The 144179-nt window shown below is 43.0% G+C and overlaps 1 long non-coding RNA gene and 1 pseudogene across 1 annotated transcript; one reads left to right on the top strand and one right to left on the bottom strand.

Annotated features, from left to right (window-relative positions):
- Positions 1-14575: 14575 nt before the first annotated feature.
- On the bottom strand, positions 14576-15008 carry LOC109568257 (cytochrome b-c1 complex subunit 7 pseudogene; annotated as a pseudogene).
- Positions 15009-23571: 8563 nt separating this feature from the next.
- On the top strand, positions 23572-88744 carry LOC139186823 (uncharacterized). Its single transcript, XR_011570427.1, has 5 exons — positions 23572-23600; positions 23843-24012; positions 67737-67855; positions 80446-80525; positions 88563-88744. It is a non-coding gene; the product is annotated as an uncharacterized lncRNA (long non-coding RNA).
- The last annotated feature ends 55435 nt before the right edge of the window (positions 88745-144179 follow it).

Here is a 144179-nt window from a genome sequence, read left to right on the forward strand (position 1 = left end):
TATGAGGAAAGGGTCTACAGTTTTCTTTAGATTCTCAGGGAGGCCCTTGACCCTCAAAGGTTAAGATTCTTGATCTCTTTCCACATCTCTGAGACTGGGCTTCCCAAGACAACCCCTGTAGGAGCCCTACAGCTGAAGGATGCCCTCCCATTGTGAGTTCAGATTTTAACATCCTCCCCCCTCCTCTACCCCAAATTGTGGCTGGAAGCAGGACACTACCTGGCTGGAAAGTGCCATAACTAACTGCTCCTTCAGTAGAAGTCTCTTTCCTCCTCACAAGGGAATATTTGAATGCAAGCGAGGGTGTACGAGGAGCAAAATGCCCTAATTTATTTCAAAGAGGAAATTAGCCCCGAAGAAATTATTTCCAACATTCCTCACACTCAGTTGAATCAATGCTCAGCTAAACAGTGAGATGTCCTTTGGAAGAACAATGAAAAATAAGAGTTTGAATTATGCAGTATTTGTGACCTGATGAGCCTGTGAGCCCCAGGGCAGACTTCCTGGGAGCCAGTCTTGGCTCTACTGCATCCCAGCAGTACAGTCTTGGAAGATTACTTTACTTCCCTGGGCCTCAGTTTCCTTATCTGTAAAATGGGGGTGATAATAATAGCTCTGATTTTGTAGGGTTGTTTGTGAAGGTTTAACGAGTTTGTAGTTTCTAAATCCTCAGAACAGTATTCAACATGCAATAGAGAGCCCATAGATGGCAATTGTTCTTATCTTCACCATCAGTTTGAGTACTGATGCCTCCCGATGCTCTCAATAGTCAAATTTATCAGCTAGAGTCAGTTGATTGCTTGTGTAGACCCAAATTTTGCATCTATTTTGCTTTCAGTTGCTGTGTTAGAGTTTCATTAAATGGTCCATAGGTTTGATGAATCATTTCAGGAAGCATTTATGGCAGGGAGTGGATGGGCTTGCTTCTTTGGGAAACCCAGCTTCAGTCCTGAAACTGTGGATATAACATTTCTGTGTGTGAGAGCTCAGTTATGTCAGATCTTTGTGATCCTATGAACTGTAGCCTGCCAGGCTCCTCTGTCCATGGAATTTTCCAGACAAGAAATACTGTAGTGGGTTGCCATTTCCTTCTCCAGGGAATCGTCCCAACCCAGGGATTGAACTTCTGTCTCTTGTGTCTCCTGCACTGGCAGAGGGATTCTTTACCACTTGCACCACCTGGGGAGCCCTACAGCATTTCTGCTTGCATGCAAAAATCCAGATCACATGATGGTGAAAAACAGTAATGATCCCAGTGACCACTTACTGAGGGCCTTCTATTTTGTAAGGACTCTACAGATATTAATATTTTTCATCATAATTCCATAAGATCAACCTGATATACCATTTCACAGATGACAAAATTGAGACTCAGAAAGGTTGAATGCTTTTCTCAAGGTCACACTGCTGATGGATACCCATGGACTGACTTCAGGGCCCAATTTCTCCCTTCTAGATTTGGCTTCCTCCTGTTTTCACAATTACCAATCAATGAGATGAGAATAATTTCATGATGCCTCCCAATGCTCTTTTATTAGCAATGCAGCTTGTTTCAAGCGGGTCTGTCTGGGAAAAGGTCCAGCAGATGTGACCCATTGATTTCTTCGTCCACACACCTCTCAAATTCAGTGTGTGTAAGGCTAGCCTTACTTCCCCACACTCCTTGTTCTATGCATGTCCTTCCCAATTCCTCCACCTTATTCTATGCATGTCCTTCCCAATTCCTCCACCTTCTGTAGCCTCAGTGCTACTGGCTAGCTCACTCTCTTCCTTATCCCACTGGGAGGAAAGCAAGGAACTTCTCAGCTCCTTTGCCCCCAGCCTCCACTTCTGATCAGTCACCAAAGCCTATTGCTTCAATCCTTAAAATGCTTCTCCAGTCTCATCACTTTTTCTTAATTTGGACCTTGTCATTTTGTGGCCTGATTATTTCAACACTTTCCCAAGCCCTGAGTTTCTCCCCCTTATGATCCATTTCCATGTAGTCTACAACATTGCTAAAGCCAAATGTGATCTTTTTCATTCCTCTCAGTCTCTCCAGTTGCCCACAGGATAAAGTCCAAACCCCTTATTATGGCTTCCAGGGCCACAGGTGAGAATTTCTGGGGTATCCACCCAGTCCATGAGTCACAGGTCCCCTTTCTCTGGGAATCGTTCCTTCTCCCATCCAGGGTTGGGCTACCAGGCACCATATTCACAAAAATGTGACCTTGGCCTTTAGCAATAGTTGACTGAACCAGGGGTGGTCCCATGATGGGAGCTGTACCAACCAGAAATGTCACATCAAGAACAGGCACTGGGACCACAGAGCTGTTTTCTCCGGGTGTCTGGGTCTGTTTCGTGCAAACTCTAGTGCTATGAACAGGACAGGTGTCACAGAGACTGGATTGACCAGAATTCCTGTCTGAAAAGAGAAAGAAGGAAACATTTCTGTCTGCAGAGAGAAGAGTTAAAAATTGAAGCGTGAACACTGCCTGGGCTCACCATGACCTACCTCCAAGTTTCAGTCTTCTTGACTCTGTGATGTGGTCTTGTCTTCGGGTTCTGAGAAATCTCCTATTTCTTAAGCAATTCCATCTTTTCAACCTTAGTCAGCTTTGGTGGGTTTTTACATAGCATCCATACATGCATGCTAAGTCACTTCAGTTGTGTCTGACTCTTTGTGACCCTATGGACTATAGCCTACCAGGTTCCTCATGGGGAATCTCCAGGCAAGAATACCGGAGTGGGGTTGCCATGCCCTTCTCCAGGGATTGTCCCAACCCAGGGATCAAACCCATGTCTCCTGTGGCTCTTACATTACAGGTGGATTCTTTACTGCTGAGCCACTGGGAAAGCCCACAAACCACCAAAGTCCAGGCTAATTTGACCCCTACTTCTCTTCCTTGGGCTTCCCTGGTGGCTCAGAGGTTAAAAGCGTCTGCCCGCAATGTGGGAGACCTGGGTTCAATCCCTGGGTCAGGAAGATCCCCTGGAGAAGGAAATGGCAACCCACTCCAGTAATCTTGCCTGGAGAATCCCATGGATGGAGGAGCCTGGTGGGTTACAGTCCATGAGGTTGCAAAGAGTTGGACACGACTGAGCGACTTCACTTTCACTTTTCTTCCTTACATTTCCTACTAACTCTTTCACCTTTCCTCTGTTCTTCCTGTGCGCTCATCTTTCACGTCAGCCATGAAACCATCCTTACCATCTTCCTTACCACCTCCTCCACTCTCATCACTCTAGGCCTTCAGTTCAGTTGCTCAGTCATGTCCGACTCTTTGCGACCCCATGAATTGCAGCACACCAGGCCTCCCTGTCCATCGCCAACTCCCGGAGTTCACTCAAACTCATGGCCATCGAGTCAGTGATGCCATCCAGCCATCTCATCCTCTGTCATCCCCTTCTCCTCCTGCCCGCAATCCCTCCCAGCATCAGGGTCTTTTCCAATGAGTCAACTCTTCGCATGAGGTGGCCAAACTACTGGAGTTTCAGCTTCAGCATCAGTCCTTCCAATGAACACACAGGACTGATCTCCTTTAGAATGGACTGGTTGGATCTCCTTGCAGTCCAAGGGACTCTCAAGAGTCTTCTCCAACACCACAGTTCAAAAATATCAATTCTTCGGCACTCAGCTTTCTTCACCATCCAACTCTCACATCCATACAGGACGACTGGAAAAACCATAGCCTTGACTAGACGGACCTTTGTGGACAAAGTAATGTCTCTGCTTTTGAATATGCTATCTAGGTTGGTCATAACTTTCCTTCCAAGGAGTGAGCATCTTTTAATTTCAGGGCTGCAATCACTATTTACAGTGATTTTGGAGCCCCCAAAAATAAAGTCTGACACTGTTTCCCCATCTATTTCCCATGAAGTGATGGGACCAGATGCCATGATCTTTGTTTTCTGAATGTTGAGCTTTAAGCCAACTTTTTCACTCTCCTCTTTCACTTTCATCAAGAGGCTCTAGTTCTTCTTCACTTTCTGCCATAAGGGTGGTGTCATCTGCATGTCTAAGGTTATTGATATTTATCCCAGCAATCTTGATTCCAGCTTCTGCTTCTTCCAGCCCGGTGTTTCTCATGATGTACTCTGCATATAAGTTAAATAAGCAGGGTGACAATATACAGCCTTTTCCTATTTGGAACTAGTCTGTTGTTCTGTGTCCAGTTCTAACTGTTGCTTCCTGACCTGCGTATAGGTTTCTCAAGAGGCAGGTCAGGTGGTCTGGTATTCCCATCTCTTTCAGAATTTCCCACAGTTTATTGTGATCCACACAGTCAAAGGCTTTGGCATAGTCAATAAAACAGAAATATATATTTTTCTGGAACTCTCTTGCTTTTTCCATGATCCAGCGGATGTTTTCAATTTGATCTCTGGTTCCTCTGCCTTATCTAAAACCAGCTTGAACATCTGGAAGTTCACAGTTCATGTATTGCTGAAGCCTGGATTGGGGAATTTTGAGCATTACTTTACTAGCGTGTGAGATGAGTGCAATTGTGTGGTAGTTTGAGCACTCTTTGGCATTGCCTTTCTTTGGGATTGGAATGAAAACTGACCTTTTCCAGTCCTGTGGCCACTGCTCAGTTTTCCAAATTTGCTGGCATACTGGGTCATTCTGTTCTTTCTGCCTGGAATCCTCTTCTCTCCCTCATGGTTCGGTGAGACTCTAACCCTTTAAGGCACTATTCATGTACCACTTCCTTTCTGAAGCTTTACATTAGTCCTTCCTTTGTAGCCTCAGAGCTTCCTTTCTGTACTGTTAAACTTACCTTCTTGACTCTGTGTTTGTTTCTGTGCCATCTCAATAGATACTGAAGAGGCATATGACAAAATTCAATAACCTTTCATGATAACTCTCAGCAAACTAGGACTATGAGGAAATTGCCTAAAAATAATAAAGAAGATATAGCATTGCCAAAGAATTGATGCTTTTTTTTTTTAATTTTATTTTATTTTTAAACTTGTGGTGTTGAAGAAGACTCTTGAGAGTCCCTTGGACTGCAAGGAGATCCAACCAGTCCATCCTAAAGGAGATCAGTCCTGGGTGTTCATTGGAAGGACTGATGTTGAAGCTGAAACTCCAATACTTTGGCCACCTGCTGCGAAGAGCTGACTCATTTGAAAAGACCCTGATGCTGGGAAAGATTGAAGATGAGAGGAGAAGGGGATGACAGAGGATGAGATGGTTGGATGGCATCACTGATTCAATGGACATGGGTTTGGGTGAACTCCAGGAGTTGGTGATGGACAGGGAGGCCTGGCATGCTGGGGTTCATGGGGTCGCGAAGAGTTGGACACGACTGAGCGACTGAACTGAACTGATAGAATTTGCATTTCTAACAAGTTACCAGGTGATGCTAACACTGTTGGTCCAGGGACTACACTTTGGGAACCACTGATTCAGAGCCATGGTTCTCAACCTAGGTTGTGCATTAGAACTTTTTAAACACCCAATTCCTGAGTTGCACCCTGTGGAAATAAATGGAAAAGACCCAAAGCAAATCAAAAGCTAATTATTCACCGTCTGTTCTAGCAAGAGAAACAGCCACCATCACCAGCATTTGGTAGACTCAGAGGCAGGCAGAAGAGTAGGACAGCTTTAGGGTGTAAAAAAAGGAAGGCTCCAGGGGTGCCCTGATTGTGGTTGCTGGCATGGGGAAACGAGAAGAAGGGTTTCCTATATAGTTGGGTAGGGGTGCATATTTGACTTTTCTTGGTTCTTCCTAAGTTGGAAGCAGGAGCCAAAATTAGGGAAGCTGGCAGATGTAGATTAAGAACTGTGTGTCTGGTGCCAGTGCTAAAGAGGTTGTAGTTTGGTTTCCTCAGCTGGTTGCTGCAGACGGTGGGTCAGAGTTCTGTTGTCATATGTGGTTTGGCTATTGTCAGTTTGTATATTCATGTCTCTCAATCCAGACCAAATTAAGTCAGAGTTGGTGGATCCAGAGGTTTGGGCTTAAATATTTTAAAAATAAACTCTCCAAATGATTCCCACAAGAGCCAAGGTTAAGAACCGCATTTTGAGACAGCCTGAGTTCTCTTCCGGGGGAGGTGGAGAACCAGGAGGTACAAGGGAAGCGTTCTTCCTCTGCTGTCTGCCCCCAGGAACAAATGGCCTGGGTGAGGTGTCCCGCTCCCCATCAAGCTGGTTAGCAATCAGCGATCAGCTTATACCTTGAGGCACCTTTAGAGGAGGGGTCCCTAACCCCAGTGCAGAAACTTAACAAAAATATGACAGTGGGCAGGATTTGTCCTTTGTTTTAGCATCTCTTATAGATCAGCTTTTATTGAAATTAGCATAAAAATCCAAATTCACCAGGAAACTACAAAGCGTTAGTCGCTCAGTCATGTCCAACTCTTTGTGATCCCACGGACTGTAGCCCACCAGGCTCCCCCGTCCATGGAATTCTCCAGGCAAGAATACTGGAGTGGGTAGCCGTTTCCTTCTCCAGTGGATCTTCTTGACCCAGGGATCAAACTGGGGTCTCCCACCATGCAGACAGATTCTTTACCATCTGAGCCACCAGGGAAGCTATAGGACCTACAAAGTCCCTGCCAATTCTCTGGTCCAGCTTCCGTCCCTGTCTCTCCCAGTCTCCACACTCCCCATTTACCATCCCCAGCTCAGCCTGGTCCTAAGGCAGGGCCTGTGGTCTTCTCCATCCACCGTGCTCTCCCCTCAGATCTTCCCTTGATTTGCACATTATCATTCAGGATTTAGAAGAAACTCACATCTCGGGGATGCCTTCCCAAGCCTCCTTGCTGGGGTACTTCTCTCCTCTTCCAGTCCCTTTTTTGTCCTAGTGGTCGATTTTATTTTCCTGATAGAATTTACCTATCTGAAATTAATCAGTTTATTTATTTATTGGCCCTCTCCCCCAGCAGCAGTATAAGCTTCCTGAAGGTAGAGATTTTTGTCTGTTAGTAAGATACAGCTATATTCTTAGTGCTTGAAATATAATGCTGCTGCTGCTGCTGCTAAGTTGCTTCAGTCGTGTCCAACTCTGTGGACCCTATAGACGGCAGCCCACCAGGCTTTCCCATCCCTGGGATTCTCCAGGCAAGAACACTGGAGTGGGTTGCCATTTCCTTCTCCAATTCATGAAAGTGAAAAGTGAAAGGGAAGTCACTCAGTCGTGTCTGACTCTTCGCGACCCCATGGACTGAAGGCTACCAGGCTCCTCCGTCCATGGGATTTTCTAGGCAAAAGTACTGGAGTGGGGTGCCACTGCCTTCTCCGTGAAATATAATAGATGCTAATAAATCTTTATTGAGTGAATGAAGGGGGTCAGGACTTTGCTCTCAATTTATCCCTCTGTCATTTACTAACTATGAGTTTGGGTCAGTCACTTCAGCCTCTCTGAACCTCAATTTTCTCATCTGTAAGTGGGAAAAAAATGATACTTTTCTAGACGATCTTCCAGTGCTGCTGACATGGTCTAGTCATATTTTGGTGGATTTAGGCTAAAAGTGCTCTTGTGATCATCACATCTGCATTTCAATAGGGCCTTCAACCAACATAAAGGCTTAAATGTCCAAGAGTAAGTCTAGTGAAAGTGGGGATATTTTGAGGAGATTGGGCACTTTCAGGGTCCTCAAATTCTGCCACCTAAGCAACTATCATCTCTGACTACACCCAGAGCCAGCCAATGGGCTACCTTCTAACACAGTCTGTATCACTCATGATGGCGGTGCTGCAATCCTTGGGGTCTTTGGGGAAAATCTACATCAGTTGGTTCAAGGGTGGAGATGGCAGTCAAGGAGGTGGCCCCTTCCCATCTCCTTTCAAGAGGACCTGCAGGAAGCAGAGGTAACTGACAACTTCTAGCTGTATGCCTTTGTCTTCACCATGGCATTCACACCAAGGCCGTGTTTCCTGGAGCTACTTCCAGCTAATGCATGAGCACTGCAGAGATTCTGGAGCTGGGCATTCCTGCCCAACATGGGAATCTTCCAATGGGCACCCTTTGCTTGGAGACTCTGCACTGTCCAGCTAAGATTTCTCAAGCTGCACCACAGTCAGAAGATATTCCTCTCTGGGGCTCCTCCTTCCCACTCTCCTTGCACAGGTGTCAGACCTGAATTGTGAACCAAAGCCTCCCCCTGCCTACTCCTGATTCCTCCACTTTATCCTTTGCAGTATTTACCTCAATCTCTCAATCTCTCTCTGGCACATCTAATCCCATTATGGTATCTGTGTCTCAGAAGACCTGAACTAACATGGAAGAGTTGAAGACAACTCTCTTCTTTCCCTGTAGCCATAACCTCCTCATTTTGATCTCAGCCCAGTAACAACTTGCTAGGTATAAAATTTTAATAAGCATCATCGATTAGGAAACACTCTGTCTCATCCTCCTTTAATGGAGTCTGGAGCAAGCCTATCTGATGAAGTAGACATCACTTTCCTAGCTCAGGGCTGAGTGAGACAGCCCAAGGGCTCTGGTAGAGAAGAGTTGTGGAAATCACAAAAATGCATACTTTGGGAAGTCCTCTCTTTTCTAGAATCCCCAGTGGCCATGTGCTTCATTGCCCTCAAGTCCAGCTCATCCTATAAGGAAAGAAGAGCTGGGAAAAGAGGTTTGGAAATTAGGACAAACTTGCCAAGTAGAACTAATCAATGATAAGATGCAAAGAAAGTCAGGGAGGAGGAAGTAGCAATGCACTTAGGGAGATGTGCCTGGTGGACAAGATCCAGGAACAATTCCCACTCATCATGTAAAAGCCTTCAGTAAGCCCCTAGTGCAGAAAGTACTGCTTGGAGAGCTTGTCTAGGATAAACGAGAGACAGGACCAGAGGACTTAGAGCAGGGGTACTGAGGGAACATCTTCCAGCCCAGTGCATTTCAAACAAGTCCCCAGGCATTACCTCTGACATTTTCTGGAAGGGGACATGGGGGTACCTAAGGATGAGTCTTGTCTTTTCACTGCAGTCAAAACACTTGAACCACGAGGGTTCTGCCTCTCAAAACCAGGCCTGGAAACCACTAAGGGCATCTCACTCTTTCCTGTTATGTACAGAATAATGGAAGCCCAGAGAGGCTGTGTGATTGCTCAAGGTCACACAGCAAATTAACAGCTAAGGTGATAGGATTAGAACTTGGGACCTTTGACCTTAGTCCTTCCTGCTCTCTTTCTGTTTCATAATGCCACTCCTCTGAAGAATTTATAATCTATATGTCAGCTTGGACGTAGTCCATCAAACTGAATTCACACATTAACCACATCGAGCAGATGTTCAGGCTGCATTGGGCAGATATGTCAATTTCTGTTCAGAGAAGATGAGTCCAAAAGGATTTCCCCGCTTGTCCCTTAAGGTGTCATTTATACATGTGTTACTTGGATTTACTCATGGATATTTAAATCCACCATTTGACCAACGTTCTACTACACAGACAATGTAGAGAGGTGGCAACAGACAGCCCTGAGAGCTGAGCAAGTCTAGGGTTGAACCCTGACTCCTACACCAGGACCTCAGAGAAGTTATGCCGCCTTTTGGAGCCTCAGTTCTTCATCTGAGTAAGAGCACTTACTCTCCAGGTTGCTCTGAAGATTAGAAATGATGTAAGTGAAGCACTTAGGGGATCCCTGGTCACTCAAACAGTAACAAATCTGCCTGCAATGCAGGAGACCTGGGTTTGATCCCTCGGTCGGGAGAAACCCCTGGAGAAGGGAATGGCAGCCCACTCCAGTATTCTTGCCTGGGAAAGTCCGTGGACAGAGGAGCCTGGTGGGCTACAGTTCATGGGGTCACAAAGAGTTGGACACGACTGAGCAACTAACAAGTGCAGCACCTAGCCATGCCTGGCACATGTAAGTGGTGGAGAGTGTAATAGAAAGATTAGACACATGCTCTGCAGACCCTTGCAGAGTCCCAATGTTGTGGGGAAAACAAGGCCGGGGGAATGAAGGAACAATGAAGTGCTCATTATCTCTGCTGATGGAAAGGGATTCAGAGATGGGAGAGTAGGAGAATTAATTCCCAGAGACGATTTAGAGGAGAAGGGATGTGCCTTGAAGCTTAAGGGTTGGGGAGGCGGAAGGTATATGAGAAGAGCCTAACAACATGATCAGAGCGCATAGGAAGGAATCAGAGTCAAGGCCATGGAGCTCCTTGGAGTGGACTCGGTGAGCAGCGGCAGAATCACTGGAGGGCCGGGAGAAGCTCTGGAAACCCATGTCACCTGGTAGATTCTTACTGCTCCAACAGGAAGGAGAATTCTGTGACGTTTCATTCAGTGAGTTCTGGAAAGGGTTAACAGTTCTTATTGTGAATTCTGCTTTGGTTTAGGAGCTGAAGAAAGCATTAACCCTTGGTTTTCTCCCTTTCAGGTCTTTGAGCCCTTATCCCAGTTTTCCAGAGGTGAGGAACCTGAGAACCAAATGACCAAGTGCCTTCCCCAAAGTCATCCAGCTGGGAAGTGGCAGAGTTGGAGCTGGAGCCCGTACCTTCTGCCGCCCCAGGTCCATGGCCCCCTCCAGTTTCACAATTCTTTGGTTTCTCTGTGGTGCCAAACACAGGACTGGGCAGCTAGATAAATACTTGGGGAGAAAGTGATAAACCTTGACTGCAAATTCAAATAAACTGCAAGCCTTACAGCAGTGCTCTTCAACTCTTAAATGTACATTGGAATCATCCAGGGAGCTTTAAAAAAGAGAAATGCTGACCTGCCCCCCAACCCCGGCTCTGAGGCACCACTCACACCCAAACCTCAAGGGCGGGGCCCGGGTATCAGCATTTTAAGACCCTCAGGTGCTTCTGGTGGGCAGCCAGGACCGTGAGTCATTGAGCTGCTCTGTTTAACACGCCTGGGCCAGCCTACGCTGGCGTTTCTCAGAAGAGCTCTTGAATGACACGCCATCTGTGTGCTTCTCGGGCCCTTCTGTGCTCGCCTCATCCTCAGGCAAGGATCTCCCTCCCTCTCTGGTTTTCTGCCACGTTGCCTCTGGATTGGGTCTTCATACTCGCGGTGGTGACTAATTAATCCTCCCAGAACAATCAAAGAGGACCTCGTCGTGGGTGAGCCATCTGGAAACGCCTTGGGTTGACTTGGACTTCGGGGAGGCTGAGGGGACGAAAGTGGGAGATGACTCATCCGTGAGATGAAACACAAAAATTGCACTTATTCAAGGAAGGTTGTGGTGCTTGGGGCGGCAACTTTTCCTCCTGCTTCTCAGTGGTTCCAGATGGTCCGTTTCCCCCTTCCACACCCCAGAGTCCACACTCATCACCACTGTATACAGGGACAGTGTGCAATCCCTGCTCACATCCCCTTGCCCAGGTCAGGGCACTCACCCCTCAGCTGCCACGCGCGGTGGCTGCAGACGGCTCCTAGCTGCCACCATCTCTGAAGTGGTCTTGGCCATTAGGTGCCCCCTACCCCCATCCAGGAAACCACGCCCATAGCCCATGACTGCCTGACAGGGAGTACAGGATGCAAACCCCTTGCCTCAAATCGGGTGTGGTTCACGGTCCTCAAAATCACGGCTTGCATAGACGTGAGCCACAGCCTCGAACAGCATTTTCCCTTCTCTACTCCCAGCTTCCCCTAATTGCTTACAAGACTCCCCTCAGGCCACTGCCTCCAAATGCCACAGACTTTAAGATCCATTCTCAGAATCCCTTCCAGGAAACTGTCCAGCGACAGGAAGTTCTCTAGGGGATGTGAAGAGCTGCAAAGATGTTTAAGTTGTAGTTGCTTAGTCACTAACTTGTGTCCTGTAGCCCATCAGGTTCCTGTGTCCATGGGATTTCCCAGGCAAGAATACTTGAGTGGGTTGCCATTCCTGTCTCCAGGGGATCTTCCTGACCCAGGGATTGAACCCAGATCTCCTGCACTGCAGGCAGATTCTTCACCACTGAGCCACCTGGGAAGCCCAAAAGATATTTAAAACCCAATTCTTATTTATAAAATGCTTTTTGGTCCCTTACAGAGGCAACACATTAACATGCAAAAAGTTAAAGAAGTTAACGACAATGAAGTTACTTTGGGACATGTCACAAGGAACTAGACCACATTCAAACAAATTTTAGAGGTGGAATGGCTCAGAGGAGGGTGGCAGAGACCCATGAGTAGCATGCAGGAGGAGGAAATAGGAGCAAAAATATGATAAAAAAACAAGGTCCAGGAGGCACCACTGCAGTGCAGGGCTCCTGAACCTTGGCATGCAGCAGAACCACCAGCAGGGGCTGGGAAAGCGTGGAGTACCTGCCCCACGCAGTTTCTGATTTCATAGATGTATATTAGGGTGCAAGAATTTGCCATTCTAACCATGCTGGTGCTGCTGGCCTGGGACCACACTTTGCAAACCACTGCTATCATGAGATGGGCTTCCCAGGTGGCGCTAGTGGGAAAGAATCCGCCTACTAGTGCAGGAGATGTAAGAGATGCTGGTTCAATCCCTGGGTCAGGAAGATCCTCATGGAGGAGGGCATGGAAACCCACTCCAGTGTTCTTGCCTGGAGAATCCCAGGGACAGAAGAGCCTAGCAGGCTACAGTCCATAGAGTTATAGAGTTGGACATGACTGAAGCGACTTAGCACAAACACGCATGCTATCATGAGATAAAGTTTGAGATAACAAGAATTTTCTTTCTCCTATGCATTATTCCAGGGTCCCCCCTGCTACCACTCAGGTAGCAGATTTCAGGGGAGAAAGGGTAGAACCTTAAAGAACAGATTGTCAAGTTCCTGGCTTCTGACCTTTCAGGAGACTTTCCTAAATAGCAGGCAGAGAAGTAATGACCTTAAAAGCTGTGACTTCCTAATGCAAGAACCAGGGCTCAGAGAGAAAAGGCTCTTGTGGGTTTTAAAAGCCTGGCTCTGAGTATCAAAAGCTAAAGTCGCCAAGACTGAGATCACAGAGTTTATACTATGAATCCAGGATCAGCAAACAGGGCCTGTCGCACGTTTTTGTGAATAAAGTTTTATTCATGCACAGCCACACCCTTTCCTCCACATATTGAACAGGTGTTTTCCTGCTGCAGTGGCAGAGTTGAGTTGTCACCACAGAGACAGAATGTTCCACAGAACCAACAACATTTAATAAATGAAAAAGTTTCCCAGCCTCTGCCATCAACCACAGAGTAAGGAAAATGGGGGAAGAGGAGTTTGATGATGGGAGAGCAGTTTTCCCATCTCTGAGAAAGAAGACAAATCTGTACCAGCTGAGGGAAAGCAAGAAATCATTCAGGTTATGAATTTCTCTCTGGGCCCCCAAATGAAGATACAAGCAAAGTTAAGTTCAGTTATAGGAAAAAAACTTCCATTTTTGCATTTCTGAATGATCTATAAAATTCCTAACTGCATAGGAGTAATTTAGCAGGATCAGAATAGGAAGAGAGGGAGAAAGTGAGACAAAGGTACACGTGGGTCAAACTATAGAGTGCCCCTATGCTTGGAGGATAAGGACTGGGTGTCCAGCCCTGGCACAGAGCAGGGTCGCTGGCTGAGAAGAGCTGTAGAACCACCATTGTTTCAAAGCTGTCCTCCCCCCACTCCCCTGAGGCCACACCTCATGCTTGGCAAGCTGCTTTCAGGCACTTCACCTCAACCCAGACTCATATCACCTCTGGGGGGGTGGGTAGGGGGGTACTTCCTGTCCCATCTTAGAGCAGAGGCACCGGAAGCTCTGAAAGTCTCTGGAACTTGTCCTGGGATCAGAACCCAGGTTTCCAACTCCCTCTTCAGGGCTCACCCAGTTCTGCCCAAGGAAGGGAGGGGCTGGCCCATACCTCAGGAAGGGGACTGCCAGAACTTCCTCCTGAGCTGCGTATCTGGGTGTGAGAGAGGACAGAGTATGCAAGGAGGCTGTGGAAGATGGTTCTATTTATAATAAAGGAAATACATTCACTCATTCAGCCACTCACTTACTCATTCACTCACTCATTCATTTTCTTGTATCAGAGGGCCTGTCCCTCTTGACTTCTGAAGAGAATGCATTTTGACTTTTGACTTTTTTTTTAATCCTGAAGAGCTGTTGATCATCTTTCACAGTTAGCCAATCACACTGGTTTTGTAAAGCAGCTCAGCAGGTGAAAAAAGGGGGATGGGGGAGGCATAAGGCTCCATAGTCAGGTAACTTTAGGTTTACATTCCAGCCTTATGCATATACCTGCCAAGTGACTAAGCATCTGTGCCTCAGCTACCCAGTCTGAAAGTCAGGTTAATAAGACCTGCCTTCAAGCCCACTGGGTAACAGCATTATGTGAAAAGAGACAGGGTTTTCTGCTGAGTGACCAGGTGCGAACTCCAGGTTGCTGGGTGCTGAGCTGGCTGAAACGGGGGCTCCCCCTCCTCTAGGAGTAGGGCTGTGCTCACCCCACTGAGGGGTTCCTGGCTGCTATCAGCATCAGTGTGCACTTCCAAGAAGCCTTTCTCTGTCGTCCAGACCATTCTCAGGATTGTAGAAGCCTGCATTGTCACATGCTCACTGGGTGCTATTCTGACCCCACTCAGAGTCTCTGAAAAAAAAAAAAAAAGGAAAGTGCAGGGGCTGCGGTCCCTGTCCTGGAGCACAACCTGTGTATTGTTCTGCCAAGCTCAGACAGTGCCAAACCAGGTGGGCCCCTTGGGCCCCACTTTTTTTCCAGCAATAATTAAAATATTTATTTAAAGTAATACATTTACAGCCCAAATAGTTCTACATTGTACATTTCAGGTTTAACCAACTTCATAAAAATACTTGAGAACAGCTGTATCCACAGATTTAGACTACTAAATTATTTCTTTGCCCATTCTTCTCTCTCTTTTCTTTCCTGAATAACCTCTTTCAGATATAGTTCAAGTAGAATTTATCCTCCTCATACTCTGTCCACCGCTCTTTAGGCAGGATCTGCTGCCTCATGCCCAGGTCCAGTGCTCTCTTAATGAGAAACACTCTGTAGTTACAAAGGTTCTCAGGAAGCCTTCTTATGGCTTCTTTTACATCGTCATCCTCATATATTGTATCATCTAGCGTTAAGCCCAGTTTATTGAATCTGTGCTGCACCAGGGGTTGGAATGAATTCCAACATCCACATGGCATGATTAAAGAACATGCTCTATAGGCGAAAGGGGAAATTTCCAGAGGCCAGTGCAGAACCAGAGAAGAGAAGGAATCTTCTCTGGTCCAGAGCAGAACCAGAGAAGAGGAATCTGTCTGCATTCTCCTTTCAGCCACAGAGAATTGTGCCTGGGGCTCAGACTCTGCTGACTGGCAATTTGGTCTCTGTTCCATGACCAGACCCTCCCCCATGGGCCTCCCTTTGTCTAGGGTAATTGTAGGACAGCCCGTTTGACATGGAGACTATCTAGGCAGCTTGGACCAGTGGTCTGGATCAGGGCAGTGGGAGAGGGCGGAGTAGGCAGGATGCAAAGAATGTTTCTGGGCCTGAGCAACCACAGCAGCTCCAGGCCAGCCCCTCCCCTTCCTCCAGGCCAGCCCCTCCCCTTCCTCCAGGCCAGCCCCTCCCCTTCCTCCAGACTTGGGGAGCCTAGGAAGAGGAGGGGGAGTCTGCATCTGGTGACACACAAAAACCACCCACAGGACGTCTTGAACACTTGGGCCTGGACCCCAGGCTGTCTTCCCAAGTCAGGCTGATAACAATGCTTACAACCAAGCTCAGGGCTTCTAGAAACATGATTCACAAAGCAGAGCTGGCTTTTAACAGAATCATGAGTTTTATTTGGGGATCAAATAGAATCTCCCTCCCTGGGAAGTGGATTGAATCAGAAATGCTCTATTTTGACTCAGTGACAGAGAGGCAAGTCTGGATGAGACCAGATGACTAAAGGATGGCTCACAGAAGGGTTCTTATTTAATCCTATTCTTCCTACAGAGCAGAGGGTCCGTGCAGTCACTGGGCATTGGTGCCACTGACAGTGTTCCAGAAGGAGGGATGAATAATGCCAGCTAATGAGTCGGGCTGGCTGCAGGCGCTGCGGTGAGCACCCACAAATCCTGGGCGAGTTGAGGTAAACTGTTGTATCCACCTTGGAATAAAATGACTAAACAGTAAGATCCAAGCCTTGTTCTGAAAGGAACAATTTGTTTAAAAATAAAGTTTCCCCAGGAAAGTAAAGAAAAGCAATCAGTTCACGTTTCCAGCAACACTGTCCACATAAAAACCTGTGTTCTCAGTGGAGGCTGGAGACACAGAATGGGCTAGTTGGGGAGGTGGTGGCGTCTCCTGCCTGGGAAGCCAGGAGTGTTAGGCTGAATTCTCACTGGCCTGAGATGATTTAAGTGTTATTCTGCCTAAAAGCAAGTAACGGAACCACCAAAGGGCAAGCCTGTGGGGCAAATGATGGTGTCTTTAGCTGAATATCTTGTTTGAGAAACCGTTTGTTAAGCACCAATATCCTCCTGTTTAATCCGAATAATAACTCCATGAGGTAGACATTAATATGATTGTCACCATTTTACAGGTTAAAAAAATTGTGGCAATGTCCTGCAAAAGGTGAATGGATCACCTATCACGTAGCCAGATGACTTAATAGTAAAAAGAAATGAGCTATCAAGCCACAAAAAGACATGGAACGTAAATGCGTTTTGCTAAGTGAAAGCCAATCTGAAAAGACTACATACGTGCTGCATGATTCCAACTATAGGACATTCTGGAAAAGGCAAAACTCTGGAGATGATAACAAGTCAGGGGTTATGGAGGAGTGAAGGATGAATGGATAGAGCTAATATACTCTGTCTGATGTTATACTGGTGAATATACATCATTATGCATTTGTCAAAACCCACAGAATGTACAACACAAAGAATAAATTCCAATGTGAACTATGGATTTTGGTTGATTGAAAAAACAAAACAAGCGAGGGGAGGGATAAATTGGAAATTTGGGGTTAACAGGTATGCACTACTGTACATAAACAATAAGGACCTACTTGTAGCACAGGGAACTATTCATATTTTGTAAGAACCTATAATGTGAAAGAATCTGAAAGAGAATAAATAAACATAACTGAGTCACTTCGCTGTATACCTGAAACATTGTAAATCAACTACAATAAAACACAAAACCATATTATACAATACCGGGAAATAGAAAATATTTTATAATAATTATAAATGGAATATAACCTTTAAAAGTTGGTTACAATCACTGTATTGTATGCCTGAAACTTATAAATATGATATGCCAGCTACCCTTTGATAAAGAATAAATTAAAAACAAAACAAAACTGTGGTAGGTACTTACCCACCATTCATGTTCCCTGTGCCACACCTCCACCATCCTTCATGCTGTGCCCAGCATGCAGGGCTCAGTAAGTGTTTGTCAGATGAACAACTGAATAAGTGCCTTCTAACAGACGCAACTGTACTCAGTTAGCAGGTGGACATTTCTCTTATCCCTGGGAATGAATCATGATTAGTTCAAATCAGGTGTGGTAGCTTGGTTCCTTGTGCAGTGATTGGCCTAGGAGTGGGTGTACAGCCCAGTCTGGTCAATAAGACACAGCAGAACAGATGTTTAATAGGATATGTCAGAATGGTGGTACTAGTTATTAAACTAGTGAAATACTTCTGTACCAGGTGGTAAATACTGTTCCCCTGGTCTTCTCTTCCCTTGCGTCTCTTCATAATCCAGCATCTACAAGGTTACTTCTGGCATTGAAGGGGCTTCCAAGACTTTGCTCCAGGGCTACATCCAGCATTTGATCTGTTCTGATTATCCTTGAATAAAATTTCTCCTTGAATAAAAAAGCAAAGGCTCATATCTTTTTGCTCATATCCTTTCTTCCTGCTGTTATCACTGTTGTTAGCACCATGGCAGCCATCTTGTAACCATGAGGCAACAAGATGATGATAAGACAAACAGAACCTGAGTCCTTAATGATGCTGGTAAGCCACACTGCATCAAACCTGGAGCTGTCCTCCCTCTAGATGTGATACTATGTGAAACAAAAATCTTTCATAGAAGGTTTAAGTTGTTCTGTTATTGTTCTAAACAATACAGACTCAGGCTCAATGGGTTAAGTAATAATCACTTGATACTGAGTGCTAACCATGTGTCAAGTGCTATGCTAAGCTACTTGTGCCCATCATCTCCTTTGCTCTTCTCAGTAACGTTTGATAGGTACTATTGTTATCCTCTTTTCAGAAAAGGAAACTAAGGCTTGGGAGATTTAAAAACTTCCTGAAGCTCGTGAAACCAACAATCTAGAACTTGCACCCAGCTCTGGGCTGTACTAGAATACAAATTGTCTTTGTATTCATTTTGACTGCACACAAAGAAGACCTTGTGGGCAGATTTTTTAGGGCAGAAAGGATTTACCTTGGGAGGGCCACTGGCCCTCAGATGGGTCCCTGGCATGTGGCAGCTCCATGGCCTGGTCCCATATCCCAAGTCTGGCCCCTGATGTGCAGGTTAAGAAATTCAATTGTCAGTTACCCCAGGCTGAGTGGATGCCAGGTATCTGCCACACAAAAAACACAAGTAAGTGGGTGAAAAGAAGAGCTATCAAGCAGATCAGGTGCAGGTGAGCACTCGCTGGCACCTTCTCTCCCTTGAGGCTTGAAGATGCAAGCACATGGAAAATTAGATTACAAACCAGGAAGCTGCCTGCTAGACATGGGCTCCGAGATGATAGAGAGCTAGTGATCCTCACTGCAGATGTTCCCAGGCTCTGCAGCCCCTGCAGACAGATGGGGAACTCGCTGTGTGGGCCAAGGCACCCACCTGCAGACACTTACATCACTGGGCTTGCTTGGATTTTGCACGTTTTTCACTTGGATGTGTGAATGCCTTCAGGCAGCTCGTTCCTAGCTTCCCAGCTGAAACCAAGTCATTCTCCTTCAGGGTGATTCTGTCTAGTTTGTAGGCAGCCATTACAATCTTGCTTCATCATTAAACTCCCTGGAGGCAATCTTGTTTCTGACTCCTTGTTAGTCCAATACTCCACCTGAGGTTTATGTTTTGGTCCTACATGGAGTTTCATTCAAAAGAGCATCCTCTGACTGTGACAGTAATTTAAAGAAATTCTGATCTTACTTGGGTGGCTCAGGAACACTCAGGGGAATAATCCATAGCAATCCTGGGTTGGGATGATCCCCTGGAGGAGGGCATGGCAACCCACTCTAGTAATCTTGCTTGGAAAATCCCCATGGACAGAGGAGCCTGGCAAGCTACAGTCCATGGGGTTGTAGAAGAGTCGGACATGATTTAGTGACTAAACAATAACAAATGTGTCTCTGAGCTCCTCTGTTCCCTGGCTCTCACGGTCCCACACTTCCTCCAGAATCTCCAGCATCTGAAACAAGACTCAAGCACAGGTGGCTTTTTTCTTCTTTTTCTGCTTCTTCCTTTGCATCTCTTTGTTCTATAAATTGACTCAGCCACTCTGCTAAGACCTGTGTCCTTTTCTTCCAGCTTGTCCTCTCTCTCTTGGTTCTGCATCACAAAAGCTACCCCGTTAGGGGATGGGCAGGAACAGGTGTTAAAGGTTTGCATCCATCGAAATCTCCCCCAGCAGACACCAACCTGGACCCTGATGACAAGATGGTGCCCATGGCAGGGTTCTGGCCTCCACGGAGCTTCCAAGTTCTTGAAAGATACAGGTTGAGGCAACCTAGCCCAACTTGAGGGAGCTCTGACGGACAGGTGGGTGTGTGGATACAGACATAGGTTGGGTGCATACTGAGGACCATGTGGACCTATTGCATGGATACTTACTGGCTGTATTGCTGCACCACCATTGGGAACCATGGCTGAGAATGTGGAGTCAGTGGAGAGAAAACCTCAAAGAGGAAAAGGGGCTACGTCTTGCCTTAAGAGAAGTTAAGTGCTTTAGTAGAAGGAAAGCGGCCTTGCCCTGGTCAGAGAGACATATGCAAGATTATGCATTCCTTCCTGTCACACCAACAAAGGAAAGGGATCAGGGCAGCAGCGAGGCCTCCACCTCTGGCCACGGGGACAAACTGGAGAAGTTAGTTACCTGTGCCTCTCTGTCCTGTGGGGGTGGAATAGAGGAATGGAGAGATGTGGGTGCAGCCTAGAGGAAGGGTAGGTGCAAGCTCCCAGGGGCTGACCTGTGAAGCAGTGATGTCCCAGGATTTGTTCTGCTTCATCCATTCTCACCTCCAAGCCTCCCAAGGTTTTTTCTATTACAAATAATGTGGCTATAAACATCCTTGGACATTAGCCTAGGGTGCTTTAGCTTCTATAGGGTAGATTCACAGGAATGAAATTGCTGGGTCAAAGCTTTGATTTTTTTTTTTTTTAAATTGTAATGGATGTTGTCAGGTTGCTTTCCAAAATGCCTATAACCATTCGCCATTCCACAAACAATGCAAGAGAGTTCCTTTTGCTCTGCATGGTTCAGTCACCCAGTCGTGTCTGACTCTTGTCACCCCATGAACTGTAGCCCACCAGCTTCCTCTGTCCATGGGATTCTCCAGGGAAGAATACTGGAGTAGGTTGTCATTTCCTTCTCCAGTGGATCTTCCTGACCCAGGAATTGAACCCGGGTCTCCTGCATTTCAGGGAGATTCTTTACTGACTGAGCTATGAGGGAAGCCCAATTTTTCTGCATCACTGTCATCAAAGGTGTTCCAGCTATTTTCATTTTTTCAAGTGTGGTGGATATAAAATTACTTTAATCTGCATATCCCTGGTGAGTTTTGGGCATCTTTTCAGATGTTTGTTGCTATTGAGATCTGCTTTCTCTGAGTTGTTATTTTTTTCCTTTCTTTTCTTTTCTTTATTTCTTTTCTCTTATTTTTTGGTACTTATATTACTTGTATATTATAAATATGCTTGTATATTATACATTAAATATTTCTTGTTACAAATGTAATATTTATTATACATTTGTATATGCTATATATGTATATTTGCATACATACAAATAAATATTAATATTATAAATATTTTACTCTGAACATCTATGCCCTTCAGCTTGAGAAAATTATTTTCTGCTATTTGATGACTTTCCACTCTTATTTTCCATGTTCACTGTTTCTGGAACTCATGAATCAGCTTGAAGTCCTGCGGGCAGGCAGTTGGGAAAGGAAGATGGGGGTGAAGCGGGAAGAGCAGGGACAAGGTGGAACCACAAGCACGAGTTAAGCCCCACAGGCAGGACAGAGTGACACCGGTGCCTGTTTTTGTCACCTTGACCCTTTGCTGTGATGTGGGTGTCTGCCAAACACACACCTGGCCCCCAGGAGCTAGAGAGGCTAAAAGTGGAGCAGGAGCTGCTGATTAGATGAAAGTGAAAGTTAAGCCGCTCAGTCATGTCTGATTCTTTGTGACCCCGTGGACTGTAGCCCACCAGGCTCCTTCATCCATGGGATTCTCCAGGCGAGAATACTGGAGTGGGTTGCCATTTCCTTCTCCAGGGGATCTTCCCGACCCACGGATTGAACTCAGGTCTCCCACATTGCAAACAGACGCTTTACCCTCTGAGCACCAGGGAATCCCACTCATCAGATGAGTGCACACATTGAGTTACAAATTGGTGGCCACTTCACTTCCACCCTTCAAATCACTCCTATCTCTCTTTTGGCCAACCCCAACCAAAATATACAGGGAAGGGAATTCTGGGAAATGTAGTTCAGCCAAGCCAAGCAGTTTAGTCACAAAGCCACCAGAGCTTTCTTTGAAATCTTACTTAACACTCATATAGCACACATATAACTATATGCCAACTACTGTGCTAAACATTGTGTGTATATTAACTCATTTAATTGTTATAATGCTCCTTACAAGTAGCTATTGTTATAAATATTCCCATTTTGCAGAGGGAGAAACTGAAAATAGAAAGGCTAAGTAAGCTGCTTAAGGCAGCCAGCAGGTAAGTGGGAGAGCTGGGCTATAAACCCAGGAAGTCTGACTCCAGGGTTTGCACACTATGCCACAGTGCAAAGGCAGCATTGTGCCCTGGCCAAGTAGATATTTAAAAGTGAAAATTGGTGAGCTGTAGAGCTTTATGTGGGGAGTTGTGTATTGATTGGTTGTGCTTTTATTTTGGACTCTCCCACAAATTTGTTGAATTCTGTACACTAAGGAATGTGTGTTCCAGTAATAGAGGGTCAAAATGAAATAGACTGCTCAAAGAATCTGCATTTTGTCCTCTCTTGATTCCTGTGCCCTCACTTCTCAAGTGCAGGCAATGCCAGCAGAAGGATGAGGTGGGCTCTCAGGAGGCCACTTCAAGGCCCCTCCTGTCTCTCTGCAGGCTCCAGGCTCCCAGGACTGAGATCCCTGGGCTGGGGTAGCCCCAGAGATGCCTCTGCATGCTGAGCCTCTCTCTGCAAGGTAGAAACGTGAGCTAACAGAGCCCGCTTTGCCACGGGTGCTATTCCCCTGGCACGGAGGAGAAAGCATGGGCTGCCTCTATGTTTAGGCACAGCCTGGTCTTCAACAAGGAACCTGAATCCCACACAAAATGGCAAGATACCTCCCCATGCCTTTTGCCTGGTGGCTCGGCTGTAAAAAGTCCTGAAATACAGGAGAGAAGGGTTTGGTCACTGGGTTGGAAGATCCCCTGGAGGAGGAAATGGCAACCCACTCCAGTATTCTTGCCTGGGAAATCTTAAGGACAGAAGAGCATGGCGGGCTACAGTCCATGGGGTTGCAGGAATCTAACACAACTTAGCGACTAAACCACCACCACCACCACCAAGTAGGTCATTAGAAGGGATGGGGGTGGCAACCTTGGTTTCCGACATTTTATAACCCTGGCCTCCTGCTCTGAAGCGCCTCACTCATGTGTACAGAACCCTGGTGCCCCCAAAGGTGAAGGCTGAGTGTGGGGTCACCTGGCCCCCTCAGCCCCGCTCAGGAGCCAGGGACCAGACCTCTCCCGGGGATCAAAACCTTCACTCCTGAGGCCTACCTGCGGCTGCTGTGGGCAGTGCAGGAGGTCACAGAGAAGCCTCCGGCCTGGCTTCCCCGTGCTGATACCCAAGCCTGAATGGTTGGCTGGACCCTTGTCTGCTCAGGAGCTGCACCCCCCCTCCCCCAAGCCCCCACAGTGGGTGTGAGAAGGCAGGTTAGCGCGTGACGCAGTGATCCTCAAACTTGAGTGCATAGCACAATCCCCTGGAGGGTTTAGGCCACCAGCCCCGCCCCCAAAGCGACCGAGGCCTGTGACTGTGCATTTCTTACAAGTTCCCAGTCGCTGCAGCTACCTCTGCCAGGAGGACCCCGCTTGGAGAACCACCTCTGCAGAACACCACATTGTCCTCTGAGGCATGATGCCCTTCCAGTACGCACTGCTAAACTGCTGCTGCCAACCCAGCCCGGGGTTAGCGGGGGTGGGACGGGGGAGCAGCCTGGAAGCCGGCCTTTCCTGCCCGCTGGCTCCCAGCACGGAGTTGCACAGCATCAGCAAAAGCCGCCAGAGAGGCCCCGGCCCTCAGTTGAGCCAGTCTCCTACACAAAGCGTCCTCTGTGGTGCAGACTTGCTGACAAGCACCACCCTGTGTTTTGGGGATGAACCAAATCTTCATGACATTAGACCCGTGGATTCCTGGCTCTGAAAACTAACGCGAAAAGTCCCCCTGCTCTGCCAGCTGGCCCACCCAGGGCCCGCCTCTGCAGGCCGGAAATGGAGTCTGGCCGGCCGGAAGTCTAAGAGTTACTTCCGGTGCCCCTGACACTGCCACCCCAATAGAGCTGAGGTGAGAATACTGTACTTCACAATCCCCTTGGCCTCTCCCACTTTGGCCTTAAAGGGCCTGTGACCGGACCCAGTACTCAGAACCAGAGTCAGGGGCCGGGCTGGCAGGTGGGAGCCACTCAGACCCGTCAAGGATGTCAGCTTTGCAGACAATCATGGAGGCACAGGGAACCTCACTTGACTTAAGTGTCCCTCTCAGAGCTTCCGTGGACGCCTAATTGTTTCTCGCTCTTTGGCTTTCAGAGTCTCAAGTCTCCTGACCTCTCTTCATTTTCCCATCACAATGAACTTCAGGTGATGGGCGAGGTATTCGTGCCTACAAAGATCTACTAACGACCTTCTTGGTGTTTAAACACAGGCTGTCTGGTCTACATGTCTTAACCTGGGCCCTGAACCCAAATACGGACAACGAGGTGAGTAGGTCAGCAGGTACTGAGGTGTTATTCATCTATCACGTGTTGTCAAGTGGAACTGGAGGGTTCGGAAAGATGCCTGACTGGAAAAACTTCAACTGCCCTTTGTCTCAGACTCCAGAGAAAAAAACAGAACATTCCTCACTGGGGTTCTTTCTGTTGAGTGTTTTTGCATGGTGACCAATCAGCAGACATTTGCAGTAGGTAGAATAAATCACAGAGTTGTGCTGGCCATCAGAAGTCATTTATTTCACTAACTTTCAAGGGAATTTAAGAAGTTCAGAAAACTGCATGTATACGAGTAAATTCTAAACTCAAGCACAAAGAGGAGCAGTAAGTTTATTAATATAAAATTTGTTTCTCTCTGCTACTGCTAATACATATTAAATAAATATTTGTTAAAAATGGATTTGAAGGGGATGCAAAATTATAACTTGTCACAGATCTCACTATGACTCTGTGTAGATGTTTCTGAATTAAATCCTGTGGCCCCGGCTCAGGCCCTAGGCTGACCAAGGCTCTCTGCCTCAGGTTTAAGTAGGCTAATAACCAAGATTGAGGCAGTACAAGCTTTATTCGGTGGCCAAAGAAAGGAGAAGCAGAAACTAAGTTTACAGCTCAACTTCTTGCCCATCTGGAAAAAGACAAAGGCAGGAGGAATGAGGCTAGTGATGGGGAGGCAGGTGCATTAGTCTACTGGGAAAGGGACCAGGCTTCTTTCCAGGCAGTGGATGCCATCCTCTTTTTATCCCTTTTGGTCTTTACTGTCAGTCCTGGTCACTAATAGGTGTGCCATTTATTTACTAATGAAGTAAAATGAATGAAGTGTATAATGAGACTCAGCATCTGTTGAAGGTCACATTCCTGCCATCTTGGTCCTGGCTAGTTCCATTTAGTTTCTTTTCTTTTTTTTTTTTTGCCACACCATGTAGCACTCAGGATCTTAGTTCAGCAACCAGGTATTGGGGAACCCTGTGCATCCCCTGTTTTGGAAGCACAGAGTCTTAACCACTGGACTGCTAAGAAAGTTTCCATCTCATTATTGTTTGTTTGTAGCTTCCTTTATAATATCTGGACCCTTTAACTTAAGATTTATGTTAATTCCTACTAAAGGTGGGGTCATAGGTTTTGAGCAAAGATCTAGAGCAGCTCTGGTAGCATAAAATCTATGAAATGTAAGCTTGTCCAATTTTCGGGGTGAGTATTCATAGCTTTTGTTGCGTCACTAAAAACACCATGTACAACATCACCAGCTGGAAAAGGACAGGAACCAATGGCTTAGATAAAGCTCACAAGCCACTCCGACTTCTCTCCCCTCCCCTCCTTCTCTCTGCCCAGATGTCTCCAATCCTGGCTTTCCCCTGTGGACCTGATGAGGCACTAGTCTGGAGTCACATGTTTCACGAATCACCACCCAACTGTGGGTTAAAGTGAGCTGAAGGGCTTTTATAAACTGAATGAAATAATATGTATAGAAATACTTTACAAAATTATTCAAAAGTAAGGAGTTGAGGAAAAGGTAGGGAGTTGCCAGTATTGTGTTAGTGCAATGACCAATTCCCTGTCTCCTGACCACCTATCCGTGGGTATTTACTTAGTGCTGTAAGTGCTGAAGGGTACTGATGACCACAGCTAAGGTGTGCTGGTAGCTTCCTGTTCCACTTATTCCCCACACTAACCCTATGGGCCAACATTGGCTGGATCATGGAGAAAGCAAGAGAGTTCCAGAAAAACATCTATTTCTGCTTTATTGACTATGCCAAAGCCTTTGACTGTGTGGATCACAATAAACTGTGGAAAATTCTTCAAGAGATGGGAATACCAGACCACCTGACCTGCCTCTTGAGAAATTTGTATGCAGGTCAGGAAGCAAGAGTTAGAACTGGACATGGAACAACAGAATGGTTCCAAATAGGAAAAGGAGTACATCAAGGCTGTATATTGTCACCCTGTTTGTTTAACTTCTATGCAGAGTACATCATGAGAAACGCTGGACTGGAAGAAACACAAGCTGGAATCAAGATTGCCGGGAGAAATAACAATAACCTCAGATATGCAGATGACACCACCCTTATGGCAGAAAGTGAAGAGGAACTTAAAAAGCCTCTTGATGAAAGTGAAAGTGGAGAGTGAAAAAGTTGGCTTAAAGCTCAACATTCAGAAAACGAAGATCATGGCATCCGGTCCCACCACTTCATGGGAAATAGATGGGAAAACAGTGGAAACAGTGTCAGACTTTATTTTTCTGGGCTCCAAAATCACTACAGATGGTGACTGCAGCCATGAAATTAAAAGACGCTTACTCCTTGGAAGGAAAGTTATGGCCAACCTGGATAGCATATTCAAAAGCAGAGACATTTCTTTGCCAACAAAGGTCCGTCTAGTCAAGGCTATGGTTTTTCCTGTGGTCATGTATGCATGTGAGAGTTGGACTGTGAAGAAGGCTGAGCGCCGAAGAATTGCTTTTGAACTGTGGTGTTGGAGAAGACTCTTGAGAGTCCCTTGGACTGCAAAGAGATCCAACCAGTCCATTCTGAAGGAGATCAGCCCTGGGGTTTCTTTGGAAGGAATGATGCTAAAGCTGAAACTCCAGTACTTTGGCCACCTCATGCGAAGAGTTGACTCATTAGAAAAGACTCTGATGCTGGGAGGGATTGGGGGCAAGAGGAGAAGGGGACGACAGAGAATGAGATGGCTGGATGGCATCACTGACTTGATGGACATGAGTCTGAGTGAACTCCAGGAGTTGGTGATGGAAGGGAGGCCTGGCGTGCTGCTATTCATGGGGTCGCAAAGAGTCGGACACAACTGAGCTACTGATCTGATCTGATCTGATCTGAACCCTATGGGCGGAGAAGGCAATGGCACCCCACTCCAGTACTCTTGCCTAGAAAATCCCATGGATGGAGGAGCCTGGTAGGCTGCAGTCCATGGGGTCGCTAGGAGTCGGACATGACTGAAGCGACTTAGCAGCAGCAGCAGCAGCAACCCTAAGGGGCAAGCAGTGTTATTATCACCACTTTACAAATGAGGAAACCAAGGCCTAAGACAATTTAGGTAACCTGCTCGAGTTACTGGAAGATATTTGAACTGAAGGCATTCTTGCTTTGGCCCTTAGCTAATAACCTCCCCTGAGCAGCTGCTGTTTACCGGGAGCTGTGCTAACTGTGCTATGAGTATTAACCTCTGGGGTCTTTACAGTAAATCTGTGAAATGAGTGCTACTAGTATTCCCATTTTACAGAAGCCCAAACTGAGCTAGAGATTGCTTGTCTCTGGCCACAAGGTCCAAAACTAAAAATACTGGAGCTGAGATGACCCCAGTCTTACTCCAGAATTCACACTCTTAACCCTCACACTGAAATTCTAGGCTTTAAAAAGCTGCTTAAACCAGCCTCCCAATAACTCTGGGGTGGGGACGGGGTGGTGCATTCTTTAAAGGCTATTTCTGTTTTTGGAGGATTTGAGCTATTAAGATTCAAAATCTCATGAGTAAAGAATAATTTCATCAGTCTTCTCCCACCTGCATGATCCCACTTTGGTTTCAAGAGATACTCTGCGTACACCTACTGTGTAGAAGCGCTGGGTACAGGGTGTAGGGGCTGCAAAGTTGAAGAAGAGTGGTCCTCACTGGCTGGGGGTACTTGTCTAGGCTGACAGATGCGACCATGTAAACACCACAGAAAGTAGACTGATGAGATGGCCTGACAAGGTACTAGAGAATTTGGGGAGCATTCTGGGGCTTTTGCTGACCCTTGGGTTCCCTGGTTGGGGGCCAGGGTGGGTGGGTGGGGGCTCAGCTGTGACAGGTGTCAGTGTTTTAAGAGGTGCCTACAAGCAGGGGAGACACACAGGGCTGAGATGCTACTCAGCCCACTAGCTCCTCTGCTGGTTTCAAACTGTAGGAAAAAGGAGGATTTGGTCTTGTCATCCATCTGGTCACATGCCCCAGCTGCTCTTTATTTCCTCTGCCCAATTTCTCTGTCAGTGCCCAACACAGAGACACATTTCAGGGTTGTGGGGTTCTGTGTGGTCACAGAGGAACAGACCCATCTCTCAACACTTCCGGCCTAGTGTTGGGGACATGGAGCCCTTGAGGCCCCCGCCTGCCTGTTTCCTAACTGATGATTAACTGTAGCTGACAACCTTGCATTACATAAGAGGATTATGAAATTCTGTAACAGGGAGGTAGGTGATCCGTGTGTATAAATAGACAAAAACCTCATGACTATGCTACTTTAAGACTCAGAGACATCTAGTGGCAGAAAATTGTATCTGCAGCCCTAGCAAACCTCCAAATAAGTGACTTGAAAAAGTTCTAATTTGTACCAAAACTAGGAAACTTTAGGTTAAATTACTTTCAAAGAGAAGAAATGTACTGGTTTTCCACTTGTTAGGAGTACAGTATGGTCTTTTTTTAAAAAATTGAAATATAGTTGATTTGCAACGTTTCAGGTGTACATCAAGGTGATTCAGACTATATTCAGATACTTTTCCATTATGAGTTATTACAAAATAATGAGTAGGGTTCTCTGTGGTATACAATGGGTACTTATTATTTATTGTACACATAGTACTGTTGGCATGCTAAGTCACTTCAGTTGTGTCTGACTCTGTGCAACGATATGGACTGTAGCCCACCAGGCTCTTCATTCTATGGGATTCTCCAGGCAGGAATACTGCAGTGGGTTGCCATGCCCTTCTCCAGGGGATATTCCTGACTTAGGGATTGAACTAGCCTTTCTTATGTCTCCTGCATTGGCAGGCAGGTTCTTGACCACAGCACCCCCTGGGCAGCCCCACATGTATTCCTTAATCCCAAATTCCTAATTTATCCCTCCCCAGCCTTTCCCTTTTGATAACTGTAAGTTTGTTTTCTATGTCTGTGAATCTGTTTCTGTTTTGTAAACAAGTTCATTTGTATCATTTTCTTAGATTCCACATATCGCACTTGTATTCACATCCTTTCCAGCATTTATTATTTGTAGACTTTTTGATGATGGCCATCTTGAGGTGTGAGGTGATACTCATTGCAGTTTTGATTTGAATTTCTCTGATAATAAGTAGTATTGAGCATCTTTATTATGGTATTGTCTTTAACAAAAAGTACCATAAGTCTGGGGCTTCCCAGGTGGCGCTAGTGGTAAAGAATCCACCTGCCAATGTAGGAGACACAGGAGACATGGGTTCCATCCCTGGGTCAGGAAGATCCCTTGGAGAAGCAAATGGCAAACCACTCCAGTACTCTTGCCTGGATAATTCCATGGACAGAGGAGCCTGGAGGTCCACAGTCCATGGGGTCACAAAGAGTCAGACATGACTGAGTGCCTGAGCATATACACCATAAGTCTACTTTAAGCCTGTTCTTCCCAAAGTTTTATGCACACAATTGAACAGTGTGTGAAAGAGAAAAATCAGAATATAGGATACGACTCTATTAACCACCTCTACATACTCACCTGTCATGATGCTGAACTTTTTTTGATGTGATTAGGTTTTGCACCAACTTCATAATTATCACTATCAAATTGGCCTTATAGGTGAACATACACAGATTGAGTAACTACTAAATGAAATATTGAGGAGAATATATGATGAGAAAGCTTCCCCACAGTCAGACTAGAAAATATGTTTCCTTGATTGAGGAGAAACAGAGAGAGCTGCAGGGGAAAAAATTTAGGGATGGGATTGGTGGGTCCCAGCGACTGAGGCCCTGTAGCCTGGACCACAGGCTGGGGCCCAGGAAGATAGTAAGCTACATCGTGGAAGGACAGAGTGAGAGCAGTGGTGGGACATGTGTCACGTGTCCCTGGCTGAGCCCTAAGGGACTGGCCAGACCTAGAGAAGCAGTGGCTATGATGTGATGTGCGGGACTCAGGCAGCCTCCCCGTTTCCGATACCCCAGAATATCACAGGAATAGCAGAGCAATACCTGCATGCCTGTGGGCAGCACAGAAAGAGGAGAAGAAAACACTGAAATTCTTGAATTGTTCATTGAGGACAAAACAGCAATGGGGTGTCTGAGGGGGAACATCCAATGACATCCCACTTGCCAATGCCTCGACACCAGGAGAGTGCCCCATCTAAGGCACAAAACCAGGGAAAAGTAGGTGGAGGCATTAAGTCCCAAACCAAGTGACCCTAAATGTTGCCACCGCAATGAAATGGAGATGCAAAATAGAAATTAAATGGAGCTATAGAAAATGATGAAAGTATTATTTCTTTAGTACCTATATTTGTGGTCTGAGATATATGCTACGTATCTGCTATATACACACAGAACAAAGTGGGACTTTTTGAAAGACTGTATACAAGAAATTTTGAAGAAAATTACCCCTCTTCATATTGCACACACATACGCACAACACACACACACACACAACTTGGGTATTAGGATCTTAGCTGGAAAAAGATGGCACACCCAAAATGGGTAATTTACAAAGTCACGGGTAGAATTCCCAGAAACTAACAAGACGTCATGCAGTACCCTGGGGTAAGGAAAGCAGGAAAGGTTACCTCCACTAGACAGAGGAGGGGGCCCAGAGGGGATTGCTGGACATGGACAGAGCCTCCAGACAGGAGCTGGGGACTTTGCTAGAAGGATGCAGCCTGTGACATAGGGAAGGAGCTTGGGAAATAAGTGCTGGTCTCATGTCTCTGTTAGTGCCTTTCCATTGGAAATCCCAACTGGAAGCCAAGAGGCAAGGAAGTCATCCATGGCATACACATGGGTCAGCCTCCTCACACACAGAGAAGAAAGGAAAAGAGGAGTTAGTGGGCAAGTGGAAGAAATACAGCCCTGATAGCTTTGTTCAAACTTCAGCACCTTAAATATCTACTTCTGTCTCACTCTACCACTCCCTCTCATTGCCTCAGCTACTGCCACCCATGCATATTCTAGCCACTCCTTCATTTTTAAAAACAGAAATTAGATGGATGGCTCAGTTGGTAAAAAATCTGCCTGCAATGCAGGAGACCCAGGTTTGATCCCTGGGTGTGGGAAATCCCTTGGAGGAAGAAATGGCAACCCATTCCAGTATTCTTGCCTGGAAAATCCCATGGACGGAAGAACCTTGTGGCTACAGTCCATGGGGTCATACAAAGAGTTGGACATGCCTGTATGCAGGTCAGGAAGCAACAGTCAGAACTGGACATGGAACAACAGACTGGTTCCAAATAGAAAAAGGAGTATGTCAAGGCTGTATATTGTCACCCTGCTTATTTAACTTATATGCAGAGTACATCATGAGAAACGCTGGGCTGGAGGAAGCACAAGCTGGAATCAAGATTGCCAGGAGAAATATCAATAACCTCAGATATGCAGATGATACCACCCTTATGGTGGAAAGTGAAGAAGAACTAAAGAGCCTCTTGATGAAAGTTAAAGTGAAGAGTGAAAAAGTTGGCTTAAAGCTCAACATTCAGAAAACGAAGATCATGGCATCCAGTCCCATCACTTCATGGAAAATAGATGGGGTAACAGTGGAAACAGTGGCTGACTTTATTTTTCTGGGCTCCAAAATCACTGCAGATGGTGACTGCAGCCATGAAATTAACAGACGCTTACTCCTTGGAAGGAAAGTTATGACCAACCTAGATAGCATATTCAAAAGCAGAGACATTACTTTGTCCACAAAGGTCTGTCTAGTCAAGGCTATGGTTTTTCCAGTGGTCATGTATGGATGTGAGAGTTGGACTATAAAGAAAGCCAAGTGCCAAAGAACTGATGCTTTTGAACTGTGGTGTTGGAGAAGACTTGAGAGTCCCTTGGACTGCAAGGAGATCCAACCAGTCCATTCTAAAAGAGATCAGTCCTGGATGTTCATTGGTAGGACTGATTTTGAAGCTGAAACTCCAATACTTTGGCCACCTAATGCAAAGAGCTGACTCATTTGTAAAGACCCTGATGCTGGGAAAGATTGAGGGCAGGAGGAGAAGGGGATGACAGAGTATGAGATGTTTGGATGGCATCACCGACTCGATGGACATGGGTTTGGGTGGACTCCAGGAGTTGGTGATGGACAGGGAGGCCTGGTGTGCTGCGATTCATGGGTTCACAAAGAGTCGGACACGACTGAGCGACTGAACTGAACTGAACTAGTGACTAAACCACCATAGAAAATGATGAAAGTATTATTTCTTTAGTACTTGTATTTGTGATCTAAAATGTATGCTACGTGTCTGCTATATACTCATTGTAGCCTTTGTTATTCATGGTACAACCAGATTTTTTTCTGATTGTAAAGGTAATATGAAGACATCCCTGGTGGTCCAGTGGCTAAGACTCCATGCCCCCAATGCAGGGACCTGGGTTCAATTCCTAGTGGGGGAACTAGAACCCACATGCTGCAACTAAGACCCGGTGGAGCCAAATGAAATAAATATTTTTTAAAAATTAATATGAAACGAGATGCCAGTCCAGGTTCGATGCACGATACTGGATGCTTGGGGCTAGTGCACTGGGACAACCCAGAGGGATGGTATGGGGAGGGAGGAGGGAGGAGGGTTCAGGATGGGGAACACATGTATACCTGTGGCGGATTCATTTTGATATTTGGCAAAACTAATACAATTATGTAAATTTTAAAAATAAAATTAAAAAAAAAGAAAAGGAAAGAAAAAAAAGCTAATTGAATAGCTATATTGTTAATGTAAAAAAAATTAATATGTATTCATATATATATATATATATATAAAGATGTAAAGAAAGTAAAACTCATCTTAATTCCACTACACAGAAATGACCACTGTCAATGCTTTGATCTGTATCTCTATGCATATCTGGATATATATTTAAGAAATGAATCTTACCAACAAGAGATGTTTTACAGCATATTCTCAATAAATTGCATAGCTCTTTCAATGTCAGTGTAGTTACGTGTCATCAGTAGTATACAAGCATAGTATCGTATGCTATTCATAAACCATAAGTCACTTTTTTGAGGGTCATTTAGGTAGTTTCTGATGTTTTGCAATTATAAGCAATGTTGTGATACACATCCTTGTGTGCTGAGGTCTTTCGTTGCTTATCCAGTTCTTCCCCCAGGACAGTGGGTCTCGAAATACATTTCATGGAGCCCATGGGAATGCCTCAGAGGCTCTTGCAGGGGTGAGGTGAAGGCTGCCGGGCTCCAGCCCTCACCTTCCTTCATAGGTTACCTTACCAGTCATAGGTTCACCTCTCTGCTCTACTTGGTGAGAAGAAAGAGTTCATCCCTAACTGCAGCTGGAAATCCAGTGCTTTAGAACATAGTCAAGGAAAAATAAAATTGTTATGTCAGAGAGTAGGCATGTTTAAAGATCTGATATGTACTGCCAGATGACTCCTGAAAGGATAACTGATTTACATGCCTACCAAAAGCATATGTGTGCCTGTGTTTCCCACACTAACACCTTTTATTTATACAGATCTAAAGATATTCTTTTAACATATTAATATAAATAAATTTATATGAATTAAATTTATATTTCTTTGATTAGTCATTATATTACTTTTTTATTGCTGCTATAACACATTACTACAAACTTGTCAGCTTAAAACAGCATAAATGTATTATGTTATAGACCTGGAAGTTAGAAATCTGGCACAGGTCTTACAGGACTAACACCAGTGTGCCAGCAGGGCTGCGTTTCTTTCTAGAAGCTCTAATGGAGAACCTGTTTCCTTGCCTTTTCCAGCCTCTAGAAGCCCTGCATTCCTTGGCCTGTGGCCCTTTCCTCCATCATTATTCCAATCTCTGCTTCTTTCCTTATGTCTCCTTTTCTGACTCTGACCCTCCTTCTTCCCTCCTTTGGGACCATTCAGATAATCCAGAATAATATAATAATATTATAAATATTATAATAATATTTCAGAATAATCTCAAAATCCTTAAATCACTTTTTCAAAATCTCTTTTGTTACATGAGGTTAACATATTCACAGGTTCTGGAGATTACAACATGACATCTCTGGGGAGCCATTGTCCTATCTGTCACAGTGGTGATATAGAGCTTGTTTTCTTTTATTAATTGACAATCTGTAGTTCTTTGATAAATTATTTCTCTGTGACCGTTGCTAATTTTGCTATTAAGATATTTGTATTTTCCTGGTTGATTTGTTTTAAATATATATACATATATTTTGGAATTATAACTGTGTTGCCTATTACATATATTGCAAATCTTTTCCTTCACATTTCTGGTTTCTGAACTCTCTTTAGGTTGTGTATTTGTCTGCTTGGGTTGCTTTGGGTTGCCATAACAAAATAGACTGTAGTGTATTTTCTCACAGTTCTGGAGGTTAGAAGTCCAAGATCAAGTTGCCAGCATGGTCGATTTCTAGAGAGAGTTTTCTTTCAAGCTCACCAAAGTCTGCCTTCTTGCTGTGTCCTCACATGGCAGGGAGAGAACAAGCTCTGTGGTGTCTCTTCTTATGAGATAACTAATCCCATCATCAGGACCCCACCTTCTTGACTTCATCTAACCCTAACTACCTTCCAAAGGCATCATCTCCAAATACCCTCATATTGAGGGTTAGGACTTTGACATATGACTTTTATAGGGACACAGACATTCAGTCCGTAACAGGAAGAATTTGGATCTTTGTGTGGTCAGATCCATCTATCATACTTTTGATAATTTTGGCTTCAATGATAGCTTAGCAAGGCCGCTTTTACCAGAGATTTGTAAACATGTACATACACTTTCTTCTTCAACTTTTATATATTTGCCTTATTTAACATTCAAATTTTAGCCATTCTGTAATATAATTTGGGGTAAGGTCTTACTCTGTGTTTTGCCACCTTTGTTTACCATTTTATTCTTCAAATACAGTTTCAAAATAGTTTCTAAGGACGTGAGCCTTTAACCAGACAGGAGTCCTGGATTTGCAATCATCTGTATACTGGCCTTTTAAAACCAGTTTTTTTCCTTTGCTTTCTCAGCTAGTTGTAGAACACTATTTTCTGTCTTTCTGGAAAATCCATTCATTCAGTAAAAGACTAACAGCTGAAGCCAACTTTTATTTTAAAAGGAAACAATGAGTTTCCTTAATATTTCAGGCTTGAACAGTATTCCATGTAGAACAATTTACCATCAACTCATCTGAATGTGTACTTACAGTTTTCACATTCCTTTGAATTCTAAAGTTATTTGATTTTCAAAACCAATGGAAAAACCTATCCATGGAAGAAAATTATTTAGATCTTTGAAGTTTAAAAAACTTGGGCTGTATCTGTTGGGGCCATTCAGTGTTCCGCAGTCTACAAGCCAGCATGAAACGTTTGTGCCTGGGAATCAATGATTGGGGTAAAGCTTCAAGCTGCAGAGAAGTGAGTTCTAATCTTATGAAACTGACTGAATAACTTGTAGCCACATGCAATAATTGCATATTATACATTAATAATTGTAATTCTAAAATAATATAACACAGTAAATAATACAAGTATAAAATGACCTCAATGATTAAATATTCAGTTGTATTAAAATTCCCATTTACTCCAATGCCTTTCCTAAGCTCCTGTATGTGGTCTTGGCCCTGTGTTTCCAGGGACTAAAAAAATGCATGACAACAAAACAAACATTTGTGACGCAAATAATTTTGAGATACAAACAACAAATACAAATTTGTTATATAAAATATATTAATGTATATAAATTTACATGTAAATATGGTGTGATATTGCATGTGATATGGTGTCATATTACATGGTACATTTTAAGTAACAACAAGAGCAATTTTTCTACTTCATAGTCAGATCTTGAAAATGAATAGTTTCTAATCCACAAATGTGTTGAATTTGAAAAATTAGTTTCTAAATCAGTTGTTCATAACTCAGAAATTATGTGACTATAAAGATAAGATTCTAAGCGGTGGTGAGAGCCAGCCTGTGGGTGTGTGCGAGCTTAGTTGCTCAGTTGTGTCCAGCTGTTTGTGACACCATGGACTGTAGACCACTAGGCTCCTCTGTTCATGGAATTCTCTAGGCAAGAGTACTGGATTGGGTAACCATTTCCTTCTCTAGGGGATCTTCCCAATGCAGGGATCAAACCTGGGTCTCTTGCATTGAAGGTGGATTGTTTACCATTGAGAGCCAACCTAGCTATAGGTTTTTTATTTGGTTGAAATTCTATGCATTTTCTATGAGAGGTAGTTGAAATAATATACATTTATTACAAGGAATACTTTTCAGGTATGATGCTGCTGCTGCTAAGTCGCTTCAGTCGTGTCCGACTCTGTGCGACCCCATAGACGGCAGCCCACCAGGCTCCCCCATCCCTGGGATTCTCCAGGCAAGAACACTGAAGTGGATTGCCATTTGCTTCTCCAATGCATGAAAGTGAAAAGTGAAAGTGAAGTTGCTCAGTTGTGTCCAACTCTTAGCGACCCCATGGACTGCAGCCCACCAGGCTCCTCCATCCATGGGATTTTCCAGGCAAGAGTACTGGAGTGGGGTGCCATTGCCTTCTCCTTCAGGTATGATACTACTGATTAAAAGACAAAAAAAGCAATACCACTTAGTAAGACATGTTTTATTTATCTAGAACGATAATCCTTAAGGAAGTTGAAAGTTAAGTGAATGCTTTTTGTGGACATTTCAGAAAGCTTTGGGATCTTTCTAAGGGTTAGAGGTTGGTGGCATGGGTCTAAATTATGTCACAATTGCTCTTCTTGTTTTTAATACAGTGTCTTGCCCTACTGTTCTTGCTTATCAGTCATATTCACTGCTCTATTATAATTAATAAACGGGATGCTGAGAAGCCAGAAGAGCAGTGAGTTAATGAAGGAGAGGGCACAGCATTGTGAGATCCCTTGGCAGGGAAAGGGAAAGGTGGAGAAAAGGATGGTGAAGAGTCAGGGTCTTCTGTGAATTGGCCCTAAGGCCATTTTGGGGGAATCCTGCTAAAGATGCATAAGCTTCCTCAAATAATAATGATGGTCTCTGCTGCCATGACTTCCTCACCTAACCTGGTATTGAACATTGCCAGAATTAGGACTAAGACTATTGCTTCCCTAAGGGAGGGGAGATTTACATAATTTGGGGAAGAATTTGGGGATTGATGATAATTAAAGAAACAAAAACAACAAAGTTAATTATTAATTCAGGAGAAAATAAAAAACCAAGTAAGGAAAAAGAAGTGACTATAGTATACTACCAAAGAAGGCAATGGCACCCCACTCCAGTACTCTTGCCTGGAAAATCCATGGACGGAGGAGCCTGATAGGCTGCAGTCCATGGGGTTGCTAGGAGTCGGACATGACTGAGCAACTTCACTTTCACTTTTCACTTTCATGCACTGGAGAAGGAAATGGCAACCCACTCCAGTGTTCTTGCCTGGAGAATCCCAGGGACGGGGGAGCCTGGTGGGCTGCCGTCTATGGGATGGCACAGAGTCGGACACCACTGAAGCAACTTAGGAGCTGCATAGTCTACTACATGGCTCAGCTGTCAGTAAGATTTTTATACAATTATAAAAGATAACTTGTACCAGTTAGCAATTTGTTGCCTCTGGCCCCATATTCAAACTTCATTTCCGGACAAAAATTGATCTAGATCCTCCATTTCTCCTTTGCAGCCGACATGGTGTTAAAAACTATGTCAGTAGAGGGCACTGGAGGGACACTGGAGGAGGAAGGGGCTTCTCTTCCCAGTCTCAGTGTTTTCTGTTTTCCTTCTTCTTGTTCCTACTGTTTGGTTGCCAGTAGTGAATAGGTTGGGAGAGACATCAGTGGCATTCACCTATATTAAGTTTCAATAGCACCTCATGGAGAGCTTCCTAATGAATTTTCATGGCATTCCAATGAGTAGGTTTCCACTGAGTCATGCCAGCACCCCAGTGGTTGGCTTTTCAATCTTGACCTGTCAGGCTTCCTGAAAAGCTCCTTCTGCTTTCCAGTCTTGGCCATGGTTTTCTACCCACCTGGACCCTGGTGTTTTCTCCTCGTCCAGTGACTGTTGACTAGCTTTGACCTAGAGCAATTCAGTATACTTTTCTGCCAACTCAGCCTCAGGAAGGAATGTTTCTTCCTTGAGTAGGCTTACTTGCTTCTAGGGTTATTGTTCAGAGTTAGGTTTCTCCAATAAGATAGTCCCATATTGCTGTGAATAGTTGTTATACTAAACTTTCCCTTTACAAATTTCTGTGTGGTTTCTGTCTCCTGATTGGACCTTGATTAATTCAACACTGAAAACTAACCAAAATTGATTTAACTATTTTGAGAAGATGGGGAGGTGGAAAGCATGAGTGTGTGTGTGTGTGTGTGAGAGTCAGAGACAGAGAGAAAGAGAGAGAGAGACAAAGAGAGAGATAAGGTAGTTAAATCTTTATCTTTTGGGCTTCCTGGTGGCTCAGTGGTAGACAATCCACCTGACAATGCAGAGGGCACAGGTTCGGTTGCGATCCCTGATCCAGGAATATCCTACATGCCATGGAGCCAACTGAGTCCATGCATCACACCTATTGAGCCTGTGCTCTAGAGTCCAAGAGCCATAACTACTGAGCCCACATGCCCTAGAGCCCATGCTTTGCAGCAAGAGAAGCCACTGCAATGAGAAGCCCATACACTGCAACTAGAGAAAAACCCATGCAGCAATGGAGACCCAGCACAGCCAAACATAAATTAAAAAAAAATTTTTTTAATCTTTATCTTCCACAGTAAGAAATTGATAAGTAAAATCTAAAACTGAAAATTTATAGAATATAGTATAAGACTGACATTTGGATATTTGAAAGGGGTAATAATAGGAAATAGAGTGTGAGGTATCTGCTCTTTTTGTAACAAGACTTACATTTGAATCTTTATGATCATAGACAACTTTGGTAAGATTTTAAGTGATTAAAAGAAAATCATCGGGGTTGAAACAAACAAAAAAGAGAAGGAGGGAAAGACAGTAACAAAGTTTGTGTGATTCAAAAGATATGTCACTGAGATAGCTTGGTGTTCTTTTTTTTTTTCCATCAAACACACAATACATGATCAAACTAATAGTAAAGATAGTAGATCAATCACTTATAAAGCTTGTAGGAAAGTTAAGAGACAAAAGTAGTAAAATCATCTATATCCATAATAAGTGGTTAAGAGAGGCACATAACAACAAGATGTAAAATATGATGTCAAAAACATTAAATGTGGGGTGGGGAAGTAAAAATGTAGGATTGTTTAAAGGTATTCAAACTTAAAATAATTACATATGTAGAGAGATTACTATATATAAGGCTCATGGTAACTACAAAACAAAAATCTAAAAAGAGAATCACACACAGAAAAAGAGAAAGAAATCCAAATGTAACACTGAAGATAATCATCAAGTCACAAAGGAAGAGAGCAAAAGAAAAAGAAACAAAAAAGGACTCCAAAATCAACCCAAGAACAATTCACAAAATGGCAATAAGTACATACCAAAAATTATTTTAAATGTAAATGATTAAATGCTCTAGTCAAAAGATATATAGTGGATAAATAGATACAAAAGCAAGACCCATAATATATATACTTCTTACAAAAGACTCAATTCAGCATCTAAAGACACACAGACTGAAGGTAAGAAGATGGAAAAAGGTATTCTATGCAAATGGAAATCAAAAGAAAGCCAGGGAGCTTCCCTGTTGATTTAGTGGTAAAGAGTCTACCTGCCAATGCAGGAGACACAGGTTTGATACCTGGTATGGGAAGATCCCACATGTCATACAGCAACTAAGCCTGTGTGTCTCAACTACTGAGCCTGTGCTCTAGAGCCCAGGAGCTGCAAGTACTGAGCCCATGTGCACAACTGCTGAAGCCCACATGCCCTAGAGCCTGTGTTGCACAATAAGAGAAGCCACTGCAATGAGAAGCCTGTGCACCACAACTAGAGAGTAGCCCCCACTCACTGCAACTAGAGAAAAGCCAGTGCAGCAACAAAGACCTAGCACAGCCATAAATAAATAAAATTGTATTTAAAAAAGAAAGCTAGGATAGCAATATTTACGTCAGACAAAACAGACTTTAAAATAAAGACTGTTAGAAATCCCTTGCATTCCTATACACTAATAATGAGAAAATAGAAAGAGAAATTAAGAAAATAATTCCATTCACCATTGCAATGAAAAGAATAAAATACTTAGGAATATATCTACCTAAAGAAACTAAAGACCTATATACAGAAAACTATAAAACACTGGTGAAAGAAATCAAAGAGGACACTAATAGATGGAGAAATATACCATGTTCATGGATTGGAAGAATCAATATAGTGAAAATGAGTATACTACCCAAAGCAATTTATAGATTCAATGCAATCCCTATCAAGCTATCAACGGTATTCTTCACAGAGCTAGAACAAACATTTCACAATTTGTATGGAAATACAAAAAACCTCGAATAGCCAAAGCAATCTTGAGAAAGAAGAATGGAACTGGAGGAATCAACCTGCCTGAATTCAGGCTCTACTACAAAGCCACAGTTATCAAGACAGTATGGTACTGGCATAAAGACAGAAATATAGATCAATGGAACAAAATAGAAAGCCCAGAGATAAATCCACGTACATATGGACACCTTATCTTTGACAAAGGAGGCAAGAATATACAATGGATTATAACAAGTGGTGCTGGGAAAACTGGTCAACCACTTGTAAAAGAATGAAACTAGAACACTTTCTAACACCATACACAAAAATAAACTCAAAATGGATTAAAGATCTAAACGTAAGACCAGAAACTATAAAACTCCTAGAGGAGAACATAGGCAAAACTCTCTCCAACACACATCACAGCAGGATCCTCTATGACCCATCTCCCAGAATATTGGAAATAAAAGCAAAAATAAACAAATGGGACCTAATTAAACTTAAAAGCTTCTGCACAACAAAGGAAACTATAAGCAAGGTGAAAAGACAGCCTTCAGAATGGGAGAAAATAATAGCAAATGAAGCAACTGACAAACAACTAATCTCAAAAATATACAAGTAACTCCTACAGCTCAATTCCAGAAAAATAAATGACCCAATCAAAAAATGGGCCAAAGAACTAAATAGACATTTCTCCAAAGAAGACATACAGATGGCTAACAAACACATGAAAAGATGCTCAACATCACTCATTATCAGAGAAATGCAAATCAAAACCACAATGAGGTACCATCTCACACCAGTCAGAATGGCTGCAATCCAAAAGTCTACAAGCAATAAATTCTGGAGAGGGTGTGGAGAAAAGGGAACCCTCTTACACTGTTGGTGGAAATGCAAACTAGTACAGCCACTATGGAGAACAGTGTGGAGATTCCTTAAAAAACTGGAAATAGAACTGCCTTATGATCCAGCAATCCCACTCACTGCTGGGCATACACACTGAGGAAACCAGAAGGGAAAGAGACACGTGTACCCCAATGTTCATCGCAGCGCTGTTTATAATAGCCAGGACATGGAAGCAACCTAGATGTCCAACAGCAGATGAATGGATAAGAAAGCTGTGGTACATATACACAATGGAATATTACTCAGCCATTAAAAAGAATACATTTGAATCAGTTCTAATGAGGTGGATGAAACTGGAGCCTATTATACAGAGTGAAGTAAGCCAGAAAGAAAAACACCAATACAGTATACTAACGCATATATATGGAATTTAGAAAGATGGCAACAATAACCCTGTATACGAGACAGCAAAAGAGACACTGATGTATAGAACAGTCTTTTGGACTCTGTGGGAGAGGGAGAGGGTGGGATGATTTGGGGGAATGGCATTGAAACATGTATAATATCATATATGAAACAAGTTGCCAGTCCAGGTTCGATGCATGATACTGGATGCTTGGGGCTGGTGCACTGGGACGACCCAGAGGGATGGTATGAGGAGGGAGGAGGGAGGAGGGTTCAGGATGGGGAACACATGTATACCTGTGGCGGATTCACTTTGATATATGGCAAAACCAATACAATATTGTAAAGTTAAAAAATAGAATAAAATTAAAAAAAAATAAAGAGTGTTAGAAGAAACAAAGAAGGACATGACGTAACGATAAAGGGATCAATCCAAGGCAGAGATACAACAATTGTAAATGTATACACCTAAATACACAAAGAAAATATTAATACACAGAAAGGAAGAAACTGGCAATAATGTGATATTAGTAATGGACATTAACACCCCATTTACATCAATGAACAGATTATCTAGAAAGAAAATCCACTGGGAAACACTGATCTTAAATGACACATGAGAATAGACGACTTAATAGATACATATGTAGAATATTTCATCCAAAAGCAGCAGAACACACATTCTTCTCAAGTGCGCATTGAACATCATCCAGGATAGATCTGCTAGTGCAGAGAACGAGTCTCAGTAAATTTAAGATTGGAATAATATCAAGCATCTTTTCTGCCACAACCCTATGGGACTTGAAATCAACTGTAAGAAAAAAAAACTACAGAAACATAAACACATGAGGGCTAAACAACATGCTACTAAAAAACCAATGATTTATTGAAGAAACCAAAGGGGAAATTACAAAAACACCTAAAAACAAATAGCAAAAATATAATGATCCAAAATCTATGGGAAAACAAAACAATGTACAGAGAGTTTCCCAATGGTCCAGTGGTTAGGACTCCGCGCTCTCACTGCTGTGGGCCTGGGTTTAATCCCTGCTCAGGGAACTAAGATCCTACAAGTTATGCAGTGTGGGGACCAAAAAAAAAAAAAAAACCTATGGAATTCAGCAAAAGCAGTTCAAAGAGAGAAGTTCATAGAGATGCAAGCCTACCTCAGGAACTAAGGAAAATCTCAAACAACCTAACTTTACAGCTAAAGGAACTAGAAAAAAGAACAAAGTCAGTAGAAGGAAAGAAATCATAAAGGTCAGAGAAGAAATAAATGAAATAGAGGTTTAAAAACAATAGAAAATATCAGTGAAACTAAGAGCTGTTTCCTTGAAAAGATAAAATTGATAAATCTTTAGGCAGATTCATTAAAAAAAGAGGGCCCAAATAAAATCAGAAATGAAAAAGAAGTTAGCAGCTAGCACCACAGAAAAAACAGAAATCATAGAGATCACTATAAACAACTATATGCCAATAAAATGGATAACCTAGAGTAAATGGACAAATTCTTAGAAATGTACAATCTCCCAAGACATAATCAGGAAGAAATACAAAATATGAACAGAAATATGTCAGGAGTAAAATCCAATCAGTAACAACAACAACAAAATTCCCAACAAACAGAAGTCCAGGACCAGATGGCTTCACAGTGAATTCCAGCTTTTAAAGAAGAGTTAACACCCACTCCAGTATTCTTGCCTGGAGAATCCCAGGGACAGAGGAGCCTAGTGGGCTGCTGTCTATGGGGTCGCACAGCGTGGGACATGACTGAAGTGACTTAGCAGCAGCAGCAGCAGCAACACCTATTCTTCTTGAACCATTCCAAAAATTGCAGAGAAAATAATGCTTCCAAACTCAATCTGTGAGGTTAGCATCACCCAGATACTAAAAGTAGGCAAAGATATGAAAAAAAAAGACCAATATCACTCATGAACAAAGATACAAAAATCCTCAACAAAACATTGGCAAACCAAATTCAACAATACATTAAAAAGGTCATACACCATGCTCAAGTGGGATATATCCCAGGCATGCAAGGATGTTTCAATATTTGCAAATCAATCAAAATGATATACCACACTAACAAATTGAAGAATAAAAATCATATAATCTCAATAAATGCAGAAAAAAGCTTTTGACAAAATTCAGCATCCATTCATGATAAAAACTCTCAACAAAGTGAGTATATGGGGCCCATACCTCAATATAATAAAGGCTATGTACAACAAACCCACAGCTAAAATATACTTAACGGTAAAACGTTGAAAGCATTTTTTCTAAGATTAGGAACAACATAAGGATGCCCACTCTCATACGTTTATTCAATATAGTATTGGAAGTTCTAACCACAGCAATTAGACACAGTCACAATTCAGATGGTTTCAGACACAGCCCAGGAAGGCAAATGAGTCAGGTGGGCCTGGTGGGGACTGTCGCCTGTGAAGACAATCTAGTCAGAAAGCTTTCACTCCTGTCAGCTAGCGTTGAAGCTGAACTTCTGAGTATGACCTGCTGCTGGGTTGATGTGCTTAGTTGCTCAGTCCTGTCCAACTCTTTTCAATCCCATGGACTGTAGCCCCAGGCTGCTCTGTCCATGGGGATTCTCCAGGCAAGAATATGGGAGGGGGTTGCCATGCCCTCCTCCAGGGCTGAAAGGAATGGTAATTAGTAGTCCTCTCCTGTGCAGTGCTCTCACCAGGGGTCCTCCATGACCCTGTTGGCTCCGGATAATCAGAGAGACCTTATCTAAGCCCTCTCCTCTCCATTTTGGGCCCTCATCTTCATCCCTCCCAGGACCCTCAAAAGGCCTGGCTAAGGCAGTTTTTCACACTGCAGTGTTAATGAATTAATAGCTCCCTGCTCACAATGGGTGTCTACCATTTCAAAGAGAATGGTCAGAACGGAAATAGATCTGGTTACCAATGAAGGTATTTTAGGGCCCTTCACACTTCAGAGGAGGGTCTTCCTTGGCTTTTCAGATCACACCAAGGGAGAAGAACAAAACCCGGTCTTTGAAGGAAGCTAGCTGAGTTCCAGCTTCTTCTGGGGCCTGGTTTAAAAGTCTTCAAGGACCCAGTCTTCCCTGCTGTTGAACAGTTAGTTGACTTATTCAATCCCCATTGTTAAGAGCCGTTTGATATCTACCAGGTATTGGTCAAAAAATACATCAAAAAAAGATATATTAAACCAGAAAAGGAAATGATCACTATAAGTTGATCTAGAATGATCAATCATTATTTCTAGTTTTTAAAAAAGTATCAGTTTTTTGTTTTTGTTTTTTGGTTGTAAGTGCATTTCTTTGGTTTTCTCCATTCAGCCAAAGGATGTCCCCTGGCTCCTAAAAGCAGTCCTTGCAATTTAAATGTGTGGTCACCAGGTGGTGGAAGTGGGCCATGTCCATGGAATCTAATTGGTGGCCCAAGAAGCTGAGTTCACCTTGCCTCAAATTGCCTTAAACCTAGGACGAGCTAGGACTTCTTTTCCTTTCAGTCATATTCAACATGGAGTTCATCAAAAGATGTTTGCCTTTCTGGCAATTCCTGTCTGAAAATGTCTAGATTGTAATGTACAGCCCTCTTGCTGAAAGATTTCACCCTTCTGTTCACTTCTGAGAAAGTCAAGAGTTCCTGTACTTAGTGTAAAAGCCTCAGAACCCTCTTTTTTTCAATCAGTGTATCCTTGTCATCTGACACTTTCTATTTCCCTTTCCCCTCTTGTTATGGTGGAAGAGCCTCTCCCCTCTCCTTACATTCTTAGGGAGGATTGCACACTCTGCTTGAGGGCAAGCCTGGAGGCTTTACTGAGTTGAGGAGGCAGGCAGCAGGCTGGGAGGGACCTGTCCAGGCAGGAGGGGATGGTGGTGATGGAGAGAAGAAGGGCTAAATGTTTCCTTTCCTTCCACTGCTGTATCTGACAAGTTGATCAGTAACTCCCTTTGGATACTTTGCTCGCTGGGAATGGCCTCACCTAGTCCCTCTGTTCCTTTACTGTTTTCATTTCCCCTCCAAGGACAAGAGATTCTCATTATTCATGGTTGTTATGTCCCATAGAGTTGCCACAAATAATCAACCATTGCACCTATGAAAACACAGGTTTAGGTTTCCATAAGCCTTCAACATTGCCAACCATTGACCAACATCTAATCTTGTTTCATGTATATTTCTGTTTAAAGACACCTTACTTACCTCTTGTAGCGCAGTGGGTAAAGACTCTGCCTACAATGCAGGAGACCCGGATTTGATTCCTGGGTTGCAAAGATCCCCTGGAGAAGGAAATGGCAAGCCACTCCAGTATTCTTGTCTGGAGAATCCCATGGACAGAGGAGCTAGATTTAGAGTTCAAACTACTACTACCACTTAATATATTGATTTACTTTATATATTATGTTATTTTTATATACTGATTTGATATATCTGATATATTGATTAATCTTGAACTCATGGCCAATAGTAGTATAACTCAAACCTGAATAAAGCTCATCTAACACAAGTATTTTCTCTATAAGGCACATCACAATCTTTCTGTACTTAGGGTAGGATCACAACCCACTTAGGGGCCATTTCAACAGTTAAGTTACCAATAAAAGGCATAAAGGTATGATGTGTGATAAAAGGCATAAAGATGTAAAAAAAAAAAAAAAAAAAGTGGCACCAAATGTACTGCACAAAGTTTACAGTATAAAAGCTGAGACAAGAAAGACTTGCCTTGTGTGGTCTCAGCTGGGAACAGATACATCAGGCAGCTCAAACTTTTACTGATCTGCATCATGTATTGATTTGGGGGTTACAACTGAAGTTTAGCAAGTAGGCAAAATTACAAAGGCAAACCTATAGGATCAGCTGTACACATGCTCCCAAAGTTCAGATCTCAGCTCTCTGAACTTTTCATTTCTCCTTCCAACAAGAGCTCTCCTATTCTCACATTGTCAACTATCATCTCTAGGCAAACTGCTTCAAAACATTCATTCAAAGCCTTTCCGGGGAATTCCCTGGTAGTCCAATGACTAGGACTTGATGCTTTCACTGCCATGGCCCCAGGTTCAATCCCTGGATGGGGAACACCAGTGAAGCTTTCCAGCAGTGTCCCGCCATTCCTCTAACCAGACTTTCATTCTTTTCTTGAGGAAGAGAGTGGTGGCAAGGATTTGGTGACACATGGGAGATGGCTTGCTTCACTCCTTATGCCAAATTGTTCTGCATCCCAGTCATAGTTCATCAGGACAGACCTTTACAAGTGAAACAAGAATGAATGTATTCCACTCACAAACTTATGTAACTACACAATTCACGCCCCCACCTTCCTTCTCCCTAGGATTAGTGCTAAATCTCACGGCTTATGCAATAGCCTGATATTGGTGTGGAAGGGCTAACGCTTGATTTTAGTCTGGCCTATGCTGGCCTGCTTTATGATGTGAGAGAATCATATCATTGGGGAAGATTGGCTTCCCCAATGGCTCAGCCTCTCCCCTCTCCTTTCATTCTTAGGGAGGACTGCACTCTCTGCTTGGGGGCAAGCCTGGAGGCTTTTCTGGGTAAAGAGCCCACCTGCAATGCAAGAGACATAGGAGACATGGGTTCCATCTCTGAGTCAGGAAGATCCCCTGGAGAAGGGAGAGGCTACCCACTCCATTATTCTTGCCTGGAGAATTCCATGGACAGAAGAGCCTGGTGAGCCATGGGGTTGCAGAGTTGGATGCAACTGAGTGACTTAGCATGCATATGCTGACCTCCTTTATGATGTGAGAGAATAGACTTGGGGAGGGGGTGTGAGGAGTCACCACTATGGTTTCTAGTCCTGTCTCATTAGGGAGTCCCTTCCACAGACTTTGTTTCCAGAAAGGTCCCCATGGTAGCCAAGGCACATAGATTGTTCCTCTCTTGGGAGCTAGTTACTGATGCTTGATAATAGTGAATGTTAATTGCACTCTTCCAATGGGACAGTCTCCATACTGGAGGCTTTTAAGACTTTATCTCATTTAATTGTCACAAGAATCCTATGAGATAAGTATTGATATTATCTCTACTGTATAGACAGGCTCAGAGGACAAAAATAATTTGCCTCAATTAACAGCTAATTAGCAGAACTGGATGTTACCCCCAAATCCATTTGAGCCCAGGGTCCATGCACTTAGCTACTCACAATAAAACCCTTCCTCCCCTGGAAGGCTCTGGAGCCCTCCCTACTCTCCACTTTGCTGCAGTGACTCTTGTGTCCTGGTGCTGGTTGAGGACTAAAATTAGGTAGCTGTGTGTGCTCTGCTATAGTGCAGTCAACTGTTTATTCTATAAGCCAGGGTAAAGAAGAGAACCAGACCCTGCCCTCTAGAGACTCACACCAAGCTCTGCCAAGCAGTTTGCTCCAAATGCTTCCTTTTAAACCATTCATCTCAGATTGGAACTTGAACCCATGTGCTGGAACTCAAACCAGGCCAAAACTCTGCTTGGGACTTGAACCCACATGGCCAAGACTCAAACCCAGTCAAACTCCACAGTCTCCAAAATAAGATCACACACCTGGTTTCAGGACCTAATGAAGCTCAAATTCTTGATGTCTCATCACAGAAAGAATTCAGTAAGTGACAAAGTGATAGGCAAGAAGTGGACTTATTTAGAGAGAAACACCCTCCATAGACAGAGTGTGGAACATCTCAGAAGGTGAGGGTGGCCTTGAAATGTGGTATGGTTAGCTTTTATGGGCAGGGTCATTTCATAGGCTGAGTGGGAGGATTATTCTACCTAATTTGGGGAGGGGATGGAGATTTCCAGGAATTGGGCCACGATCCCCTTTTTTTGGGGAGGGTGCTTCCCAGGTGGCCCTAGTGGTAAAGAACCCGCCTGCCACTGCAGGAGACGTAAGAGACACAGGTTCGATCTCTGGGTCAGGAAGATTACCTGGAGAAGAGCATGGCAACCCACTCCAGTATTCTTGCCTGGAGAATCCCATGGAGAGAGGAGCCTGGTGGGCTACAGTCCGTAGGCTTGCAAAGAGTCAGACATGACTGAAGTGACTTAGAACCCACTTTTTGGTCTTTTATGATTAGCCTTAGAACTGTCATGGTGCCTGTGGATGTCATTTGGCTTGCTGATGTGTTACAATGAGCATACGCTGAGGATCAAGGTCTAGTCAAAGTTGACTTACTTGTCTACCATCTTTGACCCATTTGATTCTAACCAGTGTATGTTGGTGTCCTTGGGCTATGTCATTGCTTCAAAGGTTGTGCCCTGACCTCTTCCCTCCTGTTTTCACTTTTGCCTAACATGAGTCCATGTGTTCAGAGCACAGTGAGGCCAAACATACTGAAACAAAGGTCTAAGAGGCTGAAGCCTTTTCCCCACAAGCAAGAAACACTGGAAACTTTCATACCCTGGAGGCTCCACAGGCTCCTTTAGGACTGCCAGGGCAGAAGCTGTCCTACTATTCAAAACAAAAACCATCATCTTTGTTGCCTAAGGCCACAATGCCTATTAGTTAGGCCCATGAAGAGCCGAGGAGAAGGGCTGGTTGACTCTGACTTGAGGTCTTTGAGGAGTCCCTGAGTCTTCCCCAGAGACATTGCTCTGCACAGGGAGCCTCAGTCAGCTGAAGGTTCAGAGGCAGAAACAGAGACTGGAAGAGGGAAGACAGCAAGAGGGAGGGGGAGAGGTGGCAGAGGGCTAGTCAGACAAGACGCCGGATGTTCTCAAGGAACGCGGTCCAGGATGCTGCCTCACAAAGACTTGCTCTGTGCTGAAAATGTCACCCAGCAGGGAATCCTGTCTCCTGCCATTTTGTACCAACTTCACCCAAAGGTCACCTATTGTCAGAGGGAGCCCAGGTAGAAAGTAAGACGAGAAAGGGTCCGGTAGGCTGGTTTCATTCTGATTTGTAGGATTTCTGTTTTTGTTGTTTACTTGAAGTATGGTTGGTTGTTTACTAAAAAGGTGCACAACGTGAGAGCACGAGCTAAGCTTCATTTGGGGCCAAATGAGGACTGCAGCCCGGGAGGCAGCACCTCAGAGAGCTCTGAGAGACGCTCCAAAGAGGCAGGGGGAAGGTCAATATATAAGATTTTGGTGAAGGGGGAGTCCAGTGCGATCAAGCGCTTACTTTACAACAAGTTTTCTGCTAGTCACAAGGAGCTGATGTCACCACGAAGGGACTTAGTGCTTTTCTAGATACGATGAGATGCAAGGGTGCAAGGATTATGAAATCAGTTCCTGAAAATATCTCACTATCCAAAGACCTGTTCTACCAGTTTCCCTGGAGCAGAGTCCTTCCCTCTCCACCCTGAATTCCTATCAGGGAGTGCTGAAGGTCAGAAGCTGCAGCAGCACGCGTGTGGGCTAGTCGCTTCAGTCGTGTCTGACTCTGTGCGACCCCATGGACTGTAGCCCACCAGGCTCCTCTGTCCGTGGGATTCTCCAGGCAATATTACTGGAGTGGATTGCCATGCCCTCCTCCAGGGGATCGTCCCCACCCGGGGATTAAACCTGTGTCTCTTATGTCTATGTGCATTGGCAAGTGGATTCTTTACCACTAGAGCCACCTGGGAAGCCCAAGGCGGATGGCAAATGCCCTTCTTGTTGCTGATCAGTCACCGGCAAATGCTCTTGGCAAGTGTCAATTTATAGTTGACATGATTTACAAGGTTTCAGGTATACAACAAAGTGATTCACTTGTACATTATATGTATAAATCTGTATTTTTTTAATTCTTTTCCATTGTAAGTTATTACAAGATACTGAATATAGTTCCCTGGGCTCCACAGTAGGTCCTTGCTGTTTATTTTACATATAGTAGTGTGCATCTGTTAATCCAAAATTCCTAATTTATCCCCCTCCCCTTCCCCTTTTGCTAACCATACATTATTTTCTATGTCTGTGAGTCTATTTCTGTTTTGTTAAAAAGTCCATTTGTACCATTCTTTTAGATTCCACATAGAAGTGATATTGTCTGTCTTTTCCTGAAGAACTTTACTTAGTATGATAATCCTAGGTAGCTGGTTTTGTTTAAGTAAATTAATAGGTTGGAGTTCCAACTGGTTCCCAAATGGCAGTGAACTGTACCGTCACCCCAGAGTGATAGCTGATTTTAATATGAACAGGATTGTTCTGCATTTTCTGAAGGCAACGGTGACCAAGGAAGCAAAGGTGGATGCCCAGTCACCTAGAGAAACTTGGAGAAGGCAGCCTTCAGAGAACAACTATCTGGTTGCCAGGGTTGAAGGTCCACACTGGTGCCTGTGGCAGCAGAAGAGAGTCTTGGGTGAACCACGAGAAAAAGACAGAAAAAGTTCTCAAATAATTGCAAACACTTGTATTACTCAGGGCACTTGGGTTGCAAACAACAGAAGTAAACTCTGGAAAACTGAAGGCAAAAAGAATATTTCTTTAAAACTTTTTATTTTGTATTGGAGTATAGACAATTAACAATGTTGTGGTGGTTTCAGACAGACAGCTAAGGGACTCGGCCACACACGCACATGTATCCATTCTCCCCCAGACTCCCTTCCTGTCCAGGCTGCCACACAGCATTGAACAGAGTTCCATGTGCTATACACTAGGTCCTTTTTGGCTATCCACTTTAAATATAACAGTATATACATGTGGATTCCAAACTCCTTAACGATCCCTCTCCCCTGGTGACAAGCTTGTTCTCTAAGTCTGTGAGTCTGTTTCTGTTTTGTAAATAAGGCAATTTGCATAATTTCTTTTTCAGATCAGATCAGATCAGATCAGTCGCTCAGTCGTGTCTGACTCTTTGTGACCCCATGAATCGCAGCATGCCAGGCCTCCCTGTCCATCACCAACTCCTGGAGTTCACTGAGACTCACGTCCATTGAGTCAGTGATGCCATCCAGCCATCTCATTCTCTGTCGTCCCCTTCTCCTCCTGCCCCCAATCCCTCCCAGCATCAGAGTCTTTTTCAATGAGTCAACTCTTCGCATGAGGTGGCCAAAGTACTGGAGTTTCAGCTTTAGCATCATTCCTTCCAAAGACATCCTAGGACTGGTCTCCTTCAGAATGGACTGGTTGGATCTCCTTGCAGTCCAAGGGACTCTCAAGAGTCTTCTCCAACACCACAGTTCAAAAGCATCAATTCTTTGGCACTCAGCCTTCTTCACAGTCCAACTCTCACATCCATACATAGCCTTGACTAGACGAACCTTTGTTGGCAAAGTAATGTCTCTGCTTTTGAATATGCTGTCTAGGTTGGTCATAACTTTCCTTCCAAGGAGTAAGCGTCTTTTAATTTCATGGCTGCAGTCACCATCTGCAGTGATTTTGGAGCCCAGAAAAATAAAGTCTGACACTGTTTCCACTGTTTCCCCATCTATTTCCCATGAAGTGATGGGACCGGATGCCATGATCTTTGTTTTCTGAATGTTGAGCTTTAAGCCAACTTTTTCACTCTCCTCTTTCACTTTCATCAAGAGGCTTTTCTTTTTTTTTTTAATTTTATTTTACTTTTAAACTTTACATAATTGTATTAGTTTTGCCAAATATCAAAATGAATCCGCCACAGGTATACATGTGTTCCCCATCCTGAACCCTCCTCCCTCCTCCCTCCCCATACAATCCCTCTGGGTCATCTCAGCGCACCAGCCCCAAGCATCCAGTATCGTGCATCGAACCCGGACTGGCAACTCGTTTCATACATGATATTTTACATGTTTCAATGCCATTCTCCCAAATCTTCCCACCCTCTCCCTCTCCCACAGAGTCCATAAGACTGTTCTATACATCAGTATCTTTTTTGCTGTCTCGTACACAGGGTTATTGTTACCATCTTTCTAAATTCCATATATATGCGTTAGTATACTGTATTGGTGTTTTTCTTTCTGGCTTACTTCACTCTGTATAATAGGCTCCAGTTTCATCCACCTCATTAGAACTGATTCAAATGTATTCTTTTTAATGGCTGAGTAATACTCCATTGTGTATATGTACCATAGCTTTCTTATCCATTCATCTGCTGTTGGACATCTAGGTTGCTTCCATGTCCTGGCTATTATAAACAGCGCTGCGATGAACATTGGGGTACACGTGTCTCTTTCCCTTCTGGTTTCCTCAGTGTGTATGCCCAGCAGTGAGTGGGATTGCTGGATCATAAGGCAGTTCTATTTCCAGTTTTTTAAGGAATCTCCACACTGTTCTCCATAGTGGCTGTACTAGTTTGCATTCCCACCAACAGTGTAAGAGGGTTCCCTTTTCTCCACACCCTCTCCAGCATTTATTGCTTGTAGACTTTTGGATCGCAGCCATTCTGACTGATGTGAGATGGTACCTTATTGTGGTTTTGATTTGCATTTCTCTGATAATGAGTGATGTTGAGCATCTTTTCATGTGTTTGTTAGCCATCTGTATGTCTTCTTTGGAGAAATGTCTATTTAGTTCTTTGGCCCATTTTTTGATTGGGTCATTTATTTTTCTGGAGTTGAGCTGTAGGAGTTGCTTGTATATTTTTGAGATTAGTTGTTTGTCAGTTGCTTCATTTGCTATTATTTTCTCCCATTCTGAAGGCTGTCTTTTCACCTTGCTAATAGTTTCCTTTGATGTGCAGAAGCTTTTAAGGTTAATTAGGTCCCATTTGTTTATTTTTGCTTTTATTTCCAGTATTCTGGGAGATGGGTCATAGAGGATCCTGCTGTGATGTATGTCAGAGAGTGTTTTGCCTATGTTCTCCTCTAGGAGTTTTATAGTTTCTGGTCTTACATTTAGATCTTTAATCCCATCAAGAGGCTTTTGAATTCCTCTTCACTTTCTGCCATAAGGGTGGTGTCATCTGCATATCTGAGGTTATTGATATTTCTCCTGGCAGTCTTGATTCCAGCTTGTGTTTCTTCCAGTCCAGCATTTCTCATGATGTACTCTGCATATAAGTTAAATAAACAGGGTGACAATATACAGCCTTGACATACTCCTTTTCCTATTTGGAACCAGTCTGTTGTTCCATGTCCAGTTCTAACTGTTGCTTCCTGACCTGTATACACATTTCTCAAGAGGCAGATCAGGTGGTCTGGTATTTCCATCTCTTTCAGAATTTTCCACAGTTTATTGTGATCAACACAGTCAAAGGCTTTGACATAGTCAATAAAGCAGAAATAGATGTTTTTCTGGAACTCTCTTGCTTTTTCCATGATCCAGTGGATGTTGACAATTTGATCTCTGGTTCCTCTGCCTTTTCCAAAACCAGCTTGAACATCAGGAAGTTCACGGTTCACATATTGCTGAAGCCTGGCTTGGAGAATTTTGAGCATTACTTTACTAGCGTGTGAGATGAGTTCAATTGTGTGGTAGTTTGAGCATCCTTTGGCATTGCCTTTCTTTGGGATTGGAATGAAAACTGACCTTTTCCAGTCCTGTGGCCACTGCTGAGCTTTCCAAATTTGCTGGCATATTGAGTGCAGCACTTTCACAGCATCATCTTTCAGGATTTGGAATAGCTCACCTGGAATTCCATCACCTCCACTAGCTTTGTTCGTAGTGATGCTTTCTAAGGCCCACTTGACTTCACATTCCAGGATGTCTGGCTCTAGGTGAGTGATCACACCATCATGATTATCTGGGTCGTGAATCATTTCTTTTTAGATTCCACAAATAAAGGATGTCATACGGTGTTTATCTTTCTCTGTCTGACTTCTCTCCATATGACAATCTCTAGATTCAGCCATGTTGCTGCAAATGGCATTATTTCATTCAAACAGAAGAATTTGGGCAGCTCAGAGAACTGAGAAAAGGCCTCAATAGGGGCAGAAACTAGGGCAGCTCAGAGATTCAGGAAGCGGAAGTGATGGGCAACCCTGTCCTTGGGGATGAACCTGTTTTGCCATTTGGGATCCTTGTGTTCCGAGGCCCAGGGTCTAATTTTTACAGGACCAGAGTCCCGTTTGCTTGGTTTGGAACATGTGCTCATGTCTGGTTGGGAGTGGGGCACCTTGCGGGACAGCCCCACTAGGCCTGCATGCTCTGCATGGGGCAGTGTCTGGATGGGACACAGATGGAGACACAAGGGCTGCGCAAGGAGTGTGCCCCTGTGTATTCACTCACCTGGGCTTTCCCTGGAGACAAGCAGGCAGGCTCTCGTCGGAGTGAATTTTAAAGTAGCCCTGCTGGTTAGAATTGAGGTTGGAAATAAGAGAAACAGCAACAGGGAAAGTACTACAGCAGGAAAGAAATGGGAGGTGATCTCAGAAAAGAGCACCATTCAGGGATGTATGTGAAGAGAGGTGGGACACTTCTCTTCCTTCCCCTCTCTTCAGAGCTGCCGTGTACAGTTTGGGGAAAGCGCCCCATTAGCTGTGCCTGTGGGAAGGCACTAGTGTTAACCACAGATAGGAGACAAATATGGAAGAAAGAAAAGGAAAAAAATTCACAAACTTTGAACCAAAGCATAAGGGCTAGCCTATGTTTGGGTGTCTAAAGACAAAATAAGTAAATGTCTTCAGTCAACATAGTCCCTCCTGGACTTCCCTAGCAGTCCAGGGGTTAAGAATGTGCTTGCCAATGCAGAAGGGGGCATGGGTTCCATCCCTGGTCCAGAGACACAGATAAGCCTAGAAGACTATAAAGGGACTACGCTTAGAGAACACTTGAAGTCAGGACCAAAGGCCTGCTAAGCAACAGAAACAAGTATGTCCTTGAATAGAAGAAGGCTGAGTGGCCTCTCTCTTGCTTCATTTACTCAACAGATAGATACTGAGCTTTGTTTGAGGTGCTGTGCCATGCCTTGAAAAGATACCACCACTGACTCAGTTCAGTTCAGTTCAGTCCAGTGCTCAGTCGTGTCCAACTCTTTGCGACCCCATGAATCGCAGCACGCCAGGCCTCCCTGTCCATCACCAACTGCCTGGAGTTCACTCAGACCCACGTCCATCGAGTCAGTGATGCCATCCAGCCATCTCATCTCTGTCGTCCCCTTCTCCTCCTGCCCTCAATCCCTCCCAGCATCAGAGTCTTTTCCAATGAGTCAACTCTTTGCATGAGGTGGCCAAAGTACTGGAGCTTCAGCTTTAGCATCATTCCTTCCAAAGAAATCCCAGGGCTGATCTCCTTCACAATGGACTGGTTGGATCTCCTTGCAGTCCAAGGGACTCTCAAGAGTCTTCTCCAACACCACAGTTCAAAAGCATCAATTCTTCAGTGCTCAGTCTTCTTCACAGTCCAACTCTCACATCCATACATGACCACAGGAAAAACCATAGCCTTGACTAGACGAACCTTTGTTGGCAAAGTAATGTCTCTGCTTTTGAATATGCTATCTAGGTTGGTCATAAGTTTCCTTCCAAGGAGTAAGCGTCTTTTAATTTCATGGCTGCAGTCACCATCTGTAAGGGATCTACATTTACTACCACCTTACCCTCTCCTACTGAAATTCTTCTTTAAAGACCTAGTGACAAAAATAGGGCAATATAGGGAATTCCCTGATGTCTAGCAGTTAAGACTCTGCCTTGCAATGCAAGGGACATGGGTTCAATCCCTAGTTAGGGAACTAAGATCCCACATGCTGCAGGGGAACTAAGTCCATGCACCACAGCTACTGAGCACACGAGCTATGACTAGAGAGAAGCCCACAGAACCAAAGCGAAGATCCTGAGTGTTGCAACTAAGACCCCATGCAACCAAAAATAAATAAATTAATTTAAAAAAATTTAAAAAGGGCAATATAATAGTCACCAAGCTTTACAATTTCATTTCTATGTATCTTCTTGAGGATTTCCCTGGTAGCCCAACTGGTAAAGAATCTGCCGCAATGCAGGAGACCCCAGTTCAATTCCTGGGTCAGGAAGATCCTCTGGAGAAGGGATAAGCTACCCACTCCAGTATTCTTAGGCTTCCCTGGTGGCTCAGATGGAAAAGAATCCGCCTGCAATTCGGGAGACCTGGGTTCAATCCCTGGATCAGGAAGATCCCCTGGAGGAAGGCATGGCAACCTACTCCACTCTTCTTGCCTGGAGAATCTCTATGGCCAGAGGAGCCTGGTAGGCTACAGTCCATGGGGTCACAACAGTCGGACATGAGAGTGACTAAGCACATACATAGCTGCTCAAACCATCATTTGAAAAAAGAAGCACAAAAATGGCAAATACAGTATGGAACTTCAAATCAAATTTTATATCAGTTTTCAAAATTTTTCTAATTAAAAAAGAAACTCTTGAAGCTTACCAACTCATTTTGCTGTTCTTTCAAAAGCATATCTTTGCTTTTGAAGCTTTGTTTAAAAGGTCATGCCTCTAATATGATAATAAAATAGTTTTTTAAAAAATTATTTAACATAGTACTCTACTCAGTTGGAAAAATACAGCAAAACATGAAGCAGGTTCAGAACTGAGAAAGATCTAGTCTAGTCTTGTGGGTTGTTTTTGGAGAGAAGAAATAGGGTAAGAAAGTTTTTGGATTTTGTCCAGGTCAGATCCAGTTCAAACTTCAAAGAGAGAACAATATTGTTATTTGAGTTCAGTTTCAATTCAAATTAAAATATCACTTTCCTACTTTGGGTTTAGTTCAGCTCCCTGCTCAGAGTGGAGAATGCCAGTTAGTGGAAGGAAAGACCCCAGGGCAATTATTTTTTAACTCATTTTGTTGCTCCTGAAGGAAGTGAAAGTGTCAGTTGCTCAGTCGTGTCTGACTCCCATCCCATGGACTGTAGCCCTCTAGGCTCCTCTGTCCATGGGATTACCCAGGCAAGAATACTGCAGTGGGTAGCCTTTCTCTTCTCCAGAGAATCTTACTGACCCAGGGATCAAAGCCCAATCTCCTGCATCGCAGGCAGATTCTTTACCATCAGAGCCACCAGGGAAACCCTGGTTACCTGCTACTCCACTGTAAATTGAGTATAGTCTGCACCTTTCAGATCCACAGAGGACAGTGGAAATCCTTCAGTGCACAGAGTTCCTTGGGCTCTGGGATCCATACGGCCAGAGAGCCTTTTTGAGTTCATGCCCTCCTCTGAGGAGAGGCAGGAAGGAGGCCCAGGTCTGATGGGTCCCTTGTGTGTGGGGGACTAGGGCTGAGGAAGTGGGAGGTAGACTCTGGGGAAGCTGGCACTTGGCATCGAGATGGAAAGCAAAGGTACGCAGTGAACTCCATCAGACACCAGGAGAAACATCAAGAGAGGTGCAAAGATACCTGTTTTCTGCTATTCATCCATTCCTAGAGACACAGAGAAGGAAAAGTGAAGAATATGGGAAGGCAATGATTCAATTCCATTAGAACTGAATTGCCTTTGTAGATTTATTTGAGGGAAAATTGACATCTATACAATAACAAATTTCATTCAGCAGCTAGAATGCTGTTCTACTCTTTTGGTCTCTTTTTAATGTCCTTCAGTAAACTTATGATTTTATTCCTATCTTGCATATTTCTTTTTTCGGCTGTGCTGGGTCTTCGTTGCAATGCATGGGCTTTCTCTAGTTGTGGCTTGCGGAGCACAGACTCTAGAGCGTGCAGGCTCAGTAACTGCAGTGCTCAGGCTTGCTTGCCCTGCAGCACGTGGGGTCCTAGTTCCCTGATCAGGGCTCAAACCTGCATCCCCTGCACTGGAAGGCAGATTCTTAATCACTGCACTACCAGGGAAGCCCCAATATCTTGCATATTTCTGACCATAGTTTTGCCTCAGTATTTTAGTATTTTTGTGTGTATGGCAACAATAAATAGAATCCTGGTGTGTTGCTTTTGTATCCTTCTTATTAGTCTCCTATTATCTCATTTGACTATCTTGCATTTTCTGACTAGACAATGGTATCATTGACAAATAGTGACAATTGAATTCTCTCTTTAATTTTTAAAAAACGTATTTATTTGTTTATTTTTGGCTGTTCTGGGTCTTCCTTGCTGCTCGAGGGCTTCCTCTCATTAAAGCAAGTGGGGGCTACTGTTTGTTGCAGTGCTCATGGCATGTGGGATCTTCCCAGACCAGGGATCAAACCCATGTCTCCTACATTGGCAGGCAGATTCTTAACCACTGGACTACCAGGGAAGTCCCCCCTCCTTTTTTTTTTTTTAAGTCGAAGTATAGTTGATTTGTAATATCATGTTAGTTTCAGGTGTGCAGCACACTGATTCATTTATACGTACATATATGAAAAATATATATATGCTTTTTCAGATTCTTTTCCCTTAGAGGTTTTTACAAAATATTGAGTAAAGTTCCCTGTGCTATATAGTATGTCCTTGATGGTTATCTATTTTATATATAGTAGGGTGTATATGCACTCAATACGCCAGCAAATTTGGAAAACTCAGCAGTGGCCACAGGACTGGAAAAGGTCAGTTTTCATTCCAATCCCAAAGAAAGGCAATGCCAAAGGATGCTCAAACTACCACACAATTGCACTCATCTCATATGCTAGTAAAGTAATGCTCAAAATTCTCCAAGCCAGGCTTCAGCAATACGTGAACTGTGAACGTCCAGATGTTCAAGCTGGTTTTAGATAAGGCAGAGGAACCAGAGATCAAATTGCCAACATCCACTGGATCATGGAAAAAGCAAGAGAGTTCCAGAAAAACATCTATTTCTGCTTTATTGACTATGCCAAAGCCTTTGACTGTGTGGATCACAATAAACTGTGGAAAATTTTGAAAGAGATGGAAATACCAGAGCACCTGACCTGCCTCTTGAGAAACCTGTATGCAGGTCAGGAAGCAAGAGTTAGAACTGGACATGGAACAACAGACTGGTTCCAAATAGGAAAAGGAGTATGTCAAGGCTGTATATTGTCACCCTGTTTATTTAACTTATATGCAGAGTACATCATGAGAAATGCCGGGCTGGATGAAGCACAAGCTGGAATCAAGATTGCTGGGAGAAATATCAATAACCTCAGATATGCAGCTGACACCACCCTTATGGCAGAAAGTGAAGAAGAACTAAAGAGCCTCTTGATGAAAGTGAAAGTGGAGAGTGAAAAAGTTGGCTTAAAGCTCAACATTCAGAAAACGAAGATCATGGCATCTGGTCCCATCACTTCGTGGGAAATAGATGGGAAAACAGTGGAAACAGTGTCAGACTTTATTTTTCTGGGCTCCAAAATCACTGCAGATGGTGACTGCAGCCATGAAATTAAAAGATGCTTACTCCTTGGAAGGAAAGTTATGACCAACCTAGACAGCATATTTAAAAGCAGAGACATTACTTTGCCAACAAAGGTCCATCTAGTCAAGGCTATAGTTTTTCCAGTAGTCATGTATGGATGTGAGAGTTGGACTGTGAAGAAGGCTGAGCACTGAAGAATTGATGCTTTTGAACTGTGGTGTTGGAGAAGACTCTTGAGAGTCCCTTGGACTGCAAGGAGATCCAACCAGTCCATTCTAAAGGAGATCAGTCCTGGGAGTTCTTTGGAAGGACTGATGCTAAAGCTGAAACTCCAGTACTTTGGCCACCTCATGCGAAGAGTTGACTCATAGGAAAAGACTCTGATGCTGGGAGGGATTGGGGGCAGGAGGAGAAGGGGACGACAGAGAATGAGATGGCTGGATGGCATCACTGACTCGATGGATGTGAGTCTGAGTGAACTCCGGGAGTTGGTGATGGACAGGGAGGCCTGGCGTGCTGCTATTCATGGGGTCGCAAAGAGTCGGACACGACTGACTGAACTGAACTGAGGGTGTATATGTTAATCCTAACCTCCTAACTTATTCCTCCTCCCACCCACCTTTCCCCTTTGGTAACTATGAGTTTGTTTTTCATGTCTGTGAGTCTCTTCTGTTTTGGAAACAAGTTCATTTGTACCTTTTTTTTTAAGATTCCACATATAAGGTGATATCGTATGATATTTGTCTTTCTCTGGCTTTCTTCACTTAGTATGATAATTTCCTTTCAATCTTTATACTACTTTGAAAAAAGTATTTTTACTTTTCATTTTATTTATTTTTTTTGCTACACCGTGAGGCTTCTGGAATATTAGTTCCCCAACCAGGGGTGGAACCCAGAAGTCTTAACTGCTGGATGGCCAGGAAATTTCCTTATACTGCTTTTCTTGTATGTATTTTATTGATGTAGTAAGACTTTTGGTAGATTCCAGTGAATAGTAGTAGATGTAGAAAGTAATACTGTCATTTCCCTGGTTTAGTGGAAATACTATACTTGCACCCATAGGTATCGTGTTTATCGTGTGGTCCTAGTAGCTAAGTTTTCATCTAGTCTGTCTTGTTGTTGTTTAGTTGCTGAGTCATGTCCAACTCTTTTGCAGCCCCGTGGACTGTAGCCCCCCAGGCTCCTCTATCCATAAGATCATGTTAGTTTCAGGTGTACAGCACAGTGACTCATTTATACATACATATATAAATATATATATATATATATGCTTTATCAGATTCTTTTCCATTATAGGTTATTACAGAATATCGAGTAGAGTTCTCAGGCAAGAATACTGGAGTGGGTTGCCATTTCCTTCTCCAGGGAATCTTCCTGGCCCAGGGATCAAACCCACATCTCCCATATGGCAGGTGGATTTTTTTTTTTTTTTACCACTGAGCCATCTGGAAAGCCCTCTGTTCCACCTACTGAGAGTTTTAGTAGCAATAGGTATTGAATTTAATGAAAAGTTTTTCGATATCTCTGAGATATTCAATTGATTTTTCCTCCTTCAATCTATTAACATAATGAATTACATTAATAGAATTCCTGATGTTGAACCACTTTTGCAGCCCTAGAATTGAACTGCCTTGGTCATAGTGCATTACTTAAAATTTTTTTGTTTAGTATTTTAGCATCTATGTTCTGTGAGAATAGAACCTTAATTTTGAAGACTCTTGAATGCCAGGCTAGAGAATCTGGATTTATTTGCTGGAAACTATGAAGGCTTGATTAATATTTTTACCACCTTTGAACATCATTTTGTGATCAGTGCAGTGATAAGAATTTATCTTCAGTTAATTATCTGGGTCTCTTCTCTGCTCTCTGTTGCTGAATGTTTGTGACTCTGTCTTTTTCCAGACAGCATTATTTAGTGATTATTGCAGAGACATGACTATTAAATCTTTCCTCTTTGTATTGGGAGGGATGGATTCTATATAGTGACTCATAAGCATAACTGGAAAGCAGTATATTTTAGGCAAGTATTGTTTCTTTCATGCTTTCATGCCAACTATTCTCCAATAAAAATTAAAACAAACAAACAAACTGCACTTCCCTGGTGCTAGGATAGATAGGAATCCACCTGTGAGTGTAGGGGACACAGGTTCAATCCCTGGTCCAGGAAGACCCCACATGCCTCAGGCAACTAAGACCGTGCGTCACAACTGGCAGGCTGAGCTACAGAACCCACAAGCCACAACTAATGAATCTGAGAGCTGCAGCTGCTGCAGTCCACACGCCTGGAGCCTGTGCTCAGCGACAAGGGAAGCCATCACCATGAGAAGCCTACCCCCCACCCCCCGAAGAGACTAGAGAAAAGACCGTGCATGGCAAGGAAGACCCAGCACAACCAAAAGTCAGTCAATGGAAGCAGGCTACTCAAAACCAACAGAAACAAACTAGTTACACACTTCCGATGGCACACTGTCTACTTTCCCAGAAAGAGAAGCCGGAGTTGGAAGAGAAAGCCCACAGGTCACATATCTGTCCCTTACTCTCCTGTCATAAAGGCACTAAGTCATATCTCTTCAAGGCTTGCCTACCTATAGGGGACAGGCAAGCTTTGGCAGCTGAGGGACCAAGGGTCGAGCATTTTTTAAAAATATTTACTTATTTACTTATTTATTTGGCTGTTCCTGGTCTTAGTTGCATGATAGGGTATATCTTTAGTTGCGGCACATGGGCTATCTAGCTGGGGCACACGGACTCCAGAGCGCTCAGTAGTTACAGCACAGGCTTAGTTGCCCTAAAGCATAAGGGATCTTACTTCCCTGACTGGGGATCAAACCCGAATCCCCAGCATTGCAAGGCAGATTCTTTACCACTGGATGACGAATCTGCCTGCCAGTGTAAGAGATACGGGTTTGATCTCCGGTCCATGAAGGTCCCACATACCTCGGAGCAACCAAGCTCGTGCGCCACAACTACTGAGCTTGTGCTCTAGAGCCTGGCAGCCGCAGCTACTGAAGCCCGCAGGCCTAGAACCCATGCTCCAAAACAAGAGAAGCCGCCGCAATGAGAAGCCTGCGCACTGCAACGAGAGCACAGCCACCAGTACCACAACTAGACAAAAGCCCGTGCAGCAACAAAGGCTTTGCACAGCCAAAAATAAATCGATAAATAAAACGATTAAAAAAAAAAGACCCAGGGGGCCACGCCTTTTAACCTCTTCCTGTACTTAGAGACATGCCTGCTGTGTGCATGTTGGTGAGAGACAGGCCCCACTTGCCACGGAGGAAGCCCTATAGGCCTGTTGTTACTCACACAGAGAGAGAACAAAGCTTAGCCCACAGGTACGCCTGCCAGCTCAGATGTAGGAGGCCTGGAGATGCCAGGGCAGTTTAGTATCAGTTGGAGGGATGAGTAATAACAGTGTAGTAGTTAAACATGTATTAGTTCAAAACATAAAGAAAGAGTGAGAAATTAAGTAGCACTGTTATAGCAGATACAATCAGACATAATGAAATAAAATTCAGGGGAAATTTTAAATCATAAACACAAGGGAACATTCTAATATCAAGCTAACTAGATTATTACACAATATTTTAAGATTTCCAGCAGGGCTCCTGCTTCTCTGCAGGGCAAATTAAGCAACACACATTTAACTTAAATTGCAACAAGCCAATGTAAACGTTGGTTAAAGCTCAGGGAGTATGACTCCCTGGGATGGGCACAGTGGCAAAAACCTCCAAGGAGAAATTATTTTCAGAGGCACAAGCTGAAAATATAAATAAATGAAGCAAACTTACAAATCAATGAAACAAGTGAACTTTAAAAAATACATGTTCTTTTCAACAAATGGTGCTGGAACAACTGGACATCCATGTGTAGAAAGGTGAATCTAGACACAGACCTTAACACCCTTCACAAAAGTAGGATCATGGACCTCATCGTAAGGTGCAAAACTGTAAAACTCCTAGAAGGTAATATAAGAGGAAACCTAGATGATTTGGGATATAGTGATGTCTCTTGTAGATATAACACCAAAGGCACAATTCATGAAATACATAATTGACAAGCTGGATTTCATTAAAATTAAAAACAGAGGATTTGGGGGGAATCCCCTGGCGGTCCAATGGTTAACACTCTGCTCTGCCAGTGCGGAGGGCTTAGGTTCAATCCCTGGTCAGGGAACTAAGATCCCACAGCATAGCCAAAAGATTTAGAAAAAAGAGAGGGAGGGGGGATTTTTGGAAACGATAGTGGTGGACACGTGTCTTCATACATTTGTCTAAGCTCATAGAATGCTCAGCGTCAAGAATGAGCCCTAAGGTAAACCATGGACTTTGGGTAATACTTATGTGTCACTATAGGTTCATCAGTTGCCACAAATGTCCCACTCTGGTGGCGGATGTTGGCAGTGGGGGAGGCTAGGCACGGGATGGGGGAGGAGGTGTATGGGACATCTCTGTACCTTCCTCTCATGGTTTCTGTAAACCTAAAGTGGCTTAAACAAAGGAAACAAACAAAACTTTTTAAAAAGGAATGTAAAGAACTAAAATGATTAGGACCAGGCATTCTTAGAAAACTCATTTGGCCCAAAGGGCAGGAGAATACGTGTTCTCCAGGCCCACAAATCCGTTGGAGTCTTTGTAGCACTTAGCAATACCTGCAGTTTTCTTCTTCATTTGTTCCCATGTTTATTCTCTGTCTCATAACACTGTGCACATAGGGATGGACTCTGTCTGCTTCTCACTGTAGAGACCCAGCACCTTAGGTACACAGGCCAGATGCTCAACATAGATTTGTGGTGGGCTGATCCCTTCCCCTTTCTTTAGGACACATCGGAACCTCAGTTCTGCTCACTTCCCTGCCGACTTTCTCACCCTCTACTCTCCAAGCAGAGGAGTCCTCACTAGATCTGAGATGTGTTAGAGCGGGGCTGGGGAGCCTTGCCCCATATCATTTTCCACGATTCTTCCAGATCTGGCTTTGCCAGAGTGCTTCCTCTGCCCCATAGGCCCAAATTATTGAATTGATGAAAGCCTTTGCCTCTGAGCCCCTCCCTTCCTAAGGCAGTGAGCCAAGGACCGCCAGGCTAAGAGACAAGAGTCACCTGCAGCAGTGCCAACCAGTAAAAAAAGTTCATCAAGCCACTGATGCAAGTCACATATCTATGTAATTTTTGATTTTCTAGTAGTCTTATTAAAAAATATTAAAAACATGAAAACTAATTTTATTACTACTACCCTATTTTACTTAATATATCCAAAACATTATCATGTCACTATGCAATCAGTATGAGAGTTATTAATGAGATAATTTCTCTTTTATTGTCCTGTCTTTGAATTTCCATGTATATTTTATGCTCACAGCACTACCGTAGGTTTGCACTAACCACATTTCTTTTTATTTCTAAAGAATATTTTCTGTAAACTCTTATTGAAATACAACACGAATAGAAAAGTGCACAAATCTAATGTATACAACCTGATGAATTTTCACAAGTGAACACCAACAAGCATTTTAAAGTGTTACATCTATATGTAATCCCTGAGAGGATTCCAGATAATACATTTTATTCTTGAAGAGGACATTGGTGAAGAGGATTCCCTTTCCCCAAGGACCTTTTTCTTTTTTAAAATTTTATTTATTTTCATTGGAGGATAATTACTTTACAATATTGTGATGGTTTCTACCATACATCAACATGAACTGGCCACAGGTATACATGTGTCCCGCCCCATCCTGGACTCCCCTCCATCTCCCTCCCCACCTTATCCCTCAAGGTTGTCCCAGAGCACCTGCTTTGTGTACCCTGCTTCATGCATCCAACTTGCACAGATCTTCTGTTTTACATATGGTAATGTACATGTTTCAGTGCTGTTCTCAGAAGTCTTGTTCTTTATCCGTCTGTGTCTCCTTTGCTGCCCTGCATGTAGGATCGTAGGTACCGTCTTTCTCAATTCCATATATATGCATTAATATAGAGTATTTGTCTTTTTCTTTCTGAACCACATTTCAGGTGTTCAGTGACCACACGTGGTAGGTGGCTTCGCAGTTTGGAGCAAGGAAAAAATGGGGAGAAAAAACCTCCATCGGTATTTTAAGATGTCCCCTCCGACCCTCACGGTGGCATCTCCAGTATACATGGTGCATCCAACCGAAGGGGAAGGAAGTGGGGGATGGGTGGCAGGGGCGGAAGGAATTGGCCACGCCCCCCTGTCTTGGATCCCTGACTACCTCTTCCCTTGGGGTGTCTGGCAGGCTGCTTGGGCCGTGCTGGGGAGTTGGAAGGGAGGTACCAATCCCCACCGAAAGCTCACAAAGAGTCAAGTGGAGGCCGCCCCCTCCGTGGTTCCACGTGGTCCTGGCCCAGGTGGTATGGAGGGCTGGCCGTGCAGAGTGGCAGGCGCATCTCCAGGCTTCTAGTGGGCTTCCCCTGTGTCTCGAGGTGTTAACAGCATTACTGCCAAACGCCAGCACCCTCGTGCTATTCTGTGCGGCGTTCCAAATAAGTGCTTTTACAGCGTCTCGGCGCCAATTAGCCTAAAGCGTAATTGCCCTATTGTGAAGCCCGGCCTTCCTTTAGAACTTGCCATCAAAGGTCTCCGGGGCTCCCTACCAAGTACTCGTGAGCTTCTTCCCCCTTTTTACTGGAGGCAAAGCGGCCTGAGAAGCCAGCAGCTGCCTATAAACAGCCGGTGAGTCAGGCAGGAAGCCAACTCCACCCGCAGGAGGCGGAAGCCCGGGAAGCCTTCCTTGTAGAGCGAGGTCACTGTCCACCTAAGGAATGTTTCACATGCTTGCAGCTCACCCTTGTAACCACTTTTTTGACCAATAACCTAAAAGGGATTACGTAGGAGGATGATGAACATGATCTAACTTTTTCTTAATGAATCATGCTGATGATTCTTAGAATTAGGATCAGTAATTCTTAAATTAAGCTTCAACAAATAGCTTTTGTCTCTTCTCTAGCTGTCACTCCTAGCTGTCACTCCTGTTATGTGAGCCCTGCTTGCCTCAATGGCTCTTTTTCAAATGGTCCATGCAAGTCAGACACTATACCCTGTAGGAATGTGTGCAAACTAAGAGATAGTTAGAAGCCCTGAAGAAGGATGGAGGGGGTCTCCCTCTTAGTAAGTGCTTGGGCTTTGTCACAGCTATTTTAACTGTCAAAGTTGGTTTTTTTTTTTTTTTCCCCTGAATGTGATTTTTCCCCCTCTAAAGTTACACTTATCTACAGAAAATTGAGAAATTCTTTGATTTGTTTGTAAACATTACTTTCCTGGGTTATACCAAGTTTTATTTCATGTAGTCTTAAGATATTGGAGAAAATGATTCTAGCTTAGGATCCAAGCTTAGAGAACTTCCGGGAGAGCACACAAAGCTGGCATTATTTGCTATATCGAATGTTCTTATTTTTCACTAACCTCTGGGCACATTTACAAATATTCTTAAAGAAGGCATTCATAGCTTATTATCTATCCAAGGAAAAAATGGAACCGAACCTGCTTTCACTAACACCTACCTTTCAAAAACACATTCACACAGTTTCTTATTATGAAAAGGGAAAAGAATGATTGCCAGTTGGCAACAGAGGAGGTTTGTTTTGGAATCTAGTGTCATGGTTGTTTTGATGGAATCAGAGTTCACTCTGGTTTTTTTTTAATCCTTGGGAGCATTTTTTCTCTGCTCCTAACTCAATCAACCCTAAATTCTGTGAGAACTTGATAGGTGTAAGTCTCATTATAAGGTATAAGTCTCAGTTGTGGTAGAGGCAGAAATGCCATTGCTCTGAATTCTCCCTTCACAGAGTGAAGAGCTTCCCTGGGAAAGAGACCAGACGTGGAGCTGGTGGCAACGTAGACAGTGGAGGGGCAGAAAGTTTAGCAAAGCTCACCTTCATGGAAATGGGACCATATAACAGCACAAAACAGATGACCCTACCATCCCAAAGAGTTTTGTTCCTACACACTGGGGTAGGATTTGGGGCAGGGAAAGCAATGTGACCCCGAGGACTTCTAAGAGATAATTTGTTAAGGAATTGCTGAAAGGTATTGCAACACATCACAATAGGAGGAGGCGGGATTCTGAGGACTGCAGATAAACCCGCACAGGGAAACGTGTTGACCAAGGGGGCCCTCTCCTTCTCATTTCCTTCTCAGGGACACAGCTTCCTCCGACCTGGGGAAACACTGAAAGCCCACAGCCATGCTTACTCACCAGATAAGCCAAGAAGAAGCTACCCCTTTCCAGGAAGTCTGTGACAACAGCGTAAGCATAGGTGAGCAAGGAGGTGTAACCAGCCCAGCCGGCCCCATCTCTGACTTACATTTGGACTATGCTTTTCTGGCTTCCTTGTGCCTCAGCTCCTCTGCCTGTCAAATGGGAGGGGGAGGGTGTGGGATCGTTTGGTAAAATTCTCTGAAATCTTTTGCTGAAAGGTTCTTCAAAAGGGCAAGATAGTAAAATTAACCCTTAGCTATCCAGTGTGAGGTTGCTATAAACAGGGTCTGGAATACGGTCACAATGTCATAGGTTTGTTTACAACAATATAAATGGGGCCATATAACGATCTACGGGAAGCTTAGCAGAATTCTTTGATAGGACATGCATTCAGGAAAGCTGAGACTCAGTCCTCCCCAGGACCAAATAGCCCCTGTGCATGGGCTTTCAGCAAAGATTTTCCTTCCTCCCAGAGCCCTGCTTCTCAGTGTGACCAGCCCAAGGCAGCTCTAGAGGAAGGTGGGTTCTGGTTGATCTAGGAGGCTGGTCCAAAATCCAGTTTATACTGAAGTGATGTGCAGGCAAGTGTGCACGTGTGTGCACATCCAGGCATCTTCTTGCCAAATCTGAATGTACCTTTAAAAATACAAAAATAAGGGGACTTCCCTGGTGGTCCAGTTGTTAAGGATCCACCTTGCAATGCAGGGGATGCAGGTTCGATCCCTGGTCAGGGAACTAAGATCCCACATGCTGTAGAGGAACTAAACCTCCACACCACAACTAGAGAGTCTGTGCACCACAATGAAGTATCCCTCGCGACTCAGTGAAGATCCCGCGTGCCACAACTAAGACCCAATGCAGCTGAATTAATTAATAAAAAAAAAGTTTTTAAGTAAGTGTAAACATGTAGCCTAGACGACCCCACTAAGTCAGTTCTAGGATGATGCGTGTCTCTGTGTTATAAACTTGGTGGTGGCCAGCCTTTAGCTCTACTAGACTGAAATGGGAAGCATTGAGCACAGAAACTGTGGCATATTCTGAAAGGATGGGTCAAGGAATCCCTTTAGTTGGGAAGAAGCAGGAGCAAAAATGTTGGCTGGGGCAGCATTTCAGTAATGTTAATATCCTCCTAACCCATAAGAGATGACTGAGGCATGGCAGAGAGGCAGGTTCAGGAATAAACACCAAAATGGGGTGTGTGACCCCATTGTCTGTTATCACAGGACACTTTGATAGACGTATATGGAACTTATTGGTGCACGGGGAAGCCAAATGTTCAGCTTTAGCCAAGTAAAATGGTAAGGTTTCTATTCTATTTTCGTCTGGAGTGCAGAACTAAGGAAGGCACTTCTTAAGAGAGATTTAATTATGGGCATGAGCATAAGAAACATATCAGAACTTGCTCTCGCCCTCCCCCACTCCCTCAAACCTCTTATTTCCTCACATTTTTGTTGACTTAGGTGATTAAATTGATGTTTTAGATGCCTGGTACAGAGTAGCTGTCCAACTGATATTCAGTGATTGAATGAAAAATAGCGTTTAAACTTTTCAGAAGTAGACAGTGAAGCAGCCTAGTGAGGGTTAAGTCCATGACTGATCAGCAGATGGAAGGCAGCAGGGAGAGGTTCTACAGAGCAGAGATTCCCTTCCTGCCTGGCTTTCTGTCTCTCCTCTTTCATTTTGCCTGCCTCACCTGCCTGGAGCCTCTAACCTCTTGGAAAATGGATGTTGGTACTACACAACTGGGAATTATCCTGACTCTGATGCCCTGGAAGGGCCAAAGCTAAATTTCCCAAGTCATTCCATGCCTGCCTGGAATAACAGGGCAACAACGGAAGACTCAATGTCACGTAGGAAGGACAGCGTGATGATATATCCCCACGTCCCTGGTAAATCCCAAGTGAGCTTCCCAGACAGTCGAGTGAGGTGGTTTGGAGCTTGGGTTTGCATCCCAGCTCTACCACTAGCTGCGTGTTCTTGTAAATGGGTTTAATTATTGCACGGACCTGTATGATCAGGCCACCCAAGATGCCTGTTCTTCTGCTCTCTTATGTCCCCTACTCAATCAGACCCTTCTTTTTTTTTTTTTTTTTTTACTTTTATTTATTTTTTGCCACACTGGGTCTTCATTGCTTTGCATGGACTTTCTCTAGTTGCGGTGAGTGGGGTCTACTCTTCATTGCAGTACACGGGCTTTTCATTGCTATGGCTCCTCTTGTTTCTGACCACAGGCTCTAGGCACATGGGCTTCAGTGGCTGTAGCACACAGGCTCGATAGTTGTCCTCCCAGACTCTAGAGCACTGGCTCAGTAGTTGTGGCACATGGGCTTAGTTGCTCCATGGCATGTGGAATCTTCCTGGACCAGAGATCAAACCCATGTCGCCTGCCTTGGCAGGTGGATCCTTATCCACTATGCCACCAGGGAAGTCCAATCAGCCCTTTCTTCACCTACACCTACTCACATGGCTGATCTTCCCTCTTAATCATAGAGCTCCCAGCCCCAGCTAGCGATTGTTTTAATCTTTAGATCAGAAAGTCTCTATTACCATAGCTTATCAAAGGGGCTGTGAAGGGCATGCTCTTCTCCTGGTTTCCCTGGTAACCAGTGAGCCAACTGACATCCTGGTATCCTCCACCTTCCCCCAGTGTAAAGACTGCTTCCATGGTCTGCCTGCCATCTGCTGCCCACAGTGGACTATCACCCAAGGATCTTGCTTCAGACATGTAAGATCCTCTGTCCACTAAGCCACTGAGGTCCTGGTCAGTGATGCTGGGCTCTTTCTTCCAGCTTGAGGCTGGGCAGATACAGGGCCTGCAGGCCTGTGGGATGCAGCCCAGCCAAACTTGTCAAGCTGTTGTGAGAACTAGGGAAGAAAATCCATGTAAAGCCTCTTAGTGCAATGCCTGGAACATAGTAAGTATTCTACAATGGTTAGATTATTGTATTCCATGATTCCTGCCAAATGGTCTCCTACCCGTGCTTCTGAGCCTCCATCACAGGTACATTGATTCAACCACCCATTCTTTCAGTAACCATTCCTGAGGATCTATGGTTTGTTAAGTCAGGTGTTAGGCACAAACTGTAGGATACACGTATGAATCTGAATCTGACCTGAGTCCTGCTTTCAGACAACTTATACTAGGAGTGACCAAAGTGTAAGAAACAGAAAGTGTCTTAAAAGAGATAGGAATAAAGTGTGATATGAACACTCAGAGGAGAGAACACAGTGGGGACTCTGCTGGTGGTCCAGTGGTTAAGATTCCACACTCCCAGTGCAGGGGGTGCAGGTTTGATCCCTGGTCAGGAAACTAAGATCCAAAAACTAAGATGTTTGGGGTGGCCAAAAAATAAAAAAGAAGAAAGAACACAGTGGCTTCCAGGAGAGGAAAAGAATTTTCAGCTGGGCCTTGACAGCTGGGCAGCTTTTGGACATGGTTGGAGGTAGGAGTGGGGATGAGAACATTTAGGGTAGAAGGCAGAGGAGGAGACTCCACAGAGTGGAGAAAGCAGCAGAAGCCGTGCTTGGCTTCGAGTGTCAAGGAAAATGGTTTGGAAAGGGGTTGGAGCCAGTTAAGGGGCACGGGCCTCATGTGTTTACTCAGCCTCCTATCCAGAGCCTCCTCTAAGCCCCCAGGTCTGTTTTTCGGGACCAGGATACAAAGACATAGGTGAGGGCGTTGGGGTAGGCACTGGACCCAAATGCAGGCAGTAGACTGGCTAGTAACCTGTAGAACAAAATCAACCAGGCTAAGACTTCTTTCTCGAGAACCTCGATAAAAATGGTTCTGGTCAGTATTGCTACATCACAGGTTATCCCCAAATATAGCTACATTTGCTCTGCCAGGGAAGGACAGGGCCATCATACATACAAGTGTTGTGCTCAGACTCTTGTGACCCCATGGACTGTAGTCCGCCAGGCTCCTCTGTCCACGGGATTTTCCAGGCAGGAATACTGGGATGGGTTGCCATGTCCTTCTCCAGGGGATCTTCCCATCCCAGAGTTAGAACCCAAGTATTCTGTGGTTCTGCACTGCAGACAGATTCTTTACCCGCTGAATCACCTGGGAAGCCCTCCCTTCTCCAGGGGATCTTCCTAACCCAGGGATCAAAACCGGGTCTCTGGCATTGCAGGCAGATTCTTTACTGTCTGAGCCACCAGGGAAGCCCCTGAGCCATCATAACATGAACCAAATAGCCCTCAAAGCCATATTTATCATCATCGAGCTTTTTGGAGAAAGTTTACCAGCTGTGCTCTAGGAAAACCAGTCCAGGAGCTGTGTGTAGGATGGGCTGGCAACAAAGAGAGTGGAGGCGAGAAGATGCATTGAAGGCCACTGTCAGGATCTGGTAGGAGGTGGAGAGGGAGTGAAAAAAGGAAAGGGTGTGTCCAAGGTTAGCCGACAGGTCTGGACGCTACTTGTGCAAGGAGAACCCAGAGAACCTGAAGCCTGCATTTCCAGATGGCTGTTCATTGTGTTCCTCACTGATATCTAGCAACAGGAAAAGCAGAAACCTGTCTTCATATTTCCCACCAGACCCAGGGGAAGGTAGGTATAAATGGATGTGCAGCCATGACCCAGAATGCTATGCTCTGAACTGCTTCTGGGATCAGGTAATAGCCAGAAACAAAAATGAGAAAACAGACCATGCAAATGAAGGTAATTTCAAAATTTTTCAGATCCTTTTCTTTCTTTTTAATTGAAGTGCAGTTGATTGATAGTGTTGTGCTAGTTTAAGGCGTACTGCCAAGTGATTCAGTTATTTATACTCTTTTCCAGATTCTTTTCCATTATAGGTTATTACAAGATACTGAATATACTTTGTGATACAGTAAGTCCTTGTGTATCTATTTCATATACAGTAGCTTGTATCCGCTGACCCCAATCTCCTAATTTATTCCTCCCCTACTCCTTTCCCCTTTGATAACAGTAAGTTTGTTGTCTATGTCTGTGAGTCTGTTTCTGTTTTATAAATAAGCTCATCTGTACCCAGATTTCTCAAATGCCGTGAAAGAGGGATAGGTGGCCACTGTCCCCACCTGCACCCCTGCTCTTGAGTGGCTCATGGTTCTCGTCCCAAAACAATCCAGTGTCTCTAACAGGCTTCTGGGGCCTCAGCCTCTTATCACACTTCTTTCTACTTCCTCTCTGAAATCTCCATCAGGGAAGCCACATTGGCTTTGGCAAGGCCTCAGGGAAGATGGGGAACTAAGCAGAACCTGGCTGGAGTTCTTATTGGTGGACTGAAGAATAACCATAGGCTAACACATCTTATTCACTTTTCACTTTCATGCATCGGAGAAGGAAATGGCAACCCACTCCAGCGTTCTTGCCTGGAGAATCCCAGGGACAGAGGAGCCTGGTAGGCTGCCGTCTATGGGGTTGCACAGAGTTGGACACGACTGAAGGGACTTAGCAGCAGCAGCAGCAATAACAACAACAACAACAACGAATCTTAATCTCATCAAAACAGGATCCTGTACACACATGATCAACATCCTCCACCAGAATGGTGCTCTGAGTAGATATGATAGGGGGTCCATAGGAAAGAGAACCAGGAAAGAGGGTCCACAGGGAAAGAGAACCAGGCATGACTTTCTTGACATAGGAGAAGCCATTTTGGTCTAAGCCATTTTGTGATCTAAGCCTGGCCAAAATCAGATCAGATCAGTCACTCAGTCGTGTCTGACTCTTTGCGACCCCATGAATCGCAGCACGCCAGGCCTCCCTGTCCATCACCAACTCCCGGAGTTCACTCAGACTCATGTCCATAGAGTGAGTGATGCCATCCAGCCATCTCATCCTCTGTCGTCCCCTTCTCCTCCTGCCCCCAATCCCTCCCAGCATCAGAGTCTTTTCTAATGAGTCAACTCTTCACATAAGGTGGCCAAAGTACTGGAGTTTCAGCTTTAGCATCATTCCTTCCAAAGAAATCCCAGAGCTGATCTCCTTCAGAATGGACTGGTTGGATCTCCTTGCAGTCCAAAGGACTCTCAAGAGTCTTCTCCAACACCACAGTTCAAAAGCATCAATTCTTTGGCACTCAGCCTTCTTCACAGTCCAACTCTCACATCCATACATGACCACAGGAAAGACCATAGCCTTGACTAGATGGACCTTTGTTGGCAAAGTAATGTCTCTGCTTTTGAATATGCTATCTAGGTTGGTCATAACTTTCCTTCCAAGGAGTAAGCGTCTTTTAATTTCATGGCTGCAGTCACCATCTGTAGTGATTTTGGAGCCCAGAAAAATAAAGTCTGTCACTGTTTCCGCTGTTTCCCCATCTATTTCCCATGAAGTGGTGGGACCAGATGCCATGATCTTCGTTTTCTGAATGTTGAGCTTTAAGCCAACTTTTTCACTCTCCACTTTCACTTTCATCAATACATGGGCCTAAATGGGTCTCAGTGATTACTGATCTTAAGAGAACAAAAGAATACAGGAACAAATAACTGCTATTAGGCAAGACAAGTAACAATAGTAAAAATAATGTATCAGTTGTAAAGATTCCTCAGTTCAGTTCAGTCACTCAGTCGTGTCCAACTCTTTGTGACCCCAAGGACTGCAGCACGCCAGGCCTCCCTGTCCATCACCAACTCCCGGAGCTTGCTCAAACTCATGTCCATAGAGTTGGTGATGCCATCCAACCCTCTCATCCTCTGTCATCCCCTTCTCTTCCTGTCTTCAATCTCAGTGTCAGGGTCTTTTCTAAGGAATCAATTCTTCACATCAGATGGCCAAAGTATTGGAGTTTCAGCTTCAGCATCAATCCTTCCAATGAATATTCAAGACTTATTTCCTTTAGGAGTGACTGGTTTGATCTCCTTGCAGTCCAAGGGACTCTCTCAAGAGCCTTCTACAACACCACAGTTCAAAAGCATCAACTCTTCAGCTCTCAGCTTTTTTTATGGTCCAACTCTCACATCCATACATGACTACTGGAAAAACCATAGCCTTGACTAGATGGACCTTTGTTGGCAAAGTAATGTCTCTGCTTTTTAATATGCTGTCTAGGTTGGTCATAGCTTTTCTTTCAAGGAGCAAGCATCTTTTAATTTCATGGCTGCAGTCACCATCTGCAGTGAATTTGGAGCCCAAAAAAACAAAGTCTCTCACAGTTTCCTTGTTTCCCCATCTATTTCACATGAAGTGATGATACTAGATGCCATAATCTTCGTCTTTTGAATGTTGAATTTTAAGCCAGCTTTTTCATTCTCCTCTTTCACTCTCATCAAGAGGCTCTTTTAGTTCTTCTTCGCTTTCTGCCATAAGGATGGTGTCATCTGTATATCTGAGCTTATTGATATTTCTCCCAGGGAAGTAAAGATTTCTAGTAGTAAAGATTAGCCTGAAGACAACCACCAGATAGACTGGAGCCTAATGATATTGTTTATTTCTGGCCTTTGTGACTTCAGCTAAAGCTCGGACTCTGTTGACCTTTGCCCCAGTTCTATGCTGAATTCTCTGCCAAAGCCCTTTCATTAATATACATGTACGCTTAGATTAAAACTTTCCCAATTTTACTGTTCAGGGAAAGATCCTCGGTGTTTTCCTTACTTGTTGAAAGTAATAAGTTCTTCCTTCTCCCAGTCTTTGGCTTGGTTGTGTCTTTTGGATCAACACCCACCAAGAGGCAAACACAGTTTTTTGGGTAACAGTACTTTTGTTACAATTGATGAATCTACATTGACACATCATAATCACCTAAAGTCCACAGGCTTCTTTCTTGGCGTTGTACAATCTATGGTTTGGACAAATGTATAGTAACATGTATCCACCATTATAACATCACACAGAGTAGTTTCATGGCCCTGAAAGATGCTTTCTGTTCACCATCCCTCTATGCCTAGCCCTTGGCAACCACTGACCTTTTACTGTCCCCATAGTTTTGCTTTTTCCACAGAATGTCATATAATTGGAATTAGACATTATATAACTTTTCACATCATTTTTTTTCACTTGCTGATGTTCAGTCACTAAGTCATGTCTGAGTCTCTGCAACTCCATGGTCTGCAGCATGACAGTCTCCTCTGTCCTCCACTATCTCCCAGAGCTTGCTCAGACTCCTGTCCACTGAGTCGGTGATGCCATCCAACCATCTCATCCTCTGTCACCCCCTTCTCCTCTTGCCTTGAACCTTTCCCAGCATCAGGGTCTTTTACAATGAGTCAGCTCTTTGCATCAGGTGGCCAAAGTAATGAAGCTTCAGCATCAGTCTGTCCAATGAATATTCAGGGTTGGTTTCCTTTAGGATTGACTGGTTTGATCTCCTTGTTGTCCAAGAGACTCTCAAGAGTCTTTCCATCACTACAGTTTGAAAGCATCAATTCTTTGGTGCTCATTCTTAGTAATACACATTTATGGTTCCTCTGTGTCTTTCTTATCTTGATAGTTCATTTCTTTTTAGCACTGAATCATATTCCCTTGTCTGAATGTACCACAGTTTATTGATCCGTTCACTCACTTTCAAGTAATTGTTGCTAATACAATTATGAAAAAATTATTATCTATTATATCAATTAAGAATGAAAAAAAAAAAGAAAGGTTTGGTTTTACCTTCACTTATTCCTTCTATGTGCCTCTTTTATGTAGCTCCAAGTTTCTAACCTACATCATGTTCCTTCTCTCTAAAGAACTTAACATTTCTTGCAATGCAGATCCATTGGCAAAAAAATTCCCTCAATCAATTTTTGTTTGTCTAATTATTCCTCATTTACTATTGAGGGTTAATTTCACAAACAGAACTGTTGTTTTTTTTCTCTCATCATTTTAAATGTTTCACTACATTCTCTTCTTGCTTGCCTGGGTTCTGAGGAGAAGTCAGATATAATTCTTATCTTTGCTCCTCTCTATCGGTAAGATTTTTCCCCTCTGACCTTTTTCAGGATTTTTTTTAATCTTCTATTTTCTCTAGCTTGAAAATTATAAGTTTAGATGTAGGGTTTTTTGTTTTTTTTTTTTCCCTGCTGTTATTCTGCTTGGTGTTGTCTGAGCTTCTTGGATCTGTGTTTTGGTGTCTAACATTAACTTCTCAATCATCGTTTCAAATTCCTCAGCCACGTCTATTAATAAGTCCATCAAAGGCATTGGTAATTTCTCCTGTGTTTCTGTTTTGTTTCCTGATATAGTGTTGTAGATCTCTAGCATTTCTTTATTCTTTCTTAGAATTCCATCTTTCTGCTTCCATGCGTGTATATGTTCATACTAAGTTATTTCAGTTGTGTCTGATTCTTTGTGACCCTATGGACTGTAGCCCACCAGGCTTTTCTGTTCATGGGATTCTCCAGGCAGGAATACTGGAATGGGTTGCCATGTTCTCCAGGGGATCTTCCAGACCCAGGGACTGAACCTATGTGTCTTGTGCTCCTACATTACTGGCAGATTGCTCACTGCTGAGCCGCTAGGGAAGCGCCTCTCTGCTTACCTTTGCATCTATTCTTGCATGCTGACTTCTCTGTCCATTAGTGCCCTTAGCATATCAATTATAAGTGGCTTCAAATTCCCAGTCTGATCATTCTAACATCTCTGCCATAACTGAGTCTGGTTCTGATGCTTGCTTGCTCTGACCCTTCAAAGTGTGTTTTTAATTTTAAATTAAAAAACTTTTTTTTCTTGATAGCCAGATATAATGAATTGGCTAAGAGGAACTGCTGTTCCTTTGGTGATGTGGGAATTGCAGGGCAAGGGGAAGCATTTTATAGTCCTAAGATTAGGGCTCAGTCTTTTAGTGAGGCTATGGCTCTGAACTGTGAACTTCACAGGTACTTCTCAGCACTCCCCTCTCTTTAGGTGGGCAGGATGGCTGGAGGGAGCTGGAGTTGGGGACTTCCTTTCTCCTATGTGGAAGGCCACAGCCAGCTGAAGTCAGTTTGGATCTGATAAAGCTCCAGCATGTGAGGCTCTGGTTAAATAGTTTCTCTTTAGAGTGGATCTTGTTAAGAACAGAATGCTCAGAAGTTTCAAAATGGTTCCTCTTCCCCTCCCCTTACCAGAAGCATGGGGGAATTTTTCTCCAGTATTCACTGTAAGAATCCAGTAGAGCTCCAGGAAGTAAAACTCACAGAAGTTTCAGGTGTCCTGATGACTGGATCCCTCTGGAATTTTTGACTTGCCCGCACTGAGCCTCCAGTAATTCATCGGTTTCAGTTCAGGTTTCCCTAACGTGGTGCTGGTCCCCATGAAGGGTTCTTCCTTGGTAAGTTGTAATTCTCTGTATTCGCCTGTCACTCTTTCCAGTTTAGGGGACAGTGATTTGTCCTGTGACCTCACTTCCATATGGATCTAAAAAGAGTTGCTAACTTTGCAGTGTGTTCAGCCTTTTACTTGTTGCTAGGATGGAGTGGTGACTCTCAAACTTCTTACAATGCCAGGCCAGAAACCAGAAGTTCTATCCATATGTTTTGAAAAGTAGAAGGACAGCTGATATGTATTGAGCACCTGCCCTACTGATATGTATTGAGCACCTGCCCTAAATCAGGTGCTTTACCTGATCCACTATTTCATTTTTTCCTTTTAATAGTCCTCTGTGGAAGATGTGACTCTCCCCATTTTGCAGATGAGAAGCTGAGAGTTACAGGAGAAAGGACTTGCTCAAATGTTCACGACAAGTACATGGTCTGCTTCACTCCAGATCCCATCTGATTCCAACTATGTTCTTATGTAGGAAATAAAGGAGGAATAAAGGGCAGAAGTAAGCAACAAAAATCATTTCCCATGATTATAAAAGCAGTTCATACTGTAACATTTATGAAGAAAAGAACTTTTGTGTGATTAGATTCTACAGAGATGAGTGTTGGTAAAGTCCCAGGGACTGAGTTTTTAGCATACTGCTCCTTAGACATAGTGCTAAGTTGTTTCAGTCGTGTCCAACTCTTTGTGACCCCATGGACCATAGCTCACCAGGCTCCTCTGTCCATGGGATTCTCTAGGCAGGAATACTGGAGTGGGTTGCCATGTCCCCCTCCAGGGGATCTTCCCAACCCAGAGATCGAACCTGTATCCCTTATGTCTCCTGCATTGCAAACAGGTTCTTTACCACTAGCACCACCTGGGAAGGCAGACATAGACTGGGCATTTAATACATTCTTGCCAAATGAATAAATGAATGAATGAGCATTCCATCCAGTGTGTTGTACGTCATTAAAGCATTCTCTCAGTGGGCCTGGCACTGTGCTAAGTACTTTGCATTCTTTATTTCATGTAATCTTCATAATAACATAAGGGAGGGGCAATTTTTTTCTCTGTTTTTATTGTTGAGGAACCAGAGACATAGAAAAAAATAACTTTGTGCAAGATCAAATAACTAACAAGTGTAGAGGTGGGGCTTGGGCTAGGCCTGTGCAGTTCATGCTCTACACCCGGACTGTCCTTCCTGAGAGGAGTAGGGGAGGGGCTTCCTCCACACACCGCCTCTCTAGGCAGGCACCGTTGCTGATGCTCCCACTAAGCGCCTCACATCCCTTGCACAGGATAGGCCCTTACCTCCCCCAGATGCCTTCTCTAAGGGTGCAGAACTGAAGATGTTTAAAGCTTCCCCTAGACTGCAGTTCATGACCTCACAGAATCAGCTAAGCTGGAGAATCAGACAGAGGACAAGCCCAAGTGCTGCTGCCTGAAAGACATGCAGTGTGGCCCAGGAAAGTCAGGGTCTTGAGGAAAGGAGGGTCTTGAGGTCCCTGCTTGGGAATGGACATGATCCTTGCTCTGGCCTCTCTTTCCGACCCTTGGGCATCAGATGGATGGAGCACAGGATTAAAAGAAGGTCCAGCTACAGAGACCTGGAGCCAGGCTGGCCGTGTCATCCTGGGAAAGATCATTAACTTCACCAAGACTCCGTTTCCTTCTCTATTGCATAATAATCAGATTAAGAATAACAATTTCTATCTCTTGGGGCTATTATGATAACTCAGTGAGACTGGGCAGAGGAAGGTTCTTTGTAACTGGGATGCAGTCTACAAGTGACTCAGTTCCCAGAGCCCAGGACAGAGGTTATTTCTACTCTACCCTGCACCTATTCATAAGGGGATGGGAACACCTTTCACGAAGCAAGGATTTCCCAGGACCTGGTATTTTGCCCGTGTCTGGTTTCTGACCCCAGCATCTGGAAGAGTAGGCAGTGAAGGAGCTTAGCTTCTCAGAAGCTATAGCTTCTGGCTGTGGTCATCCCTGTGGAGGAGTGGGGTTCAAGGCCTATCTGAGGTCCTTGCTGCTGCTACTGCTAAGTCACTTCAGTCATGTCCGACTCTGTGCGACCCCATAGACGGCAGCCCACCAGGCTTCCCCGTCCCTGGGATTCTCCAGGCAAGAACACTGGAGTGGGTTGCCATTTCCTTCTCCAATGCATGAAAGTGAAAAGTGAAAGTGAAGTCGCTCAGTCGTGTCCGACTCAGCGACCTCATGGACTGCAGCCTACCAGGCTCCTCCATCCATGGGATTTTCCAGGCAAGAGTACTGGAGTGGGGTGCCATTGCCTTCTCCGATCTGAGGTCCTTACATCTTTAGAAACCTAGAAAATTTAGCCTCTCCTTTCTCTCCCTTGGTGATCACTGACACCTCTCTACTCCCTGCACAAGCCTACTAGTTTCTCTCCTCCTGTAGAAGGTAAGGCTGAACCATTGTAAGTGATATGGGGCTTTTTTCTCCCTCAGGACACTAATAATCATGCCAAGACCCTCTGTTGTTGCTACTCCACCCTGGGACAGCCAGTGTCTTCTGGGAGCAGGTGTGGGTGAGTAGGATTGTTTAACCCCTTAATCTACATTCCCAGAATGTACATACCCAGAAGCACAGAAACTACACAACACAACACAGCACACACACACACAAGTTAACTTTTCACTCTTCTTGCACTTCATTCTTCACAAACTGTTGCTCAAAGAGTATGGTTATCAGAGACTGCTTGGGGAACAGTGTTCTGCTCTGAACTGAAAAGCTTAACTTAGACAGAGAGGCCAAGATGGTGGAGTATGAAGACCCTGAGCTCACCTCCTCCCACAGTCACATCAAAATCACAAGTATTTACAGCAAAATTATTGAGAACAAAGACCTGAAGCCTAGTGGAAGAGATTTCCTACAACTAAAGATATAAAGAAGAAACCACAACAAGATAAGTAATAGGTCTGGAGACATGGTATAATCAAGACCCATATCCCCAGGTAGGTGGTCTACAAATGGGAGGATAATTACAATTGCATAGGTTCTCCTAAGAATCAAAGGGTACAAGCCCCACAGCAGGCTCTCCAGCCTTGTGGCTCTATACCAGGAAGACAAACCCCCAGAATGTTTGGCCTTGAAGACCAGTGGGGCTTACTTTCAGAAGAGCCAGAGAACTGTGAGAAATAGAAACTCTACTCTTAAAGAGCACACACAAAATCTCACACACTCTGATACTCAGAGAAGAAGCTCTAAGTTGAAAGAATTTTGGATCAGACACACCTTCTGATCTTGGAGAGCTTCCCAGAGAAACAGAGGCAATTGGAGCTCACCCTGGGGACACAGACATGGGCAGCAGTCACTTGGAGAAACTTATTCTACCAAGAGGACTCTGGAGCTTCCAAGCACTATTTTGGAATCCCCTCTCTAACTTAGCGCTAGGTCATGGCCCCACCCACCAGGTTGTCAACACCAGTACTGGAACACTTCAGGTCAAGCAGCTAGCTAGGTGGGGATACAGCCCCACTCACCAGCAAACCAGCTGCCCTGGGACACAGTGCCATCCACCAAAGGACCCAGGACTTGGCCCCACTCAACAGAAGACCAACACCAGCTCCCAGACCCTAGGCCCTGCCTTCAGGGACCCCAGGACCCACAACATCAAGTGTACTAACATTCATATCATAGGAGTCTCAGAAGGAGAAGAGAGAGAGAAAGGGGCAGAGAACACATTTGCAGACATAATAACTGAAAAGTTTCTTAACTTAGGAAAGGGAACAGACATCCAGGTCCAAGAAGCATAGAAAATCCCAAACAGATGGCTCAGTAGTAAAGAATCTGCCTGCAACACAGGAGACTTTGGAAAACCCCAAACAGTATCAATCCAAAGAGGGCCACACCAAAACACATTGTAATAAAAATAACAAAAATTAAATATAAAGAGAGAATCTTAAAAGCAGCACAGGAAAAAGCAACAAGTTATGTACAAGGGAATGTCCATAAAGCTATCAGCTGATTTTTTCAGTAGAAACTCTGCAGGCCAGAAGGGAGTGGCCCAGTATGTTTAAAGTGATAAAAGGGAAAAAACTACAAGCAAGAATACTCTACCCAGCAAGGCTTTCATTCAGAAATGATGGAGAGAGAGAGCTTTACAGAAAAGGAAAAGGTAAGAGAGTTCAGCACCACCAAACCAGCTATATAAGAAATGTTAAAGGAACTGCTCTGAGCAGAAAAGAAATGAGAAATATAAAAATTATAAAAGGAAAAATCTTGCTGGTAAAGGCAAATATACAGTAAAGAAGGTAAATCAACCAGGTATAAACCTAGTAGGAACGTTAAAAGACTAAAGTAGTAAAGTCATCTATATCCACAATAGGTAGTTAAAAGAAATACAAAACAAAAAGACGTAAAATATGATGTTAAGAACAGTAAAAGGGGAGGGGAAGAGTAAAAATTCAAGGTCGTGAAAATACATTAAACATTAAGAGATCAGCAATTTATAATTATATACATACATTATACACATTATATATATGTATGTATGTATATATATAGCTATATATAGACTTCATGCTAATCACAAACCAAAATTCTGTAATACATACACACAGGAAAAAGAGTGAAGAATCCAAATGTAACATAAAGATTGTCATCAAATCATGAGAGAAGAGAGCAGAAGAAGAAAGGAACAAGAAAGCACTACAAAAACAACCTCAAATCTATTACCAAAATAGCAATAAGTACATTTCCCATCAGTAGTTAACTCTTAAAGTAAATGGGCTAAATATTCCAATAAGAAACCTAGAGTGGCTGAATAGATACAAAAGAAAGACCCACAAATAAACTACCCACAAAAGACTCACTTTAAATCTAAAGACACACAGATAGAAAGTGAGGGGATGGACAAAGGCATTCCATGTAAATGGAAGTGAAAAGAAAGCCAGAATAGCTTCATAAATATAAAACATTCCATCCCAAAGCAGCAGAATACACATTGTTCTCAAATGTACATGGCAGATTCTTTAGGATAGAGCACATGCTTGGCCACAGAACAATTCTCAGTAAATTTAAGAAACTGAAGTCATATTTAACAACTTTTTTGACCACAATGCTTTGAGACTAGAATTCAACCACAGAGGGGAAAAACTGCAGAACAGGAACACATGGAGGCTAAACAGTATGCTACTAAATAACCAGTGGAACACTGAAGAAATCAAACAAACAAACAAAATACCTAGAGACCAGTGAAAATGAAATGCAATGATCCAAACTCTGGGGACACAGCAAAAGCAGTTCTAAGAGTGAAGTTTATAGTGATACAAGCCTACCTCAGGAAATAAGAAGAATCTCAAATAAAAAACCTAACCTTATGTTTTTCCTTCTGGCTTACTTCACTCTGTATAATAGGCTCCAGTTTCATCCACCTCATTAGAACTGATTCAAATGTATTCTTTTTAATGGCTGAGTAATACTCCATTGTGTATATGTACCACAGCTTTCTTATCCATTCATCTGCTGATGGACATCTAGGTTGCTTCCATGTCCTGGCTATTATAAACAGTGCTGCGATGAACATTGGGGTACACGTGTCTCTTTCCCGTCTGGTTTCCTCAGTGTGTATGCCCATAAATACAGTATACTAACGCATATATATGAAATTTAGAAAGATGGTAACAATAACCCTGTGTACGAGACAGCAAAAGAGACACTGATGTATAGAACAGTCTTATGGTCTCTGTGGGAGAGGGAGAAGGTGGGAAGATTTGGGAGAATGGCATTGAAACATGTAAAATATCATGTAAGAAACGAGTTGCCAGTCCAGGTTCGATGCACGATACTGGATGCTTGGGGCTAGTGCACTGGGACGACCCAGAGGGATGGTATGGGGAGGGAGGTGGGAGGAGGGTTCGGGATGGGGAACACATGTATACCTGTGGCGGATTCATTTTGATATTTGGCAAAACTAATACAATTATGTAAAGTTTAAAAATAAAATTAGAAAGGAAAAAAAAAAAAAAAAGAAAATCCAAAAAAAAAAGAAATCGTAAAGATCAGAGCAGGAATAAATGAGATAGAGACCAAAAAAAAAAAAAAAAAAGACCAATGAAGCTAAGCTGATTCTTTGAATGGGTAAACAAAATGGACAAACCTTTACCAGAAGGTTTTCTTTTTATCAAGGAAAAAAGATAAAGTCAGAAATGCAAACTTCACAGTCAACACAACCGAAATTCAAAGGATGTCATGATACCCCTATGAATGATTGTATGCCAATAAAATGGACAACTTAGAAGAAATGCCTAGAAATATATAACCCTCTAGGACTAAATCAAGAAGAAAACAAAACAAAACAAAACAGAGCAATTACTAGTAATGAAATTTAGTTATAAAAAGGAAAAATTCCCCAAACAAAAAAATCCAGAATCAGATGGTTTCATAGGTAGAATCCAGCAAACATTCAGAGAAGAATCGATACCTATCCTTCTCAAATTATACCAAAAAATAGCAGAGGAAGAAATTCTTCCAAACTCATTCTATTAATACAAGGCCAGCATCACCTGACACCAAAACTAGACAAAGATAACACAAAAAAGGAAAATTACTGACCAATATCACTGATGATAGACACAAAAATCCTTATCAATATATTCAGTTCAGTTCAGTTCAGCTGCTCAGTCATGTCTGACTCTTTGCGACCCCATGAATCGCAGCACGCCAGGCCTCCCTGTCCATCACCAACTCCTGGAGTTCACCCAGACTCACGTCCATCGAGTCAGTGATGCCATCCAGCCATTTCATCCTCTGTCATCCCCTTCTCCTCCTGCCCCCAATTCCTCCCAGCATCAGGGTCTTTTCCAATGAGTCAACTTTTCGCATGAGGTGGCCAAAGTACTGGAGTTTCAGCTTTAGCATCATTCCTTCCAAAGAAATCCCAGAGCTGATCTCCTTCAGAATGGACTGGTTGGATCTCCTTGCAGTCCAAGGGACTCTCAAGAGTCTTTTCCAACACCACAGTTCAAAAGCATCACTTCTTTGGCACTCAGCCTTCTTCACAGTCCGACTCTCACATCCATACATGACCACAGGAAAAACCATTGCCTTGACTAGATGGACCTTTGTTGGCAAAGTAATGTCTCTGCTTTTGAATATGCTATCTAGGTTGGTCATAACTTTCCTTCCAAGGAGTAAACTTCTTTTAATTTCATGGCTGAAGTTACCATCTGCAGTGATTTTGGAGCCCCCAAAAATAAAGTCTGACACTGTTTCCACTGTTTCCCCATCTATTTCCCATGAAGTGATGGGACCGGATGCCATGATCTTCATTTTCTGAATGTTGAGCTTTAAGCCCACTTTTTCACTCTCCACTTTCACTTTCATCAAGAGGCTTTTGAGTTCCTCTTCACTTTCTGCCATAAGGGTGGTGTCATCTGCATATCTGAGGTTATTGATATTTCTCCCGGCAATCTTGATTCCAGCTTGTGTTTCTTCCAGTCCAGCGTTTCTCATGATGTACTCTGCATAGAAGTTAAATAAGCAGGGTGACAATATACAGCCTTGACGTACTCCTTTTCCTATTTGGAACCAGTCTGTTGTTCCATGTCCAGTTCTAACTGTTGCTTCCTGACCTGCATACAGATTTCTCAAGAGGCAGGTCAGGTGCTCTGGTATTCCCATCTCTTGAAGAATTTTCCACAGTTGATTGTGATCCACACAGTCAAAGGCTTTGTCATAGTCAATAAAACAGAAATAGATGTTTTTCTGGAACTATCTTGCTTTTTCCATGATCCAGTGGATGTTGGCAATTTGATCTCTGGTTCCTCTGCCTTTTCTAAACCCAGCTTGAACATCAGGAAGTTCATGGTTCACATATTGCTGAAGCCTGGCTTGGAGAATTTTGAACATTACTTTAGTAGCGTGTGAGATGAGTGCAATTGTGCAGTAGTTTGGGCATTCTTTGGCATTGTCTTTCTTTGGGATTGGAATGAAAACTGACCTTTTCCAGTCCTGTGGCCACTGCTGAGTTTTCCAAATTTGCTGGCATATTGAGGGCAGCACTTTCACAGCTCTTTCCAGTTGAAAGAGCTCAACTGGAATTCCATCACCTCCACTAGCTTTGCTAGTAGTGATACTTTCTAAGGCCCACTTGACTTCACATTCCAGGATGTCTGGCTCTAGGTCAGTGATCACACCATCGTGATTATCTGGGTGATGAAGATCTTTTTTGTATAGTTCTTCTGTGTATTCTTGCCACCTCTTCTTAATATCTTCTGCTTCTGTTAGGTCCTTACCATTTCTGTCCTTTATTGAGCCCATCTTTGTATGAAATGTTCCTTGGTATCTCTAATTTTTCTGAAGAGATCTCTAGTCTTTCCCATTCTGCTGTTTTCCTCTATTTCTTTGCAATGATCACTGAAGAAGGCTTTCTTATCTCTTCTTGCTATTCTTTGGGACTCTGCATTCAGATGCTTATATCTTTCCTTTTCTCCTTTGCTTTTTGCTTCTCTTCTTTTCACAGCTATTTGTAAGGCCTCCCCAGACAGCCATTTTGCTTTTTTGCATTTCTTTTCCATGGGGATGGTCTTGAGCCCTGTCTCCTGTACAATGTCACTAAGCTCATTCCATAGTTCATCAGGCACTCTATCTATCAGATCTAGGCCCTTAAATCTATTTCTCACTTCCACTGTATAATCATAAGGGATTTGATTTAGGTCATACCTGAATAGTCTAGTGGTTTTTCCTACTTTCTTCAATTTCAGTCTGAATTTGTCAATAAGGAGTTCATGATCTGAGCCACAGTCAGCTCCTGGTCTTGTTTTTGTTAACTGTATAGAGCTTCTCCATCGTTGGCTGCAAAGAATATAATCAATCTGATTTCAGAGTTGACCATCTGGTGATGTCCATGTGTAGAGTCTTCTCTTGTGTTGTTGGAAGAGGGTGTTTGTTATGACCAGTGCATTTTCTTGGCAAAACTCTATTAGTCTTTGCCCTGCTTCATTCCATATTCCAAGGCCAAATTTGCCTGTTACTCCAGGTGTTTCTTGACTTCCTACTTTTGCATTCCAGTCCCCTATAATGAAAAGGACATCTTTTTGGGGTGATTTTAATATTAATTTATATATATTCATAGAAAATCCTAAAGATGTTACCAAAAGCTTACTAGAACTCATCAATGTATTTGAGAGTTTCAGGATACAAAATTAATATACAGAATATGTTGCATTTCTATATATTAACAACAAACTATCAGAAGAAGAAATTAAGGGACTTTGCTGGTGGCTCAGTGGTAAAGAATCTGCCTGCCAATGAAGGAGACAATGAGTCTGACCCCTGATCCAGGATGACCCCACATGCCGTGGAGCAACTATGCCCACGCACCACAGCTATTGAGCCTGAGCTCTTGAGCCTCGGAACCACAACTACTGAGCCTGCGTGCCACAACTGCTGATGCCTCCATGACCAAGAGCCCGTGCTCTGCAACAAGAGAAGCCACCACAGTGAGAAACACACATGCTGCAACCAGAAAGTAGCCCTCGCTTGCCACTAGAGAAAAGCCAGCCCAGCAATGAAGACCCATCACAGCCAAAAATAAAATAAATAAACGTAGATAATGAAGAAATTAAGAAAACAATCTCATTTAAAATTGCATCAAAAAGAATGAAACATTTAGGAATAAATCTAATGAATGAAGTAAAAGAGTGTTTTCAAAAAACTGTAAGACACTGATAAGAAAAATTGAAGATGACAAAACAGATGGGAGATATATCATGGATTGGAAGAATTAATTTTATTCTAGTGACCATACTATTCAAAGCAATCTAAAGATTCAATGCATTCTATCAAAATACCAATGACATTTTTCACAGAACTGCTGCTGCTGCTGCTAAGTCGCTTCAGTCGTGTCCAACTCAGTGCGACCCCAGAGACGGCAGCCCATCAGGCTCCCCCATCCCTGGGATTCTTCAGGCAAGAACACTGGAGTGGGTTGCCATTTCCTTCTCCAATGCACACAAGTGAAAAAAGGGAAGTCACTCAGTCATGTCTGACTCTTAGCGACCCCATGGACTGCAGCCCACAAGACTCCTCCATCCATGGGATTTTCCAGGCAAGAGTACCAGAGTGGGTTGCCATTGCCTTCTCCATTTTCACAGAACTAGAAAAAGTAATTCTAATAATTGTATGGAAACACAAAAGACTTGAAATAGCCAAAACAATCTTAAGAAAGAATAAAACTGGTGGAAACACCCACCCTGACTTCAAACTATACTGCAAAGCTACAGTAATAAAAACAATGTGATACTGGCACAAAAGCAGACACACAGATCAATGGAACAGAACAGAGAGACCAGAAGTAAACTCACTTTTGTGTGGGCAGTTAACATACCACAGAGTAGGCAAGAATATATAAGTGGAAAAAGACAGCCTCTTTAGTAAATGGTGTTGGGAAAATTGGACAGCTATGTGCAAAGGAATCAATCTAGACTATTCTCTTATACCAAAATAAAAATGAGTTAAAAACTTAAATGTAAGACTTGAAACCATTAGACTTGGAAGAAAACGTAAGCATTATACTCTTTGACATCAGTCTTAGTAATATTTTTTGTATATGTCTCCTTAGGCAAGGGGAAGAAAAGTAAACAAACAGGACTACATCGAACTAAAAATTTCACATGGTGGAGGAAACGCTCAACAAAACAAAAACACCGTCTACTAAATGGGGTAAGATATTTGCAAATGATAGATCTGACAGGACTAATGTTCAAAATATACAAAGAACTCATACAACTCAACTTCAAAAAAAAAAAAGCTATACAGTGTGATTAAAAATGTGCAAAAGATCTGAATAGACATTTTTCCAAAGAGGACATACAGATGGCCAGCAGGCACATTAAAAGATGCTCAGCATTACTAATCGTTAGAGAAGTGCAAATCAAAACCACAATGAGATATTTCAAATCTGTCAAAATGGATATTATCAAAAAGACAAAAAAATAGCATCTGTTGGTGAGGATATGGAGAAAACAGAACCCTTGTACACTGTAGATGGGAATATAATTTGGTACAGCCATTATGGAAGAGAATAGAGATTCCTCAAAAAAATTTTAAAAGAAAATATCACATAATTCGCAGTCCACTCCTGGATATTTATCTGAAGAAAATGAAATCTCTATTTAGAAAACATACATGTACCCTTAGGTTTATAACAGCATTATTTATAATAGCCAGGATGTAGAAGCAATCTAAGTGCCTGTCCAGAGAGGAATGGATAAAGAAGATATGATATACATATATACACACACACACACACATATATATATACACATACACAGATACATACACATAAAATGAAACACTACTCAGCCATAAAAAAGAATTATGTCTTGTCACTTGTAACAACATGGATAGACCTAGAGGGAGTTATTCTAAGTAAAAGAAATCAAAGAAAGACAAATCCTGTATGGTTTCACTTATATGTGGAATCTCAAAAATAAAGCAAATGAACCAACATAACAGTACAGAGTTACAGATGCAGAGAACAAACAAGTGGTTGCCAGAGAGGAAAGGAGAAGGGGGAGGAGAGAATTAAATGAGGGAAACTAAGAACTACAGACTTCCGGTTGCAAAATAAATGAATCGTGGATATGAAATGTACAATGTGGGAACACAGTCGATAATTATGTGGTATCTTTGGAAACATATCATACCTAGATTTATCATGGTGATTATTTTAAAGTGCATAGAAATATCAAATCACTGTGTTGTGTCCCAAGAAGTAACATAATGTTATACATCCATTATAGTTCAAAAACAAAGGAACAAACTTACAGAAAAAGAGATCATATTTATGGTTATTGGGGGCAGGAGGTTTGGGTAAGAGAACTGGATGAAGGCAGTCACAGACTTCCCATTATAAGATAAATAAATACCAATACAACATGATACATATAATTAATGCTGCTATATAGTTAATATAAAAATTGTTGCAAGTAAATCCTGAGTCCTCATCGCAAGGAAAACTATATATATTTTTTATTACTTTAATTTTGTATCTATATGAGATGATGAATGTTCACTAAACTTACTGTGGTAATCATTTCATGATGCATAAGCCAAATCATTATGCTATATGCCTTAAAGTTATACAGAGCTATCGGTCAATTATATCTCAATAAAACTTGAAGAAAAAAGTTTAATGTAAGACTTATGACTCAGAATAGAGCTAGTGCTGTGTATCATATGGAATTCCTTATCACTTTCCACTGGAGGTTTGTTCCTGAAAGTAAGTTTTCTCCTATTTTCTCTTGTTAAAAGGCAAGATCAGCCAGGGACATCTCTTGAGGTTGAAACGTAGCTCGGAGAATTAACACTCTATTAGATCCCTGGATACTAACCAAAGATCCCTCTGGAACCTTTGTCTAAAGACAGTTGCCAAATGTCCCAGTGACAAGTCAATATTGATGATCATGCTGCTGCTGCTGCTAAGTCGCTTCAGTCATGTCTGAGTCTGTGTGACCCCATAGATGGCAGCCCACCAGGTTCCCCCATCCCTGGGATTCTCCAGGCAAGAACATTGGAGTGGGTTGCCATTTCTTTCTGCAATGCATGAAAGTGAAAAGTGAAAGTGAAGTCGCTCAGTCATGTCTGACTCTTAGCCACCCCGTGGACTGCAGCCTACCAGGCTCTTCCCCCCATGGGATTTTCCAGGCAAGAGTACTGGAGTGGGTTGCCATTGCCTTCTCTGATTGATGATCATATTTATAATTAAATACATTATGTAAGTACAAACTATAGCAGCAACAGTTACAGCAGGATTCTTTTTAATCTCCCTCTGCCAACTATTAGTAACTGAGCCTCCCATACAATTTCAGAGCAAAACATAAATAAAACAAAGTCTCATCACGTTACATGTATGTACTTTCTTTATTTTTAATTATAGGTCATAATATCCCTCCTATTATGAGAAATTCTAATATGGTTGATTAAATAACTAAAGCAAGAATTTCCAATTTATCTTTATCATTCAGTCAAAAAATATTTTGCAGAGAGTTCCCTTGTGCTCCAGTGGTTAAGAATCCACCTTGCAGTGGAGGGGACATGAGTTTCATCCCTGGTTGAGGAACTAGGATTCCACATGCTGCAGAACAACTGAGCCTGTGCACCACAACTAGAGAATCCTCATGCCGTAACTATGATCTGGACTAATACTATCAACCCGAAACACAGACACCTGTATATTAACACTTCATTATGGTGAGAGACAGTGACTAGCTCAGGAGAGTGATCAGGAGAGGAGAATACTTACTAACAAACAACTCTTTTGGAGAACTCTCTAAAAATACTAATATTTTTGCAACTTTGTGTTTCCAGAAAATTATCTAAGATTCATCAGCATCATAGAATTTGTCAAGGGTCAGGAATCTTGAGAGACCATTTTAGAATTCTGCCTACTGCACAGATGTCAATGCCTACATAGTCTTTAAACTACTCGCTTCCTCTCTCTGAAGCCATGGGCGTTGGTTCTGAGCCCAGGCAGACAAACAAAAATGATATCACATATGCGCTGTGAAAAACGTATACACAGAGCAGAAAGAAGAAGTGATCTACTATGCACAGGTGGTGGGGCTGCCGAGGGGATATTTAAAGGAAGTTTCAAGAAGTGATATTTCAACTGGATGGTTAGGAAAAGAACCATGCCTTCACATTTTTGTCTTCACTGTCTGGGACAGTCTTAAGGTACATAACAGACCCCTGTTGGTGTTTATTGAATGACCTTGTAGGTGTCTTCTAGTGGAGGAGGGGAAAGAGAATTCTAGGAGAGTGAATCTCATGTACTGAGACCCAAAGAGTTGTTGTTTTTGTTTTTTTTTTTTAATAAGCATTTGTTTCTATTTGTATTATTTTTATTTATTTTATTGCCCTGTCACATGGCATGTGGGATCTTAGTTCCCCAAGAAGGGATCAAACCTGCAGCCCCTGCATTGAAAGTGTGGAGTCTTAACCACTGGACTGCCAGGGAAGTTCCCAGAGACCCAAAGATTTAAAGCCACTTGCTATGTTCAAGGATCAGTGAGAAGTGTCAGATTATCTAAACATACAAGGCAAGATATGGCAAGAGAAGAGGGAGACGATGGGGCCAGAACATGGGAGGCCTGGAATATGGTGCTAGGGAGATAAGACTGTATTTTGTAAATGAAGAAGGATACTTGAAGAGCTTTAAGGAAGTGAAAAGGAAAAAGACAGATTTGTGTTTGAGAAAATTAGCTCCAGTGGAAAGCATGTGTGAAGGCTACTTTGAGGTGAGGGTTAGGATGGATGGCAGTGAGGCTAACCCAGGGCTGTAGGAATTAGTGCCTCGTGGTCTCGGAGTACAGTGAGGGAGGAGGGTCTACACCAAGACAATGTCAGTGGAAAAGAGAAGGGATTGGCTCCCAAAGCTAGTTGGGAAGTAGAGGGACTGAAGAGCATGGCTGGAAAGAAGATTTGGTTGAATATGAAGGATGACAAAGTCATGAAGGATGACCTGAAGATGACTCTGGTTTAGGAGATGGAAAAATGATGAGACCTTCCATTGACCTTGAAGTTTAAGAAGAACAGGTTTGAGGAGGAGGAGGGTGTTGGCAGTGATGGAGAGAAGGGCAGCTGTGAATGACAAGTACACTTTGGGGCATATTGAGTTTGAGATGCTTGTGGAACATCCTAACAATCCAAGAGGAGGCTCTTGAGTTCTGAGCTCTAGAGCTTAACAGGGATGGATACACATTGGATTCTCTAACTCCTAGGTGACCAATCAAGTCTTAGCATTGGATAATCACAGAGGGATGGTGTACAGAGTAAGAAAACAAGGAAGCTGAATATAAAACCATGAGTCACCAAAAGTTTGCCATGTTGAGGGCAGAAAACATGAACTGGAATCAAAGGTGGGAGAAGAGAGGCTTTGATGGGAACCAGTGAATCTGGGAATGTGTAGTGACCACAGAAGGTAAACAAAGAAATGAGCTTCATGGTCAGAAGAAACTGTGCCCATGAAAATATTTGCTGGTATTGACTTCACTGGCTTGAATTGGTAAAAAAAAAAAAAAAAAGTCTAGGGAGGGCAAGACCCACCAGACCATGTGTAATTTAAACACAAAACTCTAAGTAAATTAGCTCGTAGGACAGATTGTCACAGATTTCTTTACTGGGTTAGGAAATATTTGGTTTCACTGGGTTCTATTCTTCTGAGGGAAAAAAAAAAAAAAAAAAGAACTTAGAGTGAAAATGTATGATTCTCCTTTGATCTCTATAATTAATGGATTTGACCCAAGTATTCATCAGCCCTTAATGAAAATCAGTGGTATTCCTGTTACTTTCCATGGTTTGTTTTCTCATAAGTTGAAGAACAAAAGAGTATCTTTCGTAATATCATCAAGGGTAAAATAGGATGTCACAAGAAGAGAGATCACTGTGGAATAATAAAAATTTTTAAACAGGGCTGATCCATTTTTAATTTAGTTTTCCTTTGCCCATGTCAGTTCAGTTTAGTTCAGTCACTCAGTCGTATCCAACTCCTTGTGACCCCATGGACTGCAGCACGTCAGGCCTCCCTGTCCATCACCAACTCCTGGAGTTTACTCAAACTCTTGTCCATTGAATTGGTGATGCCATCCAGCCATCTCATCCTCTGTCATCCCCTTCTCCTCCCACCTTCAATCTTTCCCAGCATCAGGGTCTTTTCAAATGAGTCAGTTCTTCACATCAGGTGGCCAAAGTATTGGAGTTTCAACTTCAGCATCAGTCCTTCCAATGAATATTCAGGACTGATTTCCTTTAGGATGCACTGGTTGGATCTCCTTGCAGTCCCAGGGACTCTCAAAAAGTCTTCTCTAACACCACATTTCAAAAGCATCAATTCTTCGATGCTCAGCTTTCTTTACAGTCCAACTCTCACATCCATACATGACCACTGGAGAAACCACAGCCTTGACTAGATGGACCTTAGGTGGACCTTTGTTGGCAAAGTAATGTCTCTGCTTTTTAATGTGCTGTCTAGGTTTGGTCATAGCTTTTCTTCCAGGGAGCAAGCATCTTTTAATTTCATGGCTGTAGTTACCATCTGCAGTGATTTTGGAGCCCCCAAAAATAAAGTCTGACACTGTTTGCACTTTTTCCCCATCTATTTGTCATAAAATGATGAGATCGGATGCCATGATCCTCATTTTTTGAATGCTGAGTTTTAAGCCGGCTTTTTTACTCTCCTCTTTCACTTTCATCAGGAGGCTCTTTAGTTCTTCTTCGCTTTCTGCCATAAAGGTGGTGTCATCTGCATATCTGAGGTTATTGATATTTCTCTCAGCAATCTTGATTCTAGCTCGTGCTTCATCCAGCCCGGTGTTTCTCATGATGTACTCTGCATGTAAGTTAAATAAGCAGGGTGACAGTATATAGCCTTGACGTACTCCTTACCCTATTTGGAACCAGTCTGTTGTTCCATGTCCAGTTCTAACTGTTGCCTCCTGACCTGCATACTGCCCATGTCAGACTCCACCAAACAACCTGAATGTGAAAGTTGTTCAGTCATGTCTGACACTTTGCAACCGCATGGACTGTACCGTTCATGGAATTCTACAGGCCAGAATACTGGAATGGGTAGCCTTTCCCTTCTGCAAAGTAACCTGAATAAATACTAGCAATTGCTGTGCCCCACCAAAATTTGGACATGCTTCCAACATCTCCAAAGAAGGACAATATGCTTTTTTGAAAAAATATAAATATTAAGTTAACCAAGTGCGTGTAAATTCACCACAACCTCTCCTCATTATCCAGAGGGGATGGCCCATGATGATAATTTAGTTAAGGCCAAGTTAATCCAAAATGCAAAGATTCAAGTGCCAAAAAGTCAGTGTGTCTCTGCTTTTCTCCTCTGCTCCCTGGAAGCTGATGTCTTGCTAAGCAGCTGGCTAAGTATTCGCATTCTTGGTGACTTGGAGGAGGCGGGAGCCTTGGCAAAGCAGCAGTAACACACACCGAGACACCTCACTTCTTATCCTCTATAGTCCCCTCAAACAGTAAGAATGTCAAACCTTCAGTTCTAGAATGAGACTGAGGGTGTTTATGTGAAATTATTCTCTGTGTGTGCTCGGTTGTTCAGTCGTGTCCAACTCTCTGTGACCCCATGTAGCCTGCCAGGCTCCCCTATCCATGGAATTTTCCAGGCAAGTATACTGGAATGGGTCGCCATGTCCTCCTCCAGGCAATCTTTCCAACCCAGGTATCAAACCCTCATCTCTTGCATCTCCTGCATTGGCAAGTGGACTCTACCACTACCTGGGAAATTACACTATTTCTCTGCTGTTCAGTTAGAGGTGGCTGTGTGCCTGGGTTCGCACCAGCAGATGAGAGGATTGGGGAGGCTCTTGACCAGTGGAGCCAATAACATGGTCAAGAGAGACCCGACCTCAGGAAAGAGGAAGAGGCCCAAATGAGCAAGCGGCAGGGGAAGCAGCAGCGGAAATGCCAAGCGCTCCTGGAGCCCGTGAGAACAGAAAGCCAAGGTCAGGGAGCCCATTCACCAGAGCAGAAGGGGAGCCAAAGAAGAACGCACCCAAAGCTGGAAAAACAGAAAGCACAGCATATTTCCTTAGCAAGAATGAGAAAGCCACTCACCCTTCTCCTCCTCTCCCCAAACACGCGTGGAGTTTGGTTTCACTCATCTCTTTGAGGAGGTGTTTCCCTATGCGCTCCAGCCTACCGATTTACAAGAACATGTATTCATCACTCCCATTAAAAAGGAATGTGAATGTCACCCATGACTAGTTTCTCGAGTGGCAGGGAAGTAGGGCAGGTTTGAGTACTTTATTTCCTGCCACATGAAGGTTTGCTGTCAAGCTGAGGTGATCCCATGCAATGGGCTGAGCAGAAGCAGACTGAGTCCAAACGCTGGCCCTGTCGCTCTCAGTGTGACCTTGGGTAGGCTTTTCATAGAGCTAAACCTCCATTTTCTCACCTGTATAGTATGAATTATAACATTCCAGATCCACAATCCCTTTGTAGCAATTCTGAAATCCAAAGGGCTCCAAAAAAACAGATTTTTTTGTAAACTTGTACAAAATTCATTTGATGGCAAAACCTGATCTGAACTACTAATGTAAGACTTAGTTTTCGTTTATCCCATTAAACATGATTATCTGCAAGTGTGGTGCAGGAACATCAGTGTGTTTGATAACAGATGGGTATTATGGGGCTGTTATCAATAATCCAGTATATGCACTGATTTGTCGCTCACAAATATGAACCATTTTGAATTCTGAAGCATACCAGGGACCTGTGTGGAATCTGAATAAGAGACTGGGGACCTGTTCTTTGGGGTTGTAGGAAGTACTAAGGGAAAATAATGTGTATCAGGTGATTCTAACAATGCCTTGTTGCTGCTGATACTTAGTCACTAAGTTGTGTTTGAATCTTTGCAACCCCAAAGACTGTAGCCCACCAAGCTCCTCTGTCCATGGGATTCTCCAGGCAAGGATACTGGAGTGGGTTACGATTTTCTGCTCCAGGGGATCTTACTGACCCCAGGCTCAAACCTGCATCTCCTGCATTGGCAGGCAGATTCTTTACCACTGAGCCACCAGGGAAGCCCACAGCAATGCCTGGCAGTTTGTAACTGCTCAAGAAATACAAACTAGAATTTATTATTATAATGCAGATTGGGAGTGCTCTGCCCCAATCCTGTTACTCTGGAGTTCACCCAGGGGAAACATTGAACTCTGAGGTTCTGACTCCCCATCCACCAACTGTATCACTGAAGAGTCTGGACTTTTTGAGGAAAAAACCTCCCTGGAAGGCCATGTGTACATTCCTGCAGGCACTGTGGAGTTGAGACCCAAGACCTAAAGCCAAGAAAGAAATTCCAAATGCACAACATTTGAGGATTACAAGGACAGGGAATGAAAGAAGGACTGAAACTGGACATGCTCCCTCCCAGAGGTGGTGAGGCCTGGTGGAGGGAGGCTTGCCCTTGGAGCCAGAGAGATCTCATTCCTCGCCCTGCCCTCCCTCGTGATGGGAACTGCTGGATCTCAGTTTCTTCATGTGGAAAGTGGGCTAACAGTACTTCTGAAAGCTTCACTGTGATGGAAAAGCATTCTTCATGAGGGCCTGGTACATAGATGAGATTCAGCAAGGAACAGGCGAAAACACACAGACACCATTATACTGGGTGCTAAGAAAACCAAAGTTTCTACAGAGTATAATTCTGCCTTGCCCTGAATTCCTCTCCAGAGGAAAAGCCTTATGTTTCCTGCAAAAGTGAAACTAAGAGGCCACACGGAGGGGGCATTCCATCTATGAGGAACTCTAAGCCTGTAGTGAGCGGTTCTTCTCTTTTGACGAGACAGTCACCCGTGCTCCTTGGGGGACTTCTGACTCAGAAGGACAGCCATGCACAAGGTCAAGTTCGAAACTGTAAAGGTGATCTGTGGACACACGGATGGTCAATCAGACTTATTCACCCCTTGAATCCAATTTTGGCTGGATGACCAAGTCCCAGTGTGACCCCTTATAAAAGGAACAATTGTCAAGGGTACTTGGAAGAAAAGAGAGTTGTTTTCTGCCATTCAAAGTGGATCGTTTCATGAAGGAGACCTTTCACCCAAATAATCACCTTGTCCTCGCATGTCCAGATCAGGGCCAACACAGAGAATAAACAGATACCCATTATAGAGGCGGCCTTGAGATTAACCCCAGCCAATGCCTGGTTTTCTACAGAGACTTTGACCTGAGTAATCATGTTCTCTCCAGACCTGAGCCACACGACTTGAGACATGCCAGCTGTTAAGACATTCGCAACCTCCGGGCTTTCCTCAGCACTCCTTTCCTCTTTCCTGCCCATCATGGCTGGAGGTGAGGATCCCCCTCTTTCCCGCCCTCCTGAACCTCAGGGCTTCAGCCCCCTCATTCCGGGAGAGTCAGGGCAGCATTACACACCTTCGCAGTACCTGCCGCCAAGCCCGGCATGAAGAGGCTTCCTTTGAACGGTGGCTCCCCGTGCACTCATTCCCGTTTGTTCAGAGCAGTGGCTCAACAGCCAGACCAATCTCAGGGTTAGGGTCCTGTCAACTAAAAAGAGGCACAACATGAGCGTTGCGAGTTACATTTTATTTGGGGCCAAATGAGGACTGCAGCCCGGGAGACAGCACCTCAGAGAGCTCTGAGAGACTGCTCCAAAGAGGCAGTAGGGGAAGGTCAATATATAAGATTTTGGTGAAGGGGGAGTTCAGGGCAATCAAGAACTTGTTTTACAAAAGGCTTCCTGCTAGTCATGAGGAGCCATGTCACCATGAAAGGATTTAGTGCTTTTCTAGATATCAGGGAGGAAATGCAAGGACTGGGATCATGAAAGCAGTTCCTGAAAATATCAATATCTAAAGACCTGTTTCACCAGTTTCCCTGGAGCACAGAGTGCCTCACTCTCCACCCTGAAACCCCTTCAGGGAGTGTCGAAGGCCAGCAGCTGCAGTAGCACGGGCACGTGGCAAAAGCCCGTGTTGCTGTTGCTCAGTTGCTGGCAAATGCCCTTGGCAAGTGCCAATTTGTAGTTGACAGTACCAACAGAGCTGGAGCACCAGAGAAAGGCATAGACAATTGAACATGAGAGTGAGAAGAGGGAACTTTTTTAAGAAATAATCTGACATTTGATTAATTTCTTAAAGCATCAAAGTATAAAAGAAATATCCATGGGCCAATCCTGGTATAAATAAATAGCTGAATAAATAAATAGATGGGGACATCCCTGGTTTTCCAGTGGCTAAGACTCCGTGCTCACAATGCAGGGAATCTGGGTTCGTTCCCTTACGGGGGAACTAGATCCCACAGGTCGCAACTCAGAGTTTGCATGCCACAGCAAAGATCAAAGATCTTGAATGCCGCAACTAAGACTGGGTGCAGCGAATAAATAATAAAATAAATAAAAATAAATAAAAATACATATTTTAAAAGTAAGTCAATACATAAATGTAGGAGAAAGGACAGCTCTTCCTTACAAAAGAATTCCACTTAATAAATGTAGAAAGAATGAAGAAAATAGAAATTCACCGTTAGAAACCACAGGAATAACTGCGGCAGGCAAGATCCTGCTAAAATTAGCAGGCAAAAGTTTGAGGAGAAACAGTATTTGCATAGTCTCCAAGTGTTTCTCCTTTGAAAGCGAAAACTCAAAATGTTTGTGGCTCAGTCGTGTCCAACTCTTTGCAACCCAATGGATAGTAACCTGCCAGGGATTCTCTAGGCCAGAATACTGGAGTAGGTAGCTATTCCCTTCTTCCGGGCATCTTCCTGACCCAGGGATCAAACCCGGCCTCCTGCATTGTAGGTGGACTCTTGACTGTCTGTGCCACCAGGGAAGCCCATATAGCCCAACGCTGTTGATGAATTAGTGTTCCTCCCCAGGCTTACCCAGTCACTCCTCACGTTCTTCCCACCAGCACTGCCACTGCTACCATCACTCCCACCGCCTCCAGCTGAGGACCCTGAGCCGCCCACAGTGATCATTTCACACCTAGGCTCACAGTCTAGGGTTGGCATTGCTGGGACCACTGTAGCTGAACTTGAAAGTCACTGTTAGTGTTGTACGGCATCTTGCTGCTGCTGAGCGTGTGGTCACACACTGCCAAGATGCTGCCACACGGCTGGCGTTTCACCTCCCATATCTCAGCCCCGGTTTTGTGACACGGCTCCCTGCTGTCTCCTGAGACTTCACGCTCAGCCTTCTGTTCAATGAGGATTGTGTACAGGGTCTGGACCTTGAATGCCAGGATGAGACACTGTCTTGCAGAATATTTCTTTTTTATGTTTTTCTGTAAGGGAACACTGTATTGTTCCACATTTTAGCTTTGGTTTTGTAATCACTGATTATATAATGAGTTCTGGTTCTCTGCTGGCAAAATTGGTCTACACTGTTAAAGACACAGCTGCTTTAGAACACACGGAGATGGAGACCGTGTCCGTATACCCACTGCCTCCGCCACCATCCTTGCTAATCTCCTGAAAGATCAGGCCCACGTTATACTACAATGTGGCGGGTGGCAGTGCCACAGCAGGACAACTCCACTGTTGCACAGAGAGTAGCAGATTCTCGTTGTGAAGTTGGCAATTTTGTAAAACATCAGCTACCTCTACTGGGGCCAACTTGATCTGCTTCCCTCCTGTCTCAGAGCTTGAAAGTCTGTGTCCTTGACTTCCAGATTTGGGTTTCCAGATAAAACACACAACTCCCAGTTAAATTCCAATTGCAGATAAACAGTGAAAACATTTTTTCAGTGTAAGTATGTCCCATGCAACACCTGACATACACTAAAAAACAGTATTCATAATTTGTCTGAAATTCAAATGTAACTGGGCTGTGCTAAGTCACTTTCAGTTGTGTCTGACTCTTTGTGACCCCATGGACTGAGCCCTCCAGGCTCCTCTGTCCACGGTATTCTCCAGGCAAGAAGACTGGAGTGGGGAGCCATTTCCTTCTCCAGGGGATCTTCCCAACCCAGGGAAATGCAACTGGGCAGCCTCTTATTTTTATTTGCTAAATCTGGCAATCCTACTCAAGATCAGACTTTTGTCATTGTCCTGTCCTCTGGGTCTGTCCTTGTGGGACTCCAATAATTCATTCCGCCAAGAAGCGTGAGACAGAATGAGGCAAAGGAAGAATCTTAATCACTCTTGGCTTTTTGTTCTTATCTAGCTCCGAGTGTCACAGATATGCATTAAATTCATAAATAAATTAAAACCTCTCATTTGAAGTTTGATTCATTTCTATCCTAAAACTTTAGCAACATTGGATTCCACTGAGAGGAAGGATGGCTCATCCCAGGCCAAGCGGCCATGATGTGGCGTGCTCACGGCATAGCACTCTCTCTTTAGTCTCTGTTTGATAACTTAAAGGAGTCAATTAAATAAATTCTAAGATCCATTCCAGGGCTAATAATTCTATGGTTCTGGCTTAAAAAAGTCTGAAACTTATGACATGGCTGGCTGTGGCTGTGAAAGTCGCTCAGTCGTGTCCAACTCTTTGGGACCCCACAGACTATACAGTCCATGGAATTCTCCAGGCCAGAATACTGAAGTGGGTAGCCTTTCCCTTTTCCAGGGGATCTTCCCAAACCAGGAATAGAACCAGGTCTCCTGCATTGCAGGTGGATTCTTTACCAACTGAGCTATCAGGGAAGCCAAAACTTAAGACATATGTAACTGAAAGTCACAGTATTAGATTTAAAAAGTTTAAACATCAGGAATTTTTTATGCTGAATTTTTTAAAGTTGCTTACCAATTTTCTATCTGTTCAGTTCAGTTCAGTCGCTCAGTCATGTCGGACTCTTTGCGACCCCATGGACCACAGCAGGCCTCCCTGTCCATCACCAACTCCCTGGAGTTTACTCAAACTCATGTCCATTGAGTTGGTGATGCCATCCAACCATCTCATCTTCTTGTCGTCCCCTTCTCCTCCCACCTTCAGGCTTTCCCAGCATCAGGGTCTTTTCATATGAGTCAGTTCTTCTCATCAGGTGGCCAAAGTATTGGAGTTTCAGCTTCAGCATCAGTCCTTCCAATGAATATTCAGGACTGATCTCCTTTAGGATGGACTGGTTAGATCTCCTTGCTGTCCAAGTGACTCTCAAGAGTCTTCTCCAATGCCACAGTTCAAAAGCATCAATTAGAAGAGTACATCTTGACTTCCTCAGAACTCTTGTTACTACATTAAATACTTTGTGAAAACTTTTTACATAATTAGTATTCAGGTACAAGATTCACCTGTTAGAATACTCTTAATAGAATTTTCCAGTCTATCATTCTTTTTTTTTTTTTTTAATATTTATTTATTTGGTTGTGCCAGGTCTTCGTTTCAGCATTCAGGATCTTCAGATCTTCGAACTTTGTTGTTGCACTTGGGATCTAGTTCCCTGACCAGGGATTGAACCTGGGTCCCCTGCATTGGGAACTCAGAGTCTTAGCCAGGGAAGTCCCCATGTCTATTATTCTTAAATGACTTTATTAAATTCCAACATTCTTTTTTAAAAAATTATGTATTTTTATTTTAGGCCGCACTGGGTCTTCGTTGCTGTGTGTGGGCTTTTCTCTGGCTGTGGTAAGTGAGGGCTGCTCTCTGGTTGCCGTGTGTAGGCTCCTTGCTGTGGTGGTTTCCCTTGCGGAGCATGGGCTCTAGGCACATGGGCTTCAGTAGTTGTGGCACAGGGCTTAGCTTCTCCTTGGAATCTGGAACCTTCTTGGACCAGGGATCGAACTAGAGTTCCCTGCATTGCAAGGTGGATTCTTAACCACGGAACCACCAGGAAGCCCAGTAAACTTCAGCATTCTAAATTAAAGCTGTATCCTGAACTTGAGCCATTAGTAGTTACTCTAAGGAGAGACCAGTATGATCTTGGATAAAGGAAGATATTTTATGAAGATGTTCTTACTCAAGATCTAAAATACATGCTAAGGGAAAAGCACTTAGACTTAGGTGAGCATACTTTTCAAGTAGATTCAACAAACATATTGACTATCCCACTGGACTATCCCATATACTCTTCTGGTTTTAAACTCTTATTTTATAAATGTTTATGGCGCCCAAATTTCCATGGTCACATTTCATTTTTCTCCTCAGTTTCAAACCAAATTTCTAACTCCCTAATAGAAATCACCACCTAAATGTCCGACTGCTGCTGCTGCTGCTGCTGCTAAGTCACGTCAGTCGTGTCTGACTCTGCGACCCCATAGACGGCAGCCCACCAGGCTCCCCCGTCCCTGGGATTCTCCAGGCAAGAACACTGGAGTGGGTTGCCATTTCCTTCTCCAATGCATGAAAGTGAAAAGTGAAAGTGAAGTCACTCAGTCGTGTCTGACTCCTAGCGACCACATGGACTGTAGCCCACCAGGCTCCCCCATCCATGGGATCCTCCAGGCAAGAATACTGGAGTGGGGTGCCATTGCCTTCTCCCACAGATACCTCAAACTCAGTAAATGTAAAATAAAGTGGAATAAATACAACATTGTAAATAAACTATACTTCAATTTTTTAAAAAATGCAGTGCCTGTTCCCTTCACTCCACAACCTGCTCTGTTGGCCTCTTCGAACTTGATTAATGGTATTAATATCCACCATCATCATTATCATGGTGGAATGATGTGGCAAGAATACTGGAGTAGGTTGCCACCTCCTTTTCCAGGGTATCTTCCCAACCCAGAAATTGAACCGGCATCAAACCACAAGACATCTCCTGCATTGACAAGCAGATGCTTTACCATTAGTGCTACCTGGGAAGCCCATTGATGAGCAGAGAAGAGGTCAAATGTCAGCAGGCTGTAAGGGGGCAGGATATTCTACAGATTGGAAAATCTGTTTCTCAGTTGTTAAAAACTCATTACTCATTAAGTAAATATTCTGTGAATACCACTTAAATTCCAGGCTTCTTGATCTTGATTTTTACTTTTTTTTTGGCTATGCTTCATGGATAAGGGAACTTAGTTCCCAGACCAGAGATGGAACCTAGGTCCTAGCATGGAAGCATGGAATCCTAACCCTGAATCACCAAGAAAGTTCCACTTTTGACATTTTCTATTATTATGCAGCATTTGATATTACGGAAAGGGACATGAAATATATGTATGGTTTAAAAGTAATTAGTGTGTGTCACCTCCACCCTGGGCTTTCCTGGAGGCTCAGTGGTAAAGATTCTGCCTCCAATGCAGGAGATGCAGGTTTGGTCCTTGGGTCAGGAGGATCCAGTGGAGAAGGAAATGGCAACCCACACCAGTATTCTTGCCTGGAGAATTCCACGGACAGAGGAGCCTGGCGGGCTGTAGTCCATGGGGTCAGACATGACTGAGTGATTAAATAACAGTGACCTCCACTCATGCCAAGAAATAGAATTGCCAGGGCCTCAGACCCTTCTCCTCTTGTCTTTCTTCCTGAGCACTGGAGACATCACCATCCTGACTTCTGTGATAATCATTTCATTGCTTTTATTAGTTGTTTTGCCACATTGATAGGCTAGAGAGAGAGAGATACAGGTATATATTCCAAGTTCTCTAGGACAATAAACAGTGTACGGTCAAAAATGCCTACAAGGACATATGCTAACAAGAATGAAAACTAGAAGAAAGAGACCTCCAAAGAAATTTTGAAATTACTGCACAATATATACAAGCAACTATGCTTACTAAATTCAGAGAAAAAAGTAGAAAATATATGCAAAACAGGAGATGATAAAAAGTGATTTAGCCAATTTAAAAAAGAACCAAATAGAATGTCTCAACGTAAAAAATACAATAAACCAAGTTAAAAACTCAACAGAAATGCTTAAGCAATTTAAACACACTGAAGAGAAAATTAGAAAACAAAATATAGATCAGGAGAAATTATCCAGAGTATAATATAGAAACACAACTGGAAAAAACATAGCTTTGCAAATATGACTCAGATGGTAAAGAATCTAGTCTTTAAAGACTAAGATGACACTAATTTCCTTCAGAAAGAGCTTTCATTTGCCTTTGCTAGGCACACAGGCACACTTTACTGACAAAGGTCCAGATGGTCAAAGCTATGGTTTTTCCAGTATTCATGTATGGATGGGAAAGTTGGACCATAAAGAAGGCTGAGCACAGAACTGATGCTTTCAAATTGTAGTGCTGAAGAAGACTCTTGAGAGTCCCCTGAACTGCAAGGAGATCAAACCAGTCAATCCTATAGGAAATTGGTCCTTGAATATTCTTTGGAAGAGCTGATGCTGAAGTTGAAGCTCGATACTTTGGCCACCTCATGCGAAGAGCCAACTCACTGGAAAAGACCCTGGTGCTGGGAAAGATTGAGGGCAGGAGGAGAAGGTAGCGACAGAGAGTGAGATAGTTAGATAGCATCACTGAGTCAACGGACATGAATTTGAGCAAACTCCAGGAGATAGTGACGGACAGGGAAGCCTGGCGTGCTGCAGTTGATGGGGTCACAGAGTCAGACACAACTTAGTGTCTGAAAAAGAAGGAGGCACACAGGAACATTTTAAGTCACTTTAAACTAAATTCACTTTAGTTTGAGAGAGTTTTATGGTTTTATGGTTTCCTTTTCTCTTTGTTTTCATTTATTTATTTTTCATCATCAAATGAATGTGGCTTTCAAGCTGTGAGAGTGCTAACCTGCAGTTGTATCTTGTAGGGCAGTTCCCTACCTTTCCCATCTGTCCTGCTCTGCCCAGTGTAAGGACCTGAGGGAGGCGGCACATTTACTTTTGTTTCCCCGTTGCTCTGAGGGTTTTTCCTGTTTTAGTAAGGAGAGGAGCAGGCCCTAGGTTTTGACTCTGTGCTCCTTGTCCTAAGAAGCCCTAAGAACCAAACTGGCCTAATTGGCAAATGTCCTTAGTTCAAAAACAGCTTTAGGGTACCACTTAACTTTCAGAGACCGTGCTTTCCTTTGATCTGGGGCTTTAACCTCTTACTATCTTGTCTGATCTTTGATGCTTTTAAGAAGTTATAATTTTTTTTTTTTTTTTAGTGAGTGTTTTTGGTTGTTTCTAGTAGGAGACTGGTCTGATCCTCATCCTGCCTTATTCTTGGAAATGCAAGTCCTCTCATCTTTCTAGGCTTAACTGAACTGCACACTTAGAAACAAAAACCCAACATGATCTTCTGTAAACAAGTTACCATAGGAAAAGCAAGCACGTGTTTTTTAAGTCTCCTGTGCTTTAGGAAAAGAATCATTGTAGAGTTCACTTAAATAGGCTACAAAACTTGAACTGCCATTAAAATTTTTAAGAAATATATCTGAAATTTTCTAAGAAAAGTTTCCCCCCCCAATTTAATTTTCGAACCACTTCTAAATTATTTTTAAATTGCAACATTTTATCCAGAAATTGCTTTTCCATAGAACTCAACTACCCAAGAATCTAAAAGTATATAAAATGACTCTACATAATCCAGTTAGATGGCAAAAGTGTTGTCACCTTATTTAACGTACTTTATTCATCAGAAGTCTTTGAGGCCTCATTCAGAGTTGATTAGCTCTTATTTTATACACAATCCAAAGAAAACTCATTCTTTGGTTTTCTAGCCCATAAACACAGAGAAGGAATAACTTGAAGGAAAACATGTATTTTCAAAGGCAGGCTCATTACAAGAGTCAGGGATGGCACTTAACAAACCCACAAGTGTAAAACAGGATTTTATATATACATGTATAAAATGTTCAGAAAGTTCTAGAAGAGGCACAGTGGAGAATTTCTTGGCTCTCTTGGGTCTTCGTTGCTGCTCTAGGGTTTTCTCTGGTTGTGTGTGGTGCGTGGGCTTTCGTTGCAGTGGCTTCTCTTGCTCTCTAGGGCATGTGGGCTTCAGTAGTTGCAGCACGTGGGCTCAGTAGTTGTGGCTCCTGGGCTTAGTTGCCCCGTGGTGTATGTGGAATCTTCCTGGAGCAGGGATCAAGCCCGTGTCCTACACTGACAGGTGGATTCTTAACCACTGGGCCACCAGAGAAGTCTACAATGGAGACATTTTGCCCAACATTCTACGGTAGTTCCTGGGAGGCTCATGGTACCATTCACAGCTTAGTGAACAAACCTCTACATTCTTGGTATTGTTCCTGTGGTAGCATCAAACCAGTGAGGCCATTTCTGAGAAAGACAGGGATGTAATGTCTTTGATATATTTTCTGTGTTTTTTAAGGAAGTAAAATTAAAAGTTACTTTTAGGGTAAAAGCTTGCCGATTTGGAGAATCTCACTCACTAGTTGGGCCTGAAAAATAAGCATTTCTGTATTACAGCCTCCTGATCCAACTTCCCTTTGAGACTGACTCCAGAAAATTCAGAGCTTATAAATACCCTAAATGTACCTTTCAGTTCTTTAGCCTTCAATCTAGGAGTTGAGAGAAGGGGCATTTTTCTCAGTATCACTGACGTCTAAAACAGGAACTTAAAGAGAAAGCAACTATACTGGCCACAAGTGAAAGAAAGAGGCAGAGATGAGGAGGGTCTGGTTTTACTTTAGAGCAGTCCCATTTGGGCCAGGTTATAGGTATAGAAAAGATAACCAGTGCAAAATGAAACTGTCAAGATTGTTAAGTGATAGATGACAATCAGGGTTCAAAAGTTGCATGGGGAAGGGGAGATGAAGGGAGTTGGAGGACAGGAAACATCCCCAGATGGTCCTGCTTTTGTTTATCTCTGTTTCAGCACAAAGGGTGCCAATCGGCTTCCTGATGCATGTTAGGAGACACAGCTCTCAACTTACACATTGATTTTAGATCTCCCTGAAGTGTAGGCTCTGTTTCTGTGGTATAGGAGAATCATTACTTGAAAGGTTTCAGACTTCCCTGATCCCACAAGATGAGGTGCTGAGTTTTAGTATCATTATCACTATTACATCATTAGTATCATTCTAGAATCTCAAAAGTGGGAAAACCCAGACACCTGCTTAACTGCAAGATGCTGGCTATTCTATATCCAGTATATTTCCCCTTGCTTTCCCCTTAGTATTTATCATACCAACTTGACTCCCAAGTATTTAATTTGTAAGCTATTTTTTTTTTAATTTCACAAATGAACTTGACAACTGAAATGTAGTAGGAGAAAAAGACTTCTGTTTTGATTAGAACTGGCAAGTAGGTTTCATTTTGCTAGTCAATTCTGGTAGATCTGATGGCAAGCCACATTCTGAAGAGTATTGAAACTGCTTCTAAGTTCAGAAGGAGAGAGCTCTGAGATCCATTAGCAATGTCTGTTCCAACATAGGACTGGGAATATAGCATGCCTGTCGAATATTTGTTATCTGTGGCTTAGTGCAACAAATACTGAATGTCAAGTAGTATGCAAAGTACAAGAGTTTGTTTTATATTGTTTTTGTTTTAAATAAATAAAACATAGTTCCTTTGTTTAATGTAATAAATGGCAGGCATATGACCAAATAACTAAAATCCGGTGTGGAATATGCAGTAAGGAAAGTGTATCAAGGTCCAGAGGGCCAGAGAGGAAGAAGGGAAAATGGATCTTCAGGGAATGGCTCTAGGAGAAGGCCAATAATCAGCAGTTTCAGACAGACAGCTGGGTGACCTCAGTTTTGGTCTGAATCTACCCCTTCACACTTCAACCACAGGTGGCAGAGCACCAGTATATGGCCAGTTTTTGTGCGGGCAAATTTCCTATAGTATTCTAATAACTAGCTCATAGAGCTCTTGTCATCCACAGCCTTTATCTCATTATCAGTGAATCCTGGCTGGATGCCATAAGGGTATAGACTATGCTCTGTGGGCATCTAAAGAAGCCAGCCAAGGAGTACTGCACAGAGAGCACCCCAATGGGCTTATCCTTTCAAAGCACACAGGCTAACAATGACAGGAATGGCCCCAAACTAAGAACAAATATTTTTAAAAGGCATCAGCTTTGTGAGTAGCATCAGGAAGGTCAAAAATCCAGAATAATCCATGGCTGGAAAATGCTAAACAGAAGAGCTATTTATAAGCTGTGTTTGGAACAAAACAATTGACCAAGACTATGATCAATTTGGGAGAAGAGATGCATAATGCTAACATATATAAGAGCATTATAAGAAAATAATCGGGACTTTCCTGATGGTCCAGTGGCTAAGACTCTGTATTCCCAATACAGAGGGCCCAGGTTTGACCCCAGATCAGGGAACTAGATCCCATATCCCATTTAAGACCCAGCACAGCCAAATAAATTTTAAAATACATTAAAAAATCATAATTAACAAATTACTTCCTGTCATTTTCCTCTGTAGAAGGTATTTCTCATAGATTATGCATCAAATTTATCTAGAGTATCTGTAAAAATGTATGTTCCCAGGCCCCATTTCAGACCTACCAAGCCTCTCTCTAGAAGCCTGTGGGGAATGTACATTTTTAACAGCTCTTCCTTCTCCAAGTGATCAATATATACCCTAAAGATTTAAAACCACTACTCTTAGGGACAGAATGACAAGGGCTATAAGCTTCCCCAGTGGCTCAGTGGTAAAGAATCTGCCTGCAGTACAGGAGATGTGGGAGACTCAGGTTCAATCCCTGGGTCAGGATGATCCCCTGGAGGAGGACATGGCAACCCACTCCAGTATTCTTGCCTGGAGAATCCCACCAGAGGAGCCTGGTAGGCTACAGTCCATATGGTTGCAAAGAGTTGGACATGACTGAAAGGACTGAGCACGCATAAGGAAATGAAATCCAGGATAAATGAGAAGGTGGTGAGAGTGCCAGCTGCTTTAGATGTGTTTAATTCTGCAGCTCCTATGAAATACATCCAGGATAAAAAGTAACCAGCAGATGCAATTATATACATCTCAACATCAATCTTTAAGAAATCATGCTGCTGCTGCTAAGTCACTTCAGTCGCGTCCAACTCTGTGCAACCCCATAGACGGCAGCCCACCAGGCTCCCCTGTCCCTGGGATTCTCCAGGCAAGAACACTGGAGTGGGTTGCCATTTCCTTCCCCAATGCATGCGTGCATGCTAAATCGCTTCAGTGGTGTCCGACTCTGTGTGACCCTATGGACGGCAGCCCACCAGGCTCCTCTGTCCACAGGATTCTCTAGGCAAGAAGACTGGAGTGGGTTGCCATCTCATGGGAATGGTATAATTCCTAGAAGCCTGGACGGAGGTAGATGAGTATTTGTTGCCATCACATGGCAAAAGGGAAGATTCAATAAAATACAGAATTGTCAATTGTATATGGATTCCTAGTAAAACCTTGGAAAGCATTAATAGTATTTATTCATAAACACTTAAAAGTAGGGTTGATCATTGATAGTCAGACTGGAGCCATCACAAATAAATACATGTCTTTTACTTTCAGCTGCATCAACCTCTTCTTGAAAAATGTCATTATAAATTATAAATAAAAAACTATGCACACTAAACTGATCTCATTTTTAAAATAAGTCTCTTACAACAGCAGAATGATGGAATTAGCTTGTGTTGAGTTTTTCTTAGGCATTTGCACAGGGTCTCATGATATGTACTGAGCAAGATGGCGAAATGTGAGAAAACTGGTAGGACTAACCGTTTTTAGCCACTGGACCATCAGGAAAGTCCTGATTGTTTTCTTCTGATGTTCTTACATATGTTAGCATTATCCATCTCTTCCCCCAAATTGATGATAGTCTTACTTGGTTGATTGTTTTGTTCCAAACATAGCTTATAAATGCTCCTCTGTTTAGCATTTTCCAGCCATGGATTATTCTGGATTTTTGAGAGCCTACTTTATGTCAGGAACTCTGCCAAGTGTTTTGTGATTACTATTTAATTTAAACATCTACCCATTTCTATAAAGTGAAAACAACTGTCCCATTTTACAGATGAGGAAACTAAGCAGAGTCATCAGGTAACTTGCCCAGGGTCATATAGCCAGGATATGGTAGAGTTAAGGTTGAGGGGCCAACTCTGTGATCAAACTTTGCGTGCCTACCAACTATGCTTTATTTCAGCTGGATGAATAGGTAGAATGCCGTGTCCAGAAAGAGTTAATCCGTGGTTCATGCAAACCTGAAGGATTCACTAATGACTGCCATGGGTCAGAGTTGTCCCAGAACTGCTCAACATTTTTACTAGTGACTTAAATAAAAATATAAAGGTTGGGCTTGTTTACAGATGGCATAAAGCTAGAGAAAGGGATAACTAAAACTGTAAATGAGATTGGCAGATGAGAACAACAGGCCAGAGTCGAAAAGATAAAAATTTTTAAAGGACCATGGTAAAATCCTATACCCTGGTTACAAAAGAAAGTACAATTAAGAACACACAGCTTAAGACAAAAGGTAGAAACTTGTATTGACCCGGTCAGCCTGCTATAGACTAGTTCAAAATGATTAATATGTGACGACAATGACTTCACGTACTTCTTTAACTGGCTCCCTGACCCATGCCCCTCCAAAGCTGAAGTTACCATATTTCATCTAATTTGAGATGCTGTTGATTGCAAGATGCACCAGTGGCTTAGCACCACTGAGAAAAGAGGAGGGAATGCCATCAATTAAACGAGGACACATGCTTTCATATTTAGTTCAGTTTGGTTCAGTCACTCAGTCGTGTCCGACTCTTTGCAACCCCATGGACTGCAGCACGCCAGCCCTCTCTGTCTATCACCAACTCCTGGAGTTCACTCAAACTCATGTCCATCGAGTTGGTGATGCCATCCAACCATTTCATCCTCTGTCATCCCCTTCTCCTCCTGCCCTCAATCTTTCCCAGTGAGTCAGTTCTTCACATCAGGTGGCCAAAGTATTGGAGTTTCAGCTTCAGCATCAGTCCTCCCAATGAATATTCAGGACTGATTTCCTTTAGGATGGACTGGTTTGATCTCCTTGCAGTCCAAGGGACTCTCAAGAGTCTTCTCCAACACTACAGTTCAAAAGCATCAATTCTTTGGCGCTCAGCTTTCTTTATAATCCAACTCTCACATCCATACATGACTACTGGAAAAACCATGGCCTTGACTAGATGGACTTTTGCTGGCAAAGTAATGTCTCTGCTTTCTAATATGCTGCCTAGGTTTGCCATAACTTTTCTTCCAAGGAGCAAGCATTTTTTAATTTCATGGCTGCAGTCACCATCTGCAGGGATTTTGGAGCCCAAGAAAATAAGGTCTGTCACTGTTTCCACTGTTTTCTCATCTGTCTGCCATGAAGTGATGGGCCCAGATGCCATGATCTTAGTTTTCTGAATGTTGAGTTTTAAGCCAACTTTTTCACTCTCCTCTTTCACTTTCATCAAGAGGCTCTTTAGTTCTTCACTTTCTGTCATATTGCTTTCATATTACTTAACATTTTTGTTTCATAATGGTGGAAGGAACATTTTAAACTTTACTAGCTCTTTGTGGCACCTCCTAACCCTCAGCTGTTAGTCTTGTGCAGGAACAGTTTAGTGAGGAAGGTTTAAGGATACTAGAAAGAAGCCCTCAGAGTCAAAGAGAGAGATTCACTGAATTAGAGTTGCATTAACCAGCTGTAATGGAAAGGAAGCCCCTGCAGGAAGTGGGCATCTTTATTTAGAGGCACAAAGGAAAGAACCACAGAGTGAAAGCACTTGGTCTTCCACTAAGACTCTGAGAATTACCACAAGAAAAATTTCTTGTGCTAATGGTCCTAGGACTTGGGATCACTTTCAGATGAGAGTCCAGAGAATTCCCTTGCAGCCCAGAAGTTAGAAATCTGTGCTTTCATGGCCAAGGGCCCAGGTTCAATCCCTGGTAAGGTAACAAAAATCCTGAAAGCCATGCAGCAAAAAAAAAAAAAAACAAAACAGATGAGAGTCCAGAAGCGATCATTGATTTGTTCAGTGCTTCCAAGATTGTTCAACAGGTTACTTCAATACAGAGCCAGGAATATAGGCTGATGTCACCATTACTGATGACTCTTAACTGTGAAAAAAAAAAAAGTTTAATAGACATAGATTTGTTTTTCACATCAATTGTGCATAATACAAAAGGAAAGCATAAGAAAAAATAAATAGGTTAAGGTATTCCCCTAGACTTCTTTTCTGGAATCCAATGTTCTAAAACGCATTTCACTGCAGAGTTGGGTATATTTGTCCTGTTTTTCCAAAGACAATCATCCTCTGTGCTGCCAGAGGTATCAGTTAGGCAAGATTTCTTTAAACAGTTCTTTCAAGGATTTTTTCCCCCCCCGAGCCAATGACTCCAGCCCCCAACCCCCAATTTTTAATACAGCTCCTTTCTTGATTCTTTTCAGAAGGTGTCAACAGAAGATTCCAGAAAACAACCAAGATTGTATTCCTTCCTGAATTGCTCCTTGAATTGTTTGTTGAGTGAAAAGTTGATGAGTGGCCATTGTCCATTTGTACCATTAGAAATATAAAGCAGGTCGTTGGCTCCTATGCAAGCAGTCACTGGCCTGTGTTATCTGTTACCTGGTCAACAGCAATTACAAGACACCATTGATCAGAAGAGACATCCTAATTTCAGAGATGTTAAATGTGAAAAGATATGTATCTAAGAATCAATCAAATTCAGTAATTATGCTCTACTTGCAGACTGAAGCCAATCCAAACTTCGGAATCTTTGCTGTTCCCTGACAAAGGAGGTTCAAGAGGCTCTTGAACATTGAAAGATTTCTTAGTCACAGTTCTGTTTACTCTGGTGTAATGTAATCAAATCATCCACCATTTTTCTAAGAGAAGTATTTGAATTCTCAACGTTTAGGTTGATTCATGAGTGAGTTGCCCAGCTGAAAAGTGACTTTGGCTAAATGACATCTAGTAGCCCTACCTCAATGCATCTTCCTGGTTCTTTACATCTCATAGAATGGTCATTGTCATCACATACTCATCAGCAATCTTGCATAATATAGCACTCATGAATATGGGGATTTCTAAACTTTTATAAATATGATAAGAGCAAAAACTGAACTCAGGTCAACTTGAGTTCTATTACGATGCTCACTAGATGTAAGATCTTGGCTGAGTTTGCCTTGCTAAGCTTCAGTGTCCTTATCAGTAAAATAGAGGTTAAACCATTACTGTTACTATTATTATTACATATTAATATTATTATTATACATTTCTTATTATTAAATAAGGTAACATATGTAAAATGCTGAACACCATGCCTGGCACACACAGTAAATGAACAATAAATGAATTCACCACAATGAATTCCAGAAGGATCAAAGATTTCAATGTAAAAAGTGAAACAATAAAAATAGTTGAAGATGACATGGGAGATTATTTTTATAGTACCAGAATGGAGAAGGCTTTTTAAAAATGATATATGTGAATAAGGAGGAGGCAAAGGAGAAGAAAAGAGCCCCAAATGAAAAGACTGATACATTTGACCACTTAAAACATAAAATTTTTCTATCTAGAATTTAAAAATACCATAAAGTGAAAAAACAAACGACAAATTGAAAAAAGTAGTTGTGCCATACAACACAAAGGATTAATTTCCTTGATATATAAAGATCTTCTAGAAATCAGCAAGGAGAAACCCTGTAAATTAATTGAAGGTTTTGCAAAGGATCTTTAAAAGAATATAACTTGCTCTTAAATAGATTAAAAACAAGAAGTTTGACCTCACTCTAAAAAGTTAAGTAGACAAGTTGAAACTACAATAAGTTATTTGTCTTCTGCACCTTTCATCAGGCACGATGCCTGTCTCCCTGCCAGGACCTCTGTCCACTGACAGGGTAGGGTCTACCTCATGCTGTCTCTCTTCACCTTGGACTCCCCATCTTGCCTCCTTCTATAAATCCCCTCTGGATATAAACCCATTAAAAAAAAAAAAAAAAAGGCTTCACTGGACTTCCCTGGTGGTCCAGTGGTTAAGAATCCACCTGCCAATGCAGGGGACATGAGTTTGATCCCTGTTTCAGAAAGATCCCAGTTGCCACAGGGCAACTAAGCCCGAATGCCACAACTACTGAGCCTGAGTGCTGCACCTACGGAAGCCCGCACGCTCTGGAGCCTGTCCTCTGCAAGAAGAGCGGCTGCTTCAGTGAGAAGCCCAAGCCCCGCGACTAGAAAGTAGCCCCTGCTCACCACAACTAGAGAAAGCCCACACACAGCAGTGAAGACCCAGCACAGCCATAAACAAATTAATTAAAAGACTTCATCTCTACTGGCCTCCTAGAATTCCCCCTAACTTCCGGGGTCTGACGATTCTAGTCTAGCTTCTCCAGTGGAGATTGATTGAGTTCTGCTTAGGATAAACCTTAAAAACATGTTTCATTTTGATTTCATGCAGTACTAGGTCCATATGCAGGGAGCAGTAGTCTAAAATATTCTGTGCTGATCAGCTCACCGCAGAGGCAAATGTTCTTGAGATAAAGGGTTGTGAGTTCAGAGGAGGGCAGCTGCCAGGGTGGTACTGAAACCATGTCATTCGCGAACCAGCTGAAAGAAATGAGGATGTTGGGGTTATGGGGAAACTCCTGGAAGGAAACATGTCCTCCAACAGGTGGGGATATCTGTCCTAGGAGAGGGGGTTAGGCTTCTTGGGTGCCGCTCCTGAAGGCAGAACTCAGGATGAAGGGTAGAAGTCACTGGGAGAAGATCTGATAAACGTCACAGAAATCAGAGCTTGTTTAAAATGGGAGGAGTGCCTTTCTAGGAATGAACTCTCTGTAGCTGGACATATTCAAGCAGTTAGTGGATGACAGACTTTGAGGGGAGACTTCTCAAAGAGGTTACCACTGGCCAACTTAAGCTCTCTCTCTTTCTTTTTTTCTTTCATTCTGTTTCTCTCTCTCTCTCTCTCTCTCTCTCTCTCTCTCTCTCTTTGTCACACACACCATTCTTCCCCTTCCACAGTTTATTTTTATTTTAAAATTTTTTCTCCTTACCATATATCAACGCCTGACACCCTATATATTCTTTTCATCACTGTGATTGAAATCTCTCCCCAACTTATTGGCAGTCTCCCCCAACCTGAATGGAACTTCCTGTCCATGAGGGATTTGCCTGCCCTTTTTGTTGATGGAGCCTCATCACTCAGGACGTGCTTGGCACACAGTACACTTTATTGCTGAATGAATAAATGATCAGGGATCACTACAGAAGGAGACCCTCCCTGGGGTGAGTGGTGGGTCTGATTATCTCTGGGAACGTTTCAGCTTTAGAATCTTAGGATGTGATAAGCCCTACAAGGTGGGCCCTGCGTCTCCTGACACTTGAGCTACTCTTGACTGGAGAGGAGCACTGCTTTGAAAACCATTAAGGCCGTGTGTGCGAATTTCTAATGCATGCGAGTGGCACACAGCAGGCTCTGATGTGTGGATGCCGGGCGGCAGGGGAGAAAGGCCTCAGACAAGGAGGGGTCTGAGCTACATGCAGAGGAGGACATAGGTTTCAGGTGGGAATCTCAGCCTGTAAGTACGTTACTTAATATCTCTGAAGCTCAATTTCCTCCTTCCTATTAATGTGAACCTGGCAGGATTGTTGTGAAAATGCAATCACTGGCCCTAGGGAGAATCACAGAAGTCTGTTATTCAGAAAGTGCCTGCTCCCCTTTGGGTGATGGCTGTTGTGCTATTTAACTTGAGTTTTGACTGGGTGAGATTTTATAGAGATGTGTAAAAGGACTTGCAAAGTAAAAGGCATGGCCTCTAAGAAGACTTGGATGCAGAAACACAAACATTATACTGGAGGACAGAGTTCCAAAGCAGTGAGTCTAGACCCAAACTGCCTGGGTTCAGATCCTGGCTAAAATTTATGACTGGGTAAGCTCCTTGACCTCTCTGTGCCTCAATAGCCTCATCTATAAAATGGGTCTAGTAATATTACCCATGCCCTAGGTCTTGTGAAAATTGAATGAGTTATCATATGTAAAGCACTTAAAACAGTGACTAGCCCAATATGAGCACTCAGTACACGGCAGCTGTGAGGATTATTATACATGCTGAAGAAAGTCTACCGCAGGTCTGTTTGGTTAAGGTCAGGAGGGAGATGTGGGAAGGAAGGATGAAACCAGATATGAGTGTCACAACAGCGTGAACCCTGCCAGACACGGGCTTTTCACACCCAAGGCCCAACCCATCTCCCTCGTCTGCCTCCCACAGAAAGCCTCTCTCGACTGCCCCGCCCCGGGTCCCTAGGTCACCCTGGATTCCTGTGTCACATATACCACCTTGTATTATCATTTGTGTTTTTATATTCTGCATGTTGCCCCTGCCCCCTTCCTAACTCAATTGTGAGTTCATCGAGGAAGGAAGGGAAATACCTGTGAATCCAGTCCCTTCCTCTGTCCTCTGCTATGAAAGTGAAGTAGGGGTGAGTAGGGGGATAAGAGCAGTTTTGGAGTCACATGGTCCTGTTTTAATTCCAGCTCTCCTACTTTCTAGATTGATATGACCTGGGCAAGTTGCTTAACCCTATGAGGCCTCAGTTTCATCATCTATGAAATGGGGACAGTATTATTGCCTAGGGCTATTGTAAAGATGGAGATAATGCATGAGGAGTATTTAGCACAGAGCCTGTGGCCATAACAAACATGGGGTAAGTGGTGAGTGTGACTATGCTAAAGGCAAAAGAAACACTGCTAAGAAATGATTCTATCAGAAGTAGAGGTTGTGGTTTACAGTGGATTGGAGCAGTAAGTGACCACCCATTGGTCCATCACTGAAGTGATAAGGACCGTGGGCCCACACTCCTCAGCCCTCAGCCCTCCACCCTCAAGCCGGAAGCACTGTTTATTTCATTCCTTGAAGATGACAGTCTTAGTTTCAGTAACAAAATGAAAAGTACCTGCTATGCATTGTATCCGTATCGTGCTATAGTGCTATGGTAATGTAACATGATATTCTTGAGGGAGGCTGGATGAAGAATATATGAAAGTGAAAGTGTTAGTCGCTCAATTGTGTCCGACGCTGTGACCTCTGCTCCTCTGTCCTTGGAATTCTCCAGGCAAGAATACTGGAGTGGGTTGCCATTTCCTTCTCCAGGAAATCTTCCCAAGCCAGGGATTGAGCATGGGTCTCCTGCATTGCAGACAAATTCTTTACTGTCTGAGCCACCAGGGAAGGGTATATGAGAGGTCTCTAAATTGCTTCTTATGACTGTGTGTAAATTTGCAATTATCTCAAAATAAAAATTATTTTAAAATAAGTACCCAAATTAACTTATCTTTCATGACCCCTCTTTTTTATGGCCTTCTTTCCCCCTAGCTCCCTTTCCACAGGCCTTGATTATACATCCCTGTGTCCTGAACACAACAGCACTTACATTGAATATTGATGCCCTGCCAAAAACATGGGGAGAAAAGAACAACAATAATGGATTATAATTAAGTGTTTATGTGCCAGAATTGTTCAAAGCACCTTTATATATATATAAACTATTTTAATCTTTACAATAACTCTTGAAGTTTCTATAACCTTCATTTCACAAATGAGAAAACTCAGGCTTTGAGAAATGAAGTAACCTGTTCAAGGTCACATAGAGCCCTGACTCTGAATTTCCTGGGCTTCAGAGCCTCTTTGGCCACTCTTTATAGATCTTGTAAATTTAAGAGTGAAATTATAAGTTTAGTGAACATCTATTATCTCCTATAGATACAAAATAATAGAAAAAAGAATACTCTTCCTTGGCTGAGAACTCTTGGGATTTATTCTCTTTCATAGATGAGATACAGTAATGTTAATTATATTAATCCTGTTGTCATTACACCCCTAGGAATTATTTATCTTACAACTGGAAGTTTGTACCATCATTTCATCATGTATATAAGTCAAAGCATTAGGCTGTACACCTTAAACTTATACAGGGCCATAAGTCAATTATATCTCAATAAAATGGAGGGAAAAACTTTTTTTGTTGTTGTTTTTAAATTGAAATATAGTTGATTTACAATGTTGTGTTCATTTCTGGTGTATGGCATATATATATATATATATAAAAAACTGAATTGTCATGTATATGTATATATGATACATATATTCTTTTCCAGACTCTTTTATACTACAGACTATTATAAGATATTAAAGATAGTACCCTATGCTATACAGTAGGTCCTTGTTGTTTATCTATTTTGTATGTAGTGGTGTTTGTTTTATTCCCCCTCTCCCTTTCCCCTTGCTGCTGCCACTGCTGCTAAGTCACTTCAGTCGTGTCTGACTCTGTGCGACCCCATGGACTGCAGCCCACCAGGCTCCTCCGTCCACGGGATTTTCCAGGCAAGAGTACTGGAGTGGGGTGCCATTGCCTTCTCCGCCCTTTCCCCTTGGGTAACCACAAATTTGTTTCCTATGTCTGTGAGTCCATTTCTGTTTTGTAAATAACATTTGCATCATTAAAAAAAATTTTTTAATGTGTTTTTTGATAACCACTGGGGTTTCCTTTATCTGTGCTCAATGGGTTCTGCAGACAGGCTCCCAGGAACCATACAACAGTAAGGAACCACAAACTCAATCCCTTACCTGTCCATGAGGCCTTTTCTGGCCTCCATATTAAATGCTGGCCAATCCCCTCCATAAACCTACCCCTGCTAGGTGACCAGCTGTCCTGGTCCTCCAGGAAGTAAGGGGGCTCCCATGGTTTTTCAGTTTTAAAATCAGGACAGTGCCTGGCAAGCCTGGCAGAGATGGTCACCCCTTCCTGCTCATTCATCCTTACCTCCCTTCTGCAAAAGCCAGGGAGGTATCCAGGGACAAAGCATTCTTAGTGGAATCATAGCAAGTAGAGGTCACAGTAAATACGAAGTCCTGAGGCAAAACATGCTTGATAGGTGGAAGGAAGAGCGAGGAGGCCATTGTGGCTGGAGTGGGATAAATTGGAGACAGCTGGTGGGCAGTTAGGAAGGGGAACTGAAGGAAGGCACAGATTGTGTGGCAATGGCTATGGATTCTACTTTGAGTGAGAATGGAAGCCATTGGCATGTTTGAGGAGAGAAGTAACATGACCAGAGTTACATGTGGAATTCTGGGGATAAAAGATCAGATTGGGTATAAAAAAATGCAGTGTGGACTAAACAAAGTGTGGTGTCCTGGACTGGGGCAAACGGTACAATACATCAGTGGAAAAACTGGTTAAACCCTAATAGTCTGGAGTGCAATGAATAGGAAGAGTCCAATGTTAGTTTCTTGATTTTGACAAATGTACCAGAGTAATATAAAATAACATTGGGAGTAACTGGGTAAAAGACACGTGGGGACGCTCCTGTTTATCTTTGCAGCTTCTCTGTAAATCTGAAACTATTTCCAAAACAAAAGTTGAAAGAGAGAGAGAAAGAAAAATGAGAGAAGGTGAGAAATATAGATAGCTCTCTCTTCTCTCAAGATGGGAAAGTTTGTGGGTGAATTTTTGGCTCTGCTGAAATTCTACCTCTAAAACTTTTCTGCTCTTTACCAAAGATTCCTTTTACCTGCTTTATCAGTCATTTATACCTTAGTATAAGTTAATTTGGGCTTCCCTGGTGGCTCTGACAACAAAGAATCTGCCTGTAAGGCAGAAGACCCAGGTTCGATCCCTGGATTGGGAAGATCCCTTGGAGAAGGGAATGGCTACCCACTCTAGTATTCTTGCCTGGAGAATTCTAGGGACAGGGGAGTCTGGCAGGCTACAGTCTATGGGATCACGAGGAGTTGGACATGACTGAGGGACTAACACTTGCACTTTTTTTTCATAAATTTGTTTATCAGCTACTTTTCTGAGAACAAATGGGGCAAGAAGTAAGGAAGTCAGGGTTTGCTTCCTTCGTAATTTTGTCTAGGACTATAGACGAATTGAGTGAGGTACCTTAAGCATGCTTAGCTTTTACTTTCATTCTTTGCCTTGTGTGTGCTCAGTTGCTCAGTCGTGTCCGACTCTTTGCCTTCCACAAGTATAAATGCATATCATTCTTAGGCTTGTTTTTTTCTCTTCTTTTTTTTTTAAATGGTTGTTTACAAAATTAGCAAAAACTGGGGCAGAAACTTGTTTTCTCCCTCGGTTGCAAAAGCTTTTAGGAAGTTGCAATTTTTTTTTTTTACAACTGCTTTGCTCCTGGCAGTAACCCAAGGGTAATCCACTACAGAAAAACATATCTGAAGCCCCCAGATGGCATTGCCTAGTCAGAGGATGGTGGCAGGAATGGCAGTCTCTCTGAAAATTACACGTTCTCACCTTATCTCACTGTCACAGAGCCTTGAACTTTTTCCTTCCCCTGTCATTAGGCTGAGAGTATTAGATTCCTAGGAGCAGGAGGGAAACCATAACAAGATGAGAAGATCTTATAAAGAAACTGTCCTATGCATCCTTTTTTCCTGAGTCGAATACAGTACGTGGAAATTTGTAAGCCATTAATTATAAATGTCTTATGAATGAAAGCAATAGACATTTCAAACTAACCACATTTTATATAAGAAACTTCACAGGGCTACAGGACAACAAAACTTTTGACTCTTCAAGGATGAAGTTGTACTTAACTTTTATTTCATCCAAAGCAAAAATTTAATTTCTGAACACAGGAACATACATGCTAGCCAATTAGTAACTGTGCAATTTCTATTAAACTTTAAAATACAATTGAATTCATTATTACACATGAAATCCTTAGTTCCATAAAATGTGCATTGTTGTTTTTTCATTAGAAAAACTTGCAATCATAATATCCTTTTCAAATTTTTACTGTTGTAATAAGTCCTTTTTGATCTTTGTACACTGAAGTTCTCCTTGGCTTGGCTTGGCTTATGAGGCCCATCAGCACCTTCAGGGCCAATTTATAGAAAAATGAGAACCTGTCCAAGACCTCACTAAAGAGAAACACAAAATCCTTTAAGCTGATTGGATGTTCAGTGCAAATGGAACTCAGGATCCTTATTTCATCTGTAATTCCATTGCTGTGATTTTAGCTGGAAAGGAAAGGAAGTCCTTAGCACGCCTTCACATAGCATTCAGAAGCCTCCTTTGGCATGGTTGGTTGGGAAGGGCCCCCCTGGGAAAGTGACATTTAAGCTGAGACTAAGGCGGTGCCAACTTCAAGGGGGCAAGACTTGTGTGGTCACAGAGGGTCCACATTCAGAAGGGCCTGTGCTTGGTTTAATGCCCTGCTGTTAACTTCTTGAAATTCTGAATAATTTGGGAATAAGAGGCCCTGATTTTCATTTTGCACCAGGCCCTGTAAATTATGTAACTAGTTCTGCCTGGTAGAGAATAATGCTTTGTGGAATATTTGTTGACTAGATGGCAAGAAGGAGCCAGCTGTGAGGCAAACCTGCAGATGGTTGTACCAGGTAGAAGGACTAGCAAGTGCTGAAGCCTTCCCGAGTGTAAACTGGACTGCTATGCTGGGCATTTCTGGGTCTGTCACGTACCCTGAACTTACTGAACCCCCCTCCCAGAGTTGTGCAGCACACGACCTGCATATCTGTACATGGTGGCCCCGTGAGCAAGAAACAGGAAGGCCATTGTGAATAATCATTGCAAGGTAGAGGAAAGTTGGTGCAGACAGATTACTACAAAGCAAAAAGAGTGGCATACGAGATGGGAGAGTCAGGCAGTGATCAGATCTCAGAGGGCCTCACAGACTGTGGTGTTAAACTTGGGTTTTATTCTGAGATGAGATGGAACACAGATGAGTTTTAAGCAGTTGAGTGACATGATACATTTTACGTAGAAGATGACTCCAGCTTCAGTATGGAAAATGGATGGAGGGGGTCAGAATGAAATCAAGGAGGCTGGTTAATAGCCCAGGTCAATGATTGTGTCAAGATAGCTTGGACTTTGATGGTAACAGCAGAAAGTGAAGAATGAGCTGATAAGGTATATATTTGAGAACCAGCAGCAGTATTTATGCCTAGTTTCTGCTGGCAGCTACTAATCTGGTTTGTTCTACATCATAGGAAATCACTGAATTCTCAGGTCATCCAACATGTCAGGGGTGATGGAATTCTGTCTGACTCACCTGCCAAGAGAAGACACAGCTGCATCACAGATCTCAGTTCAGTACAGTCGCTCAGTGGTGTCTGACTCTTTGTGACCCCATGAATTGCAGCACGCCAGGCTTCCCTGTCCATCACCAACTCCCAGAGTTCACCCAAACTCATGTCCACCGAGTCGGTGATGCCATCCAGCCATTTCATCCTCTGTCATCCCCTTCTCCTCCTGCCCCCACTCCCTCCCAGCATCAGGGTCTTTTCCGATGAGTCAACTCTTTGCATGAGGTGGCCAAAGTACTGGAGTTTCAGCCTCAGCATCAGTCCTTCCAATGAACTGGGTTTATTCAGTTTAGATAATGAAGTCATGCTCATGTATGAAACAAGGAATCTGGAATTTGCGAATATCTTTGGTTATCAAGACTCTCTTTTGTATCAAAAGGAAATGAAACCATAAAAAAAAAAAATCACCTATCTAATGCACTCAAGACAGGAACTGCTGTATCATAATGACTGTGTTCCCATAGAGATCTCACAAGATATGCAAAAACCTGGGGCCACTCCGCAGTCAGCACATGACTATGGATTGATAATGAGCCCGTCGGTGGATGGTGGGAGTCTGCCTGTAGCTTCAAAGTCCTTTTTAACAGGCAAAAATATTCATCAGAAGCGGGATGCTGAAAGTTGCCATAGAATTCAGCTGCCTTGAAAATAGCCTGATACACAATTGTCAAACATTTAGGAACTAAGATTAAAAAAAAAAAAATTGAACACTTTGGAAATAAGCAACTTTGCACAGTGCCAGATTCATGACTGACCTCCAGGACAACAGGAAGGCTGAGAATAAGGTCACATTGGCGGGGTTTGTCCATGACCCAGGTGTCTGGCATCTTCAGCCGGTCAAGCACTTGAAAATGCATGAAATAGAGGGTCAGCAGTCCAGTGGATTTAAGCTTGAGTCCTTTAGTCATCAAGCTCCTCTTTCCAGCACTGGGCTGACAGAGTATGGTGGCTAAGGGTGTGACAACAACTGCTTCTCATTGCTGGGATGCTGGGTGAGACACGCCACGAGGACAAAGGCAACGTGACTGCTGAATGCTCAGGAGGAAAGGGAAGCCTATAAACCAACCTGTGTCACAATCAGACTCAGGGCGGGCCAGCGCAAGCAAATGGAGGCAGAAAGAACTGTGACAGTTTCGGAAACCAGTCCTGCAGATGGCTAGAGAATCACAAGCCGATAGACCGTGTTCATACCCCGGCGCAGTATTGAGAGAATGCTAAGAACTACTGTGCAGTCAGCGTTAGGAGAGGAGCAATGGCTGCCTCGGCACCTTCGAAGGGGAAGGCTGGAACCAGACGACGTAGCTCTGCCACCTACTAGCCTTGGAACCTTGGGTGTGTCTCCTACGTTGTCTGAGTCACAGGTTTTCTGATTTGTCATCAAAGACCACTTCGGAGGATCTGTCCCACTGCAGCGTATGACACTGGTACCATCCTGACCTTGAAGTGCCTTCCTTCCTCCACTGACTTCTCTAATCTCCTGGTCTCAGTCCCAATACCATGCTGACCACGCTACATGTACCTCTTTTCCAGTGCCCACTTTATTGTTTTTAATTAATTTATTTTAATTGGAGGCTAATTGCTTTACAATATTGTAGTGGTTTTTGCCATACACTGACATAAATCAGCCACGGGTGTACATGTGTCCCACATTTGAAACCCCCTCCCACCTCCCTCCCCATCCCATCCCCCAGGGTTGTCCCAGTGCACCAGCTTTGAGCGCTCTCCACGCATCAAACTTGGACTGGCGATCTATTTCACATATGGTAATATACATATTTCAATGCTATTCTCTCAAATCATCCCACCCTTGCCTTCTCCCACAGAGTCCAAAAGTCTGTTCTTTATATCTGTGTCTCTTTTGCTGTCTTGCTTATAGCGTCATCGTTACCATCTTTCTAAATTCCATATATATGTGTTAATATACTGTATCGGTTTTTTCTTTCTGACTTACTTCCCTCTGTATAACCCAGCGCTCACTTTAAATGCCAATGTCCCCTGCCCTGATCTCTCTTCCCGTGTCCTATGCTGGAGCGAGCAGTTCATGCTCAAGCTCCCATCACCATGGTGTTTGCAGGCTCTAACTCTAGCACCAACCTTTCTCAGGGTCTTTGGACAAGTGTTTCCAACTACCTACAGATCTGGATATTTCTCCCTGGACATCCTCAGTCAGCTTAAATTCACTATGCCTAGTGTCAAAGGTCGTATTTTCCTCTTTCCTCTTCCTCTAGAATCTCTACCCCAGGCGACACCATCACCAAATACCCACCTAGAAACCTAGGAGTTATCACTTCTCTTTCCTCTCCCTCACCATAGGATCAAAACAGCACCTATTTCTCAAATACATCCCTTCCTCTCCATACACACCCACTACTCCTTTTAAAAAGTATTTTTGGCCACATTGAGTCTTAGTTGCAGCACAAGGGATTTTCACTGTAGCATGTGGAATCTTTCCTTGCGGTACATGGGCTTCTCTCTAGTTGCTGCAAGTGGGGCTTAATTGTCCCACAGCATGTAGGATCCCAGTTCCCCAAACTGGGATTGAACCTGAGTCCCCTGTACTGCAAGGTAGATTCTTAACCACTGGACCATCAGGGAAGTCCCCATAACCCACTACGTTAGTGGGAGTGGTGCCCCTCACTTTTTTGCCTGTCCTGTTGCAATAGTGACAGAGGCTACTAATTTTCTGAATAGTATTCACTCCCTGATCTTTGTTTTAATATAAAGCCCCAAGTTTTAGACACAGACTGCCCAGTTAGAGACTACATTTCCCAAGACTCCTGGTAGCTGGGTGGCTGCATGACCAGTTGTCAGCCAAAAGGATGTCAGAGGAATTAATGCATTCACCTTCAAGGCACTTTTTTTTTTTTTTTTAAAGAAATGGTTTGCCCTCTTTTTTGCTTTCTTTCCACCTTTCCACAGGCTCATCCCACAGTTTTGACCTGATAGATGAGGAAAAAAATCCTAGATGAGTGTTTCTCAGACTTGAGTCTACCTCAGAATCACCTTTATTTTCTTGGGCTCCAAAATCATTACACACTCTGACTGCAGTCATGAAATTAAAAGACACTTGCTGCTTGGAAGAAAAGCTATGACAAACTTAGACAGCATATCAAAAAGCAGAAACATCACTTTGCCAACAAAGGTCTGCATAATCAAAGCTATGGTTTTTGCAGTAGTCATGTATGGATAAGAGAGTTGGATCATAAAGAAGACTGAGCACTGAGGAATTGATGTTTTCAAACTGTGGTGCTGGAGAAGACTCTTGACTCCCTCAGATAGCAAGGAGACCAAAACAGTCAATCCTAAATGAAAATCAACCCTGAATATTCATTGGAAGAACTGATGCTGAAGTGGAAGCTCCAATACTTTGGCCACCTGACATGAACAGCTGACTCATTGAAAAATACCCTGATGCTGGGAAAGATGGAAGGCAGGAGGAGAAGGGCACGACAGAGATGAGATAGTTGAATGTATTACCAACTCAATGTACATGAGTTTGAGCAAACTCGGGGAGATGGTGAAGGACAGGGAAGCCTGGTGTGCTGCAGTCCATGGGGTCACAAAGAGTTGGACATGACTGAGCAACTGAACAACAGAATCACCTGAAGAGCTTGGTAAAACAGATTTCTGGGCCCTACCATATGGGTTTCTAATAAAGTTCCCAGGTGATTCTGATGCTGCTAGTCTAGGGACTACACTTTAAGAACCACTGTCTTGGGGGATAGTAGAGCAACAAGATCAAAAGGGATCTCAGTTCCCAAGTGGCCTTATGGAATAGTGTCACTTACATGGCCTTTGACCACTCATTTTTAGACTCTTACATGAGGAAGAAGGAAACTCTCCTGTTTGAGTCTTATTTTGAGTCTCCATGGTACAGAAGCCTGGTCTATACCCCTAAAATGCAGCCTGTATTCCCTCCTTTATGATTCAACTTAGGTATTTTCAAACCATTGATTTACTTTACATTTCTCAAATCTCGCCTTTTGCCTAGCACAGCTTAACTCAACCAGGATCTCCGGACAAATGACGAGGCCTGGAACATCATGAGAAAATGGCGGAACTTCAGGCAAACTGGGAATTGGACAGGATCGTCTTCTATTCCTCAGGCCGCGGTAAGATATTTTCAAATTTTAAGTGCTGCAAGGGAGAAACAGTGACAAGACCCTATCTTGTCAGGGTAGATAACCAAAAGAGCAGATAACCCTAGCAGCCTGGGAGTTACATGCCAGGCATATAATTGCCCCATGGGTGATCTACTATAATATTTCCATTTTGCCAATGAGAAGACAGAGACAAAGAAGTAAGAAAACTTTGTGGCAGACCCCGAGAGTGCCCTGCTCAGAGTCCCCCCAAGGGAGGACTTGCTGCCCCGCTGTCTGCAGACGACTGCCTCCTTCGGGGTCTGCTCCAGCCACAGAGACCCACATCACCTGAGCTCATGTCTGGCCTGGCCTCTGACGCCGGGGCGGGGTGGAGGTAAAGGCCTGGCTGTTTCACCCTGACCTGCCACAACCTGGACTGGCCAATATCCTCACTCTGGAGCTCCCTGTCAGGCTGGCCAAGACTTTCAGGGGCTGATCTTATTTTCCTCCTCTGCCCAACCCTGTTTTCTTCTTCTTTCTCCCAAACCTTGATTTCTAATAACCATTCTCCCAAGTGCATCTCAGTATCTGCCTCCAGAGAACCCCACCAGCAACGCTGCTTGGAATCACAGAGCTAGTGACTGGTGAGGCTGGACTTCCGACATAGCCATCTCCACATAATCACAGTTCCACAGCAGTTTGCCAAACCGACTCATGGGATAGACTCAAGTTCCTTAGGGTGACATTCAAACTGTGTAATTTGATTTCAATCTTCTTTGTTCACCATACTTGCCACACTGCCCACTATGGGACTTATTCCATTGCCATACCGAGAATTCACTCAAGAGGCGTTTTGACTGGAAGGCCCTCCTTCCTTCCATCGAGGACCTTCCAAATCTAGCTCAGACATCATCTGTGAGGTCTTTCTGATACCCCTAGAGAGTAAATAACATCAGGGTAATGACAGAAGCCCAGCCCATCTGCCTAGTTCGAATTCCAGCTCCATGACATAGCTGTGTGACTTAGAATTTTGTAACTCCAACTCCTATCTATAATATAGGGCTAATAGAAATAAATTCACTGGCTGTCTATTAAATAAAATCTGTAAGTCACCTAGGCCCATGCTCCTCAACCTTTAGCAGGCAGAGATATGTCCTGAACATCTTGATAAAATGCAGATTCTGAATCAGTGGGTCTGGAGTAGGGCCTAGGATTATGCATTTCTAACAAGGGCCCAGGAGATGTAGCCTCCGATGGTCCACAGACCACACATGGAGTAGGAAGGCCCCAGCTCAGAACCTGGCACTTTGTAGTCAGTCAGTGATATTTGCTTTGCCCCACCCCCAGTTCCACTCCTTCCTCTTGGCACCTATAACATTTTGTTCCCATCACTTGCATAATGTTCACCACACATAATTTAGTTAGTTGTTATATTCATGTCTCCTGCCAGACTGTGAGCAAATTGAGGATAGAAATTGTATTACCTTTCTCTCAGTATCACCAGGACCCAGTGTAGGGCCAGGTATATAAAAAGGAATCAATAAGTATTTGATGAACTAAGCCTATAAAATGGAAATAAAAATATCAATTCTGCCTGTCTCAACAAGTTATTGTAACATGCGAATGCGATAATTTGGGAGAACATGGAAACATAACATGTGGTAGAAATATAAAGCACTGCTATCCATTCAGTTTTCCACTCTGCATCAGCTCACATTTATGCAGCTGATGCATGTTTCCTTGTGGCAGTTACTCAGACTGATGATTATGAAATTCAGACTCATCTATGGTTTAAAAATAAATTCTTTTTGCGATAATAACTGTGGCACTATCTGCCTATGATAAGAAACTAATTATGATGATGTAAGTAAGAAGGGTGTATCTTTCAATCAATCAGTCAGTCAAGAAGCAGGCACTGAGTACCTGTCCCCAGGTGGCTCTAGACTTTCTTATCTACCTCCTTCAAATGAGTGAGTGATCCCAGCCTTATCATCTCCTGCCTGTTTGAAGGTGGGAGGATTCACGCGGGATAGGCAGGCTTAGAAGCAGGGTAGATGTGACAGCGGGGTAGAAACACTCGAGACCAGGGGGAAAACACACATGTCCTCTTGTGGGAAGGGGTGTGGATCCAAGTGGCTATTCCTGGTGACACTGCCTGTGCCATGCCAGGTGGTCCCAGGAGCTTGGAGAGAGTGGGCTTCAAAACTAGCCACCTGGGTTCCATTTCTGGAAAAAAGGCTACCACTGGAGGCTCCCACGGTGATTCACCTGAAATATGTTAGGTGTGTTTTCTTTTTGTGTCGCGGAAGATGATGCCAGGCAGGCCGCCACCAAGGTCTCTGCTTCTTAGTGGTAGTGGTAATAGGTGGTGGCTCAGGGAGGTGAGACGAGTCATTGAGAAGACCCTGCCACACCCTTAGGGACCTCTGGGCAAGTATAAGATTCCGACTTGGGGAAATGGGGTGGAGGGAATATGGGAAGGTTAACGTAGAGGCAAAAACTCCAAAATGTAGCAACCTGGAGATCATTAGGAAGGCAGAGCTGATGTGGCAGTTTCATGCAGATCAAGAATGACATGACATTGAGGTCGCTCAGCCGTGTCCGACTCTTTGCGACCCCATGGACTGTAGCCTACCAGGCTCCTCCGTCCATGGAATTTTCCAGGCAAGAGTACTGGAGTGGGTTGCCATTTCCTTCTCCAGGAGATCTTCCTGACCCAGGGATCGAACCCGGGTCACCCGCATTGTAGGCAGATGCTTTACCGTCTGAGCCACCAGGGAAGAGAGCCTACAAACCAATAAAATTATATTTTAAATAATTTTGATTATAATTAAGTAAAGTTCATGGCAAATTTTTTTTTAAAAAAGCAAAATACAAGACATGTATTAAGAATATTCAAAATTAATTAAATGCATATTTGTATATCATTCAGAAAAATGTGAATTTTGGTTATACTTGGGAGATTTTAATTTCTGTGTTTATTTTTTCCAATTAATATGTGTTATTTTATTACCTACTTTTTAGCCATCTTTTTGGTATTTTCAGACACTTTCCTTATAGTATCCTTCCCCTTTCTTATCACTAAATTCCTGCATGCCTCTCTCATCAGCTTGATCTCCAGACAACTTCAGGAGACAGTGATTGTTATAGAACAACCAGGTCAGCCCGGGAACCTCTTCCTCCTTCTGGCGCTAATTCTCAGAACACCCAGTGTTCCAAAGGGAGGCTCTTTCCTTGTCCCGCCTTTCCCTATCACCCCACATGGGACATGCTCATGCAGTGGGAGAGAGCTTTGGGCAGAGTGCGCTGAGAGGGTCTCTGAATGCCGATCCAAAGGCTCTGCACGTTTGGGGCTGTGGAGCACAGAGACCATGTGACACCTGGTTCCTCTCCCGGTAACTGGGCTCATGGAGCCAGAGTGCCTGGAAAGACCTGCCTTCGGGGAGTTACCTGACCACTCGGCATTTGATAAGTCAGCTATGGCCTCCATACAGAAGTGAAGTCACTCAGTCGTGTCTGACTCTTTGAGACCCCATGGACGGTAGCCTACCAGGCTTCTCAGAACGTGGGATTTTCCAGACAAGAGTACTGGAGTGGGTTGCCATTTCCTTCTCCAGGGGATCTTCCCGACCCAGGGGGGATCGAACCTGGGTCTCCCGCATTGTAGGCTGACGCTTTACCCTCTGAGCCACCAGGGAAGCCATACAGAGGGATACTGTAAATGTATTCGAATGGATAAGGTACGTACACCGGCTGTGGTTGGTCCTCTAGGTCCCTTTTTCTAGATGCAACCACTGTGACCGTCTGATAGATGGTTACTTAATTCACAGGATTTAGATAAGATAGGGTAAGTAGGTTAAGAAACTCAGAGACTACAGATATTTTCTGTAGGCCTTCCCACATTTTTAACGATCACAAAGACACTTTGTAATGAATACCACATTACAAGACACAAAATCAGGAGATTGCTGATGTTTTTTCTTCTTCAAACGTATTTTACTGAAGTATAGTTGATTTACAATGTTGTGATAGTTTCCAGTGTACAGCAAAATGATTCGGTTATACATATATATTCTTTTGCATATTCTTTTCCATTATGGACTATTGAAAAAAGTGAAAAGTGTTAGTCACTCATCGTGTCTGACTCTTTGTGACCCCGTGGACTGTAGTCTGCCAGGCTCCTCTGTCCATGGAATTCTCCAGGCAAGAATACTGGAGTGGGTTGCCATTCCCTTCTCCAGGGGAATCTTCCCAACCCACTCCTGTCTCCCAGATCCTTCCTTTTCATGCTGTATGTCCAAATACTAAATCCTGATGGTGTTTGTTTCTGCAATGTTTCAATTGCACTGTAAGAATTCAGAACCATTTCTTCCTTTTCTAGTTGCTTTAGGTGTAGAGTTAGGTTATTTATTTGACTTTTTTCTTGTTTCTTGAGGTATGCCTGTATTGCTATGAACTTTTCCCTTAGGACTGCTTTTACAGTATCCCACAGGTTTTGGGTTGTTGTGTTTTCATTTTCATTCGGTTCTATGCAAATTTTGATTTCTTTTTTGATTTCTTCTGTGATTTGTTGGTTATTCAGCAGCGTATGTTCAGCCTCCGTATGTTGGAATTTTTAATACTTTTTCTCCTGTAATTGAGATCTAATCTTACTGCATTGTGGTCAGAAAAGATGCTTGGAATGATTTCTATTTTTTTGGTTAGTAGAAGGAAAGAAACATAAAAATTAGAGCAGAAATAAATGCAAAAGAAACAAAAGAGACCATAGCAAAAATCAACAAAGCCAAAAGCTGGTTCTTTGAAAGAATAAATAAAATTCACAAACCATTAGCCAGACTCATCAAGAAACAAAGGGAGAAAAATCAAATCAATAAAATTAGAAATGAAAATGGAGAGATCACAACAGACAACATAGAAATACAAAGGATCATAAGAGACTACTATCAACAATTATATGCCAATAAAATGGACAACGTGGAAGAAATGGGACAAATTCTTAGAAAAGTACAACTTTCCAAAACTGAACCAGGAAGAAATAGAAAATCTTAACAGACCCATCACAAGCATGGAAATTGAAACTGTAATCAAAAATCTTCCAGCAAACAAAAGCCCAGGTCCAGACGGCTTCACAGCTGAATTCTACCAAAAATTTAGAGAAGAGCTAACACCTATCCTGCTCAAACTCTTCCAGAAAATTGCAGAGGAAGGTAAACTTCCAAACTCAATCTATGAGGCCACCATCACCCTAATACCAAAACCTGACAAAGATCCCACAAAAAAAGAAAACTACAGGCCAATATCACTGATGAACATAGATGCAAAAATCCTTAACAAAATTCTAGCAATCAGAATCCAACAACACATTAAAAAGATCATACACCATGACCAAGTGGGCTTTATCCTAGGGATGCAAGGATTCTTCAATATCCACAAATCAATCAATGTAATACACCACATTAACAAATCGAAAAATAAAAACCATATGATTATCTCAATAGATGCAGAGAAAGCCTTTGACAAAATTCAACATTCATTTATGATAAAAACTCTCCAGAAAGCAGGAATAGAAGGAACATACCTCAACATAATAAAAGCTATATATGACAAACCCACAACAAACATTATCCTCAATGGTGAAAAATTGAAAGCATTTCCTCTAAAGTCAGGAACAAGACAAGGGTGCCCACTTTCACCATTACTATTCAACATAGTTTTGGAAGTTTTGGCCACAGCAATCGGAGCAGAAAAAGAAATAAAAGGAATCCAAATTGGAAAAGAAGAAGTAAAACTCTCACTATTTGCAGATGACATGATCCTCTACATAGAAAACCCTAAAGACTCCACCTGAAAATTACTAGAACTAATCAATGATTATAGTAAAGTTGCAGGATATAAAATCAACACACAGAAATCCCTTGTATTCCTATACACTAATAATGAGAAAACAGAAAGAGAAGGAAACAGTTCCATTCACCATCGCAACAGAAAGAATAAAATACTTAGGAATATATCTGCCTAAAGAAACTAAAGACCTATATATAGAAAACTATAAAACACTGGTGAAAGAAATCAAAGAGGACACTAATAGATGGAGAAATATACCATGTTCATGGGTTGGAAGAATCAATATAGTGAAAATGAGTATACTACCCAAAGCAATTTATAGATTCAATGCAATCCCTATCAAGCTACCAATGGTATTCTTCACAGAGCTAGAACAAATAATTTCACAATTTGTATGGAAATACAAAAAACCTCGAATAGCCAAAGCAATCTTGAGAAAGAAGAATGGAACTGGAGGAATCAACCTACCTGACTTCAGGCTCTACTACAAAGCCACAGTTATCAAGACAGTATGGTACTGGCACAAAGACAGAAATATAGATCAATGGAACAAAATAGAAAGCCCAGAGATAAATCCACGCACATATGGACACCTTATCTTTGACAAAGGAGGCAAGAATATACAATGGACTAAAGACAATCTCTTTAACAAGTGGTGCTGGGAAATCTGGTCAACCACTTGTAAAAGAATGAAACTAGAACACTTTCTAACACCATACACAAAAATAAACTCAAAATGGATTAAAGATCTAAACATAAGACCAGAAACTATAAAACTCCTAGAGGAGAACATAGGCAAAACACTCTCCGACATACATCACAGCAGGATCCTCTATGACCCACCTCCCAGAATACTGGAAATAAAAGCAAAAATAAACAAATGGGACCTAATTAACCTTAAAAGCTTCTGCACAACAAAGGAAACTATTAGCAAGGTGAAAAGGCAGCCTTCAGAATGGGAGAAAATAATAGCAAATGAAGCAACTGACAAACAACTAATCTCAAAAATATACAAGCAACTCCTACAGCTCAATTCCAGAAAAATAAATGACCCAATCAAAAAATGGGCCAAAGAACTAAATAGACATTTCTCCAAAGAAGACATACAGATGGCTAACAAACACATGAAAAGATGCTCAACATCACTCATTATCAGAGAAATGCAAATCAAAACCACTATGAGGTACCATTTCACGCCAGTCAGAATGGCTGCGATCCAAAAGTCTACAAGCAATAAATGCTGGAGAGGGTGTGGAGAAAAGGGAACCCTCTTACACTGTTGGTGGGAATGCAAACTAGTACAGCCACTATGGAGAACAGTGTGGAGATTCCTTAAAAAACTGGAAATAGAACTGCCTTATGATCCAGCAATCCCACTGCTGGGCATACACACTGAGGAAACCAGAAGGGAAAGAGACACGTGTACCCCAATGTTCATCGCAGCACTGTTTATAATAGCCAGGACATGGAAGCAACCTAGATGTCCATCAGCAGATGAATGGATAAGAAAGCTGTGGTACATATACACAATGGAGTATTACTCAGCCATTAAAAAGAATACATTTGAATCAGTTCTAATGAGGTGGATGAAACTGGAGCCTATTATACAGAGTGAAGTAAGCCAGAAAGAAAAACACCAATACAGTATACTAATGCATATATATGGAATTTAGAAAGATGGTAACAATAACCCTGTGTACGAGACAGCAAAAGAGACACCGATGTATAGAACAGTCTTATGGTCTCTGTGGGAGTGGGAGAGGGTGGGAAGATTTGGGAGAATGGCATTGAAACATGTATAATATCATGTATGAAACGAATCGCCAGTCCAGGTTCGATGCACGATACTGGATGCTTGGGGCTGGTGCACTGGGACGACCCAGAGGGATGGTATGGGGAGGGAGGAGGGAGAAGGGTTCAGGATGGGGAACACATGTATACCTGTGGCGGATTCATTTTGATATTTGGCAAAACTAATGCAATATTGTAAAGTTTAAAAATAAAATAAAAATTAAATGTTATAATGTATAAAATAAAAAAATAATAAAAGAATTCAGAACCAACTTTCTTCTGGACTATGATCCCCTAACTGTCTCTGGATTAGCTGCTTCTTAAAATCATATTCTAGACTTTGTATTCATATTCTCCTGGAGCAGGAGTCGTAAATCCAAAATTTCCCTGTTGTCTTCTCACTTAAAAAACTCAAATGACTCCTTCTTATCCATGAGACTTGAGGCTCTCCTTGATTTGACCCCTGTCTATTTTTCCAGCCACCTCACAACTCAACTTCCTATTGCTCATTCCCTTTTCTGTGGCCTAGGTTATGCTGAGAATTCCCTGCCTACCTCTCTTTACCCACCAACGGTCACTAAGCCTTTAAGATACAACTCAGATGTTATCATGGCCAAGAACCCTCCTCTGAACGCTCAGGTGGCTTGCAGCTCCCTGTCATTTATCCTATGACCATGTCCTGGGGAGAAACTGGAGAGACTAGCGCCCAATCTCCTAAGGTTTTCCCGTGACGGGGGTCTGGTACTCAACCTGGCAGATTCAGATACTGAAATCTGGTACTCAACCTTTGCAGATTTCATCAGCAAATTGATTGAAAATAAATCCGTCTCTTAATGGCAGACTCAAATTACTTAACTTCTTGAAAAATGTATAAAGACAGAATATAAAAAATTAATTATAAGAAGTATAATTTTCCTAAGGATGGTAAGACTGGAATGTGAGAGACCAGTGCCTTCTTTCCCTGCAGAGAGACTTGCCTGTAGAGATGAATGAGAATCAGAACAACGGAAGCTAGATGAATCAAACACAAACGGAATCAGGCTAAAAAACCTGATGCCTCTATCTCCACATCAGGAAAAGCCTCCTTGCCCACAGGACCGTAATGTTAGAAGTCTGTCAAGTCATGTTTCCTTTTCCGTGGCCAAAGCCTGGATAGTCACTGCCAATGCTTGTCTCTGTCATTCTGGGTTTACTTCCCCTGCCCCCTGCTCTCAGTGCTTCTGTCTCTCATGAATCCTTTAGTGAAGTTATTGAAGAGGCTCTTGGCTAAAGCCATCCTTTTGGCTTTTGCTTTGATCACTTAAGTGTGAATTTTGTAGTTTAAGAACTCAATCTTGCGACTTCCCCGGTGGTCCAGTAGTTGAGATTCCATGGTCCCCATGCAGGGGGGCATGGGTTTGGTCCCTGGTCAGGGAACTAAGATCCCACGTGCCACATGGTATAGCCAAAAAAAAAAAAAAAAGGCAAAAATAAATTACATCAAAAAAAAAAAAGAACTCAACCTTATTTCCAGGTACTTGATGGAGGCCTCTCTGTAGGAGCCAGAGAGGCCTCCATCAAGTAGCAGCCACATAGAAACTAGAAACTTTAACATTTAACGCTCATTTCCTCATTGGCAGAAACAGGGGCCAGGGCCTTGCAGGGGAGGCAGCCGTGAGGGGGTGAGGGGAATGGAGAGAGGTGTAAGGATTGATTCCCCTCTGCCACTTCCATTCCAGTTTCTAAAAGCAACAGCCTTCTTTTTTTTTAAAAAATATTTGTTTATTTATTTGGCTACACCCTGTCTTGGACTTCCCTTGTAGCTCAGTTAGTAAAGAATCTGCCTGCAATGCAGGAGATCAGGGTTCGATTCCTGGGTCAGGAAGATCCCCTGGAGAAGGAAATGCCAACCCACTCCAGTATTCTCGCCTGGAGAATCCCATGGACAGAGGAACCTGGTGGGCTACAGTCCATGGGATCGCAAGAGTCAGATAGGACTTAGTGACTAAACCACCACCACCACCACCACACCCTGTCTTAGCTGGGGCATGCGAGGTCTTTGTTGCAGCATTCGAACACTTAGTTGCAGCGTGTGGGATCCAGTTCCCTGACCAGGGACTGAACCCAGGTCCCCTGTATTGAGAATAAGGAGTCTTAGCCACTGGACTATCAGGGAAGTGCCAGCAATGGCCTTTTAAACAATGCTTTAGAGTGAGAAGTTGCCTCTACGGTTGTGGTGAAAAGACTTTAGAGAAAGTGATTGAAATTCAGTGGTCAGACCTTGGAACCTTCAGAGAAGAAAGCCAAAGGCAGCATGGCTTTGTGTGCTTTCACACCTCCAGCGCCATCCCCCCATCTACCTAGCGCAGTGGTTCTCAAGTGGAATCCAGACCAGAAGCAAGAGAATCAACTGGGAGTTTGTTAGAAATGCAGATTCTCCTGGCCTCTCAGAAACGCTGGGAGTGCGACCTGGTAATCTGTGTCAACAGGCCATCAGGGTAAGGGTGATATGCAGCAAAATTGGAGAACTATGAACCCATGGCCCACACACCCCACCCACATCCAGGCAGACCTATTTCCTGGATGGATTCCCCCTTCATGTTTAGAAGTGGCTTTACCTGGGCCAGCCTCAGGGTTCTTGTTTGATGTACCTGTCTTCTATGGGTCCACACACTCAAGGGGTTTACTACATGGCTAATGGACTAAAATGAATTACATAAACTGAACTATACATAGTGACATAATAAGTTCGTTTATTTCTTCAGTTCAGTTCAGTTCAGTCGTTCAGTCGTGTCCAACTCATCGCGACCCCATGAATCACAGCACGCCAGGCCTCCCTGTCCATCACCATCTCCCGGAGTTCACCCAGACTCACGTCCATCAAGTCAGTGATGCCATCCAGCCATCTCATCCTCTGTCATCCCCTTCTCCTCCTGCCCCAAATCCCTTCCGGCATTAGAGTCTTTTCCAATGAGTCAACTTTTCGCATGAGGTGGCCAAAGTACTGGAGTTTCAGCTTCAGCATCATTCCCTCCAAAGAAGTCCCAGGGCTGATCTCCTTCAGAATGGACTGGTTGGATCTCCTTGCAGTCCAAGGGACTCTCAAGAGTCTTCTCCAACAACACAGTTCAAAAGCATCAATTCTTCGGCGCTCAGCTTTCTTCACAGTCCAACTTTCACATCCATACATGACCACAGGAAAAACCATAGCCTTGACTAGATGGACCTTTGTTGGCAATGGACCTTTGTTGGCAAAGTGATGTCTCTGCTTTAGAATATGCTATCTAGGTTGGTCATAACTTTCCTTCCAAGGAGTAAGCATCTTTTAATTTCATGGCTGCAGTCACCATCTGCAGTGATTTTGGAGCCCCCAAAAATAAAATCTGACACTGTTTCCACTGTTTCCCCATCTATTTCCCATGAAGTGATGGGACTGGATGCCATGATCTTCGTTTTCTGAATGTTGAGCTTTAAGCCCACTTTTTCACTCTCCACTTTCACTTTCATCAAGAGGCTTTTGAGTTCCTCTTCACTTTCTGCCATAAGGGTGGTGTCATCTGCATATCTGAGGTTATTGATATTTCTCCCGGCAATCTTGATTTCAGCTTGTGTTTCTTCCAGTCCAGCGTTTCTCATGATATACTCTGCATAGAAGTTAAATAAACAGGGTGACAATATACAGCCTTGACATACTCCTTTTCCTATTTGGAACCAGTCTGTTGTTCCATGTCCAGTTCTGACTGTTGCTTCCTGACCTGCATACAGATTTCTCAAGAGGCAGGTCAGGTGCTCTGGTATTCCATCTCTTTCAGAATTTTCCACAGTTTATTGTGATCCACACAGTCAAAGGCTTTGGCATAGTCAATAAAGCAGAAATAGATGTTTTTCTGGAACTCTCTTGCTGTTTCCATGATCCAGTGGATGTTTGCAATTTGATCTCTAGTTCCTCTGCCTTTTCTAAAACCAGCTTGAACATCAGGAAGTTCACGGTTCACATATTGCTGAAGCCTGGCTTGGAGAATTTTGAGCATTACTTTACTAGTGTGTGAGATGAGTGCAATTGTGCGGTAGTTTGAGCATTCTTTGGCACTGCCTTTCTTTGGGATTGGAATGAAAACTGACCTTTTCCAGTCCTGTGGCCACTGCTGAGTTTTCCAAATTTGCTGGCATATTGAGTGCAGCACTTTCACAGCATCATCTTCCAGGATTTGGAATAGCTCAACTGGAATTCCATCACCTCCACTAGCTTTGTTCGTAGTGATGCTTTCTAAGGCCCACTTGACTTCACATTCCAGGATGTCTGGCTCTAGGTCAGTGATCACACCATCGTGATTATCTGGGTCGTGAAGATCTTTTTTGTACAGTTCTTCTGTGTATTCTTGCCACCTCTTCTTAATATCTTCTGCTTCTGTTAGGTCCATACCATTTATGTCCTTTATCGAGCCCATCTTTGCATGAAATGTCCCCTTGGTATCTCTAATTTTCTTGAAGAGATCTCTAGTCTTTCCCATTCTGTTGTTTTCCTCTATTTCTTTGCATTGATCACTGAGGAAGGCTTTCTTATCTCTTCTTGCTATTCTTTGGAACTCTGCATTCAGATGCTTATATCTTTCCTTTTCTCCTTTGCTTTTTGCTTCTCTTCTTTTCACAGCTATTTGTAAGGCCTCCCCAGACAGCCATTTTGCTTTTTTGCATTTCTTTTCCATGGGGATGGTCTTGATCCCTGTCTCCTGTACAATGTCACGAACCTCAGTCCATAGTTCATCAGGCACCCTATCTATCAGATCTAGGCCCTTAGGTCTCTACAATTTGGCAATAACCAAGATCACCTCTCTTTCATAGCGTTTCTTTCTCTTTTCCCCCAAAGGCTCCCTTTCCCCTTCCCCACCTCCCTGAATAATATACAGAGCTCTCTAAGGTCCTATGGTACTTAGTGTGTTCTTTCTCCTCTAAACTCAGTCCCGCAGAAACATTCACGCTGCTTTAAATATCACGCTGTGGGGTAACTTCCACCAGAAGGCCCAGGGTATCATATTCAACATGGCCACTACAAGCGCTGGCGCTGACTTTCCTTCTTGCCCATCCTGCCCCCGGTTGTCTGACCTGGTCTCACCGTTCTCTCTTGCTGTGGTTCCAACTCTTACTGACATCCCTGAGTCTCTCCTGCATCTTTTGTATCCATTCATTGGTGTCAACACCACAATGGCTAACATCTTAATTCCTGGACAACTGTGATTAGCACCCAGCTGTTCTCTACCTCAAATCTCTCCTAGCTCTGGCCTAACCACAGCTCATCACTGTCAGATCAATTTTCATCAGATACCACTATGATCCTGACAGGAGGGGAACACTGCAGAACAAACGGTCGTGAGCATTGCACACCCCTGCTCTTGCAGGCAGCATTTCTGTCACCAGGGCATTGTCACAGGTTTCTCCCGTAGACTCCACCCACCCACCTTGTCTACCTCCTTCACCTCTCCTTCCAGTTAGGCTCCTCTCTCTCCCATTTACTCTGATTTTTCTCCCCTTCCCTTTGGAACTCAAAGTTTATTCTTCATCATGTCAAGCTAGCTCTTCCTACCATCCCCTCAGAACTACCTTTTGACAATTAAAATAGCCTAAGAAATTGCTTTGCTAAATCCAGCTCATTAACTGAAGACAGTTCTTTCTCCTAAAGGAGGTTCTGTTGACTGCTTTTAACCTTAAGAGTTTTTCTCCCCACTAAAGAGATAGAGAAGGAGAAGGATGGAGAAGTTCAGACTGCAGTGGGCTATCCAGGTGACCAGGCCTAGCCCAGGCCTGCAGGCAGAGTTTAGGGCCTACAGAGGCTTCCTGAGTGTGCTGGAATACTGAAGGAAAGGAACCAGCCTTGAGGGTGCTGGGAAGGAAGTGTGGTGCTGGAATCTGGCTGACTGTACTTTCACAGAGAACGCTGACCCCTTTAATTTTGGATGCCAAGAGAAAGGCCAACAACTAAACACCCAGAGGCCAAGAGACACTCTTCCCAAAGAGAAACCTCCTAGCTAAGAAGGTAAACCCAAACATTTCTTGGGAAGGTGTTCCTGGATTTGTTTGGGATAACATAATTGTTTTCTTACTGAAAATGCATCTCTTAATCCTGAGAAGGTTTAGAATTAAACAGAGATAGTGAAGGAAATCAAACCTCATGGCGTTGTACCTTTCTATTAAAGAAATCTCTGTGTTTTAAATGCTTCTAATTTTTTATTTTTATTTTTTGGCCACACTGTGCAAATTATAGGATCTTAGTTCCCCATCCCGGAGAAGGCAATGGCACCCCACTCCAGTGTTCTTGCCTGGAGAATCCCAGGGACTGGGGAGCCTGGTGGGCTGCCGTTTATGGGGTCGCACAGAGTCAGACACAACTAAAGCAACTTAGCAGCAGCAGCAGTTCCCCATCCAGGGACTGAACCTGAGCCCCAGCAGTGAAAGCTGAATCCTAAACACTGGGCCACCATGTATTTCCCTGTTTGATGTTTTAAATACTTCGAATTTTTAATAGATTCATTAAAAGGAGTGGTGCTGAAGCTGAAGCTCCAATACTTTGGCCTTAAGAGTTTGTGTGAAGAGCCAAACTCACTGGATGTGAAAAGCCAACTCACTGGAAAAGACCCTGATGCTGGGAAAGATTGCAGGCAGGAGGGGAAGGGGGCAATGCAAGATGAGATGGTAGGATGGCATCACTGACTCCAATGGACATGAGTTTATAAACTCTCCAATAAACTCCAGGAGATAGTGAAGGATAGGGAAGCCTGGCCTGCTGCAGTTCACAGGGTTGCAAAGAGTCAGACATGACTTAGTGACTAAACAACAACAATGTTTAATAAAGTATCTGAAAATTAACCTTGCAATGCTGATTTAAAGTATGTAACTGACTAATTAGTTTCAACTTTTGATATCAAGTTAAAAATCTTTGAAAAACTTATACACCATATTGAAATTTTTAAGAGAACTTGTTGTTTAGTTGCTAAGTTGTGTCCAACTCTTTGGTGACACCATGGACTGTAGCCTGCCAGGCTCCCCTATCCATGGAATTTCCCAAGCAAGAATACCACTTACCATATTTATTTGTTTGATTTATTAGTTTTATGAGAATTACTTAAGTATTTTGGAAGCTGGGTTAATCAGAAAATTAATGTGTTTGAAAAAATAAACAAATTATTAAATGAACAAATGCAGTTTAAAATGATTAACCAAATAGATCAGACATCAGTTTATTAGATTTATAAATAGAATAATAAATGGGTATACTTAATGTAAAGCTGAAGCACAAATTTGGAATTTAAAAGTAATGAATTTTTAAAATCCAAAGTAACTTCTTAATAAATGTTTCAGGGTGAAAAGTTTAATGCATTTTTTAAATCCTTTCTTCTATTTCTTTTATGCTACCATGGAGAAAGTTCATAAGGAAATATACAAATTTATAAATGTAGATTCTTCTGAATAGTGAATTGCTGAGAAAGGAGCATCTGAGGCTATGTAAGTAGGCAGTGAGTGTATAGTTTGAGAAAGAGAAATAGAAATTGATAAAAATGACACAGTATAAATTTTGATGTCTCACCTTCTTTCCAGACTTGATTCTCTATTGCCTTCAACTAAATATCCTGCACCACCTTCAACTTTGTATTTTAAAAACTTAGCTCATGCTTTTTTATACCCAGCTCTCTACTCCTGGCCTCAGTTAAAGCCTTCCCTGTAGAAATCACGCATTATTGCACCACAGTCAGTCCAAGTCAATAGACTGGAAACCTTGTAGCCAGTTTTCATTCTATTCTGTCCTCCCTCACTCTAAATTCATCACCTAGTCCTGATGGGCCTTTCTTTGCAAGGTCCACTTTCCTTCCCATTTTCTGTCATCACCACAGTCTATGACCATGTAACCCTGCACCAGGATTACTGCACCAGCCTTGGTCAGTCTCCCCTGCTGCAATTCGTTCTACACAGAGCTGCCAGAAGAGCCATCAAACTTTGTTTTCATCCCTAATGTTTATTTGCATGAGCTTTTACCAACTCCCCAGTGTCTGTCGAATAAAATCTAAGCTCCGCTTGACATCTAAGGTCTTCTGTCATCTAGGAGTATTCCTCATCTCAGCTTCATTATTTCTTCATGAAGCCCCCTCTCTTTTTGTCAAGCTAATTTGCTGGTGTGCTTTCTACACGACACTGTGCCTTAAAGCACCATGTAAATGTATGTTTTTCAGTAATGATGCAAGGTAAGCATGTGACTAATAAATGTTAACATAATGACCAATACGTGTTGACCTAATGACTCAAAAAGATTATGAGATGAAGAGCATGAACCATTATGTCATAAGCAGCATCACTTCATAGAAGGCATGTCATAGCTGATGCAAGTAGATTTAGTGATTCAAACATACTGAACATCTCTGACTTACAAAAGAAGTAAATAGGACTCCAGATAGATGTTAATAGAATCAAAGTCCTCATACACAAACAGCTTATTTTTAGAGTAATTTACTGTGTTTATTCAATTATGTGGGACAATTTGAAAGGCATGGCACTTGACCAAATTCTCTCAGGTTCTGGGCACTATATTTGAAATGAATTCAATATTTGCTCATTCAACATTTTTTTTGTTTTAGCAAATATTAATTGTCCCCCAACTGTATACCAAGCACTGTTTTAGGTCCTAGAGTTACCCTGGTGAAGAGAGTTCAAGTTCCTGTTCTCAGGGATCTTACATTCCAATGGGAAAGAGAGGACATGTAAATAAAATAATTGCAGATTATAACAAGGGCTACAAAGAATGCAGTGGTGAGGGGACAACTGCAAGGGGGTCCTGTAGATGGCACGTTCAAAAAAGGCATCAAGAAGGCGGCGACATTTAAGCTGAGACTGGAGGATGAAGTGGAGAGTGACAGAAAGAGCCCAGAAAAGAGCATGCCAGAGTGAGTGCAAAGGCTCTGGAGCAGGAAGGGGCTGGCCTGTGTTAAGAGGCGTATGTGATTGGAGCCTAGTGATAAAAACATCTGGAGTCAGATCATGCAAAGCCCAGTGGGTCTCTGGGAGGAGTTTGGATTTTATTCTACATGTAATGGAAAGCTGCTAACACGGCTTGCATATTATTGAAATCATAATCATACTATTTAAAAAAAATCATAGTCAGTTTATAAATATCTTGGGCCACTTCACAAAACTTAGCATGATTTGGTTCAAAATACAAGTTTAGAAGAAAAATGTCTGGGCATTTTAAAATGTGGGCCTCCTCCATAAGGATGGATGAGCTGGCTATACTATGTCTGTGCTATGCGATGGTTGCCGTAGGTTCTACCTGCTGTCAGCCTTACCCGTCTTGTGAAATTAAGATTCTTCACATTCCAAATGCAAGCCATCTCATCAACAGAGAGGCCACCTTCAGGGATCCTTTAAAACAGATTTACGGCTATGCAGTCATAACAAAGGAGACTGCTGATGTACTAATATGAAATATCCCTAAACAATGTTAGGGAAAAAAAGCCTTGTGCAAAACAAAGGTGTCCTTGTATATGCATAGGATCCATAAGAAATTGATAGCATTAGTCACACCGATAGTGAAGAGACCTGGGTAGCTGGGGAAGAGAGCGGGAGAGAATTCTTACTGTATACTTAAAAAAAATTGTTTTTTAATGTTTTAAATAATGTAAACATGTTACCTTTTCAAAAAAATTTTTATCAAAGTATAGCTGATTAATAATGTTGTTAGTTTCTCAAAAAAAAAAAGTTTAATCCTAATTTTTTTTCAATATAGATACTTTATCTTAAAGGAAATGAACAATGTCCCAAATTGATGAGAATGAATTTGCATTTCTGAGTAAATTTAAAGGTATTTTATGTAATTAAAAAGAAGCTTAAAATCTGGACCTGTGCTGTTCAGTACAGTAGTTGCAAGCCATATGTCTATTTAATTTTAACTTTAAGCAAATTAAATTTAATTTAAAATTCCATTTCTTGGTCAGACCAGCCACATTTCAAGGCTTAATAGCCTTTAGCTGCATGTGACCAATGTCTACCATACTGGACAGCACTGATACAGAACATTTCCATAGCATGGAAAATTCTTTCAGGTAGTCTGCTCTATAGCCTTATGCAAAATACCACCAGGGGTCTGATCTAGCTCTCAAGACTTAATCTTGCTGATTAATA

Source organism: Bos indicus, chromosome 14 (genome assembly GCF_029378745.1).
Source record: "Bos indicus isolate NIAB-ARS_2022 breed Sahiwal x Tharparkar chromosome 14, NIAB-ARS_B.indTharparkar_mat_pri_1.0, whole genome shotgun sequence".
In the NCBI taxonomy this organism is placed as follows: Eukaryota; Metazoa; Chordata; class Mammalia; order Artiodactyla; family Bovidae; genus Bos; species Bos indicus.